At 37.9% G+C, this 144,179-nt stretch overlaps 2 protein-coding genes across 3 annotated transcripts; one reads left to right on the forward strand and one right to left on the reverse strand.

The window, feature by feature from the left end:
• Nucleotides 1-30,669: 30,669 nt before the first annotated feature.
• On the forward strand, nucleotides 30,670-76,563 carry VRK2 (VRK serine/threonine kinase 2). 2 transcript variants are annotated; one of them, XM_082481544.1, is made up of 14 exons: nucleotides 30,670-30,831; nucleotides 41,723-41,778; nucleotides 42,297-42,366; nucleotides 43,204-43,291; nucleotides 43,430-43,538; nucleotides 44,932-45,024; nucleotides 53,694-53,826; nucleotides 63,654-63,774; nucleotides 66,351-66,409; nucleotides 68,193-68,374; nucleotides 72,333-72,506; nucleotides 72,816-72,992; nucleotides 73,761-73,852; nucleotides 76,011-76,134. In XM_082481544.1, exons 1-13 carry the CDS (start codon nucleotides 30,696-30,698, stop codon nucleotides 73,830-73,832), a joined length of 1,470 nt encoding a protein of 489 aa, XP_082337670.1. In that variant the 5' UTR covers nucleotides 30,670-30,695; the 3' UTR covers nucleotides 73,833-73,852; nucleotides 76,011-76,134. The 2 variants fall into 2 exon arrangements, with proteins under 2 accessions (XP_082337670.1, XP_082337669.1); XM_082481543.1 differs by lacking the exon at nucleotides 73,761-73,852 and having other exon boundaries at nucleotides 30,672-30,831; nucleotides 76,011-76,563.
• On the reverse strand, nucleotides 76,227-106,579 carry FANCL (FA complementation group L; the record flags this gene model as incomplete). Its single annotated transcript, XM_082480222.1, has 14 exons — nucleotides 76,227-76,349; nucleotides 76,827-76,898; nucleotides 77,229-77,345; nucleotides 78,153-78,234; nucleotides 78,327-78,372; nucleotides 79,022-79,105; nucleotides 80,920-81,070; nucleotides 88,573-88,641; nucleotides 92,959-93,055; nucleotides 99,038-99,135; nucleotides 100,838-100,894; nucleotides 102,454-102,514; nucleotides 103,482-103,540; nucleotides 106,496-106,579. 14 exons carry the CDS (start codon nucleotides 106,577-106,579, stop codon nucleotides 76,314-76,316), a joined length of 1,113 nt encoding a protein of 370 aa, XP_082336348.1. The 3' UTR covers nucleotides 76,227-76,313.
• Between the last annotated feature and the right edge of the window lie 37,600 nt (nucleotides 106,580-144,179).

Here is a 144,179-nt window from a genome sequence, read left to right on the forward strand (position 1 = left end):
AATTGCCTTGAAATTTGGTGTGCCTCATGGGGATTCAAGGTAAGGTTAGAGTCATAAGCTTAGGGTCACATTTGCTTGTGTTTTTTAAGATATGGCCTGAAAAAACAGCTTTTCCTAAGTGATAAAATTCTGATAAACTGTTTTTCCCATTCTTGCATATCCTTAGTGGATCAAACCACAACTTTTGACAATGGTCCAAATGTTCTTAACATTCAACATTTCACACCATGAATAGGTACGTATCTAAATTCTAAGGAATAAAATTTTAAATCTGTGAAAACCAGGACATTTAAAATAAGATACTTGCCACCTCTCTGCAGGATTGGGACAATGGAATGGGCCAGCCCTCACAGCTGACTTGGACAAAGACACAGGGAACAAGGCCACAGAGGCAGGCTAGTAAGAAGTCATCAGGATACAAAAAAAAAAGGAATCTTATGACCTTATTTCTAAAGAGATATTGGTTTAATGAAACAAGAGAAAGGGACTGGAAATGGTGACTAGGGAGGCTCTATGTTTTTAGAAAAATTAGATAAGACAGACAGACTCACTAGCTTTACGCTACGCATTTAATATTCCTGTAGCTATCCTGTAATAAAAAAAAAAAAAATATGTTGGGCAATGTGTCATATTTGTGATTTCTCTGTTAGTAAGCAGGAATTTCTGATTACATAAAGCATCTGCTTGCTGATGGTGTTGTGAGGAAAATATGGCATGAGTTGATGACCATACGCTTAGTTATTTCCCTGCAAAAATTTGTTGAGGGGTCTGTCTCAGCTCAGGGCATGTGGTGTCAGCCTTATCCGCAGAAAGTAAAGTCGAGTTTTAATGCTGTTCAAGCTAAAAAAGTCTTAAACTCATGCATGTCCCTACATATATGAAGCAGCATACTTCATTCAAACTCAATGCAATCCAATCCATTTATTTTTACTGAGAGCTTTGATATTGACAGTTTGAAAGAATCATACAGTCCAGTACCACTGGCTTCTCCTTTTCCACTTTGAAATGTATACTTGGCTATAAATTTTGGGGGGGATAATGGTACCACACAAAAAAAAAAAAAAAAAGAGAAGAGTTTGTACAGTCTTATATATGTGGCATGAGACATCTATGTATGCGCTACTGTTGTGTATTAATCAGTAAAATGTTCTGAATAGTAATTCTTTCAATAATAAATGTGGTTTAAAACATGCCCAAACTGTTATTGTAGTTAGGCTGAATTAACTTAGAAGTTCCAGGTGAAAAGAGTACTTGAAGTATACCCCAGTAGAAAATTTCCAAGAGAAACTTTGGCTAGCACCAAAAATAGGTCATTTGAGGTTCTGCTTGTACAAAATTTAGTCTAAGAAACTCTTGGCAGTGGTATCACTTATTGTAAGTATGATTTTTTCCGTCATGGTTTTAGAGAACAGACATATATAACTTTCAGATTTGATCTAATTAGATTTTTAATATTTCATTCATATATTTTCCCTGATGTATCACATAGAAATCATGCAAAATACAAGTTTATTGAGCCATAAATTAATTCATTTTAAGTTTTGCCTTTAAGTTCAGTGACTTAACTCTTCTAACCTTTCTTCATTATCATCCACATAAGCTCAAATGATTTCAGAAAGCCAAAAAGCATCAGGTAAAAACTGCTCTGTGAAGGAAGGATAAAACTGCATCAACAAGAGGTAGCCTCTTGTAAGGCTGCAATACAGGAAACTTTTTGTTAAATCTCTAAGAATGCCACAGAAGAGCTGCTTGCCCATCTGTTGCTGAAATGCACATACCAACTGGTACCATATCTAACAGCATCACATTCATAAAGGTTCTGGATTAGGGTCTCTTAGGGGTGCCCAGCCAGGACATGGAACCTTTTCAGCGAAGATCCAAGCCCTGAGAAGCAAAAGAGGGAAAGCAGTCACAGCATATCAAAGTCACCTAAAAAATCCGCAAGCTCTTGCCTCCCTTAAGAATGTGCCCAGTGTACTCTGAAACATGTATTGTCCCCTTCTGATCACATTAAAAAAACAGCAACCAACTTCCTTGTAGAGTCCTCATTGTAGTTTGACACACAAATGCCTGCTACAGCATTCAGGCATTTGCATCTGCCGGTGTGTACAATTCATTATACACAAGAAGAATGCTTACAGAAACCAGGTAAACAGCACTGCAGAAGCCTGTCTTGCAAAGATGAGCACAAATCATGCCCCTGTAACAGCAGACAGCTGAAACTGCAAATGTCCAGAGCGTATTGCTGAGAGCATGGTGGAGGTCAAAACTGCTGCTCCAGGTTAGTGTAAAGGGAGTGAGAAGTGGAAGCAGGTGGCATAAAGGCAGTCACTACAAACCCAAGGAAGTGACAGAGACAGAAGCATACTTGACACTCCTGGGTGAGCAGCGTGCTGCCCATCATGAAGAAAGTGTTAGGTTCTCATAGTTATATACACTTAATACAGAGTTGAATTTACTATGTGAAACAATAGCCGTATTTTCTCCAAGCCCAAACAGATCATGATAGAATCCAGTTGAACAAGATGGCTCAACAACTGGGGCAAAAATTGGAACATTAGGTGTTGTCAGAAAAGATTACCAGAGCCATGAGAAGTGACAGCCATTGCTCCATAGTTGAGAATGGGGAGACACAGGAGATTGATACAGAATTAGGACATAATCAGGATCAGGTCAAGAAAAATCATCCTACTGCTCCCTATTGCTGTCAGAAAGCTAGAGAAGAAAACCTTGCTACTTTTGAAAGGAACAACTGCTTTTTGCTTAAGACACCTAGGCTAAAGACTCCAGGAGAACTAATTTGCTTTTCAAATCTAGCCAAGATATACCAATGTGCAGCCACATTCCTGAGAAGTATAATGGTTAGTGATTTTACAGATAGCAATAGAAGAAATAATGTAATAGAAGAGAGATGGATTCAGTGACTTTAAAAATAGACACCATTTAAATGCAGAGTCAGTATGGTGAAACAGAAGATCTTTCAATTATCATAGCAACACTGTTCATAAAAGCAAGATCTAAATGGTGGGAATCCAGAAGAGGCATGCTACTCTGTAGCCACATGGGTGATACTCCATGCATTTCTATCAGCATTGATGTGATACATAAATATTACTTGAGTATTAAAAATACTGAAGACTATTGTATCTCTTATTTTAACATAAAGAAGTTCTCATGAGGCACCATTTCAGTGCAACTGGGTGGCTTGCCCTGAGCCAATCTCTGTCAGAAGGGCAAAGAAAGGAAGAATAATGATAATGGGCTAATTGATGGTCAAGCCCTTCGAGTGATGGCTAGAGGAGTCACAGAGGCCAACACATGACTGTAGACACACCACCTTGCAAAATGAGAAGTCTTTGCTAACCATAGAAATCTGCTGTTCTGGATAACTACCTACAGGTGAAGTTAATCCCAGTTTTCTCTTTAGAGGTGTTGCAGCTCCATTCTCTGAGATTAAGGACTGCTCTTCTGAAAGAGTTCCTGAGAAACAAGCATATATAAGAGGTTTTCCTGCCTTACTAGAAAGAGCGTAAGGACCATATAGTTAGAAAGGAACAGACTTCAGTTTCTTTGTCAGCCTGAGGACTGTGCGCACTACAGTACAGAATAAAGCTTCTGAAAACTGTGGGAGAAAATGGTTAGCGTAAGCTATTAACTCTATAATTTTCTACACATGCTGGGCAAGTATCCTGTGAAATAGCAGGACTCTCTCTGCAGTTACTGGGACCATAAAGCAACCCTCAACAACTGTTTAGATAGGAACCTGTTTTAAATCCTGGAAGCCTGGAATCACTTTATTTAGTCAGCAGTGGGGCAAAAGATGATTTAGAAATAGCTTCCTGGTGTGTCTGGAAATACATCTGTATTTCATCACATAATGGAACAAACATGGCATAGTTCAAATGCAGGAATCAGTTATATAGATGTGTTCATTATAGGTACAAATTAGGAAGCTCCTTTGGGAAGATCAGCCTATTCTGAAGGTCACTGTCAGGTCAGATTTATTCCAAAGCAGCTTCTTTTACAGAACCTGAACTAACACACTTCTCTCATATGCTCAGCTTTTGTTCAGCTGAGTTTATTTGTGTTTTGCTTTTTAATTTCACAGAAGCCCCAAATTTAGGCATACTCAATGCTGTCTTTACAACATTTAAAACCTCCACACTGCAGTGTCATACCTGGGTGAGAGCCGACACTTGCCACTGCTGTCACTCCATTCCTGCTGCTGATAGAAGGCTCCCGAGCCTGAGCTTTGTGCACTGAGCCCTGTTTCCCTGCAGCTCTGCTTCAGCAACAGGAGACTACACTTTGCATTTCTGAGCAGAGGAGAAGCAGCATAGCTATGCCTTATCCTTCTCACCCCAGTCGGATCTCACATTGCAGTAAAGCAGCATTACAACTGTACAGAAGAACTAACACTCAGCATGAGAAGGATCTGAAAAGTTTTTCTGTGAAGATGTGAAAGAGAAAGGAGTGTGGAGTGGTCTAGAGAGGAAGAACTGAGGGGTAAGGTGGGGCTTTTCCAAGAGGAGGGGAGTGCAATGGGAAGGGAGAAGAAAGGGAAAAAGCAAAGGGATCAATAGGAAGAACAGGGTGAAAATGCCATCAGAAAGACAAACAAGGAAGGAAAGGTCCTGCAGCTATACATTTATGTGCATACTTACACATCTATTTGCAACATCTAGTTGTAGGGAATGACAAGGGAAGAAACAGGAAGACCCAACAGGTCAATACCTGGCTCTGAGCCTGGTGTCACCAGCAGGACTTTGGGTTTTTCGGTGACTGGTCAGTTTACATGACACCACGCCTGCAGGCAACAGACTGGCTAACAGACTGGCTACACCTGTCTTAAAGGTGGAAAAATATTTTTGCACAGAAGTTGGCAGGGCTCATCAAAAGGGCTTTAAACTAGATTTGAAAGGGGAAAGGGGTAAAACCAGGTTTGCTAGAGACAAGCCTGGGGGTGTCACATCAATATTTGTAGGATGGTGTGCTAGTGAGGTCCTTTGGTCTGCCATCCCAGTGGAGGGAGGGGATGGAGTGCCATGCAATAGCAAAGACACAAGCGACATTGATGGGTTAGAAATCATGAAAGTGCCTGGGAACGGTCAGGTAGAAGTTAGGGCTTCTCCCCCCAGAAATGTGACGGGATCAATAGCCCAACTGAAGTCCATCTACATTAACGCACACAGCAGGGGTGACAAACAGGAGGAGCTGGAAGCCATCATGCAGCAGGAAAACTACAATACAGTTGCCATCACAGAAACATGGTGGGATGATACGCATAAGAGGAGTGCTGCATTGGATGGCTATAAACTCTTCAGAAGGGATAGGCCAGGAAGAAGCAGCTGTGAGTGGCCCTGCATGTTAGGGAGTGCTTTGATTATCTTAAATTTAATGATAGTGATGATAGGGTAAATCGTTTACAAGCAAGAATCAGGGGGAAGGCCAACAAGGCAGATATCACGGTGGGAGTCTGCTATAGACACTCAACCAGGATCAAGAGGCAGACGAAATATTCTATAATCAGCTGGGAGAAGTCTCACAATCACTACTACTTGTTCTTGTGGGGGACTTCAACTTACCAGATGTCTGCTGGAAGTACAACACAGCAGAGAGGAAACAGTGTAGGAGGTTTCTGGAGAATGTGGAAGATAACTTCCTGACATAGCTTGGACTTTTGGAGGGCAGACTTTGACCTGTTTAGGAGACTGGTTGACAGAGTTCCTTGGGAGGCAGTCCTGAAGGAAAAGGAGTCCAGGAAAGCAGGACATTCTTCAAGAAGGAAATCTTTAGGGCACAGGAGCTGGCTGTCCCCGTGTGCTGTAAGACGAGTTGGCGGGGAAGAAGACTAACCCAGCTAAACCGAGAGCTTTGGCTGGAACTCAGGAAGAAAAGGAAAGTTTATGGCCTGTGGAAGAAGGGGCAGGCCACTTGGGAAGACTACAAAGACTTTGTAAGGCTATACAGGGAGAAAATTAGAAGGGCCAAAGCCCAACTAGAACTTAATCTGCCTACTGCTGTAAAAGACAATAAGAATATTTCTATATAAATACATTAATAACAAGAGGAGGACTAAAGAAAATGTCCATCCTTTATTGGATGCAGGGGGAAACAGTGACCAAGGATGAGGAAAAGGCTAAGGTACTTAATGCCTTCTTCACCTCAGTCTCTAACAGCAATACCAGTTGTTCTCTGGGTACCCAGCCCCCTGAGCTGGACAACAGGGATGCGGAGCAGAATGAACCCCCCATAATCCAAGAGGGAATGGTTAGTGACCTGCCAAATCACTTAAATGCACACAAGCACTGGGGGTCACACCTCAAGTACTATATTCAGGTTTGTGTCCCTCACTACAAGAAAGACATTGAGGTACTGGAGGATATTCAGGGAAGGGCAGCACAGTTGGAGAGGGGTCTAGAGCACAAGTCTTATGAGGAGCGGCTGAGGGAATGGGGGTTGTTTAGCCTGGAGAAAAGGAGGCTCAGAGGAGACCTTCTCGCTCTCTACAGCTACCTGAAAGGAGGTTGTAGTGAGGTGGGTGTTGGTGTCTTCTCCCAAGTAAAAGGTGATAGGACAAGAGGAAATGGCCTCAAGTTGCTCCACGGGAGGTTTAGGTGGACATTAGGAAAAATTTCTTCACTGAAAGGGTTGCCAAGCATTGGAACAGGCTGGTCAGGGAAGGGTTGAGTCACCATCCCTGGAGGAATTTAAAAAACATGTCGATGTGGTGCTGAGACACATGGTTTAGTGGTAACTTGGCAGTGCTAGGTTAAGGTTGAACTTGCTGATCTTAAAGGTCTCTTCCAACCAAAACAATTCTATGATTCTATTTCAGTCTTTGATACTGATTTCCTGTGGGACCGTAGAAGCAGCATGACTTTTTCACGTGCATATGTAAAGTGAAGATAGAGATACTTCCACCCCACAAGAGAGGGGCAGCAGTTTCAGCTACTTGGAAGGAAATACTGCTGCTTATACAGGCTATATTTACACCAGAACAATTACTAATGTTTTCATGTTAAATGCTGGTAGTGAAACTAATCAATGCAAAAGCTTTAATAGTTTATTGTGGCAAGCTAGGCTGAGGAAAAATACACAAAATCCTATCTTTTCTTCTCCGAGCAGCTAGCCAAAACCTCAGGAGTCTTTGAGTTTATTCTAGTTAGAAGGCAGAACTGGCAATGGAGCTGTGTATCCCCTCCAAGCAATTCTATTTGTCTGTAAAGAGCATACAAAGCTCCATTTCCCTGAAGGCAACAGGACTCGACAAGAAGCACATTTTTTTTTTTGCTCAAATTCCAAGACCGCTTCCCAGACCATGCATAAGCCTCTAGCCTTCCTCTCTGGGATTCTTCTGTGACCTAAACACTTGGCCTTGGTTGGTTTTTTTGTGTTGTTGTTTGGGTTTTCTTCCCCCATCTCCTATACACAGAAATGCAGATGCACGCATTCAGTTAATTCCACTGGTTAATGTGGTAGATGTATCAGCCCCTGGAAATACATCTTAGGATGAGGACATCATTTGTCCTCACTTCTGTTTACTTCTGACAGACTGAGACATGATCTCCCAGATTTGGATCAATACAAAAAACAGTTTTGCCCATTCTGAAGCCTAGATGGTAGGACAATTCCTAGACTCACCACCTGTATCTGTTTGTTCACAGTATTAGCCTCTCTCTTAAAAATGAGCAAATTATGTAATATTAAAGTCATATCTGATTCTTATATTTCATTGCATCAAGGATCTTTTTTCTTCTCTCACTGTTGCCCTCTGATGCTTGAAATATCTCATAAAGGCCTAGCTTCCTTGGAGTATTGAGATTCAATAGAAATTTCAGCTCTTATTTTAAAAGATAGCAAACCTTGCCATTAAAAAGAAAAGTTGGAAAACATGAATTCATAGAAACCCAGGAGTTAAGTAAAAAACCAGACAAACATTTACTTAATCACTTCAAGACAATGCTAAAGCTTTGCAGAGGTGGATATATAATTTTTGAACACTGGAGACTGACAATTCTGCATATATAAAACCTGAATTTTCAAGTTACATAGAATTTACGTGACAAGATGAGAGACTTACAGTTACTTCCCAGCAAAAGCAAATCCATGTATGTAGGAGCTGTGTCCATGCCTGTCTGAAAGCACAAATAATTTTTAACTCTGCCTCGTTTAAAATGGAAATTTCACCACTTTACTGTACCTTCATAATATAGATAATAGGTCCTATGATGTGGTCCTTATAGAAGCTTTTCTTTAGACTAGAAAATATAGTAAGATACTTGAGTATAGCCAGAAGTTGCAGATACCTTCAGCCTAAGCTTCTGTCAGAATTAGGATTAGAATTTGAAAGTTCTAATTTTCAAACCTGCCTATCATGCAAAATATTTAAAATTACTAAAGGGTAAATTGCTTTCAGAAATTAACTTTTCTTTAAAGCAAAAGAAAACAAAACAAACCAAAACCAAACCCTAAACAAAAACAACCAAACCAATAACACCAAAACCCAAACAAAAATCCCCACAAACATAATATTTAAGATAAAAGCAAAAAGGATGCTCTAAGTACTTGCACGTATTTGGAAATTCTAGATTTCTGAATAGGAAGATATTTACATTTTTATTAGATCACAAATGTCTTGTAACTTTTTATGTCAGAAAGTTAAGTGGATAAAAAAAGGCTCTTGTATCTTATCACTAAGTAAAAGATGCTGCCAAGTACTTTCAGTCAAATCAATGCATCACCCTGCAGATGTATGACTCTCTGCAGGTTCAGGGTTTATAACATTATATAGGGATGGATAGCAGAAAACTGACTTGCAATCACCTGCTAAAGCCAAGTGAAAAATACAGAAATTTGGATGCAATCTTCAGCTTCCATTAAACACCATAGATCTACCATCACCACAGCAGTTTCCAGGAATGAAAATTCTGCAATCTGAAAAACTGAATCAGACTGAAAATATACCTATCCCAGGGAAGATAATCCTGTTGAAAAAATTGTGTCTGAAAATCAGATGAGGTTCCTTCTGTATTCGTCATTATAGCCAAATGCTATAAGGACAAGAGAGACAGACCATATTTTGTGCTGTTTATGTATAATGACAAAGGTCTTGTTGACAGAATTGCTTGGAAGAATCTCCTGAAAGACTGGGATAAGTGTCAAATCAGCAAAAAGTAATTTTGGGTGCCATATTTATAGGAGATGACTGAAGAACAGAGCAGAGACTGGTAAGTACAAAGCAGTACGTTGAGACTGGCAATGAAATCTATTAGAACAACATGCCAGAGCACAAGGCGCAAATGTTCCCCGTAGCTGTAGTGCTAAAGACTGCCAAACACACTTTAAACAACATAGCTTCCAAGAAGATTTCTGAAGTTCTGAATATTATGGATTTTGCATAAAAACTTACAAAATCTTTTCAAACATTCACTTTTATATCTGAAGAATTCTAAACATTTGCAAGAAGATATGTAATGCACTAGAAAGGTTTCTTATCGCCTTGACTCTAATAGGTTTACAAAGAAATTGGTCTAAATATTAGCATGACAGAAAATCATCTTTTGGGTATCTTTGGGAAAGGTATCCTATTAACTATACTGATGAATCAGCACATAACTAATTTAATCTTTTCTTCCTGTGCTGACCTCCAAGCAATAATACATTGAAATCTAGCTGCCCTATTTAAAAACGCCAACTTCAAATCTGATTTTCATTCTCACACAACGAGACAATGATGAGCAAACAAGAAAAAGTGAGAAAGCAGAAATAAAGGAAGGAACAACCAACTATTCTGCTATAAGGCTTGTTTCCATTGAACACAATGAGGAGTTTTCCGTTGACTTCATTGAGCTGGGACTTTACTTCAAGTAAGTGGGGAGAAGCAAAAGGAAAACAAAATAGGACAGTACTTAAGCTTGTAATGTAACTTGTGGTTACACAATGTAAAAAGATTCAAAGGAATTGAGGTAAGTAATTTACCTAGTAGACATGATAAGACTTTTCAGATCTTTGAAAACTTTCTTCAAGTAGAAGTTGTGCTGAAGACAGTTACCTTCCCTCTATTCAATAAACTAAGTTTTCATACCACTAGACCAAACAGGACTTTTTGACGTTATACAAATGTTGACTAACTTCAAATTATTCTAGGTATTCTGTTCTATATGTTACAGTTTACTCAGTGTATTGGGTCGGAATTATAGAAAAGTGATAAACCATTAACAATAATATTGCTTAAATGACAATTTTAACAAAGGGTAAAAACTAGTGGAGAAAGCAAATTAGTTGAAAGGATTTTCACTTGAGTAAAAACAAAATAATCATGTCAATTAAACTGTATCTAACTGTGAAGAAGCTGTTTCTGTAGTGGGTGGGGATATTACTTATCTGTCACATAAGATACACTTTTACGAATTAAAACATACAAAGTACAAATATGTTTTAAACACAGTCTTAGTACTCTGGAAACCATCAAGTATGTCACTACCTTCCTGGGCTACCAACAGCACTGTAGTCTACTTCAAGAACACTAAGCAAATGCACTTTAATACAGGCTTGTTAGTTTGCTGCTTTCCTTGGAAGTCAATGGCTTAACAAAAAAAAAAAACAAAAAAACAAACAAAAAAAACCACAACAAAAACACCACACCACAACAAAAAAAACCCGAAACTCCCACACAGATAGAGATGTTTTATGAAAAAAATCCAAATTCTTATAAATGCTTGTTACATACCTTGGACACGCATCAGCATGCTTGCAAAACAGGTGCAAGTCTCATGAAAATCTAAACACTGATAAAGGTGAGTTTGTTTGGTTCCCTTTGGCACCTCATGCTTCTGCCAAATATCCATCAACTCCATCAGACTAATGGGGTTGTATCCCACTGAAGCAGAGACTCAAGATGTGTTTGGATTCCATTTAAACCCTAGGAGCAACTTCAATTCTGTGATCACACCACTAAAACCATGTGCTTATATTTACTTTCAACTGCTTCCCCTTTTAAAGCAGCAAAAGTTCCTTAACAGTTTCCCCCCAGTCCCCTTTTATGATAGTCCATAGTCTCGAGCTTGGTGCAGACAAGAGACTTGCACTTGTAAGTTAGCAGTTTGATGCATAAACTACAAAGCTTTTGCTTTCTCTGCAGAACCCTCAAATGACCTCACATGTGAGTATAATATGTCACCTGGGACAGTATATCACATATTAGCTCATAGCACATTATAATATGAGAGGTTTTTCTTAAAAAAAAAAAAAAAAGCCTAGAAAACATGTTGCATGCCTTAACAGTGACTAGTAAAATAGAAGAATAATGGACCAAACTCTTGGACTTTTCAAAACATTGTCTACTTTTCTGTTTCATCTGCTTGTGTTTCATGGCTCATTCAAATGTCAGCATGAAAATCACACGTATAAACACATCCCTCTAAGTATTTATAGTTTTTACTATGCGTTTTGAACAAGCTTTCTGATATTTTCATTTTACAACCAATTAATGAAAAACCATTCTGAGCTATAAAGAGGAAATAATGTCAGGTTCTGACAGATGTTTTGCATGTAAGCTGCATTTGTTACAACATTTTCACTGTAAAGCTGGAAAGGGAAACCACAAATAATATTTTGTTTATCCACTGCACCTTAAAAATACATCTTGGGGAACCTTCAGGAAAATCAGTGAAAAATAATTCCAGATGTTGAAACAAAGTTTCTGGAAGTTACAGAAGTCTCCAACATTCTTGCCCACAAGAATAAAAAGCCAGGTTTGTTCCTTATTCTCTTTGACTTCTCTTTTTACAATCTCTTTAAACATGGAATGTAAAATATCTATTACCCTCTTTCCACTTACTACACTTAGATGTCCTTTGCTTTCTGTTCTCTGGATTTCACTGCACAAATCAGAAGCTGTATTACTAGAACTATTCTGCAGAGGCTAAGCCTGTGTCTTTATCAGAGTGATTATTGTTTGCAATAGTTTTATGAAACTGTTTTGTCCTCAACTACAGAGTTCAATAGGGAGATGGTTCTTCTACTTTCTCTGTTTAGATATGACCTCTCTCTAATCCACAAACCTCCTTCTTCCCCTAATTTTTTTTTTAAAAAAGCTCTACTATGCCAGCAATTTTTCTTTTTCCATCAGGAAAAATCTCTCTCCTTGCTATAATAACAAAAATTTCAAAATCAAGGTACCCTTGAACTTTACCAAACAGCCTTGTACAAAACATCTCAGACTAGCTGATGAAAAGAACATAAATCTTTTAACACTTAGACACTTCCTTAAGTTCTGCCTTTTCCAACTCAAAATTATAATGACTTTTTCATCAGCCTGCCTCACATGGTTCTATTACAGCAACATTCAGCATCAGCAACACAGTGTCATCTAGGGCAGTGTGGCTCTGAGGACAGAACTCAACCGAAGAAGTGAATTCCTCTGAGGGCTGCAGTGTAGTCCCTTGTGAAGCTCATCAGGAATCACAAGCACAGCTGCATTAAGGCTCTCTGCACTAGCAGCAGGTTGCTCATGACAGCAACTGCTCACTAAAGGAGATGAGCAAAAACAAGGGAGCAGGAGGGTTTCCACAGGGCAAGGTAACTTTTCTGCCATGGACTGACACCAAGTTTTTGCTCAGTTACTAAGACCCTCTAGAGAGGCCATTCTAAAAACAGATCAAAGGTGATCTGGGCAGTTACCAAGCATACACTCTATTTAATCAGGAAGCCTGCATAAAAACACTGATGAAATTAAAGCCTTGCATTAGAAAAATACAAAAGCATCACAGTACCAAGGAGTCAAGAAATACATAGTGCCCATAGAGTGTGTTTGAAATTGTCTTACTCTTCCTTTCATCAGAAATAAGCCTGTACTATTACAGAAGAACTGGGGGACAAGAAGTACCTCCCAAGAACTAGAAATTAACTCTGCTCCCTGTGCATTTAGATATTAAAACAAAAGCTTTTCAAGTCAGAGTGAGACTCCACTGTAGAGTCAAGGAACAAAGCACACGAGAGCTAAAGAATAACAATATCCCTGATAGCTTGAGGGAAACTTTGAGAACCTAGGAACAGAAAGAAGGTATTGTGAAAATTCAGCAATTCTGATTCATCTAATTGTAGGGAACAAGTAACTTCTGCAGGGAAGTAAAAGAGTTTGAACTAATTTTTATTTGGATTACAAAATTATGTTAAACTACTGAGCACAATTGCTATGAAACCAGAAACAGTGCACATATCTGATTAACAATATGCCATGGCTAAAATGTTTAGGTTACGGGATGATGGCATCTATTTTCAAGTTAGGAGCAGGAGCAACTATACAGAGATTGGGAGTTTCCTTTTAATGAAACAGGAGTGGCAACCAGGGATACAAACATCCAGTGGGTACACCTTAGCCTGACAGTGCATACAGTTGAATGGGCAAGAAATTTTAGAGACATGAAGGCTGTGACATCTGTTCATGTTCAACATCATCTGTTCAAATAATCACAAGCTATAAAAATTCACCCTGTAACTTCCACACCCAATCTAGTCAATGGGGCCAAATCTGGTCTGTCATAACTTGGTAGGATGGAAGAGCTGATAGATATTTACTCTGAAAGAAAGATTACTTTTATAGCCTGTAAGCAAGAAATTCACCTCACGAGACATCTACAAACCTTTCCTATCTTCCTTACTTCATATTTCGCAGTCAGTACACAAAGCAAACCAAAATGGTTTCTAGACATTTTAAAGTAATTCCAGTTTTGGAAAGCTGAGGTATGGATTTGCTTCCTCTCTCCCAATCCTGTGACTTTGACCATTAATTTCATTTCATAACTCTTGACTCAGAGCTTTTGGCTTTGCATCATCAAGCCTCTTTAAAATAATCTGGCTATTTTCCATGGAGAAAAATAATCTATTTGTCAATATGCATTGTGCGTAGCCATATGGCTAAGGACATCTATACTTGGTGACTGGCCATCTTTCCCTCCTGGAATAGGAAGGAGGGCCTGTGGCCAGGTATCAATTATATGGTTGATGCAATGGGAAGCCATTCCCTGCAAGTATCCTTTAAAATTTGTGGTTCTGAAGTTTGTAAAGGAGGCTCAACAGCACTGCAGATGTTTTGAGGCCCAGATTAGTGTTGGATTAAAGCTGATAGCAAGGATTCCCTGGAGGCCATCACCTTTTGACTGCAGTGCTCCTTACACATATGTTCTTAGTGTACCGCACAGTACATAACCCTTCTATAATGTTAGTACACAGTAGGTTCATCTTCTGTAGGTAGGTAACATTTACCTTGGCCGCATTATTGCTTTTTTACATGCCTTGTGAAAAAATTTACAAAGAGCTGCTTTATAGATTTTCTGCCACCTATTAGAATAGGGAATGTAACTCCATTTTCTTTATGCATATTGTCTCATTTGGATTCAGGTGCCCTTCACTCCTTAAGAGTAGGGTCAGCTTTTTAACAGAGAAAAAGTGCAAGACTGTATTTCTCAATCTGAATGGGATACTGTTTATATGGTGATACTGCTGCTGGTTTACACGTGGTTCTTGTAGTGATTATAATGGTTTCATAAGAACGCAAATACAATTCAAAATAACTTCAAAAAGCTATGTTGCATACAATTGTTGTATAGCTAAAGCTACTACTTTCTCCTTACAATGTTTCATGCCCACCTCTTCCAAAAATTTAGCCCCATGCCTGCAAAAACCCCTCACCAAAATTGCTAGGGTGTCAGCTAGTTTCTAGCACCCTTTCGCCAAGCATTAACTCCATCAGGGGCTGAACTGGGCCACATTGATGGCAAGGATACAACAGAGAAGATTTACTGACTTACTGTGTGTGTACACAGGCAGTGCTGTAATTGGGGAGAATGGAAGGTGTGTTTTTTTCCCCTGCTCCAGCCCCACAGAGACAGGAAGAGCGCCATGTGTATGTGGGTCTTTTTTCCCAGGTAACAAGTGATAGGACAAGAGGAAATGGCCCCAAGTTGCGCCAGAGGAGGTTTAGATTGGATATTAGGAAAAATTTCCGAAAGGGTTATGAAACCTTGGAACAGGCTGCCCAGGGAGGTGGTGGAATCACCATCCCTGGAGGTACTTAAAATACATGTAGACATCATGCTTAGGGACATGGTTTAGTGGTAGATTTGGCAGTGTTAGGTTTATGGTTTAAGTCTATGATCTTAAGGGTATTTTCCAACCTAAATGATTCTATGTGAACAAGAGGATGGACTGGTGTAGATTATTAGAGCTTAATGACCCCTTGATTAATTTGTTCTTGACATTTAGTCACAGGAGGCAGAAGAACAGAGAAAAGAGATGTTAGCAAAGGCAAAGATGCCTCTGGAGATTGTCTAGGGTTTGGTGTGTACATAAACAAAGCTAGTACATGCCTTCAATGGTTACGCTAAACAGCTGTTTCATTTTTTATGTAAAAAGTAGCATATGAAGACTAGGATTCTTGGAAGGAAATATTTTATCTTTTCCTAAAGACATGCCTCTGGATTTCTGCAAGTGATATTTATATCCTTAAGGGATTTCATCAAATGCCTTCCCATGACAATCTACTTTCCATAAAGCCTCGATCTGACGAACCACTAAACTACAGTAGGTCACTGTAGTGATATAACGACAATGTCAGGGACAGACACTTATACAAGGCAGTAAGGCAGTTTTATCTTATACCAGCAGAAAAATTGTAGTCATCTCAGCTGAACTTCTAGTTATTTCAGTTACAGTGCTTTATTTTGGAGTCACTTTTATCCTCTTGGTGCAATTTTCTGAGCAGGGCTTGACACAGTTTGCAAACAGTACACTCAGCTTTACAAAGCCTGTGCACCATTGGTAGTGATGCTGGAAAGTTCCCTGTGTAACTAAAGAATTCAAAGATGGTCTAAACAACAACTGCTTCCCAACCCTGCCTGCCCCAAATTTCCGTAGCAATCTCCTTCCTACCCAAGCCACTCCACCCACAGGCCACTCCAGAACATCGGCTGCAAAGCCTTGAAAATCTGCTCTCTTATCTCGTGCCCCAAACAAAAGGAGATTCTTGTAATCCACACACCAGTGATGATGCCATGCGAGTTTCTTGCGATTTATGCACAATGCTATAAAAGCTACAATGAGCTCTCCTTTACTCCCTTTCTGTCAGCTTTTTCTCCATTCTTATCTAGTCTTCTAATCTTTGGGAATGTTTCTGCCACTTCAACTCTAACTGAGCAGAATCCTCTCTGAATACCCAATTGCTCAAGTCCCCTTGGACCTCTGTAGCTTCACACACACAACAACTCTGCTCTGTTTCAGCACCACAGAAGGTATGGGAGACCTCAAAGAATTGTGCAGAAGTTCCAAGAATTGTGGCCAGAGAGCATGAGAATGGCTACTGCACAACTCCTTACTGCAAACATGTGATAATGTCAGAGGAAACATTCAGCTTTCTACTACTCAGCAATTCCATGGCAAGGTAGTTTCAGACTTAACTACTTTGCCTTTCTATGTGAGGAAAATTTATAAGCACACACACACAAAAAAAAAAAGACTGTCAGATGAACAAACCCTCAACACTTACTGCTTCTGGCACAGAATTCTGTAGTCCACTCATTAGCTCCCTGCAGGTCATTGTTTCTCCAACAAATTTATAACTTTTAATATCGAGCCCATTTTCCTCAATGTTGCTGAAACACAGACATTATAGAAGTAGGTTAAATGGTATTTTTAGATGCCACAGGCATCTCAATATAAAGCTCTATGGACCACTACCGAAACGTATATGATATTCACATTAATTGAATCATAAAGTATTTCAAACTGATGTATACAAGATGTATAATATATGCACTGCTAGGTTACCATGTATAGACTTGAATGAGTACTTGTGCATATTTTTCTTAAAGGTAGAGAGCAAAAACCTGTTGGTTTTTGGTCAGATGAAGTGCTGAATGTGTTCTACCGATAGATTTGTTTGGTAACAGGAAAATTTACCCTACGTGCTCTTACTGTTCACATAGCACACACAGGTGAGCCTGACATTGTCCATAAGATGCTGTACAAACAAAGCAACAGAAAGATGACCTCTGCTACCACAAAACATTTTTACCTTGTGATCATAAGCTACATTTCAGAGAGCAGCCACTTCCACCTCTCTATTTCTACCATGTTTGCTATGGGAAAGATCCAGTCCTAACAAAGGCCCATAGATGCCACTGTAATATATGTCTGTTATTACTGAAGATTAAAACGATCACAAAAAACGTAAATTGTAATAAAACTGCCAGACATTCAACAACAAACTATCGCAGCTTTCAAATGACAGGCAAGCTCTGCCCCGAGCAATTTGATTTAACTTCAAAGATTGATATAAATTCAGAATCTGTCCTGCTTTGTGTACTGGCATTGGATCAGATCATCTTAACAGGTCCTTTTTGGCATAAAATCTATGCTTTTGTGAAATTATAGCTACCAAAGTGAAATATAAAGTCTTGAACTTTTATGCAATATTAATTTACACCTTCAAACTGTACTTCCATGTATGGTACAATTAATTTCATCAGCAACCTAAAAGCCTTCATTAGATGTGATGTATCACAAGAACTTATATATCATATAACAATCTAATTGCCGATAAACAAATTAATACTGTGCATTACACCACAACGCACAAAGAGAAATCACATATTTTGTACAAAAGCTTTCTATAACCAAAGTCCTTTTATAATCTTTGGCAACTTACAGACTCTCATTTCTAACAATAGTGGTTTAATAGTAATGCTTGAGACATGGACCTGTTCTTGCTTCACCTGTTCTTCTAAACTATAGAGGCATATCCAGTAGTGTTTTAGTTCAGATCAGGGTTACATTTCAAAGCAAAGCTCCTGATTGTCACCCCTTGTCATGCCTTGGTTTGTGTTACAGAACAGTTGTGGAGTATGAGAACTGACTGCTTTTGGAGTGAATGAAGATATGTAAATATGAATTTTGGAGTAAATGTGAATATATTTAGAAAGGTATTTCCTGATGAGTTCTAGGATACTAATGCTGTTTAAGCCGAGCTGCCTTTTTCAATGTTGCATATCAAGTGTTACTAAAAACTAACCCTGTGATACACCGAAAGGGTGAGTAAATATGATCCATATATTACTGATGATGGGAAGAGAAGCTGAATGTAATGGCCTATCCAGTTAACAACACAGCATTGGCAGAGCAACTAATACAAAGCTGGCAGTGTCCTGACTTCCTGCTCACTTCCCTTCTTAGGCATCAAGTTGGAACTGAAATGTCAGCAAATGAGAACTATTGCAAGCTACTGGTCAGTGGGCCAAAAGTCCTTTTAATGCCCCAGCATGGAAGGAACAGTTTATGGCTTTCATACAACCTTTGATGCCCTATTTGCAACTTTGAGAGATGACTGCTGTAATTTGTCCTAATGCCCATCCCCTGGCTCACTCATGAATTCGCAGTTTCACTGCTGTGTCTATATAATACCTTAAATATTGGCAATATAGTCTCCATTCAGCAGTTAAAGCAAGTATGGAGTGTACTGCAGTAAAACAAACAGCTGTACCCCACACAGAATAGTTCAAACCTCCAAATGAAATACTGAAATGAATCTCTACAGTGCATCTAGCTTTATTGCACAGGGAGATGAGCCCATGAAGACTACATACACAGAAGCATTAGTTTTTGATGGAAGTATAGTACTTAGTTTTTAGAAAAGCAGTGCTGACTGGTTTTCCTGTGCTCCACTCGAAAGTACCATGTACCCAGCTGTCCCTTTTACACAGCTTTATGTATCACCCTATGTTTTATTAATACTTGGAAAGGGCAGAGCCACACAGGAGTCAGAACTCGTTTACATATCAGTTATGTAGTAAGCTATTGATGCTATTGTGTCAAAGGTATTTTTGTTTGTTCATCAGTCTTATGATCCACAGATGATGAAATTAAATGAAAAAATAAAAAAAGTTTCAATTAAAAGACAGTTGTAATATTTCCCCAAATAAATTATAGTTCTATATTGATTTAATATAGAACTGTTACTTATATTTAATATAGCCTGTTACTTTTAAAGTGACTGCTTTTAAAACAGTTGCACATATTTGCCTTTATTATTACAAAAGCACTGTCAAGTGTAGAAGTATGGAATTAGTGTACTTACATTAAAAGAAAATTAAGGCAGAATGCCCATCTTCTTAACTTTATGTTCATTTAATAGACACTCATTCTTCATCTTTTTCCATTCAAATGTAAGAAAGCTTAAAAGACTTAAACCAGGTTTAGTTTAATAAGAGAAAATAAGAAGCCTGCCACACAGAAAATTACTAAATTATGCTCAGTTTAGGGTTCCACTTTTCTCTTTTGCCTCAGGCTTTTGGGACATTAAGGCCATGTTATAAATCCTGGTCAGTGCTTCTTTCTAAAGAGCAGAAATGAGAGTTTATTAGCATCACAGTGGTTGTCTCAATAATGACAAAACAGTTGCTCATTACTGCTCATTAGATTCATATTAGATTCATTTGCAATAGCAATACATCTTCTATTCATACTCGATTGCAAAACAACAGATATGATTTGACACCTGCTGTAGTACAGAATTCATTAGAAAGTAATAATACAAATAGGAATTCAATGGATGGACTTAGTCTTTTGTCTCTGATGGGTCTAAAATTTGTCATTTAATGTAGAATTTATATAGGATAAATACCACAGCAGGCAATCAGATTCTTCAAATTGTATGTGCTCCAATAAAATATCACACACAGAAGCAGATATGCAAAGAGCAGACATACAACCAAGCAAATTAACAGTACCACATACAGTATATTATGTATGCAGTAATATACATTAACTGTTTCTGTTGATATCCCTAATATATAAATGTAGTTAGTAATTTTTTAAATCACAAAAAATTGCAAAAAGTTACATTTTCATCAAAATATTAAGTCAAGAAGTAAACAGGTCTGATTTTCCCTTGAAAACTTCTGGGACAAACTGAGGCCAAGAGGCTACTGAAATACCACTTGAATGCTGTTGTCTTAATTTACTCAAATAGAGCATAACCGTTATTGTATTGCTACACTTTGGAAGTACCAAATTAATAATGGTGCTTAAATTGGCTGAAATCTCTCCTTTTTCTAGAAAATCCCATGGGGAAAAACCAATACTATCTCAGAACTCAGCAGTTCTTGCTTTAACTCTGCAAGGTATAAAAGTATACCCAAGTAATAGATCTTCACATCATGAAGTAGAGAAATAGAAGGATAGGTCAATTCCAAAATCTAGCCCTGCATGTCCCAAAATAATTTACATTATATTACCCTTAGCCTCACTATTACCTTTCATGGTATTGCTTGTTATTTTTCAAGATACAAAATAAATATGCCTTTTCTGTCCTTTGCCCAGCTCCTAATTCATCTATAAAGTTAATTAATTCCATACCACTTACTGTTTATTTCAAAGGAGTTTCTGTGTGTTCCTACCCCTTAGCATACCTAACATCTGAAAAACTATATAATTTTGCTTACTCTAGCTCTGGAAAGCAATTTCTTCAGAACTTCTTTTCAAATCTGTTTCTTACAAGAACCAGTTTACAACAGAAGAGGTCTCCTTCCAACTCAATTCACAACCATGATCTAGCTCTGCTTTCCACAGCAGAACTGAATATTATCATTGCCCTCTACCTGCATCGTTTTAGAGACAACATCCATGATTTAACATTTAATAAATATACAGGACAGTAAAGATCAATTCTCAATGAAAGACTACCAAATATGTGTTCTGAATTTCATAAAACTACTTGATCTGATACAACCTAGAATCAGGCCTGACTTTTCTTCAGACTTCTTAAGTCACACTACCAGCCCATGGTCATTCTGCGATTCCCCTCTTTTTCCTCCCAACCAGCAGTCTCAAAAAGCATAGCCTTAAATTTTATATTATGAAATTCTGTTCTGTTTCTCTTACACCAATATTCCAGTGCCTCACAACTTTATATTCATTGGCAAATTGTATAGGGACATTTCCATTTTGGTTTTGTTGCTTATGAAATTAGTAATACTGAATTAAACAGGTCCTGAGGTATATCCTTAGGAAACTAATAATCTCTTTGCCATTCACAACTTCCCCTTTGAGTTTATTAGTCCTTGCCCATTTCTCCACTATTTTACACTTTTTGCACTTATTCACGCATTTTCCAGCTAATTAATGATTTCCCATGTGATTCTGTATTAAATGCCTTGCTGAAGTCCAAATGAGTTGGTTCTATCACACTTCTCTTGTCTAGCAAATCAGTTATCTTAGCAATGATAGACACCTAGTTAGCTTGGCATGATGCAAAGCAATACCGCATTTTATTCTATTATACATTTATCATCATGGACTGTTATTATTCTTTCTTTCAAAATTAGTTCTAAAGCTGCAAACTGTTGAAGTCTGGCTACCAGATTTTTAGTGGCTCAAATCACTTCCTTTTCTTAATAGTAAGTATTTTCTGTATGGAAATATGTCATACTAGACATATTTTCCTTCCTGTCTGGAAACTATGGAATGGAAGTTGTTGTTTTCCCTCTTATGTCACCTGACACAAAACACTCAAAACATGTATTAAGCAGAAAGACTGCTCATAAAATACCATTTATAAAAGGCATACAAGTACTCCTCCTCTAAGTGGGCACTGTTTTCTCAGGACCTCTAAAAACGATACAGTATTATTTAAAGGTTATTTCAATGCATGATCTCTTATCCCTGCTCTTTATAGAGCAAACTTTATAGAAAAGTTATATACAATTACTCTATGAGCAATATTTAAAAACAACAGATCTGCCTTGGTGCAGCCAACAATTAGAACAGCAGCTCTAAGCCTCGATTTTCAAGAGTCACTATAAATGCAAAAAAAGAAGGGGAAAAAAAATTCCCACAGGCAGGGCAAAACCTCACTTGAATAAGCTAACTGCTTTTAAAAATCAACTGTTAAGGAAATTACTAGCATGCTTCTTGGAGAAATCAGAGCTCCAGATACTGAATCCAGAACCGTCAAATTATCCCATCAGTCTCCTTTCACAACTATGGTTCTGCTCGTGGAATTGACTGCATGGCAACAGGTAGTGGAGTTAGAAAAGCTACATAGTGCTATCTTAGTAGATGTATTATACAATCTATTTGCCACTTCACTACTGTTTTTAATTAAAAAACCAAACAAATTACCCCCCTAAACAAAGCAAACAACAAGTTGAAAGCAGCCTGAACAGTTCTTCAAATCAATGGCTTCCTGATTTCTCCTGGGAAAGAAAGCATCGGCACCCTGCCTCTTTCCTTCTGGATGGGATCTTAGAAATAACAATGCAAATATATTGATATTGCATGGTGTCGTGGTTTGGCCTCAGCCAGCAACAGAGAACCACGCAGCCGCTCACTCGACTCCCACAGCCGTGGGAAAAATCAGCAGAAAAGGGCAAAACTCGTGGGTTGAAATATTATAATTTAACAGAACAGACAAAGGGAAAAAGAAAGAAAAGAAAGAAAGAAAGAAAAACAATAACACCGGTAAAGGAATACAAGAACGCGATTACAGTACCGCCGCGAAGCGCACCGACCGGACCCGCACGCCCGCAACCCGCCCCCGAGCGGCGACTGACTCCCCCGCCCCGGCTAGCTCCTTTTATAGCGGGGCACGGGTCACGTGGTATGGAATACGTTCCTCCCCTGCCGGCGCCTTGGAAATTAACCCCATCCTTGCCGGAACCAGGACACATGGTCAGGGCTACTTTCTATTAATATGCCATTAATGTAAGGACCTTTGCACTACATTTAAAGATCGTGAAAATCAATATTTATTCTGAGGTCGGGGGGGATCAATCTTGCAGTAAAATGAGTCATATTTAATACATTCTATCATAATAATAAAGTTCTATATAAAAAGTAGCATTCGTATGTGAATAATGAATGCTATGACAGAGGAGTTTCCCTTCTCCAACAAGGTTATGTGAATAATTTCGTAAGTGGAAAGCTTTAAACGAGTATATGCACCTTCTCCCTGAGTGCTTTGCCAAATTCCTCTTTATTTCTCTAAACCTTTTTTGCATACATTGCTATATAGGAAAAAAAGTCACTGCTTCCTCTAGACCAAGAACACTCTTGTGCTACTGCTAATATTCCTGTAATTTCTTAATTTCCATTCTTAGATGTCCTTTGAAAGACCTAGGATGCAAGTACTAACTGCTATGGAAGCTTAGCAACCTTCCTCCTGCTTTCTGGACCAGTGTATCTTTACTTTTGTGCCTATGATAAAATGCACAAGAATACCAGTGGAGGAAAACTACTTATTTCCTTTGCAAGGCTGTGACAACTTTTACTTCATGCAAGTTTTATGTATTCCATACATGTTTGGTTTTGAAGAGGAGACGCTCGAATAAAAACAAAAAACAACAAGTCTTGAAACAATGACAGAAAGAAGAACATACATTCAAGCTGCCTATATGTGGAAACTAGTTCTAATGTATCACATGTCCCATGACAAGGTAGAGCTAATTCTCACCATCACATAGTAGCCATGGCAATAATACATACACAGTAACTCTCACCTGAGAATCTCGGTGCCTTTAAACAAGCCACCTGGAATGCTTCAGATGGATAAAATGAAACAGATATGAAATTGTTCATTTAAAGTCAGTCAGCAGCAAAGCCAGAATTAGGATTCCTGGAATTACTCCCATACGGAAAATCATTCCTGATCCCCTTCTCTGGTCTAAACACTAGACATTCTGCTCTCTCTGCAAATACAATCCATTCCCACAACAGCAATAAACTTACATTATCTCTTTGAGTATTTCTGAAAGTAAATAAACATGGATAAAAAACCCCACTTTTTTTGCAGTGCTCATAAATAATTGCTATCTAAAGTATGAGCAATAAAACCTTTGACATACAAGAGATAAGGAACACACCCAGGGTCTACCTGTCTTTTCAGTTGTTGTGATAGGAAGTGGGAGTAACAGTTCATCCCAACACCCATTAAAATGATGTGAGAGCAGGAACAGACTGGTAAGAGGAACCCCGACCCTGACTGGACAGACACATTCTGTAGCTCGTTCAAAAACTAGATGTCACTTCTTCCCTGTTTCAGAGCTTTTAGTGCTTTTGTTGCCGGAAGGTTTGACCTCATTGTATTAATCCCCTATTCTGGTTAGTTCAGGAGGTAGAACTTGTTAAGCATTTCCATAGTATTGGTACCAAGGTGAGTGTTAAAGGGAGAACAGGTAGACAAGTTACAGAGGCTAAAGTGGCCCCTCCAGAAGTGTAGGAGTCATTCATTTATTCGGACTACTTGGCATTAAAGCAAACATCACCTATTGCCGTTGTCATCTCCTGTACTTTAATAGAGCTTTTCAAATAATTTGTTTGCAGGGTATTTAAGATGAAAGTTCTATGACCTCCAATATTTTTGTATTTTCTTTAAAGAGATATCTTCCCTGCCTTTAAAAGTCTCAGCTGTTTTCTTCTGCTCTGTTTAACACGTAAAAGCCTTTAATACTTTGAACTTATTGTGAAATGCAAAATACAAGAACTGTCTACGTGGAAAACCTTAATCAGTCAGGAAGTTGGTAAATTATGTCTTCATGCCATCCATATTGAGTGTCCATTACTCCTGGATATACCACATTAACTGACTCATTAGCTATTTCAAACCATATGGACTTAGGTTTGGGTGGGTTGCTCTGATAATATTCAGAGGTGAGCTTCCTAATTATTGTAATTATGTGATCTCAATCACGGGGCCAGTCACACAAAATAGAGTCAAGAGTCTTTAAAATGGGTGTCAATGCACCTAGACAATGACTGAGTTGAGCAACATGCCCCCTGGATGTTGGAGATCCCTTGATACTGCAAAAAGTAATTACTTTAAAAGTTCTAAGAAACTGGCAGCGAGCACAGTGACAACTGAATGAGCACGGCAAGCGCATGGGACTCTGCACAGATGCATGAACACGAATAGATTTCTCAGCAGGAACTGGGAATCAGTCTGAAACTTGATGCCTTGTTGTCAATGGTCTTAATACTGAGATGTTACATCTCTAGTGTAAATTTAGCCATGATATTTTAAGCAACAAGGAGATCTCAAGTGGAGGAGGAGAATTAAATGCGGAAGTGCTAAAATGTCAGTGTTAAATACCACAAAAGCATCACAATGCAACAGTGAGAGAAGCTACAAGTTATTCACCTACTGCAGCAAATTTAAGGGGTTTTGTGTATCTGATTCTGCAATATTTCCTATAATTGACTAAAATCTTTTCTATTCAAGCTTAGATTTGAGCATAGAGAAGAAAAAGTGATTGAAATAAACGGAAAATGAACCAAACATGTAACCTAAAGCACTTTAAAACAAAGACAAAAACAAATACAGCAGAAATGCAAATAGTTTGCAGTACTATTAAGCACTTAAAGAAAGCACTCACTCCCCAACAATCTCACCACATTTAAAATGCAACCCATAATAACACAGCATAGCTTTTTGTCACCATCTAAAACTTATTCTGGAAAGAGGATAAAGAGTAGGGTGCTGCTTCTGAGCCACAGAGCAGAATAACACTTTCAAAGTTTGTACCTTACAGGCTTATTTCTAACTTTTAAAGTGCCTCTTGGACACACGCAAATCCAGAAAGCCAGACATTAATAAGCACCAAACACTTGAATACATAACTAGATAGCAAAACCATGCATTCAGAAGTTACTTGGATACATAACTTTGAACCACTACATAAAATGATCTACACTCATATCTTCACCCCTAAAACTAGATCACTGTATTTACCTTGCAGAAGAGCCAGCCCAGGGCACTAGCAATGACCACAGAATAACCTAAGAAATACAGTACCACTGTTTTCTTTTTCAGTAATACAATGGTACATACCTGTACCAATTCTGTAGAGAAGCTCAGATTTCCTCATGTGTTGTGTATCAGTAAGTATATACCAAGCAAAACAAATTAATAAAATCCTGAAGATATCAGAAGCATTAAAACAAACATCCAAACAGAGTCTCTTCCACCACTTCTAATATATAACTCTAAGTAACGAGAAAATGCTCATCTGAGCTGCATGAGGGACAGATTCTTCACGAGGAGGACCTGTGGCTCTCAGCTGTTTACAGCAATGTGCCATTAAGAAGTGAAATAACAGTAATTTGGTAGCATTTGCAGTTGTATGCTTGCAGGATTAATGTATTTTTACTCTTATTAGCATACAGACCTTTCTCCTACAAGGATTCTTGAATTTGGCAGTAATGCTGGCTATATCACCTTGAAGGAAAATTGCTTTCATCATAATTAGGCTTTCCTGAAAAAAAAGACCAAACAACAAACAAAAAAAGCCACCCTCGTATCTATAATTATTTTGGCCATTCATCCCCCTTACATCACATCCCCAAACTGCTAATTTGAAGCAACTGTGAAGAGGCAATGGAGGCTTTAACCTGACTAAATGAAGCTCATGTTTCTTGGGAGGGTTGCTAATTGGCTGATGATAAGCAGGAAAAAAAAAAGCCCGGTCTCCAGTTCAGCCCAACAGAAAAAGAGGTTTTCTTAGTCCCACCCACAAAACACAAGATGCACTATTTATAGGGCAAAAGGCCCTCCTATCAAGTTTTAATCTCATTAGAGCTTTTCTCAGGTAAAGTCTTTGATTTTTGTTGATCATTTTTTTATTTTGCCTTGTCTAGAACAGAAATACATGCAAAACTTGCTAGTAGCATTTGCATACATTTTTTGTGGGCCTACTAGTTATGGTTGTTTATTAATAAACATCTGCATTTAAGTGACAATCAAACTCATTCTTCAGCAGTAGCCTAGTATATGCAGGAAACTTCTTTTTAGCAATTTTTTTTTTTGTCTGAATGATATTCTTAGTCTCTATTACATTCCTGTGCACTTGTCTTGGAGGGTTTTTTAACTCTTGTAAGAAATGATAAAAGCTTCAAAATCTTTAACCTTATGTCTATTCTGTCCCTAAAAAAAAAAAAATCCCAACCAAACCCACAATTATTTTCTGTGGCTTGTAGGGTATATAACTCTTTTATACTACATAATAATGTTAAACTGCACAAGTTGTGAAAGAGCTGTGTGACATTAAAGATGGCTAGGACTTCAGGTACTCTTCCATTTGGATGGCGTTGAAACTGTAAACTTGCAATTTCTTTTAGAGTACCAGGAAACTTTTGTTTAAAAACTGAAGACCTTAAACCTCAGCTACCTATGTAGATATCTGTTGTGTGAGTCAAAGGGATATAATGTAGCCTGACTTAAGTTTTCAAAAACAGTAACAGATTCTATTGTGCCACTGTATTCATTAACAATGAAATAGACTCTTATGTGTCTACTTCCACTTTTAGTTTTGCTATTAGCTTATAATGACAATTTTTAAAATAGCCTTTTCTGATGACTTCATTATCCCTCAGAACTGCATGAACTTGTTTTCTTTTTGTGATGTTACCCTTGCTCGTGAACAAAAAGCATTAAATAAGCTCAGAACAATTTATTTCTGAACTGCAAAGTTTTGCATTGAACCCCAACCTTTCATTAAATCAATGCATTCCACTAATTTCCTGATGCTAGAGTATCGTCAACGGTTTCATGGGAACAAAAGGGAAATCAACTCCAGCTCTTGTGTACTTAAAATAAAAATAGGAAAATTTAATCAGTTTTGTTTCTTTAGGATCATCTATCTTTCTATTCATTCATACTTAATCTGGTTTTTTCCTCCACACAATTTCTACAAATTTTGAGTCTTTTAATTTATGGGGTTTTCTCCTCGTTCTTCAAAAAAAAAAAAGCCTTAAACTGTATAACAATGTAGGTGTCTGCTAGATATCTGATGCTATCACTGGTATCTGCTAAATGTCTAGAAGACAAATGCAAACCTCATCTGATTTGTTTCACTTTCTTATCCTGACATTGTGTTTTTGTGGGGACAGAAAGATAGGTCAGAAGCAGTAAGCCCTCTAATACATGCTTTCGTTTCAGTTTAACCATGTGAATACCTCTTTGCAACAGTTGAGCAAAAAAGCTCTTTCCTTAAACAGAGGCTGGTTCTCTGATTCCCAGGCAAGTATTTGAAGACAGTTTTATTCTGAAAAAAAACTTCACCCATGGCAGAATGGTGGCTCTCATCCCAGGTGATAGATATCCCAAGAACATTGTCCAAATGGTCTCTGTGAATAAAGGTGCTCTCTCTCTCCACTGTGTGGTGATGGTTTCTTTGATACAGCAGTGGATGTCTGTGGTTGTCTGGGGTTTTTTGGGGAAGCAAACAAAACAACCCCAACACGACCCTCCTACAGTCTGTTTTGACAGCTATTGCAAAGGGGAGAAACCCTATGAAACGCTTTATGGCAATCTTGAATTTGTTTGCTTTATGGCTGAGCTTTCTACTGGCAGTTCTTAGCTGGTCCTTTCAGTAATGGTAAAACCACAAAGCCTGCAAGACTGATGTAAAAGAATGGGCTGTTATGTGAAAGCCTACTCTACTGATGGCAATATATACTTTGCAGTCATAATCTGTGTTATTACTTTTAAGTTCACTTGCAAATTAAGTAGTTGCTGAAGATGTCCTGGACTTCAATTATTCTTGAACTCTTTTTTTTCTTGCAAAAGGACTTGTAGTCATTGCTTGGAAGGTGTGGTGGTCCCCTGTGAGCTCTACCTAGGTGTAGTGTGGTGGGTGGACCTTACTGATAGAGCAAAGCTTGCACAAGATGGTGGCTTGTGATCAGAGGTATGCCCTGTGAGCTTGGGGAGTTAAAAAAAAAGACGACTCATTGTGTCCTTTATTACCAACTCACAAGCTGATGGTGGTGATGGGGCTGATCCAGGCCTGGGTGTTGCAATAAAACTGACATTAACTAGGAAAATTAAATGTAAAGTGTAACTGAAGCAATGAAGGAAACCTGCTGCTGCTTAAGTCCTCTATACTGCCCCAACCCTATGCAATTATTTACCTAATATTAAAATAGATAAACAGTAACTGGACATGATTTATCTACGATTCAATTAAGAAACTAACCACCAGACAATGTAGCATTGTTGATAAGCAGGGTATGCCTGTCAAGAGAGTGATGAACTGTAGGCCTGGTCAGCAAACTGAGAAAACCACTCGGAACTGCCAAGATCAGAGGAGAAGTAGGTAAAAGGTAATTTTGGCAGGAGGGGGGATCATAACCGCTGACTCATTGACCACCTACCCAAATGATACCACTTACTCAAAAGAGAACAATGGAAAAGACAGTCTGTGCACTAATTTACATAGGAAGAGACAAAATCTTGACCAATCATTGAAGAGAATAACAATGAATATGTATTAATTGCTTGAGTAGGCAATAATCAATGTATAAAAGTGGAGATTTTTGGAACTAAGGTGTGCTCCCGTTTTGGGATAAGCACCCCATTTCTGCACATTAATGAAATAAACTTAGAAATACCTCTGCTCTCCATGTTATTGGCTTGCACACCTGGTAAAGAACCTGGATTTGGGACGATACCTGGAGCAATGGCTGACCAGCCTGTGACGTGGCCATTGCCTCTTCACACTGTGCTGTGGGGCTGCTGATGGCTCCCAGTGCTCCATGCAGTGCAAGCCTCTACGTTGTCTCCACCAGAGCAAACACGGGGGGTGTTGCACGCTGGTTTGGGGTAAGTAGCTATGTTCCTGTGTGTAGCAATGATCCTGGAATGCAAGAGGTGGCCACTGGTGGACCTACACCAGAAAGACCCTGAGGTAAAAATGAAGTGGCCTGACTGAGAGGTGGCACCCTGACAGCTCTGTGACTTCACTGCAGCTCCTGAAGTCCTCACGGCGCGTGGGAAAAAACTCTTTTTACCTCAGACAGGGAACAGCCTGATCAACTACTTCTATATGCTCCAAACCACTTTAGGGAAAAAAAAAAAAATTAAAAATCAATCCTCACTTGCGAACTGCAGCTTAAAAAGAGGGAGAGCCGAAGCGACCGGGGCAGCGGCGGGGTCCGGAGCGCTGTCGAACTTCTCCATTTCCCCCCGAAGCGAAGCGCCGGCGCCTCAGCGGGGAGCGCCGCGCGAGCTGGAAGCGGGAAACGGCACGCGCCACCTCCCCTTCCCGCCCTCCTCCGCGCACAGAGGTTGGGCCCCGCCTCATTGAGGGGAGCGGGGCGGCGGAGGGAGTCCCGTCCCGCCCCGCCCGCGGCGAGGCCGGGGAGGGCAGAGCCCGCCAAGTCCCGGCCGGGGTTAGCCCGGCCCTTCCCCCGTCCCGGGGGTTCCCGCGGGAAGACGGCAGCCTGCCGCCGCCTCCTTCGCCTGCTGCAAGCGGGCGCTTCGCCGCCTGGGCCCGGCCCGCGGGAAGTTCCCGGCTGGGAAGTTTGTAGCCGGCGGCGGGGGGAGGCCGCGGCGGCCCTGCGGAGGTGGGTGTGTGTGTGTGTGGGGGGGAGCTGGAGGTGCGGCCGAGCGCGGGCCGGTTACTACCCCCGTCCCGTCGGGCGGTGGAGGGGAGGCCGCTGCGAGTGAGCCGCCCCGGCCTGGCGCTCAACTGAACGGCCCTTGGGGCCCGGGGCGGGGGGGGGAGGCGCCCGGCCGCCGCCCTGGGGGAAGCCGGGGAGAGCCGGGCCTCTGCGCGGTGCCTGTTGGGGAAAGGACAGCGAAAGATGTTGTTTCTTCTTACAATAGTCAACTTTTTCTTTCATTTCCCCCCCCCCGCCAAGGTGCGATGCCGCCTAAGGGTCGCGGCAGAGGCAAGCTGCCGGTTCCTCTCCCAAGAGACATGATCCTGAAAGACACCGAAGGAAAAGGCTGGAGGCTGGGCGGTCAGATCGGCCAGGGAGGATTTGGCTTGATCTATTTAGGTAAAATACTGGTGGTGATTAGGAGGGTGACTTGTCATTTCCTTGTAACTTTGTGACATGAATAAGGCAGCATGGGTTTAAGAAGTTTCTGTTGTTTACGTGCTGGTTTCCATCTGTGTCAAAGTGTGGTTTTCAGATGTTTGGAGTGCCCCGTTCAGTGTCCTTGTTGTTCAGAAGTGTTGCTGATGGTGCAGTGCATTCTCCGTGGGCTGTTCAGTTTGCTGGCTCCTAGTGCACTTTTCTGCAGAGCTTGCGTGGGGTAGGCAAGGTGCCGCTGCTGTCAGACTACCAAAGAGCACTGCCAGGTGATGCTCTTCAAAGTAATGGTGACGCTTTTGTGAGCTGCCGCTTTGGACTTATGCCAGTCTTGTGCTCTGGAGTGCTCTGGGTTCCAGTTACTGTAAATGTTATCTTCTGGCCAGGACTAAATCAGTTTTCATCTAAGCAAATGACAACGGTAACAATAGTTAGTTGGGTGTTGCCTCTGAATTAAAGTTTTTCACCAGAGGTGGAAATACTGTTCTTTATTTACTCTAGCCTAAATATGTTTCTGTATTTTCTTCAGAAGAATGTGCTGCATTTCACTCAGTTTGTGTTTTATAAGGAATGAATGGTTCTGAAAGGCAGTTTGTAAAGCATTCTGGGTCACGAGAGGATATAGCGTATGTTACTGTTGCTGGTCTCTATGAAAGAGCAAATCCTGTTTTCAGGCAATATTATGAGTTTGGTTGGGTTTTTTTTTGCAGGGCAAACATATACAGGCAAACTAGTCCACAGTGACTGTTAGGGACTAAATTGAGCTTGTATTAAGACAGCAGTAAAGAATGATCTAGAAGCAGTTCAGTACATCATCCCCGGAGCCAAACATGATCTTTTAAAGTTAGAGGTATGTAAACTTGCTATTTGGAGTATTAATGTTTAAAACTTAAAAATGTTTAAAACTTAAAAGTAAGTCACTCCTATATATAAATCGACTTCCTTTAAATCAGCTGTACCTTCTTTTTTTTACATTTTTCCTTCTTGCTTGTTTCTGCCATGGAAAATACACTTTTGATTGTTTCCCACTCTTGTTTTTTTTTTTTTTTTTTCAGTTGATCTCTTAATGATATTTCCTCCATATTGAGTGATTTGTCAGAAAATAATCTGTTAATACAGTTATACAGCATGAACTTTCCATTTAGTGTGATTTTCAGTTTTTTTATAATGAGGCAAGTTTTCATTAGAACAGGCATCATATGTCATGTACCTTCTAATTTCTGTTGTCTTTAGTAATTCCTTTCAAATATGCAGAGCTGTCCTAGATTCAGTGTGGTTTCATGGAAGTGAAGGAGTTGTCCATCAGTGTCAAATTGTAGCATCAGGCACCTACTGCAGAGAGAAAAGGCATGTGTTTTCTGTAGAAGGGTTAGTGTGTTTGGTCTTTTCTTATTTGCAGATGTAAGTGTAGCACTTGTGTGCCACTGGTCTCTGGGTGACAGATTTACTGTGATTTTTGCTACATCTGTCTGGCTATCTCATGGTGTTTGTTTGCTTTCAGCTGTTCAGGAACACGTTATAGTGTACTGAATTGTTCTTCCTCTCCTTTTTTTTCCTCCTCATGTTCTTTATGGTTAATCACAGAGAGCTGAATTGCAACTGAAGACAATTTTTTTTTTCATGGTGTGATAGTCCTATATGTGGTCAGACGTTGCTTCTCTAAAGTGGTTACCCAGCTGTTAAAGTGTGGCTGTAAACTACAGGAAGGTGGACAGTTTTACTTGTGCATCTGGACTTAAGTTGCACCTAAACTTCAGGTTTGAGTGGAAAAACTTTTTAGGGGGTGGGAAAGGCATAAGCTGGCACTTTATTTCACTCAATGCCTGAGTAAATGAAGCAAAAAGATTTCAGTAACAACCTAAATGCCACTGCTTCTGCTTTTCTGCTGAGTAAACACAGTCACTGAAACACCTGGAGAAAGCTGTCTGTGTATACATTTGCAAGTAGTTTGGTGTAAAAGAAGTGAATTAATAAATTGCAACAGTTGGTGGGTATGGCCCTACATCCACCTTTTATTTAAGTTGACAGTTTGCTTGATTTTGGACTAGATCTGGTATGGTCTGCTGTGCTGAATTTCCTCAGCAAGTGCATGGTTTGAGGTTGTCTGAAGGAACTGTTTTGAATCCTTATGTTGCTGTTAGTAGTCAGAGTGCATTTGGTGGGTTCCTGTAGTGGAGTTTCTGGTTTGGTTTCCTCCGGAATTCGTATAGTTCACACATCCCTAACTGCTCTGCAGATTGAACCAGTGGGGATGATAGGGATTTTAACTAACTGCAGTTACAGAGGAGTCAAAGGCTAGTGCTCTCTTAGAATATTTACTTTTTTTTCCTTTTGATATATCTGATAGCTTATTATGACCTTCTTTGAAACATCAGTTGGTTATGTTTGTGAGATGCGGTGCATAGAGCATATATGAGATGTTACCATAAGAAAATAGACCTTAGCATGACCTAAGAATTGAAGTTAAGGTGTCTCTGGGTATTGCCATTCAAGGATAAAGGAAAGGAAGACAGAAACTTGCAGAAGGCTTCCATGGAGAGAAGGGACTGAGGGAACTGGAGGTGCAGTGCAGACAGCAAGGTTGTAGTGGGTGTAGCTCTCCAGGTGTAAGACAAAAAATGTTGTGTTCCAGAATCACTCAGAATGTAGTTCTGTCATTTTCTATTGCAGTCAAATCACAGTGGACCTTGTGGGTGATATAGCACATGGGATTCAGTCAGTTTCATGCAGATTTGATTAGTTTTCTGCCTGATCACACAGACCTCTGAGGTGATTTCATATATTGTGGTGTTTGCTGCAGTTTGGCTCCCACTGAATGGAGGTGGAAAGCAGTCAGTGGATTAGTTGAGAATGAGAATACAATCTGGGATGCTTGGTATTATTATTTTGTGGTTTTTTAGTAAGTGACAGCATGGCTGAAGAAATACAGCTGCCACTTTTATAATGGTATTTGTGTTTGTTTAATCTCTTCTTTCAGAAGGGTTAGTGAATGTTACATGTAGCATTGAACTGAAGGTTTAATTCCCTTTATAGCTCATCCTACAATTAAAAGAGGAAACGGGCAAGATTTATCCACAAGTATTGACACTGACTGCAAGTTTTCTTGTTTAGTCCACCTCTTCACCTCTGATACGTGTTTATATTATATAAAATATACCATTCAGTAGCTTTTTAGGCTTGACCCTACAAAAAACATAGCTATATTTGAGAGCCAAGGGGAGTGAAGTAGATGATGAAAATTTCAGAGTAAGATACGGTTGCCTGGTGCTGAGAGGCACCTTCTTTCTCCGTGTTGTTCAGACTAGTTTTTAGTGCATATACAGCAAGATGTGAGAGGACCACTAAACTTTCAGGGAGAAGCTGACCCAGAAAGAGCTGTAGAGAGGTGGGTGAGACAGGAGGTGGAGACAGGTTCGACTGCCTGCCAGATATGAACAGCACAGCCCTTTTATAAAAGTAAAGGTTAACTTTGCCGGCTATATCTTTTAATAAGTATTTTTACAGTAGTGGTGTAAAGATTTTGATGTGTGTCGTTATAGCTTAATTTCCCATTAAGGGTACTCCATACTCCATTAATCTATAACAATGTTCTTGGGAAATTTTACAGTATCTCTGCAAAATATATTTATAGGGGATGCATTCCGTGGAAGGTTCTGTTCACTAAATCAAAGCTGCTGGAAGCCATTTACTGACCCTGAACCCTAGGATGCAGATAGTCTCTTCAGGTGCAGGGCTTCTAAACTTCTAATTAAGTACTTGAAAGTTACCACTATCTACAAGTTCTGTCCTGCCTCACACATGTTTCCCCTGGTTTTCTGATTATTCTTTCTCTTTCCCATCTGTGCTGTTTTGTCTACTTCTTTGTTGACTTGTTCCTTCCGTAGGGTTTCCTTTGCATTTTTTTCTTGACCAGAGCAAATCCAGCAGCAGAAGGTTTACAAGTACTGATTCTTCCCAATGCTTCTACAGATGAGAGCTTCCTCTGCTGCAAGAAGCAATAAAAGCCATCCAGAGATGTTCTCTCAAGTATTACTTTTGTTGTAGTAAGAGCAATATGGATGGTAAGCTGGAATTAATTATGCTGTTGTATGTTAGAAGTTTTATTTTATTTTATTTTTGTTACTGGTGCTGATTTGCTGTCAGGCACCTCAGATAGAACTGTTATCCCTTTGATAAGGGGGAGCAGAATGGAAAGCAATCGAGGAAGAAAGTGACATATTGGTGGCCTCGCGATTAGTTTGTAGGCCTGTGGAGAACAGTGGCAGTACACTGGAAAATTAAGCAAGAGTTGAGGAGGGTGCTACTGAGAGCCTTACATTCTATCATTTATCTTCCTGATCACAGTCAGTAATTAACACCAGTCTTTATATAAATCATTCTCTAGGCCTGCTGCAAGCACTCTATTAATGCACAATTTGGACTGAAAATTTACATGCAGAAAGGTCACACAACGTTTTGTTAAGATTCCACTGTCATGGTGAAATCTGCTGTACACAGCGTTATCTACTTGCAGGCTTCTTTCTCATGGGAACTAATAGTTTTGCAAAATACTTAATTTTATATATATTTGTATACACACGTTTGTTAGACGATGTCTTTTACAATAGAACTTACTACACTGTAAATGTGTTTTAATTGTATTATCTGTGTATATTGTAATGGAACTAATGTAATGGAATTGTAAGTGATAGGTGAAAACTAAGAGTTTTGAAAACATTTTTCATAGCTGGCTTTGCAGCAGGTGTTTATATATTGTGGTTTGACTGCTATTTTTGTGTGTGTTGTTTCAATATGGGAAGCACAGCAAAGTATATATTGATAAAGACATATTCAAATTCTGCCCTGCTTGGAGATCTGCCACCAGTATAACCATCACGCTGTCCTTTTCTTTTTTCTTTCCCCACCCCCATTTTCCAAGAAGAGGCAAAGAACATCTGCTTGAGCAGTAAACAGTGATTAAATGGGTGAATAGTGACTCTTAATACTAGCAGCACAGGGAGATCTGCTGCTGGTGGAGGTAGAGAAGATGTGTGGTTATGGCCTTTTCTGCTTTTAAGCTTGAACCATAGTACAGTCTGCCATTGATATTCTGAGGCCTGGTGTTCTGGGCATCAGACTGAGGTATGGAAGCAAGGTTGTTTCTGTATCAGAAAGACTAATTTCCATGCAGAATTTGTATAGCTGTGAGCAGGGGTGTATATCTGTTAGGGAGAAGAGTTGATGGAAGCACGTTCTATCATTGTCGTACCGTTCATTCCTTGGTTTACAATAGGAAGCTGGCTTTAGCAATTGGTTCTAGAGAAATGAAGTACTTCAACAGTTGCTTAAATTAACTTCACTGAAAATATTTACTATAGCGCAGCAAACGAATTAAAAATGCAGCAAAAATGATACAGAAAGATATACATTCAGCATGTTTTTTTATAAACACAATGGAAAGAAGACTATTAATAGCAAAACCTTGTAATTAATAGCACCAGCAGGTAACTGTCTGGTTAGGGATGGATTTTTCTTAACCTTCAGATGTTTAAAATGCATTTCGGCAAAGGTCTCATTGTACCTGCAGGTGTGAACCTCAGTGTGAAAATAAATTCATTGGCAGAAAAACACCACTTCAGGAAAGAGTCTTTATATCTAGTCACTAATGTTGAACTATACAGATACAGCAAGTAGCTTACCTAATTTTTCACCCTGTCTGTGGGCAAACTAAATCATAAATTTAGCCTGAGTTTGCTACTTGGTTACTTAGGGCTGAGCACATGGTACAGGATCAGCCTGCTCCATCTGCTAAAGAGGAAATACTCCCTACCTCAATGAGTTCTTGCTGGTGAGTGCTTACTCCTGAATCTTACCTCTTCTTTTTCTTTGTCTTTGAGCCTTCGTGGGCAACATCTTAACTTTGAAAGCATAATTCATTTTTACATGGTAGTCTAAAGCCTGTTACAAATTTTCGAGAGATCATTACTATTATACTGTAGTGTTCTGCCACATAATGTGTTGTGTTGTTTTGTTTTTTTTTTCCATGTGTATGGACCGGTGATTTGGGAGCCATTGTCCTGCACTTCATTAGTCCACCTTGCAAGAGTTCTGGTCAGGAACAGAGACTCTGGCATGCTAAGTAAAACTAGAAAGTCAAGAAAGCATGATTTTTTTTTTTTTTTTTTTTTTTTTTCCGGTGGAGGATATATTTCTGAGCAGCGTTATATGGCAACAGGAAGAGTTTTGGACAAAAGATAAGGCACCTGTTGCCGTGTGCAGGGCACTCCCTTCAGCCGTCTTTGGCACCTGTACCCCACTGAAACTGGCATAGTATCTTCCGAGTGGGCACTGTGTCAGACTAGCAGATGGGCTGGAGCAGAATCTTGCCAGAAAACAGTTTGTGCATCAAGTTTTAAATATTAGAGGCCTGGACTCCCATCTGAGAGTGCTGTAAGAGCAGACCATGCATAGCTTTTCTGCCTGGGGTTAAAGGATGTGTCATACCTATTCCAGCTTAGAGTAATTAACTTTGAAAGTCAAACAGTGGCTTCTGTTGCTGTGGAATACAAAACTTTGGCTCTAATGAATCAAGATTAAGGTTTCATAGAAAGATGAGTAAGAAATGTAGTGAAATTTCCTACCAGTACTGAATGTTCTTAACTTGGAGGCCTTTGCGGTTCTCTGCAAAAGTTTAGCAGTTGAGCACAATTTTCTTCCAAAAGCAATTTACTTGGGTCTTGTGGAAGATGGTTTCACAAACACGGTACAGAGGGCTGTGTGTATATAATTTGTATAATGAAACTCTACATTCATAAAATTACCTAGGAGAAGATTATAGAAAAAAAACTATTCATAAACACTGCTCAGAAAAGAACCTGTCCAAGAACTGATGATGCATCTTTAAAGTAACAATATGAGCAGAGAAGCAGGTCTTCCTTGGGCTATGTTAAAAATGGACCGTAAACACTCTTCAAGCACTGAGTGTTTCCATTCTTGGGAAATACTAGATGTTGCGAAGGCGGGGTGGGAAAGCAATATGCTTTGTTCACCTTTAAATATTTGCCTTAGAACCCTCCATACGTAGGAAATATTTGAAGGTGTGTGTTAAATAGCAGATGCTACTTTGTATTTATTTGTGTACCTTTTGTTTTCAAGTAGCTATATTCCTTCAAATTGGATCGGTTAGGTCAGTTTTACTGTTAGATGCTCTGAGCAGCCCCCCTCCTCCCCCCCAGTTTGTTAGCCATTGAATTTAACATCTCTTGCTTGACTTAAATGGGGTTAGAATTTTTCCAGCTTTTTTTATAGGTAGCCTGTAACTTCAGTGTGGTATTTTTGAGGTTAGTTTTTATTTGTGCAAAAAACTAAGCTGACAATATCACTCTTCAGGATTATTTAACCAATGAAACAAAGCAAAAATAAAATACTCACAACCCCAGGACTTCTGAAAATAAAATTATTTTCGTTTCCCAAATAAATATGTCCTCAAAATATCCAGTAGTGGCAAAGAAACCAGCTGTGGACAGAAGCAGGGATGTTTTTTTTCAAACTGCCAAATCAATGCTGTCTTCTTTTCCACTGTGTAAACTTTGTCAACAAAACTGGTTCTGTGAGAGCCATTGAAAACATTTCACCATATTCCAAATGTGACTGCCACAAATTAACTGCTAAAACTGCAACAAGCACGTTTGAACTGGCAAATAGAATTGGCATGTTTCTTTGTCAAACTGCATAGAATTGTGCTATGTGGTTGTAGAAAATCACAGTTCATCCAGAAACACTCTTTTGTCACCGTGTCGTATTAACATTTAGGAAGCTGCATTAATTAAGGTTGTGGCACTCATCAACAAAACGGATGAAATTCACGATTGAAGTGGATAAGACCATAACTGCTGTGCCTGTGTGAAACTAGGGAATTCTGGACATAGGTTAATTTGAGGTAAAATATTTGCTGTGTTGTGTAGGCTCAACAGTTGGAAATTATGGCAAAGAATGTGAATCTTACTGCACTGCTTTATTTCAGAGTGCATTTTAAATCCATATGCTTTTCACTGGCATGGTAGCTGTGATTGTGGGATGAAAAAGAAGAGAAAATAGAGCTGAGCTCTTTGCCCTTTGCAAATGTTTTGTGAGACTCATCTTGGCATGAGATGGAAACAGCCACAGCCCCCTACTCAGCTTCATCTTGTGCCAGTGTTCCCAGTTAACAATTATGCAGACAATGGTTTTGATTGTGTGCATACATCAACACCCCTCCCCTCAAACGTAAGGAGATTGTGCGTCTCTAGTTGGTAAACCCAACATAAACTGTAAACTGGGAATGCTGAAACTTGTTATGCTACTTTAAGATATCCTTTGCAAACATAATCTCGACATACAGTGCTCCTGGTACTCTCTGTGTGTACTTATATGCCATTGGAGACCTCCTGCCTATCAGCATTGCTCTCCTGCAGGGTCTCTGCTTACTGTCCTGCAGTCTAGCATTTAACTGATTGTAATATTATAAATAGCCATGTGCTACCACACAGAATGAGGCTAGCACATGGCTAATTACGAGTATACAGTAATTAACTATGAGCTAAACTCGCAGGAGAGTATGTGGTGGTGGTCTATGAGGTATGTAATCAGACTGTTTGTTAAACCTTGGGAGCCTTTCCAGTCTGTTAAGTAACTATACATAGTAATGAGATGATTTTTAAAAAAACATTTATGTGTATTTGTGGACAAAAAATAGGCTTTCTTATTTCTAAGGTCTGGTTAAAATATTACTGCCCGATATATGAATGGTTATTTAAAAAGATGTGATAAGGTACATATGCAACTTTGGCTTATCTGTATGTATGCCTAAGCATTATCTGTGTAAGAAGTTTAGAGTGTTATTCCCTGTGAATGTTGTGCCTTGTTTCATGTATGTGCAGTAAAAAAAATATACAAAAACATTTCTCCCTTTGTAGATTTGAATGTCAAGTTACTTATTTTGTGGAGCATCTGTTTCCTGTATCTTGTTGAGCTTTGTCTGACTCTTCTCCCTTTTCACATTCTAACGACTTGCCCTTAGTTTTGGTTTGACTTTTCTTCAGGATGTTCTTTCAGTGTGACTCCAAAAAGCATCCACACCGCCATAGTGTAAGAACCATGAGGGTTAGGCCCTTTTGCTCGGCTACCTCCTGTTAATTGCTCTTCTTCATTACCCTGACAGCTGTTACTGTCTGTTCCAGATTACCATGAATGAGGCCTCTCTTTTTAAAATGTCAAGATGTCTACAGGGAAGTTAGATCAGACTCTTTCAAATACATTTAAATTTTATACCTCTCAAACCTCTGTAAAGTAACTTGGTATTAAAATACATTTTCTTATATGCAGGGTTTTTTTTTCTGGTCTGTGTCAGTAAGGGTGCACATCTAATTCTGTTTGGGTAATGTGATGTTGTTGAACACAATGAGAACATGTGGGATGTGTTCCTTTAAATTAATGTCTTCAGCTATTAACACATAGTCTACATGTGGCAGAGAAAGATAAAGACTTAAGCACCTGTGCCTTAATTCCCAGTTCAGTACAATAATATGGTAGGAACAAAGTTTACCAAAATTTCCTTCCTGGTTGTATGATAGTTTTAAATTGTATTCTGAATGTGACTGCTACTTGCTTGAGTCTACAGATAGTTCACACCTTCCAGAGCTACTGTTTTAGGTTATGTTCATTTTATCTTAACACGTTGTTAGCACAGAAGCATTCACATGGGGAAGTGTCAAGCAGAAGGCAGTGGGGACCCTGTGGGTGTTTGGGGTGTGTACGCTGCCAGATTCAACCCAGATGCTGAATAGAATTGAAGGAAGATGGCAGCTGAAGGAGTCTGTTCATTGTAAAAGTATTTTTATGCCTTGACCATCAAAAAATATAAGCTTGGATGGTTTGATTAGATCCAAGTTTACTTGATTTTTATTATGCGGATAAAAGTAGTCTATTTTTGTGTGTGCTGATAGCTGAAGTGTTTCACACCTGGACTGTTGTTGGTATTTGATCATTATAAGAAGTTTGAAAGGGACACTTATTTCCAAGGAACTGTATTCTTTTTAGTTTTTTTCAGTGATGATTCTAAAAGATGATTTAGTCTCATTAAATTTTAATCCCAGTGTAGCTCCATGTAGCTTCAGTAGTATCAGAGAGAACTGATAGTTCTCTCAGGGTCAGAAGAAAATAGGATTGCATTGTCTGTGCAGAGAGGTTCTGTCTCCTGGGCTGTAATTGGCACATGTGGTCAATTATTGTTTTGAAATCTCTACTTGCACTAAGAGGCACAATCCCTCATCTCCCCTTTAGGCAGGTGGTGGCTGTGCTATCCCTAACTTAGGCCAGTGTCTAAATAATGTCAGAAAAGAAATCAAGGTTCTAGGACCAAATTAATTTGTAATAGAGGAAAGCAGACAATCCTGTCTAGAGGCATAATGTAGGTCATAACTTTTAAGTGGTGTCTTTGTCACGACAGTGGATTGACAGCAACCAAATACAGAGGTTATCCAATTGACTGAAATGACTTAAACATAGTCTGTTACAATGGAATACCTCATTGTGGTGCAAACGTGCAATGGAGACATCCTGCTTACTCCTTAGTTAACATTGAGGGAGAGAGTTCTGAAAATGTGGGTTAAAATTGCTTCTGTACTTGTTGATTAAAACTTCGGCGCGTGTGTGTGTGTTTTCATTTTGTTTTTCCTTGAACTTGACAAAACTGACTTTTAAAAGCAGGAATTCAGACAAAATGTTGGGTATCTTTGTTGTGTATTTTTGGTAATCTTATGCAATGTTACCTTGGTCTTTGTTTGCAGTTATATTTTGTTGCATAGAGCTTGATCCTCATCTCTTTCTCATTTTGCAGCTTCCCCTCAAACTCATGTTCCTGTAGAAGATAATGCAGTGCATGTAATTAAAGTGGTAATGTGTAGATCTCATTTCTAAATTGTTAACTTGTATGCACTTCTTTCTTGTAATTATCTATCCTTATTTTTAGCATTGGGTCTGTATTGTATGCTTGTGGCTTTTGTTTTTTTCCCTATTTTTTATATCTTGATATACTTTCCCTGCTTGGGGATACGTTTGCCATTTTCATGACATACAGTATTTCCTTGACTTGATTCTTTCCTTTCCTTAACTACTGCCTGCAACAGTTTAGTAAGGAAAATCAGATTATGAACTTAAACGCACCTGATCTACAATATTCCTGAAAATAATGTCTTAATTCCTGAAAGAAGCTGTGTTGTTTATGAAAATGTGTTGCCAAGCAAGTTTTCTTTTTAGCTACTTATACCATGCTGTCTGAAATGTAATTTTAATACGGGAGGTGGGGGGGAAAAAGGGGTTTCATCCTCTTTGAATTTCTCATATGCTTTTCTTTAGAAACTGTTGTCTTTATAATGTATTTTATGATACCAAGTTTATTTATTTCTAAATAGGAATATCTTGAAAATGGCCCCTTATTTTCTGAACTGAAATTTTACCAGAGGGCTGCAAAACAAGAGCATAGTAAGTAATATCTCGGTTTTGATTCAGGTAGATTTAAGAACAAGTTTGGGTTTAACTAATTGTAATAAGAACTATTGCTTTAGAGTTTGATAGCCAACTCTTTTCATATACACTGAACTAATCCTAGTTGGTGCTATAATAATTTTAGATTGCTATAGGTTTCTTTGCTTGGTTGTCATCCTTGTCCTTTCTGATCGGAAGGGAGAACAGAAGCGTGCCAAATTTGTTATGTGCACACTTCAGAGTGCACAACAATGAATGGACTCAGAGGCCGGCCTTAGAACAGAGGTACTACATGGTCTAATTGGTGACAGTGTTTCTGAAACTATTTCGATGTGCAGAGCTAAGAGTGTGTGTAATCATCACAGGATTTAGTAGTAATCAAGGCACTTGATTCTGCGGGCACTTGTTTCTGCAGACACTTAAGCATGGATGTGATTTATTCATGGGAACTGTCCTAAAGACTTTAGATGACTTAGATTGCTGGTAGAATAAGCACTTTTGATAGCTTGAAGCATTCTGTATTGAATAAAGTAGAGCTTCTAAAAGAACTATTTCTTCAGCTATTGATAATTGCTTATCTGCCTTCTAGGGGAACAAAGTACCACATTGCTAGAACAAAAAACTGCTTCTTGTTTTGCAGAATATAGAGAACTTCAGAGTAATGTTATGGTCTGAACTGTTTGCTACACAAACTGCTGAATGTCTTATTTGTTTCATTGTTTCATTCAAAGTCTTGGCTTGATAACTAAACCAAAACCAACAAAAAAACCCACACCAAAGGTGAGATTATCTTGCTACCTTTAACCCAATGTTATCTTTTTATGATTATTACAGTAAGAAAATGGATGAATCTCAAAAAAATAAGATGTTTAGGAATTCCAGTGTTTTGGGGATCAGGCTTGGCTGAGTACAAGGGAAAAAGGTAATAAGATGAATTGCAATTAAACCTCAAATTGAATGAAAATCCATTTTCAACAAAATGGAGCTAAGTCCTTTCAATCTGACACAAACTTGCAGTCTTGTCTTAAAGGATTCCTCCCTTTTCTCTATGTCCTGGTAGCTATAGATTCATGGTCATGGAGAGACTGGGGGAAGACCTTCAAAGAATTTTTGAAGATTGTGGAAGCAGATTTAAGAAGGCAACTGTTCTGCAACTCGGGGCACGAATGGTATGTACAGAGAGAGAGGAAATTGCTATGTCTCAACTTGCTAAATTCAACTAGAAAATAATCTTTCTACTATAGTTCCTTTAGGTAGCTCTTGAGTTTTGAATTCAACTTGTGTAAATGCTATGTATTTTCTTATTTTTAATCTTTTTTTTTTTTAATAAAATGACTATTAACTAGAAAATCAAGACCCCCTGCAGACTGGAAGTAGGTGGGATTAAACCAAATTATTTTTCCTAATAGGTTAAAACATAGACCATACACTTCAAAATGTGTGTCTAGACCGAGATGTGTAAGCCTATTCTCATATGCTTTAACATGTATTGATTTTTTTTTTCCAGTGTCTGAAGGGTTTTGTATTAGACATCCATATTTGTCAAAGTTCACAATTGCATGCCTGAATGCAAAATTTTCAATTGGTTTGCTGAACAGGCCAGGATTAGGCTAGTCTGCAAATACCAGGTTTGTTTTCAAATGTGTGTAGACTGGCACATACTAATGGAAGATTGTGTACATGCTACTTTTTAATATCATTTGTGTTGTGAAAGACTACTATTACTGAACAGAGGTGCACAGCAAATGGAGTAGAGGCAATAGTCATAAGTTGCAGGAAGAGGAACTCTGAGGATAAAGGAAAAATTTTTGCCGAAAGAGTGTCTTAGCACTGGAACATGCTTCCCAGAGGCTGTGAAACATCCATCCGTTGGAACTTTTAAAACTTGACTATTCAATCTGATTAATCAAGCAGGGGGTTTAGACTGGCCACCTCCAAAGTTTCCTATTAACCTAAATAATAATAACAATTTAAAAAAATATAAAATTAAGGCCTTTCATAATCACATAGTTCACAAACTTGTAACATCCTTTGTACCCTCCAAAAGCCAGGATTAGATTGTACTTTGTATGAGTTGCCAAGTGCAAATGTGGTTTTAATAACAATTAGAGCTATCTTACCTCAGTAAGGAGCTGAAGAAGGATGATGATGCAGAGGGATGGCAACATGAAATGCAGGTCATATAATAGCTGGCAAAACCTTCAGGGCTGATTGAATATGTTCTTTTTAAGAGCTTGGTGTTCTCAACATTTCCCCCCACATTTATAAAGTACTAGTTTCATTCTTGCTTTGTGACCTTAGAAGCTGGTACTCATAGGTAGTTACACAGGGGTACCTCCTGACATAGTGTGGCTTGTTTATGATTTGCCATCAGCTATGTGCCTGGTGGGAGCAGACCCTGTGGATAGAGTGGTAGTCCTTGTGCTCTAACTCAAAACAAATTTGTCAGCTCAGTCTGTGTAGCCCTTGATTTCATGGTATAAGTGAGAAATATTTGGTGGTAGGTTTAGGGGCTGAGTGGAGACAGTGATGTTTTATTTTCTTTTCTACATCCTTTCCTAGTTGGATACTTTGGAATATATACATGAAAATGAATATGTTCATGGTGATATTAAAGCAGCAAATCTACTTTTGGGCTACACCAATCCACATGAGGTAAGCATATTTACTTATCTACACTGTTACTCTGATGTGTTTATAACTGTTTAATGCAGAGTATACATAAAACTATTAACAATTCACATGTTAAAAGAAGTTTGTGCATGAACATTCACATCCTCTCATGACAAATCTGAGAGTAGCTCTGTGGAGCTTAAGGTCTGAGAAAGAAGCAGGACAAAGCTCTGCTTTGTTCCCTTTATGGTCTGCTGACTGGGGTACTGGTATGGATGGGTCATCTAATCAAGAGTGTAAGTTAGAGGACTTAATTGCTGTTCTAGGTTATGCCAGTTTAAGTATATTAGTAGAGTTTAAGGATGTGGCCCATTGTATTTTCATTCTTGGGAAGTTCTAGCTTTCTAATATTATCATAAATTGTGTTTCCATGCCGCTAACTCTTTTGTCCTGCTCATTGTAGTGGGTATAACAGGTAAGTAGGATTAAGGTTGCTGCTCTCTAACACTCTAAAGCTAGCCTTGAAATTGAAGTGTTTTGGTGAAATGTTTTGAAATAAATCTTTTAATCCCATCATACTCCACATGCTCTTACAAGTTCTTTTTTTCTTCAGTTAATAAAATCTAATTATGCTTTCTCTTGAAAAAAAATCATTTAGGAAAAAAAGGGCATCTCTAACTTCACTTAAGTATTATTAGCTGTAAGCAGTACTTCTTTTCATTCAATTTTTATGTTTGTGCTGCAGTGATGAAGAAACAGATCTTGCGAAACAGCTCACTGCCATTGGAGGTCGAGCCGTTGAACTAGATCTGCTTTTTTACAAGTTTCAAGTTAAATGGTTGAGTCAAATTTAACTTTCCAGCTTTCTAAAACACATAGTTTGAAATCTACCATGACTGTTTAAAACAACCATGTTTTTAGACAATGGTAGCAGCCAGTACATAATCTCAGTTTGTGATGTTTACCAGCCTGCTGAATCCAAAGAAGAGGCTATTTAGAGGCAAAACGATCTGCTACCCGAACGCATTAACTTAACTCAAATGACTTTTTTTTGTTTTGGCTGTTGTGTATTTTTATGACAGCAAGATATGCTGCTGGTTTTTACATTGAAATAATTTTGGTAGTGTCCATTTACAGTAATCATAAAATTTTAAGACATGTAGCTGACTTTGAGCTGCTTTTGAATTAGCCAAAGTGTGGGGAGATTTTCTGATTTGTTTCACATGTTGTCTGCATGACGATCCTGCTATACTAGTATTTTGTTTTCATGAATAGTAAATTCATTGACAGATTAAAAATAAGGTACTTGTGAGTTACTTGTGAGTTACTGGGCAGAGGCTTTAGGTGGAAATATAACAAGTTATATTTATTAAATAAAAGAAATCAATAGATAATCGAAATTAAGTAGCTCCTAGCTCAACACGTACAAAAAGTGTATATTACTGCTAAGAGGTTTTGTGTAGAATTTTTTTGCAGTAAAACTTCTTTTCCACTGAAATTATTCTATAAAACATTTTTAGAAGTTCACATTCTCATTCATAAGAGCTAACAGGAGAGAATTTCTAATATTAGCTTGTGTTTGTAAGTTATGAATTAAACTTTCATTTCTGTATGCTTAAGAAAACCTAGAGCTGTTCAGATATTATTCGAATAAATTTCCCAGTCATGGGCCCCAGAAATACTGCAAGTGGCCACAGGTCTGCTGATTTCACTGGAGTCATGATAACTATACCATACCAGTCTACAGCCATGACAGGGATGATTATTTCTAAATGTATTTTAACGTAATGTGTACTACATTTAGCTTACAAGGCAGGGCAGGTGGCTTAATGGGACTGGTTTTGGTCAAATAAAAAAATATTTTCCAGTCACAGCTTGCACAGTGTCTTGAAACACGTATGCTCTGTGGCTTGTGAGGCATGAAAAGAGGGAGTAATCTCACCAACACCGCAGCTAAAACTTTCAAGTTGGCAGATCTACATATGCCACTAATTGAATATCCTACCCCTGGAATTGTTGACTCTGATGTGCTGTCTGCCCCCATACTTGAATAACCGTTCTTCACCTGGGTTAGGAGCAGTACTAGATGATATTCTCACACAGATTTCAGGTATTCAGAACTGTACGTGTGTATTCGCACAGATGATTTTGCATTTGTCATATGCTCGCTATTTGCATGTGCCATTAATTTGCATGTAATTTTGCCATGAAAGTTGCTTCTTCCTGTTCCAAACATGTCCAGTTCCTGTGTAAGACTTCATGATGTTGTGACAGCCTTTTCTACAATCAAGCTGTCTTTATAACATGCTGGTGAGCTGAATGTATTATGTGTTTACCAGAACAGTATTTGGGAAGCTCTGTGGAGCATTACCACTGACTAAATGTGACAACAGTACAGAATATCCTATCCTGTATCCTCTGAACTTTTGTCAGAGTTGCTGTATTTTAATTTGGCAATCTTGTACTAACCTTAGACACTTCAGATAAAACCTCAGGCACTGATACTGCTACCAAATGCCTGTGAAGTGTTTTGTCCAACCTTCTCTCTCTGGTAAAATGGTGGATAGCTAGATTGCCTTGGTCTTGTTTTTTGAAAACAATAGAACTGGGAGGTAAAGTGATCAACCTTGTCTTATAAATAGGGAGTGAGAGCATCTAGCCAGTGGCAAACTCAAACTCAGGAACACGAGCTGAGATATGTGTAGCTCCAGTGGTAGCTGGCATAATAAAGCTGTCTGACCGAACAATTTCTGTGGTGAGTTTTTAAGAATTTTGTGCTAGTGGGTTCTTGCTCTTTAGGGTCTAGGATTTTAAGAGAAAATAAATTGGAAGTGTTCTTTAATTCTAGAAATTTTTTTTCAAAGGAACCCATAGCTAATCTCTTAAAAATAAAATATATGTGTATTCAGAAATGTATTTCCATATTCTGTTTTGGTGAAGAGACATAAATCTGTTCAAAAAAGCATGTGCACCTTTATACTCAACGTTGCATTTTTTTGGTCATTTAGTGGCTGTTCATGTGTACCCTTATGTGTGAATTTATCACTGACTTCCTGCAGTTCCAAAAAAGGTCATTTTTCTATGTTAGACTTTCTGCTGCTACTCTCTCTCTTCTGTAAACTAACCTGGTAAATTTACACCACAGCCAATAAATATCATAGTCCCCTTTTTGAAAGAACGTGTGAAATCCATACTGCTATGCCGTATCTTCTGTGGCAAGGCAGAGAAACAAATAAAGTAAAGGTCCTGCCACTCTGTGACCTCCAAATGATGTTTAGAAATGGTTAGAAGATCAGAATCAACTGACCTCAAAGAGCCGCTTGCTGCAGATCTATCCAATAGAAGGAAGAGAGGCCATTCAGTGAGTTACAGGTCAAAAGATCAATTCTCTAGTCAATATGTTTCTGAACATGGACCCAGCACAATGACTGACAGAATAGGAGTGATGTACTGAGGGAAGTACGCAGCCCATGAATCTCGGAGAGGCCTGAAAGAAAACTTGAAGTGATCAGACCTATAAATTACAGAACAAGTGAAGCACTGTCTCAGTATTGCAGCAAGTTAAAGATAATTCGGTGAATAGTAACTGTATGATAAAATGGGATAATAAGCATTATTGATATAGACTCTAAAAGAGAAATTCAAATCCATTAAACTCATTTAAATTATGATACTAATAAAAGGGACAAGTGGTCACTAGACAAGATCTTAAAATCAGAGTTTTTAATAAATGAAATAAGGGTTGGAAGAATGCCTCTTCAAAACAATTACCTTGTAGTATTTTCTTTCATTCCTCCCCATGAAATATATGGGCGGACATACTGCACTGTTGCAGACTCAAGCCTGCACCAGAAGTTACCTATTTGGATTTTTAAGCAGTAAATTTGAATTGCATTTGCACCTCAGTTCTGACTTTGATTTTAATAATTTCTTAGATGGAATAGTTACAGAATAAAACTCTCAGACTGGATTATTGTAGATAGCCCTAACCGAAAAGGGAAAAAGAAGAATACAAAAAAATTTCAAAATGTTAACTTTTAAGACCAGCTTTCAGTGGACCATCATAGAAGATACAGAGCTCACATGTTGATTATATGGGAAAAACATGCATGAAAACAATTCCAACTTTAAGCTGTTTTTCATTGTGATTCCTGCTCTTTAGTCCAGTATGACAGATTTGCTAAAGAGCAGATGAATTGAGAAAAATGAAAATCTCCGTTCTTCACGTGTTTTTAGGAAGAATACAGTATGCAGAGATACCATAGAGAAACAGTTGAGTTTTAACACATGGATGCTGGCTATGCCCCTGATCTGAGTTATAGCTTCACAATCAGATAGCCTTATTTTTTTTTCATCAGTCCTACTGCTACATTTGGATAGAACTTTTTGCACTGGTGTAATTTCTTTTTGTAGTAATGGCTCAAATATCTTGGAGTTCAGTTGATTCCAGTGTCAAGACTTGCCACTGACAAGTCACAATATTTCTTCCCCTCTGTCCTTCGTTTAACCTGCTTTCATCCTTCCTTGGCTTTTTGTGAAAGACACCATTTCTGTCCCAAATACTCTACTTCAGACTTGCTGTCCCAAGATGGACTTCAGTCTCCCTTTAGCCTTTTTGTAGTGTAGTGTCCAACTGAAGTTGACAGCATTATGGCCATTAGCAACCAATCTGCCTCTTATTAGTAGGTATCTACTTAATTATTTACAGCGCATTACATAACCCTAGTAATGGAAACACTGGAAAGAAAATGTACAAGAAAGTCACTGTATTGTTATCCTTTCAGCGATAAATCTCCTGCTCTGTGTACTTCAAGAGAATACCATGAGAATCCAAAGTACCAGGCTTATGAGTTCCCAAATCAATGCAGTTATATATCATAATGTATAAAAGTTGTAAGAATTTTAGATGTTTAGCAGATATTTAGCACTTCAGACATAAAGCGCTGTGAGGGAGTCATGCACAGAAAGGACAAGACGACTGCCAAATCTACATCTGGTTGCTTGTGCACATAAATAATTTTTTGTGCCTATGTGGCTCTTTGCTTGGAGAAGTTCAGTTCATTCATGTTTGCATGAAATTAAGTGTAAAGGCTTTAGAAATCTGGCTCCTAATCTATAACAAAATCTATTAATAACGGACTGTGCTAAACACTGCTGAGTCTAGTGCAGACTTGGATGTTTAAAGAAGAAACTTGGACAAAAACAAGAGTTAAAATAAGTAAGCGTGTGGGGAGGGGTGTACAATGTAACACAGCTAAACCCAGCTTACCTCAGTGTTGCACCTTCAGTCATGCATGTTACCATTTCCTGTTTCAGGTGTCTTGTTTATCTTACTCTGCATGTGTTTTGTTCTCTTTTTGTTCTTACTTTTTTTGTTGTTCCTAAAAAAAGCATGCCATTGAAAAATATTTATGGTATTGAAACACATACTAATACCGACTCAATTTTTCTCAGTATTCTTTAATAACCATCTTCTTTTCCCCTTCCCTGAACCCTTAAAAAAACCACAACAACCTACAAATTTGTTAACTCCCCTACCCACCATGTTCTGAGCAAATTTGGAATGGCACGCTATCTTACATTGTCAAAAAGTGACAATTAGCTATAAAAAACTATATATCTTTTTAATGATGAAAGGGTTATAATGAGAATTGATGAAATGAAATTAATGGTAATTTAAAATAATGTAGTCATTCTGATAATGGTTGTGGCAAGGTTGTAACAGTGCATTGCCAGTTTTGTACAAGCTGAAGACTGATTTTTGTTGGTGGCCAAGAAGCTTTGGCTTGAGAGGCTACCGTCAGTGCATGTTTGTGGGGAAAAAAAAATTGGATGTGAAAGTTATGGAAGTCATAAATGGCTCAGCTAGATGTAAGCTGAATAATGACACTCATTACCAACTTCTGGAGCAAACTGTGGCGTGATCGTAGATGTTGTTGCAATTGTATGTGAGTGGCTTTGAGAAGTGACTGCTTCTTGGTTTCCAGGCCTTGCTATCATCAGTCGGGGTAGGATAACCTAAAGCTACTTCTCACTTTTACAGGAGTTTCTCAGTATAAATTTAAAACTGCTTTGCTGATAGTACTGCTGAAGGTATTTTAAGCAAATCTTTTGCTTAAAAATGGACTAAGAGCGCATAGTTATTGTGATTTATCTTTAGGAAAACTAGTAACTTTTTTACATAGTTCAAGTTTGACAAGCAAATATTTGTGGCTACTTTCTAGAAGCCCTGTTGTTAAGATAGACTGAAAGACCTCAAAGGCTGGGCTGCCACATGGAAGAGTCTATCACGTAAGCTAGTGTTCTGAGCCCAGACAGAACCAGAAAGCTGGCAGAGATCCTTTTCTTGTATTGTTTTTTCTAATAGTTAAAGTCTCATTTTAATATAAGTCATAGCTTGAATTTTTGAATTTTTAGAGGTTGAAATCTGCTCTGTACTTAATTTTATTGTATCTGGTGAACTGTGCATGTCAAAAACCTATAGTCAAGCAAAATCCAAAATGTACCACTTAGCCTGGGAAGGGTACACCTTCTAGCCTAGTCTCTCCTTCCCAGCCCACAAAGGATGCGGAAGTCTCGCAAAACTTGATATTAGGGTTGTTTAAATTGGTTCTCTCACACTGACTGTGGGCTCAATTAGGACAGGTACCAGAGCATCAGGAATACGCTGGAGAACGGATGCAGGAGAAAATCAAATCGGTCAACCCAACAAAGTTTATGCCTCGTCCCAGATTTTCTAAACGTGCCTACGGTCTTTAATCTTGTATCACGGTCTGTATAGTCTGTCAGGTGAAAAACATCATCGGTAATCTTAAAAGCCATCACCCTGCGGGAAGTGAGTGCTGCGTCCCAGCTTACACGCTCCAAATGAGCACAGATCCTGCAGCAGAAACAGTAAAACCAAGAGACCAGCCATCCCAGGATTTGAAGCTGCCTGGAGCACAAACAGGAATCAGTGGTTCAACAGAATGTGCTACAAAATAATGCGTTAAGTTTTCTTGAGGGTTTTTTGTTTGTTTGTTTTTCCTCTACCGGGAGCGACATAATTAAATTACAAGTGGGCACCAGAAGAGTTTATTTTAGACTTTTACAGGATAAACTATTTTTTAGCTAAAGAGGAAACAAAACTAAGATTTGAATAAGAAAACGTTTTTCTTTATAATATAATATAATGTGATTTAGTAGAAATGATCTCTATATGCCTTCAGATGATTTAGCTTTTGCCCCAGAGATCAGTTCTGTTGGCAATATAATAGCAGTCTGTAGCTTTTGTGTTTTTTCTTTTTAAAAGTGAAAGTACCATACTTGGATATTTATAAAAAAAGCAATTGCCTAATGTGAGAACTGGTCAATGTAAGGGGCAAAGGCCAGGTGGGAGTGTGAAAATGACAGAGTGAGAAAATAACCTATGGGATATTGTAGGGTGGACAGACTGTGATTAAATTCCAGCTGCTTTCAACAAGTTACTGCTTGTCAGCTGTGCTGCGGTAATTGACCATGTGCATGTATTAAGTCCACCCCTGCTGGAGGATTGAACATTTTAATCTGAACTTCATAGACTGGACTCGTGCCCTTAATCTAAATTATGTGAGTGTCAGAATTGACATGGGTGCAGTACTGCGCGTGCTATGCCTATAGAGAAATAGAGGCACAGAAAGTACAATTCAGCTGTCCTGAGCTGTTCTGTTTTCAACTTCAAATACCATAAAAGCGAGCAAGACTAAGTTTAAAGTCAGTTAATACTTCCACAGTTAAGTCCCAAGAATATGCAAGTGCATCTCCCAGATACATCATTCAGAACTGAGCAACTTCCTCCCTCTGGTTATTTAGGTAGCTATAGGGAAGGATCTTGGGGGGAAAAAAAATAGTTACCTGTGTCAGAATGGAAAGGTGAGTGCGGCAGAATGCATGAGCTTGCTGCAATATACACGGTGGGGGCCGAAAATTTTTTCTCTTCAACTCTTTTAGCATCATGGATTTGCTTCAGAGTAACTCAGAGTGAAGTCTGGCTCTATGCCTTTTTAAAATTTATTATAAATTCAGGAGTGATTTACTAAGAGTGCTTTCTGGGTTGGGGGGGAGCTAGTTTGTTTTGCTTTGCTTTATCTTACGCTTTATGTTTAAATAGTTGTTGCCAGTATGGACTTACTGACAGTAATATTCAAAAAGAAGAGCCTACAGTTAGGCTAATGCCCAGCAGCCCTGTGGTCACGGTCTCTCTTAGCAATGGAGCCCTGTGTCCAGTCTGGCTGGGGGAAGCTGCTGTCTCTCACTTCTGGCTTTTAAGTTGCACTGCGCTTATGAAATTGTAGTCTTGGCTGACGGGAAACTTGAACACGGGTGTGTATGTGCTTGTTTAAGTAAGGAGGGGAAGGGGTCCCATAAGCAACATGAGGATACATAAAAGGCATATTGCGGTTTATGATGTCTAGATGCCCACCTGGAGAGGAGAGAGCTTAGGAACAAAATAAAAAGACTGAAATTCTGCTCGACTCTGAAATAAGATAAGAGTATAGTAGTGGAAGGATTTAAATGGGGAGGGCAGCTGTTATAGCCCCCAGTTGTACATATTTTATCCTGCGGCACCATTTGGTTTAATAAAATTTAGATCTAAGGCTGTCCTTAACCTATCAGTTTCTTAAGACTTAATTATAAAGGTTATACTTTCAAAGGACAAAAGCATTATTCATTTGTCTGTTCATGTCTTCCAGGTTTATCTTGCAGATTATGGACTTTCCTACAGATATTGTCCCAATGGGAACCACAAACAGTATCAGGAAAATCCTAGGAAGGGCCATAATGGGACAATAGAGTTTACCAGCGTAGATGCCCACAAGGGAGTAGGTAGGTTTCTTTTTTTTTTATTTCAGAGGAGTGATTACAGAATGAGTAATCAGGCTGTGTGAGCTGATGTATACAATAGAAGTAGTCTTGGGGATTGCTCAGGGTTGATCACACCCTTGTGTGGTGACCTCTTCTTGTACCTGGAACTCTTCTCCATGGCTGGTGTGGGAAAGGGAGCCGCTCAGTTGAAACAGAAAGGCTGCTGCATGTATGGTACTGGAAGGTGGACCAAGATGCCCTAAGAGCTTGCCATTAAACTTAATTGGTTCATGTTGGGAGTACTGGTTTGTGTTTGCTATACTCTGTAGAAGCAGAGGCAATATTTGCTAATGTTGGATTGTCAAGGAAAAACGTTTCGAGTCTGCACTGTCCTTTAGGGAGAGCTGTGTGTCAGTGTCACCATCTGCATTATGAGAGGATGTTTCAAGATGACATTCCTTCTGCAAGGAGAAAAACCTTTTCTGAAGCCATAAAGTGTTAACTTTTTGAAATCTTTTTCCAGTAGCCTTTCATATATCTTACTTATTTAAACTCACTTTGATGGTATTGGAAACACATTTGCAGGTAAATTACATACATAGTCCTTTTATTGGATATTGATTGTACTGCCTTGCATTCCAAGGCAGACTTAATTCAACAATTCCCTAATTAGTTAAAGTCATAACCTATGTCTTGTATTCATTTACCATTAATTAAACCTTAGCTGTTTATTACACTGCAGTCCAAATCCAATAGCAGACCCACAGAGCCATGGAAAAGGGAATGGGAGGTCAATATTGAAAATATATGGTGCAAAGTCCCACTGATGGCTGCATTGTTCACAATCAATATGGTCAATGCAACACAACTTTCTTAGTTGCTATGTCAGCAAGACAAAAAGTCAATTCTAATGTTATGCTAGTGAAAAAAATTGTGATTATTGAAAAACTTTGACTCTTGCTACGAAACAGTGTTTTTGTTAACTTTGCTTTCCCCTATTCTCCCCCACCCCCAAGATCTTCTAAAACAAAAGGAATGGTTTTCTGCTGCCAGCTTTGCTAGGATCATAGTGTCACAAGCGATAACTGTAGAAATTTGTGCTTGTTAATAGCTGCTGAACTGTTACCTTAAACTAATACTTTCTAACGAGTTTTAGTTGGCACAAACAACTGTATATTATTGCTTTTTCTATTAAAAGGACCATTGACCATGTAATGTAGAGGGTCTTGATAATTTGCCAGTGCTGTTAAAACCTGCAATCGTTTAACTCTGGTCATTAGGAAAAATGAAATAAGACTGTCAAGTATTTGCTGCTAAGACAATTGCACAATTTCACCTGCTAAAAAATATTTTGTGGTGAAGAGGGCGTCTGTTTCAGACTCTTCTAGCACTCCCAAGCATACAGTGCATTTTCTGGAAATCTGACTCTGGCTGTTTTTCCTGGTAGTGTGTACTAGTGTGGCTGTGTACGCTGTTTGAAGAATAGGTGGAAGCTGGAGTGCTTGGGATTTGGTGGTTGGGTAGTTATAGCAGCTAGTTTGTGTAGTGGACAGGTGTCTGTTGATGGGTATGTGGTTACAGGACACGGAATTTTTACAGACGTGAGTGGCAAAAGGTGTGCACGTGCAAGTGTGAGTTAAGTTGTTGTCTTTTGCAGTCTGTGGGTTAGATTACCCCCTCAAGTAGCTAAAGCTATGGTAGAATTGGTGAAAAGCAGAGGACTCCAGAAAAGAAAATATTCAGAAAGATAGTTTGAGGGAGCTTATCCCCATCTTACACTTGAAACTTTTTTGCTTGTTAATAGCTGCAAACAGAAAATCCGTAGATTTTTCTGAGGCTCCTGCTGGAAAAGCCTGCAGAACATGATGTGGTGTCTGGTATGTTGCAGAGAATCCAAACGATTGACATTGAATTCCTCAGCTCTGACCTTCTAACAGCCTGAATCCATTAAGGTCAAATTACCAGAGTTTCCCATTTGCAGCAGGTCTCTCAACATCCTAGGGAAAATACGCATCTGCAGTGACTTCTGTCAGAGATTGCACTGGTCCCGATGGCAGAACATAGCAACTGGTTTCCCTCATCTCATCTCTTGTTGTGAGGTTTAGAGTTGCGGAGATGTTTCAGGATGCTGAAAGACTTCCAATAGATGGGACAAAGGGCTGCTTTGCTCAGCAATCTCCTGTGCTCCTGACTCGTGATTGAGTCTCAGCGCAGTCTCATGTACCAAGTGAGGTGGAGTGTTCTTCTGAAAGGTGTTTAAAGACTGCTTCACTATTGGCAAGTTAAAGCTGCGTGGATGGCCTTCATTCTGGTGTTACCCATTTCTTCCGAATGGAGTATTTTTTTTATTTTAATGCTCTTGGAATATAGTTCTAACTTTTAAATATTATTTTATATAAATGAGATCCTTTCCAGAAGGCATTTCCTGAATGTACGTAGCAACATAAATACCTCAAAACCCCTGAATAGTACCAGTTGCTGTATTGAGTTAGACAAATGAGAACATTTTGACTTGCTCATAAAGTAGCTACCTGAATATATACAGCAATTTGAGGTATATGCTGAAACTTAAAACAAAATTATGAATCTGTTGCTTTCAAAAGCACCTCTCGGCAATGCTTGAAGCTGACAACCTCCTTCAATAAGGCCAATCAAATGTAACCACTTTCCGCTAATTTAAATCAACACCGGTGTTCCCTAGTTGAATCAAGAGTTTAACCCAGCTGCATGCCTGTTTATTCCCCAAGCTCTCCACGGAGTTCGTCAGATGGAGAAGTTGCACAGTCCACTGAGATCCAGAAAGTTTCCTACCAGTGCCCACTGCATGGTAACGCTTTTGGGTGGTAGAATTAGTCCATATTCTTCTGACAGCCTCTGCTAAGGGCTGAGTTGGATGTGCCGTTTCTGTGGCAGCTGATGGCGAATCGTTGCCTTCAAACAAGTTAGTTTAGTGCGTGCCACTGTGTACTGATGGTGCCGGTGGCTCTGACTTTGTGCTGGAATTGAAAAGGAATTCCCCCTGAGCTGGGAAAGGCTGGGAGCAGCTGCCCTGCCTGGTGCCTCAGCTCTTCATGCTGGTTTTATCTTTAGTTTTGCTATGTCTAGAGTGCACTTTGAACCAAGTCAGGGCCCAAGTTCGGCTTTGGTACAGGATCTGACCCACATCATCAGCATTCCTGTATTTGGTGGCTGGATCTCATTGCAACCAGCGTGTAGGCTTTTTACATTTAAAACATTTCTGGTTTGATGCAAATTTGATATGGCACAACTGCATTGTTAGTTTTTGCATAGTTTTGAGTGTATTCATTATATTAGTTTTTAAAGACCATACTGTATAAACAGTATTACCTTTGTTTGTTGATTGATAATTAAAGAGAATTATATCTGCACCCAGTGTATGTTTAAAAAATTGTTACATAGTTAGTGTTAAAAAGTAATATTTGGATCAATGCCTCCTTATGGATTTTTGTAGATTTTCTACTCACTGAGGCGTGCAGTCAATACCTAATTTCTCTGGAGATATACTGCGCTTAACATATTGAGTTTTTTTTAAATACTCCAGTCCTGTGCATTGAGTGCGTAAGACCAGTTTTAATTTGCTATCATTGATGAACGTAAGAGTATGAACTGTCTATGTTGAATTCTCTCCAGCATATATTTGTGTTTGTCATAGATTTCAAGATAACTCCCCTCTTCCGTTTAACAATGTTTCAAAGTACCTTATAGCAGTTCTGCCATCTCTCCCACTAGGTAGAGTACCAGCTGAAATCCTTCCAGGACTTGTATCTACATCTAGAATAGTAAAAGCTGCTTAAAGACAGTAGTGATGACTTTTGACAAGCTTCTGGATACGTAAAGTGTCTGATGACATTTGCCTCAGTCGGGCCCACTGGTTGTCACTTTTTTTTGTAGCTGGTGAATAAGTTTTGTCTGGTTTCATTGAGCAAAAATGTTTTTATTTTCATGTCCTGTGTTAGGGAAGGCAGTTGGAGCTATGTTTGATGCCGTATTTTAGCCAGTTCTTTGTGGGCCACACATAGGGTTATTGCAGCATGCGCTCCTTGAGGTCTGTCTCATTGCTTGTGCAGTGTGTTTGTATAGGGCAACGAAGGCATCGGGCTGATTGTAGGGAAAGCTCCAAGTTCTTGTTCTTATTTTCCCCACTGGTCTGACAGAACTGTTGTTGTTTGATGTTAAAAACATAGCTCAATGCTTGTCCATTTTTCCTTTTCTTTTACGTGCAGTGGTTGACTAGAATATATGCAGGATGTGCAAGAATATAAACACCTATGCCTGGAAACATACTCTTTCTAAGCCCGCATAGCTTCCAGAGAACAGAGCTCTAAATGGCTCTGGATCAAGAGGTTTATTTGGCATCTGTCCATGTATAGTAAGGATCCAGAGGGAGCCTGCTGGATTTTTTTTGTTGGTCAAATGAATTATTGATTTGCTGCAGTTTGGTATGTGTTTCCCAAAGACTGTGTGCAGGACAAACTGTAAATCCTAAAAATAAAAGAAAAACATAACCGATCTGGTGAAAAATGGGTGGGACTTTGCAGTGTGAAATAAATAGAAAGATGTTTTAATTTCTGAGTGTTGTATTAGAAATGTGTGCCCAGCAGAAGAGAGAGCAGGAGGTTGTTGTAAGCGAAAGAAGAGTTGGGCTTTAGCAAGGAGAAGATTGAATAGGTTCCTATAACCACCTCTGTAAGCTTATTCTGTCCTGCCAAGAATGTCCAGAAGCAGCAAAAATAAGATGATGAGCATCACAACTTTATAGCACAACTGATGAGTGTGGCTGGGAATTTATTGTTTAATTTTGGTTCTCGTTCTCTACACCAGGAATTCAAAAAGTTAGTGAACCCCACAGCTGCTTGTCAGCCCCTTACCTTTGTGATTTTTTTCTGCCACACAGATGTGAAAGAAGAGTAAAACTTCTGTCCCCACTCTCCTGCCACACGTTCTCCTTACTGCCAGCTTGGAACCTTTTACTTCTGACCAGGTACCTGCACCTCTTGCCACCACCATTTTATCTGCCACCCAGATCTCGTGGTGAAGTTCCCTTGCATCTTCCAACCTTCCCACTACATAAACTTCTCCCCACCAAATCAAGACCCGAGCCCTCTTCCTTTCAGCACATCCCATTCCACCAGTCGTGATGATTATTCACTCTCTGTCCATGTTTAGAGGAGAATCCTGCTGCTGGCTGCACTCTTCTATTATGGATGCAGCAGAGCAAGTGCGAAAACAAGGAGACTCTGCAGTTAGATCCTGCTGGTCAGTGGACACGTGTAACTGTTTGGAGGTTGCTGTGCACGTTTCTGCACATTAGGGTGTTGTGATTGTGCAGGATGGCTCTGCTATTTTGAAGAGGTTTGAGGATTGCGGTTTGGGGACTTCTGGCCTGCAGGACCTGCTGGCTCGCAGCGTGCTCAGGAGCTTGGCCACAGCAGGACAGTGGCAGTAGTGTTGCTGCTTTTGTGTGTCTTAAAGCCAGTTATCCAACTACTGTACTGGGACTGCATCCTGTGACTGACAGGACAGTGCAGATGTGTGGGCTGGTCACCAGTTTTGATGCTGCGTTTGAGAGGAAATGAGCCCTCAGGACTGTGAGGCAAATATTGTCAGCATGGCACCTCTGTGCCCGCCCAAGGCGAGGTCAGTGCTGGGGAGTCACGGTTGTATCCTCCTTGTGAACAACTGCGGGAGCTCCTGTCAGCTCTGCCGTAGGATTAGGTCATTGCCCTACGACCAGTTGAGCGTATAGCTGTAGGGTCTGAGTTTATGAGAGACACCATAGCTGGCACGGGAAAAGCCACTTGTTGCCGTGTCCCAGACTGAGTTCTCTGGAAGAGTCGTAGTCCAGTTGTGGTAACACCACGTTTGCGCTGGATTTTTCTCTCCAGCATTCCGTGGTGGTGGTTATTGTCAGTGAGTACTTCAGAACCGTGCCAAGCTAACAGCGCAGAGCTGTACATGAGGGGAGGAGAGATCGTTCCCGGCTCCTGCTGGCAGTTGCCCTGCCTGAGACTGGATAACTGTACAGAATGGCCTCCAAGCTTTAAAATTTTTTGTAAATTTTAACTATATTTAACCTTCTTTCTGTAGCCACCCACTCTATTCAGTTAGTCACTATCCTGCTGCAGTGAACTCCCCGGGCTGACCAGTACTTTGGGGAAGCAATATTTCATTATTAGCTTTTTTTTTTTTTAGTCTATTCTTTTCTCCTGCCCCTAATATAGGCACTGATTTTTGACAAGTCTTATATTTGTCTGTTTTTTTATCATCTCAACCTTGAGTTAAGTTATATCCACTTCTAGTTCATTTATTAAAACATTGTGATGATACATTTTTAACATAATTATATTCTCGATGGTCATGTTAGCACTCCTTTCCTTTATGGGCTTTTGGATTAATGGATATGGTATGAGTTATATTTGTTTGTGAATTAACATGAATTTGTATGCTGTAATGCCAGTGAGAATTGGAGGTTCCACTGCATGTAGATGCAATACGAGCCACTAAAATGATCATTTTTATGAAAAGCTTCCAATCTAAAGAAATTATAATGTAACAGTGCTAATTAAAAACAATAGAAGAACGTTTCATCTGTCACTCGTTAGCCTTCAACATCTGTACAAAAGGCTTGAGAAAGTTAGCTTAATAAGGGCCGTAGAGGAAAACTCATGCTTACATGGGTTTCGGATGAGTCCTTGGGAGCAGTGTAGTTTTAAGACCGTATTGTGGCCAGTGTGATATCATTTATGATGTATTTTGAAATAGTAATCTGAATATAAATTAGGGCTCAGATAGCTGCCAAAGCCAGTATGCAGAGATACATAATATATTTTTGTCTCAGAGTGAATTGCTTCAGTTATGTTATTCTGAGTTATCGTTGAACCCTGTGCCTGCGTGTTGAGTATGTGTTTGTGGTGTATATAAAACTTGTTATGGCCTGACTGATTTCATTGATGTGGTTGTTAATTCATTAACTTCAATGGAGTTGTTCCCTATTCATCTTGGCAGGAGTGAGGACAGAATCAGGCCTTAAATCTTCAAATTAAAAAAATAAACTATTAAAAATATTGTGAAATAAAATATTGCCAACATGTTCCCCTTAAATAGTATTTCGTATGAGACTAAAATAAAAATATTTCTGGTTAATCAAGAAGCAGAAATCAAATATCCATTAAAAAGAAAGAAAAAAAAAAACCCTAAGTTTTTAGTCTACAGAAAAGTAAAAGAATTTGATTTAAATCAGTACTATTTTGAATGTATGCTCTTGTAACAGTGACGTGTTCTCAAGCAGAATTGTTTTATTTTTGCATGGCTATCGCATTTAAGATGAAAACAGATTGACTTCTCTCAGTTGATGTTCATCAAGAATTCTTGTAACTTCCAATTGTATTAGCAGACTTACCTTTGCAGGTAAACATATACTTGAAATCTATGTATTAGTGCTTCGTTTGGGGTGAAAATCTAATTATTCCGTTGTGCATAGATAATAATAATTCATTAAAGAGTAGTTAATATTTTTTATAAGGATCTAAATGATTTTAAAAGTTGAGGAAGTTAGCATCTCTAATACTGAGCTGACAAAGGAGTAGAGAGAAAGAATAAGTTAGTACAGTCAAGTAATCAAATGTTGACATTTTCATGTGGTTCTATGAAAACCACATGTAAATGTCTTTATGTAGTAACGCTTGCAGTGACCTGGGAGATACAGTGATAGAGGAGTTCACCATCTCTCTGTAAAACATTTCCCCTTTTATTTTTCAGTGATGTATGGCATAGTTGCATGTACTTCCCCTTCCCCCAGCTGACTACTGTGGCTTTAGGAAGGTATTAGTAAAGTCTTACTTGCGCACATCTCCCTGTTTGTGAGGGCTTTGCCCTGGCGTTAGTCAGGAAATGGCTCGAAGATCTGCGGGTGAGTGAGAAGGTAATTAGTCATGGCCAAACTGTTAACGGTGAAGTAAACTTTACTCTCCGGGGACTGTTTTGTCAGAAAACGACTTACCTTAGGTTAGCTTCTGAAATCTAATTGACTTAGCTTATTTACAGATTCATATCAATTAGTCCCTCAGTGAAAGAAGTGGTCCGTTGTAATTTTGGCAGTTTTTCTCAAAAGGCTGCTTTCTGTAGCCCATCGTACACAAACAGGTGCCAAAAAAGCATTGTGTGAAAATTAGAGGATCTGCAATCAAAAATTCTGTCTTATATGGTTATAATCTGGAATTGCTATAATGGAAAAAGAGTTGTGAACACATGTGCATGAATGGAATTGTTCCACAGTTAACAGGAGATTTATGGCTGAAGAAATCACTACAGAACAGCAAGTGGTAGAGATTGTGTTTTTATTTTAATATGAGAGCCAAGTCTTGCATTAGGACGTTGCTGAATCTAGTGCAGAAAATAAACAGCACCCAAGGGATAGTGTAGCATTCTGTTAGATTGAAGGGCCTTTAATAATCCCATAGTCTAATAGCAGTTAAGATAGAGACTGTATAAGAACTAATCTTCTGCTTTTACAATAATGTGTGTACAGTAACAAGAAACAGTTATGATGTGTTGGCACCGTAGCTTTTAGCAGATGACTTTTTAAATTAAAAGATAAGTTTGCTGAGCGACTTTCTGGAATTTATTTAATGAAGGCCCATAAAATATGATATCTGTTTACAGCTGGATTAACAGCACTGTGCTCAACTACTAGTTTTTATGCTAGACAAAAAGTACAGAACAAATCTGAAATCTTCTTTCCTTCCCGGAAAATGCAAATTCATTTTGGAAAAGCATAAACTTAACTTCTACATCTCTCTTTCTTTAATCGTGATTAACAGTTCCTGTTTTTGCAGATTCCATGTGGTCTTGACTTGCAAAGGCTGCAAGTCAAATGCGTACAAAGAAATATTTCAGCAGTCGTGCTTGTTCAATTTTTTTAAGGTTTGGTTTCCTTTGAATGGCAGCAAGCAATAGCAATTCTACTAGTATTACACTTTTTTTTCCTCTTGGGAAAAGTCAATCTATAGATTAACTTCAGTTAGCTGTTTTTCTGCATAGAAGATATTTGGGGATGGGGTTAATTTTTGATTGAATTATATCTACTGTATTTTTATTCTGTCATTAGTGTATCTGTTTGGGGCGTGCAAAGTGAGAGTAGGTTGTTCCTGAAATAACTTCCTTTGTGGAAGCAGTAGCAGTAAGTTTACACAGGACTTGCTAAACAGCAAGTGTATTTTAGCTTGTGCTGCGTCTCTCTAAACAAACAGGTCGTGGTTCCTGTAAGCAGACAACTGGTGTGTAAATTGTACACTAGATGGCAGTTTTGTCATATCTTCCAAGTTCAAATAGCTCTGTAGGAGAACAGGAAAGGCCATCAGTGTTTAGTCTGCACTCACAGGGTCCCTGCATGACCAATGTGGACCCCATGGACTTCCTGGAACATGTGTTAGCAATTTAGCAGCAGACATTTATTTCTTTGTTTTACTGCTTGGCTCTTTGAGAAAGTGTTGGTACTCAGTTATGGGCTGTCTGGATCATGTCAGAGGCCATGGGGATCAAGTCCATGTGACAGGCCAGACTGAGGAAGGATGAAGTTGGAGGAGGTGAGGAAACTGACCCTTACTTCAACAGTAACAAGTCACTGCCTGTCTGTGGACTGTGGCCAAATGCCGGGGCGTTTTAGGTCTAATACAGCTGAATAAACAAAACGCTTTGCCCATTTGGCTTTTTCATATTTCATCAACACTAGTTCAATCAAAGTCTTTTCTATTTCCTAAGAAGAGGTTCTTATTCTTTTTTTTTTTTTTTTTTCTTTTTCCTCTTACCCCCCCCCCCCTCCATTTTAGCCCCATCCAGACGAGGTGACCTTGAAATCCTTGGCTACTGCATGCTGCAATGGTTATGTGGGAAGCTGCCCTGGGAACAGAATCTGAAGGACCCTGTAGCTGTCCAGACTGCGAAAACAAAGTAAAAATAAAACAACACACACACGTACACATATGCACACACATACCACCCTAGAACCCTGCATTGTCCTCATCACTTAACAAAACAGGTCAGAGAAAGACAGCTTTACATCCTGTAGAATAGCACCTTACAAGAAGACCAAAACAATTTTCCTTAACTGAGAGATGGTAGAAGCAGTTAAAAATGTGAACTCTGTGTGCATATATACCCTCTTCCACATGTCTATGTGTGTACTGCTGTAGAGATATGATAAATTCAAATGCACAATACACAGTCATTTTGTCTGCTGTGTATTTTTTTAATACTCTTTTTTTTAAAGAAAACATTTGTGAATTAGTGCGGGCATTACTGCACAAACAGAAAGTTGTTGTGTGTTTCCATTAAACTCCACGGGTGCTTTGTGGAGACTATAGTACAAACACCTCTTGGAAGTTTTTCCACATGTGCATTCAATTTATCTAACTTTCTATAGGACACTATTTTTCAGATGTTTTTATGTAGGTTTTTAACGTTATATAAGCCTACTGCTGCTACAAACAATTAAATACCAAAATACTAAAGAACTTGATTAAAATCTTTCCTTTATCCCAACGTGACTCATTTAGAGCTTAGTAAAGCAACAGTGTATTAGTGTTTTCTTTCTCTGCTTTCACAGTTGGGACTTGAGAGAGTTAATTGCATGTGGTACAGCGTAGCCCGTAGAAGGCTATACAGAGGAGTAGTTACCCATAAATGTAACATCACAATTGGAGGAGGCAGCAAACTTTTAAGTAGGGCAAGTCACAACAGAGGTACACAATAGGGATAGCTGATCCACAGAAATCAATCTGCAAATTCAGTGTGGCGTCGGCTCTCAACAGAGAAAAAGGTTAGCCCGCAGACTGCGGATAATACAGATTGCATCTGTAAATGTTGACATCGTATGTTGTGTTTAATATTTCTCCTTTAGAAGTTCTGATCATTACACAACCCCCTGCAAGGTAACACTTATACAATTCAATGTTAAATCAATTTAATCAATCAAGCTGCTTCACTAATTCTTCCCTTGCAGTTAACCCTTAGATTGCAAGCGTTTTCAGGAGGCCAAGTAAACAGATGCTTAGCGGAAATGCACAGAAAATTATACGAATTCCATTTATCAGAAATATCCTATTAGTCTAATAGCTTGCATTCTTGGTATTAGGTAACTTGCCCAGGTCGTCCCCTTTTATTTATCTTAATTTTCAGTGCCTATAATGTTTTCAAAGGTCAGAAATAGACCATGTGCGTATCCAGTTGCTTATAAGTTAATAAGTACATTACCAGCACAACTGAATCACTGAGTGTGCCAGTCCTGTGCTATGGGGCCTGTGTGATGGGGAGGAAGAAGGGCCTGGGCCTGGAAGCTGGGGTGCAGTTGAAAGGCAGGAGCCAGAGCAGGAACTGAGAATCTCTTGTTCACCAGTTGTCTCATCCTCTCATCCCTTCACTACAAGGTGCTAATCTTTGCTCCCAGTGATGCTGGGGCGATGAGGCAGCTGTGCCAAGTCTTTGGGTGTTGGTTAAGGGGATACTTAAGGACTGCTGTTATATTTGAGTTTAGAAATATCCATGCCATAATTAGAGGAGAGGCTCCGTTTGAATTAGAATTTAAGCTAGACTACAGGGAAGTATTTATGTTTAAATGTTTCATTTCCCCAAAATTGAAACCCCTGTTTCTGATACTAAACAACAGATTACTGAATTGAAGGCATTAGCCTACGTACTCCAACTTTATGCACTTGAGAACACAATCTGTTACTGATTTGTGGACCTTTATGGCTCCTTTAAACAAATGAACAAAAAAACGGGATCCCTTCACAGTTTTAATAGCTAGACTGACCTAACAGATTTCACTTGCTTGGGGCAAGGGGGCTTGTGCAGCTGCGGGTTCCTGCAGGTGGTAGATCATCCTGGTTCATGCCTGCACAAAGATGAGAGTTGGTGTTACTTCATACGCTTTTATGGAATGAGGGATTCTGAGCTCCAGTGTCCTTTGCTGTTTCTGGATAGATAGAAAGTACATGTGTGGCCCTGCCCTTCAGTTTATGAAGCGCATGGGACTTAAGGTCGTTTAACCTTCCTCTCCCCTTTTGTCCTTGCCATGCCTGCTTGTAATTTTGACAGCCATCACCCAGCTGCCCGTGAGCTACGTGGCAGAAAGAACCTGATGCTAAATGACTAATAGGCAGACCAGAACTGGTTCTTAAATTCTGAAATACAAATATTAATCATAAAGCTGAAATCAGAACAAGCCATTTCAGCTCAAAGCATTTTTCTTTTTCTTTCTGGAAAGCTTAAAACATTTGCAAAGAAAACCTTATTGTTAAAGTGCAATCTTAGCTGTAAGCCTGGTCTTGCTGAAATCAGCAGTCTCCAACGAGTTAAAAATATAGCAGGTAAGAGGAGATTTTGTTTTAAAAGCAGTACTGTGAATCATTAGATCTCCCGGAGGTCCACTCCCTTTGGAATTGAGGCTTGCTGTCTTCCTAAATCCCAAATGAAGAATCACCTGCTCCAAACCCACATTAAATTGTTGCACTCTCATGTTGTTTCAGACTTATGGATGAGCTCCCAGATTCAGTGATGGAATGGGATTCTTCTGGAAGCAGCTGTAGTAAGTGTGCTTGTACTATGTACCATATAGCTCTTTAGTTTGTTACAAAAAATACTTTAAATGCCTTAGTCTATTTGGGGGAAGCAGTAGAAAAGTAAAAGTAACACAAACTTAACAATCTTAAATGCAATTGCTGACTTTTGCACCTTAAGGTAGATGCCCTCACCAGGCCTGAGTCTATGCTGTATTACTGGACTCTGGTCTTGGGGCAAACTATAGCGCGCAAGCAGAAGTCATCCTTGAATCAACCCCTTGAAATCAAGACTGTGTGAACCACTCTGATACATACCTATTCAACAGAAGAATTCAGCCTGCAATATCCGTATTTAGCTGGTAACACAGTCGTTATGTAATACTCATTGTTAGATCATATGTCACACACGTTAATTCAGGGTGCAGTTTAACTGAACTAGTACTTCTAACTTCAGTGGAACTGGATCAGACCCTTCATGTATACGCTTATTATAGTTAAAGCATTTTTAGCTCGAAGGCAAGGGGAGAAAGTAAATTCCTGGATGCTGTCGAATGCTGGTCACTCTGCAATAAGTGATTCTCGATGCTTACTGATACAGGAGACTTAATGCTTTTATTGCAGGAACTCTTATTTTCTGCTGCTTTCCTGCATTATCCCATAAAAAAAAAAAAGTATTAATTAGATGATACAGACATTGAGGGCTAAATTTTCAGCCCCGGTGTGTGGTAGTACAAAAGTATTAATAAGTCTCATCCGTGATGCATGCCATAACGTGACAAGGGATCTTAGCCATATGTAATCTGAGGTTTTTAGGAAGCGGCGACTATCTTAGAAACAGAAGTAGCTGTTAGTCTGGAAATAGCAACTGTCTACAAAGGGTTTATTGCTTAGTATGAAGAGTTTGAAAAAGCAAACGAATGGGCAGTTCGTCTTGTCATATGTTTCTTCATTCACTGAAATAAAAAGTCACCCAGGGAAAACACCAAACTTCCTTCAGAGGTCAGTAACTATCTTTGTTTTATTCACTTATTTTCATAACATTATGTATTTGAATTATTGGAATGCATCATATATTACGTAAAATATATTCATGATGTGTATACATACTTAGTAAATCGTTACTTCTGGGATTTTACCAGATGCTGTTATCTGGTGTAGTACTCCAGTTTTAGGATACACTTGGGTCTTCAACTGAAAGAAAAGTTTGATATTCCCCCCACGCCCCCGTTTTTTTCTTAATCGCATTATTTCTGCCCATTCAGTGATTTTTGAGGTTGCTAGAACCCCTCAGTAATGACAAGAAAATAATGCTGCTGTTAGACTGGTTTAGGGATGTAATCTCAAAAGCAATATTTGTCCAAGTATTAGAAGTAAAAAAAAAATGTTGCTTTTTTCCCAAAGCTATTTTATTCTATGCAGATTAAAATAATGTTGTTGAAAGTAGTTAATATTTGAAGGGATATTATGAACTATCACATATAAAATACTTCTATTTTACACAGAACTATCAATATTTGTTGATAAAGTATTTTGATTAATACTTAATAGCTTTCGGTACTATACAAATTACTGCACGTGTATAACAATTTAAGAGCACTTAAAGAGTTAGCTTGGTTACCCAAGTCTCCCTTTTCCTTTTCTCATCTCAAAAAGACAAGATACTGTCAGTTCTGTGTTTTGAGTGTGTCTTCAGCTGAAATTGTATCATCTTGTTTGGCAGTGTAGGATTGGCATCCATTTCCGAATTAAATTCTTTCTGAAGTTCTAGGTCTACATCAAGTGAAATTAACATGAAAATATGCTCTGCAGGTGAAATATCCAAGTTTTTGGCATGTGTTTATGGCTTAGCTTATGATGAGAAGCCAAAGTATCAAGTGCTCAAGAAAATCCTGCTGGATGGACTAGAGTCAAGTGGAACTCGCTATGATGGCCCTCTGGAATTTTCCGCTGCAGCTTGCACGCAAAATCACTGTGCTGCTAAAGTGTCAAAAGTAAGTAAGGCAGTTCTGGGATTATTTCTGACATCTCCTGCTTGATTGTTGCCTTTTCTTTTGTAGAAGAGGAAATCGTTTTAGATCTGAAAATGAGGCTGACACAGCAGTTCTTTTGCCTTAAATACATCATGTTTGTTAATTCCTGTTTCCCCTGGCTTTGCTAAAAAGTGGGATGTCAACCCTTAAGGAGGAAGAACTGTCATGAGTCCTTTTGACCTACAGCCTCTCACTTCAAAGCGGTAGGTCTGTGGAGAATGATTTACTTTCAGGATAATGGGGAAGTCAAGGACTTTGTTCACTAACATCTTGAAGACAAGCCTGAATACCAGGTTTTTCTTTCGTTCTAGATTAAAAGCCAAGTTACCTTTATTAGTGAAAGCATTTAATTCATTTTCTCATTTTCAAACTGTTCCTTGTCATTTGCCTTTATACTCCTGCAGCCACGAATGTGGAGGAGGTATTATGTTGGGATTTAACTTTGTTACTAGTGTGCAGTGCTATGTGATGCACTAACGCAGAATTTTAAATCTGACAGCTATCGTGAAACGTTTTCCTTTTGTACCTTTAAGTCTGAAACTATACAGATAATAAAACCAGTGGAGATTGAGGTAATTAGCAGTCTTACTGGACTTGCTGTGAAATGTCAGTCCCATCATACCTCTGCCTCGAAACTCCCCGTATGCAAAAGCCCTATTTCTGTCTCTGATGCGTGTGCAATAAGGCAGGGTCAGGGTACCATTCGTTTTTAATATTTCTGGTGAACTTTGGACCATCACAAGTGTACGTGAGCCAAGAATGCAGGATGCAAACTAATGTGACTGATAGGCTGCTAGATGAATGGTGATTCAAGTATCAGTGCACAGATGGTTCTGATTTGCTGAGTTTTGTAGCTGCTGCAACTGAAGACATAAAATATCCTTCTAGTCATAAATTAGCTCTTTGGAAGCAAAACCTTGGCACCAGAGCTTTACAACCTTCAATTAGTAGGGAAAGAAGTATTTGAATGACTGTGGTATTGACATCTGTAGGCCTGCATAGTAATCATTCCTAATAGAAGAGAATATCTGTTTGAGGGGGTTTTGCATGGCTAATTAACCACCAGTGAGAATATGTAATTTTTTCATGATCTCCTGATTGTCACCTTTCTCTCATGATACAATTACATTTTATTGTAGCAAGTGCCTCACAAACCAATTGTCAGCACTATTTACGTATTATGGAAGGCAGAACAAAAGTTCGTGTTTAATAAAAAGGCACTGGGTTTTGATCTCGGTAATTACAGATACTTATTTTAGCAATTTTACTGACTTTTCTGTTTTTATCACTTTTTTTTTCTTTTAACCAAAGCAAAAGCTATTTCAGTGACAGTATTTCTTTTGCTGTGATGGTGACCACTTTGTCCTCACTAATTTGAGAAGCTTTTAAAAAAGTTTGTACTGTTTTCTGAACTAAACTGAAATATCAGGTAGCTGTAAACTGATCTCCAGCTGATCCTGTTGGATCTCCGGTTCACAAGAGACTTTGATTTCTTAAAGTCAGATACTGAACAGTAAATCTATTTTCTCCTTACTGCCTGGCCTAAGACTTGACAGTATGCTGGCATAAAAGATGATCCTGGCCTTCCAGACTGTAAAAGCTGCTGCAGCGCTTGCTATTTGCAAGTGCACAACCCCACCGAAAAATCCATGAATGAGGAGTGTCAGTTATCACCACTCCTGTGCTGTAGGACTAAGCAGAATTGGTTTTGATGGCCAAGAACAAGATCAGAGAGAGAGAGTTTGTCTGCATGTTACTAAAACTTGGCAACTGTCATCACATTTTCAGAGAAACTTTTAATGTTAGCGTCGTGCTTCTTGGAATGGTAAGAAAGCTAGCGCTGCTCCAATGAGCACCTATTTTTTACTTGAGTATGTTTCGTCGTCCAGTTCTGCTGCTTACAGGAGCAAGTTGTCCTGTAACATTCACTGCAAAACAGCTGCAGAAAGGAAAGTTCTAGGGTTATTCAAAGGACTTAAGCAGTACTTAAGTACAAGTAGAGAGAGCAGATAACCGAACCTTCTCTAAATTTATTGCTATTTTCAGAAACTCTGACTTTTCAGTCTGTGGTTGTTGGCTGTGGAGGATATTCAAGGCCTGGTGTGCTTTGGTGCTACAGTCCTGACAAAGTGTTCGATGACAGGCAGGCACTTCCCACTGCATCTCTTCACGGCACTGTCTGTAGTTATCCTAGGTCTGACTCTTTTCATCTCGGCCCTCTGCACCCACCTCTCCTTTTATTCACCAAACACTTCTCCCATTAAAGAGGCAACCTAAGAATAGTGGGAGCCACTACAAACAATCCACTGTCTCCTCACTTCTTGCTTATGAGCAGAATCTGACTCCAGATGACCTGTCTGATTCCACCTGTACCAGTTTGGTACACAGGAAAGAGGTGGTTGTGGGTTAATTCCCTTCTGAAGACCAGTAAGCACCTGTCAGTAGCAATAAGGGGATCCTGTAACACTACCTCCTTGAAGATAATGTGAAGAGGAATTGCTAGAGAACATGAATTTTAAGATGCATCTCCCTGTACAGTACACGAATCTAATCTTGAGATGATGTAAAAAGCATAACAGTGGCTACATCCTGGTTCTTTGCTTCATTTGCACACCAAACATAGGTGATAAAATACTAATTGTAAATTACATTTGTTTACCACAGTTTTTGGCACAGGATAAATATTTTCAGCTTTTTCACCCACAGTGAAAGTGCTAGCATTAGTGCCAAATGAAGTGCGGTAAGGCCAGCTGACTACTTGCTAGATTCGTAGATCTCGTATGAAAAAATAATTACATCAATACCAACTTGTAATTTGTATTAGTATGGAATATAGTAATTTTTAGGCATACAGTAAATACTTTTACAAGTGCTATAAGTCCTGTTTTGGAACCGATGTAGTCATTTAAGATACGTACGCATTGTGAAGATACCAGAGTTGGCTGTCAACAGGATTAGCAGTTAACTGTCAGTGTGGCACTGAGCCTCACCTATGCCACTCCATTTCTCGGGGCTATCTATCTACAGTGTTTTGTCCTGGGGTAGACTGTTTGAGTTGTTGTTCAGAACAGATACACCTTTATGTTTCTAAACATTAATAGTTTTCACTGAGCAGAACTATGGATTATAATCTTAAAAGGTGTTTTGGATTAAACAGTATACAAAATGCCTACTGGCACTTCCAATGGTATTTAGGTTGTGCAATTTCTATCTATCTCCTGTATGTATTTAATTTTCAGTATAGAAAAGCAGCCCATTATTTCTTTTTAGCTTCTATATTCAGATACAGCTGCTGCATAGAGGACCATATGCAAACATTACAGTCACAGAGTTATTAGTGTGCCAGAAGTACCAAAGGCATGTGGCATGCAGCCTGTGTTTTGGCTACATTTGTCTTCCAAGTTACAAAAGCCAAAAACAGACATCATTTGATGCTTAGAGCAGCACTGGAAAAAACTTGCATGAACTCATGCAACTATTCACCGCGTATTTCCCATCTACAATTTAGAATACTGTAAGAGAATAAGCCTTAACTCTTAAATTAGATTGCCCGAGTCAGAAGACTTGGTGATTATCTTACTTTAGAGAGTTTTGCATTTGACTCAGTGCAGTAATATGAAATGCTTTCAGCTCTACTTGTTAACAAAACAGTTACTTACTCGCATCAGTCCCAATAAAGGTTATTAGTGAATGTTTTGAAATGTATAACTGAAGTTTATTTTATAGCGTACTTCCCAAATACAGCATAGCTCTAACTTTGTACTGTTTAAAGAAGACATTTATTGGTAATTAAAATGCTGAAAAGAATTTTTTTGAGACAGATAAAAGCTTACTCTCATTCTGTGTTCTCAGTACTGATGGAATATAAGATGGAATATTTTTTTTTCACTATGCAAAATTGTTCACTGTACATCAACAGGTTCGCTTACCAAAGCCTATGCCAAAACCAGTTCAGCAGAAGCAAAAAAAGATGGAAGGTGAAGAATATGTCTGTCAAAACAAAGCCCGTACTGGTGTAGCAGGCAAACAACTCCAAGATGAAGAAAAGCCAAGCAAATTAAACAGGACGCTTCACCAACCAGAGCCTCAGCAGGTGAGGATTTGGGTACTGCAGTAATGAATGGTATCTCCTGGCAGCATGTCTGCTGTTAGCTCAGTGTCCACCTTTTGGCGTGGGCAAGGAAGAAAAGTGCTACGTCACAGACTCTAGAGGTTGGCATACGCTTACTGGCTTGCATTATTCCAAACGTAAAACTCTGAGTTTCTTGTACGCCCAGGGAATAAGCGCAAACAGGGCACTACCCTTACCTGCCAGGTCCAAGCATTGGAATGGTACTTGTGATAGTTTTGAACGGTACTGAATTCTTTTCAGCAAACAGCATTACTATCTGCATGTCAACAGGTTCACTTACCGAAGCCTTCACCAAAACCAGAGCAACAGAAGCAAAACAAGGTGAAAGAGGAAGAATGTAACTGCCTAAGCAGGCCCCACGCTCGGGTAACACGCCGGCAAGTCCAGGCTGAGGAGAAGCCAATTAAATTTTACGCAACGCTTCAGGAGCCTGACAACCCACAGGAGGTGAGGTTTTTGGGGTTACCTCAACAGTCATAGCACCCTGTGAAAGAAAGATCAGCTTTTCTGGAAAAAAAAAAAAAAAGTTTAAAAAACAACCAACCAACCCACACTACCACAAACAAAGCCTAAACTAAATGTATGCAAACTAGATGTTTGTCACAAACACTAAAAGTTTGTGTATAGTTGCTTTGTCATACTATTAGCAAACTAAAACTCCAGTTTCTTCTACAGTTTGGTAGTAGAACACTGCAGTTTGAGTAGTGCAGCAGTGTGCAGATAAAAGCGTTGGGAAATGACTGTCTGGTCTCCCTTTGTGGACCTTGTTGTTGTCTTGGTAGAAACTTACTTCAGTAGTTTCCTTTTCTATGTAGTGGGGAACTTCATAGTATTCTTTAATTAAGTTCTTAAATTCTGACTTTTTAATCTGAGGATTTGAGTAGTTAACTAACTCACCTCATATAATATTGGTAATTTACTGCATAAAAGGGTTGAATGAATGTATTCAGTCTTACTCTTCAACTGTACATGAAAAAACTGCTGAAAAAAATTAATCAAGGTTTTAGGAAAAATACTGCAGAATAAAGTACGTCTTAGAAATCACACTGTGCTCCTTTACTATAGAGTTTAAGTATATTATAAGAAAGAGATTCTACCTAGTTTTTCTTTCATATATAAAAATAACTTGTTAAATGAGAACAATTTCTAATAAGCATAGAAATGCAACTTTAAAGGTAGCTTTATTATTAATCCAACATTCTTTGCTTCAAGCAGTCTGCTGATCACTGCCGGGAGACTCTGGTACAAGCTAAGAGAGGGAAGCAGAAAAAGCACAGCTGTATCTGAGAGCATCAGGCAGTAAAGTGGTGAGCAGAACAATTGTTGGAGATGTTTTGGCTGACAGCAAGGTAGACGGATTCTGGAAAGTCGCTGGAGTCCTGACACTCACAGTGACTCAAAGTAACAAATACAACTTTGTAATACGAAGATATTCCAGTGCTACTTCCTGGACCTCAAATGTAAAATTTAAAAGTTATTAGCAAAAAAAGTAGCAAATCTCTTTCTTCCTGTATATTGTATAAAAGCTACTGTAGTCCTAAAAAAGAAGTAGATATGGAAAGAGAGCCACATTTAGGTTTCCAACATGACATAGGAAAAAAAAAAAGAGCTGCAGTAACTTCCCCTGTTGACTTGAAGAGCAAGCATGCAAGTATGGATTGTAGATCTTGATACCGGAGAGTAACCTGGGGATTTGTGTTTCCCTCCTTTTTGTGGGAAGAAGGAAAAGTACATTTTTACAGAAAAGGGACTGATCACTGGTCTAGTATTCAGACTATATCTGTGTTTTGATTTAGTCTTATAAAGGAAAAGCTGTTATTCCAATATGATTAATAATGCTGCATCTATGTAGAATAGTTCTGTGGTACTCACTGAATGTTATGCATAATAGGGGAGAATTAAAATGGCTGTCAGATAACATTTGAGATACTCAAATGAGAAACTGGAGAAGGAAAAAAGGCAGGATTGTATTAGTGTCATTTTGCAGACTTCCTCTCAATTCCTTTCACATAATTTAGGAGATCGGTAAATGAAAGCTATATAGGAAGGTTTGGAGTACTGAGGTTATGAAAATTCAGGAGGATTCTTCAGTCACAAAGCGGGGAAAAAACCCAATGGTTCATGCAGGCACTAGAGTGGTGAGAGGCTGCCCAGCATTCTCCAGACAGCGATTCCAAACACTTCGGTGAGGCAACTGTCTGGAGTGGTTACTGTAAGTTAGACACTTAGATGGGATGGCCAACCTGTTGCCATTAACAGACAAAGCAGTTAAAGGTCAGAATACAGAACTTGGAGGGAAAGTCCTCATTCTCCCTGGTTTATCTTTTGGGGCAGTACATTCAGAAAAACATCACATAGCTGGGACAAGGAAAGGAGTGGCTCTGCTTAGTCCAATGCTGCTGGAAAGCAGTTACAATTTAGGTATAAATTATAATGAGAAACATTTCTATGCTGAAAGGGGAACACCTGCCCGAGAGGAGTAGGATGCTTGTGAGAGACAGGACAGGTGACAAACTGGGAAAGAGAGAATGAGGAAGATAAAAGTAACATCTAGAAACAACAAAAAGCAGAGAAGAAAACCTATGGGCTGCCTTTATGTTGGACATAATAGTATCTTTCTATCAGATAGCGCCATTATTTCATTAAAGAAAAGGAAACAGACATGAAAAAGGAGTAAAACAGGAAGACAGGAAATTTCTATTAGAGAAGTACAATTTAGGTTATGAATTTTCACCAAGAAAACTGTATTGCTAGGGCTGAAATTAAGTGGGCTATATTGTTAAGAAGTAATATATTACGAATGGGATTATGGAAAGGAAACCAAAGATGGAAATTTTTCTAAGGGACAGAAAATGTGGTCAAGTCTTGGATATGTGAGAAACAGAATCGTAGTGTTTGGGGATTCCTTTCAGACATGGAGATCAAAAAGCTAATCTAAGGATGACATTGCTTCTGGTGACCTAAAAAACCCCAAACCCTACCCTATCCAACTAGAACAAAACTCACGCTACTAGCATATTTATGCTATCTGTGATAAATCAGGAGAACTTCAGTTTTACTAGGAACTGCACAAACTTACACAAATTAAAACAGCAAAACAACCTTCAGAGTAATGTCTAGGATTCCCAGGCTAAAACTTTATTAGCAAGAACACTGTAAAAATTTAATATATTAACATTTTTGGAAACAAGTTTAAGATACAGAAGAATTTCAGCTGTTGACTTCAGTACTAAATATAGAGTGTGTCTCTCTAGAAGGTGTTTAATCATACCTAATGTTAGACACTTAATAAACACTATACTTATACATGCAAATTCCGGAGTTAAGACTTTGGAAGAATTGTATTGCTTTCTCTAGGGTAACTTAAATATCTAGATCTCAACTTTGGCATCTTTGTTTTTTCCAATTCACACTCACTCACTTAATATTAAGTTTATTATTACTTTTTTTTTTTTTGTCCTGCAGAAAGACACTGCAAGAGAACTGCCAACATTTGACCCCCAAGCAATATTCTCAGAATCCAAAAAGAAACACAGTCAACTCTTAACTACAGATCATCCAGCATCATTGCAAGAAACTAGTTCTGGCATCGCTAGTCCTTCTATCTCTGTCATATTTAGGCTTGCGTTTAGTGACGAAACATACCACTACAGTATAGCTATACTTGTACTTCTGCTACTAATAATACTTTCCTTATATTTTTTTTGATGTTACTGTATCAATGTCTTCAGTGTAAGCGCAGTGGTGTTCCAATCACACAGTTTTTTCTCAGAGTTTCTTCATTGAAGATTTCAGTGTCAGTGGCTTGAAAAAGATTTTTTAAATAATACTGTCAATACGTCTCTCTTAAAGGCAAGTTCTCTTAAACTTTCCCAATCTGCACTCAATAGTTACGTGTGCACTAAACTACTTGTACGAGGCTGTTTGTGTTACCAATGTCGAGTTCTTGGGTTTTATGGTGGCTTTTTTTTTTTTTTTTGGAAATGGGACCTTTCTACAGCAACATTAAAAAAGTATCATGAAATACAGTGGAGTGTGATATTTAAGGACTCTGACGCTAGTATATTGATAACTGGGGCGTAGCCATCTTTATACTGTTTCAGAAAACCTTTAGTTAAATACTAAAGGCATGGGAATTTAAAGGTTTTCCTCTCTTTATTCCAACTTGTAAAGGGAAGATAGTAGCCACAAACTATTTTAAGGAAGACTTTGTTAGAGTTTTTGCCCTTATCTAAGCTACCATACACTATTCAATCACTCATTTTCATTATATTTCCTTACCTTATTACAATACGGGCATTCACCAAAGATGACATTAAAACTCTGTCTGCTGGAAGGAAGACCTTGTAGCCACTGCAAAACAAATAAGCAGATTAAGATTCACGTTTGTTTCACATCAAATTAAAGAACAATCTGTTGCCGGGGGTTTTCCAAACAGTGCATTCGATCAGCATCTGACACGGTATGTGTCATGTCAGAGTCTGTATTAGCACAGTGAGATTCCCTTCCACAGGGAGCTTATGTACGAATTGTGGGTTGGAAGACAGGAGGAAGCAAAGCACAGTGACTGTTGTAGCACTTCTCACAGGATTGTGCTTCATCTGAAATTTAAGCGTGCAATGCTTATTTTGTAGAATCTGCAACTTAGTGACCAAGTTTGTCCGATTATTTACTTTACTTTACCTCATACAGGCAAGTCTGGTGAAAAGGTTGTCCACATCGGGGATCGTCACACACTTGATCTGGAGTAGTACCATCAAGTCGATAAGCATAGCAGATTCCACAGTCCTTGGCAAAATCCTTTAAACACAACAGGTTTTAGCTTACAGTACAACTGCAAGGAAGAAACAGGGCTGGTGACACAGAAAACATGTTCATCTATTTGTCTTTGCTTTTGCAGTTTTTGTTACTTAGACTTACTACATATTTTTGCCTTCCATATATGTTTACACCATTATGGTATAAAGAGTGAGACTAGTTGCCAGATGTAGGAGACTTTGCTAGGTGATACTTTATCCTCTCGCCGAATTACGGCTAGTTGGACAAGCATTTTCATACTCTTGGGCCCCACTGTTTCTTTTTTATTAAACACAGGGATTTGTCATTACATTTGGACGTTAGACACAAGACCTCACAGTCAGATATTAATTTAAAAATTTCACAAGTGAAAGCGAAGCTAGTAATCCAGCGTTACAGCATTGTCAAAAATTAATTCCAAGTTTGTTTGAAATGCACCAGTATTTGGATGGCCTCTTGTCCCCTCTAAGCAGCTCTACCTAATTAGAACTTAAGTCATCAACATCCATAACAGAATGTTTGGATTTTCCACATCTCATTAGCTACTCTGGAACTTCCTCTTTCCTTTTTAATAGCGAAGCCTGTTATTAATCGCCTTACTGCTATGAAGGCCACAGGAAAGTATGCACCTCTAATCAAAGGTTAACAAGCTCTGACAATTGTTGCTTGAAGTTCAGAAGTTCTTATGACAATATATTAATCCAATTACCTCTCTTCTAAGTCTCTTATTTTTGCTGGCGGTTATAAAGTGACCATTTAAATTTTACTTATGGAGAAATAACAACTGATCATTAACAAAAAGCAACTTACGCTTTTTTCTATCACAGCACGAGATGGAAAATCAATTTCTAAGAGGTCTTTCAAGTTTTGTAGTAAACCTATTTCTGGATCCCTGCAGGTGGGAGAGAGGGAGAGAAAAGTCAACATTACTAGGCACAGCAAATACCGTTTCAGTTTCAAACCTCTATTACTAAATATGCTTACCATAAGTGCATATTGTTGTTCAGCTTAATTCTCAAAGGGTTAACCACTGCAAACAATGTACATAAATAATTATTTCATCTTTAGGATCCTCTTCGCTCCCCTCCCGCCCCCGAATTTGACCTCTTATGTTTCAGCACTGAAGGGGATGTCATGGGTTGTTTTTTTAATAAATTATTTAAGGGACCTAAGTCAATGACTGCTCTTAATTTTTTGGTTTTGGAAATTCTTTACACTAGTATTTAAAATATCATATTGGTGAAGATATGGTATTATTTACCTTAACAAGTTAGTAAAAAAAACTGTGGGACATGGAATAAGAGACTTAAATATTTCCAAACGCTATTAGGACATACGTAGTAATTTTTAATTTCTTTTTTTTTTTTTTAAAGAAAGTTATATCAAAACATAAACATGATTGGGTAATCATCTGTAGGACACAGGGTTCCCTCTAAACTGTGCTAGGAAGGCACTAGAAAAAAGTGTCACTCACAGAGCAAACCAGCATGCTATGGATTTAGGCTGTTAAAAGCCCCAGCATCTACTGCATAAAACGCTCCTGTACACACATTCAGCTTAATTCCTGCCTCTGCTTAAGGAAAGTTTCCCCCAGGAGTCTGCCGTAGCTTACACTAGTATCTGCTCACCAGAGATCTGATTCTAGAAGAGAAACAAATGGTGTATGTCTGCTGCCTTACCGTGATCTGCTCCAAGGAAATAACACTCGGGGAGCATGTTTGGATGCCGAGGATCTACCTCTATGTTCACTGAGACATTGCTCCCTACAAGGAGAAAGCAAGTAAGTCATAGGGCAAACTGTTCTTTGCAGTCAAGTATTTGAAAAAGGAAACGCTAACCTTCTTTTAAAAGCAGTTTTAAATTGGTTAATTCAGGCTGGTTTTCATTACAAGAAATAATAAAGTTGGTAGGTATCCAAATTAAATTGTACAAAATATCAGTATATATTAAATATTTAAATTTCAATGGACTGTAATTAAAAATAGCAACTGATTAAAAACGCCTGCCAGTCTTGCATTTCTTATAAACTAGCCTTAACCTTAACACTTGGACCTATTTCTGAATAATCAAACTCAAGCTAGATGCCATAATCCATTTGAAATCTTCGTGAAATTTTAAAGGTAGTAGAGTAAGTGTTATTAATTCCTCATCATCTTTAACAGTCAAAAATAGAAGCATAAAGACAGTATTAAGCAGTAAAAGTCAGTCCTTTCCACAGCATACTTCTGGACTGAGCAAATAATGGCATATTTTTGAAATAGCAATTCTTTTTCTTTTACAAGATATCCCATCATCCTCATAAGGTCCCGCTATTGATAAGGGGTAAGCAGCTCAAAAATGTGCTGGATCCAGGTTAAAAGCCTCACAGCAAATTATCTTCTAAATAAAAACAGGTGAAACCCAATACTTTTTGTAAACAAGAGGTATGTTAGGCTTGCCCTCCTTGAAGAAAGTGGAATGAATGAAATCAAAGTTTAGTCATAACCAAAGATTGCCTGTGACCGACAATAAAGGGCTGAAAACCGTCTATTGCCCTCCACTGATCTCCTGTGAGGTGCTTTTTGAGGCTTTTCTTTCCTTTTCAATGGTCTGTGTCAAAGTACAGCAGAACTGAGATAAAGACACTCTGACTGCACGTGTACACACAAAAATTGTTGTCCGACCCACATCATTTTAGCCAGTTGCTGAACTTTTTCGGTCCCTCACGGTCCCTCCGTCCACCCCCAACGAAGGAGCAGCCTCAGCACCCCACTAGCTCCCTTCCTTCTTCACACTGCAGGCAATCAGTCTTTCCACAGGTTTCGGGGATGACTTAGGTCTACTTTGGTCCATTGTATGTTCTCAGATTTCTACAATGTGCTACTGACATTTTGGATTTCAGCTAAAAATCGGAACTCTTCTTTCAAAGATAACATTTTCCCCTGTATCTCTGACCTCTGACAGTGGCAAGTTTCTCCTCTGCAATTACACGACTCCTTATCCTATATATATATCAAGACCTTAAAATGCCAGACATCAGCATATGAATTAAGGTACTTTTTCAGATGGTTAACACTGCAAGCCTCTCATTTCCTCTCTTCTCTTATTTCTTTGTCCTTTCCTCCTGCCTCTTTTAACCCCCTTTTTTCCCTTTTGACTGCACTCTAATATTCCTTTCACTCCTCCAGGACAGGATCAATGTAAAGTAATAGTCTGTTAAAAAATTTGGAATTTGTGAATAAGGGCTTCATCTAAGCTGATTTTTTACAAATACTGATTTTTCTAGAGTTACCGTGCAAGTCCTCAGTTTTTGATAGTCACATGTTCATAATTCACAAATACACAGTATTTCCCTGCAGAAACTTTCATTTTATATAACACTGTAAAGTTGTAATTAATTTCCTAACCAGGTTCAGTATTCTGTGGAAGGTTATTTTTTTTTAACACTCAAAGTAAGAGAGTTGTGTCTTGCTGGTTTTAAGTGCTACCTCTCATTTTCCTACCTCAAACAAGCACCATCTGATTAGATAAGCAAAGCAAAACAGCACCCCGAGTTTTACTTCTCAAACCCACTGTATTCCTTCAAGTCTTTCTGTACCTATTGCAATTCTTCTTGTTGTAGCACCCCGCGTGGGATTTTCTGGCTCGAGCACCCATGTCTTCCCGTCGATTTCATCCATGGCATCCCAGAATTCTTTCAGCGATTCTAACGCCGCCAGGAACTGATTATAAACGTCTATTAAAGAGTTCTAAGAAAAGAAGAAATTTAAACAAATTATAATTTATATAGTTTATATACTTATCTATATTTATATTTATAATATAAATATATATATTATACTTGTATTTTTATATATATATTTATATAGTTTCCACCTGCAGCCATATAGAATATTTCAAAACAAACCGTAGGTAATTAAAGAAGTGTTAAAATCTAGTATGTATCATGATAGTATAAAACATTGACCCTCAATTTTTTTAGTTGAAGCAACACACAGAAAGAACAGCTGTATCCTGAGTACAACCCAAGTTCTCTAATCGTGCTAGTTTTAACATGTTGTGATGTACATACATCATACCTGGATTTCCTAGTGTTTCATACTCTTTTTCAGAAAACTTTTCAGAAAACTGGTAACACCTATTAATTTGCATCGTAACTTGTAGTGAAATACTCTAAAATTAAATTAAAAAACATCATTATCTACTGTTAAACTTCTAACATTCTGGTATTTTGTCTCTACTTCAGCTGAACAACACAGCAGTGGTACCAAATGTAAATACACAGAAATACTCACATAACTAAAGCAGCTCATTTATTTTTTAAAGACTCTAAGAAATATAGCCAAACAGTGTCATAATTATCTCAAAATTAAGCAGTATAAAACCAGGTACTTAACATTATATTTCAAGCCATGTAAATACGGTAAGAGAAGGAGAAAACGTCTCATAATCAGAGGATTACACTCAAGGGATTTTATTATTTGAGAGTAGATTAGACGGAATCAGAAAAATCTTTCATTATACAGGACAACATACAGAACTGCAATGCAAAAAATGTCAATTTAAAGTCATTAGTGAGCATAAAAGAAGTAACTATTTCTACAGGGAAAGACTGCATCAAGTAGAGAAAACACTCAGCAGTCCAGTTACAACCTTTCCAAATGCAGATGCCCAGAGGGTACAACACATGAAGATGAATTTAGGGAACTGAAAGGAGGTGAAGAATGCAAGAGGAGGAAAGAGCTGAGTTCTGTTTGGAGTAATACCCCATACGGGTTTTGAGCTTGACGTCAGACGGAATCAGTGGAGGAACTGGAAAGTGTCAGGAACAGACCAGTAGGAGAACAAGGAGCTGTCAGAACGGGACTTTGTGGGGACAGATGAAGGTACCACAGGAAAAAAGTGAAGGTGCCCAAAGCCTAGGCAAAGGCGGCAGCAAAGGGAGAACAAGGGTGGGGGGAAGTGTTTTGGAGATAGACTCTTCACAGATAATTTATTTTCTCAAATTGTTAGGTAGTGGGAAACTCAAGGGTATAAAAAAAAAAAAAAAGGAATCATTTGAGACCATCAAAGGGTATTTTGAAATCGTTTGCACAAAACACAATCAAACAATTAAAGGCATGAGTAAAAAGCAGGAAGGATAGGAGAGAACTGACAAGACTTCTTCAGTTAGGACAAAGAGATGGTAAAAGTACGTTTTAAAAAAGGAGAGAGATGTAACAAGGGCCAGATTTCAGATATCTTTTGGCCTGGGAAGAAGTTCTTGGAGTCAAAAAGAAAAAACAAATTAAATGGTCAATTCGTAAAGAGGTATTTTTCTAGAATACCTCTATTCTTTCTATTTTTTTAATATAAAACATGGAATGGTTTCCTTTAATCTTTAGTAATTATGTTCTTCCTTTCTCACCTGGACAAAAAGAAGCAAATTATATGAACATTCTCAGATGAAGAAATATGATATTTATATGTAATAAGTTTTTCTATTTTACGCATGCATATTTTAGAAAGAGACGGGGTAGCTTAGAAATAAAATGCTACATTTTTTCCTGCTGTTATTAAATTATATTAAAGTAGGAAAGCACTTAAGCAGAAAAGTGTGAATACTGCCAATCTCCAAATGTAACGCTTATTATCTTTAAAAGCATTTTGTTACTTTTATAATACCTGAAGTGATATAATAGTGTCAGTCACTTAACCACATCTTAGAGCATAATATCTTCATCTTAAGTACTATTATTTCCAGTATTTTAATAATTTTCACACAGTCCTGAAATGTGATCTTTTGTGCTCTGATGACACTTAAATTAATAGCATAATTTTCTGGTACTTGCAACAGTTGCTTTCCATTTTGATTTTTTACATTTTTCTATATCACATACAGATAAATCCTCTAATAATCATTTTTATCTTTATCTTCCGGGAATTCAAAGGGTTTCACTAGAAAAAAGAAACATCAAGGGATTATAACCCACAGATAAGTTTTAAAATCCAATTAATTTTAATACTAATTGTAATTTTTCAATGATGTTCCTTAAAAAGGTAGTTAAATCTTTTTTTTAATGCACTGTTCGTTTGATCTTATTTGCATGCTTCATTGATGTTGCCAGCTGTCTCCTGCTATATACATAAATGCATCTATAGCTATTTAAATACATCACATGCTTGTCACGCAAGCCATGAAAACTATAGGATTCCTTTTTATTTGATTAACCAACTAAGTTTTGGTCATTGCCCAATACTCTTTTAGAAAAGAGCGCTATCATGCTGCTTTTTGTCTATGCTCCACCAAGACAGTTGTTAATGTCAAACAGCACAAACTCTTTGTTTCTTGGTAACCTTTGTACAAATACATTAGAATTTGTATGAAATATGTCAAATATTCTTTAGAAAATAAGACATTCGTCATTCAGGATATCATTGCCGGTTACCCTGACTCTATAAAAACCACCAGCAAAACCAAACTGGTTACTCCACCCTCTGTACTTGTTAGGTTTCCATGCTCATCAGGCAAAACAGCCATTATAAAAACAAAGAACATTGCGGCAGTCTAATCTTTCACAACAACTTAAAACAAAATGAAGCTATTTCTTATGTATAGTATGAACCTTGCATTTTATTTCTAACTACTGAGGATACTGACATCAGCTGCCCATATGAATAGTAATGACTAGCTAGCAGAGGTGAGGAAATACTAGCGCTAGAATAGGCACAAAACTTCACCACAGTTTTTTGTGCAAGTGGATATCACAGTCTCTTCTAACTTGATCACACGGTACTTCCCCCACGCTCGCCCCGTGGGATCGCTGACATGTATTGCACAGGCTGGAAAGTGACCCCACTGCAGCTGCGCTCCCTGACCCCTACGCTGACCGGGTGTTATTAAAGTCAGCGCAGAAAGCACTAATGCAGGTTCGGTCCAAGGTGAAACACGGCACGTGATTCTGACCAGGCCTTAACTAAACAGACCAACCACAGCTGGGACAAAGAAGTTTCTAAGATGAGGAACAGAGAGCCCACCATTAGAAAAGACAAAACAGTTTTACTGGTTTAGACTAGCAAAACAGCGTAAGAGCAGATGTGATTATTAACTGCTCTTATCTGCAGTGTGGTAGCTGTACAAGATACCTAGAGGTAGGGCTGGCTGAAGGACCCATCAAATATGAATCCATACAAAATCCGCAGCTGGAACCAGCTTCCTCTCCATCACAGCACTGAGGTCCTGAGAAAACCTGGATGTCCCAGGACACCTCATTACTTTCAAGGAGGAGCTCGGTAAGTTTTCGACAGAGATGTGCTGCGTGTTTCTGTGATCTTAACTTCTCAAAACAGGTGCTTGCAGACACTGGGTTAAATTGGTGGTTTTACAGGAAAACAGGCATGTAAACATATCAACTTTGATGATTCCCCAGCAGTTTTAGAAAACTTTGACCCAAATGTTACATTTGTGCTATCAGACTGTTATGTATCTTCCATTCATTTCAACAACTGGTAGGAGATGAAGCACTTATTTCGGCTGGTGAAAGTCAGATATTCTGGTCCTATCTCTTTCTGAGAGGAACATACCTCCTCTTCTACTAGGGAAGTGTCTCATGTAGTTTTGCAACATTTTTGTTTCCATTTCTATCCTCTGCACTCTCATCTCCATCTCATCACTGGTAGCTCCTCATGCCAATTCCTTCCTTCTTCTTTTACTTTATTCCAATTCAAACATTTTCCCAAGTTCACCCCTATTGCCCATACACTGTTTCCTTCAATTAAAAGAATAAGAAGGAATGGGGGAAAAAAGTCACTCTACTCTCTGTTCTTATTTCTAGAGCCGTAGAGGCTGGGAAGAATAAAGAGAAAGTCTTGAGTCTGTGCCTGCCATAAAAACCCATGAAGCCTTCTAGTAAATTTTAAGAAGTGCTATATGTATATATTTCAAACACCCGCTCCAAATGCTGGATGAACTAAACATTAATTAAATGATAGCAAAAATGTTCTAATTAAGGTAAATAGAGCACATTTTGTTTAAATTTATTTTTTTTAAAAGATTAAAATGTGATCTTTATTCTGAGATTTTTTTAGCTAAAATTCTTCCTAACACAAAAATTTCTTATCCAAAATTAAAACAACAGCAAAGCCTCCTAATGGAAAAGGTGAAGCAGCCTAACCTAAAGGTGTTGGTGCTTGTCCTTTATGAATTCATAGATAGGTAACAGTTTAAGAAAGTGAACAGGGATCACCTGTATCACCTAATTAATCTATGATTCTTTAGGTTTGTTTGGAAATTGCTTATTTCTCACAAACAACGGTTTAACAATTTTCCCCCTCCTTAGCACAAATCAAACTGAGACCCAACGCTCCGAAATCTTTATAAAGTTTCTTGCCAACCGTGTCCGGTTTTTGTATTTATAGATGCATATAGAGCTGCTGTCCGTGAAGCTCCTTTGCTAAAAAAAATCATAACTATGATGCGTTTTATTGTGTTTTCATCAAAATAACTGAAGAATAATCTCATTCATACCCCTATACCTTCTGAATCTTGTATTACTGTTCTGTTGTTGGCTGGCTGCATGACCTCATTAGTCATTAATTTCCACTCTTGTGACCTTCATGTAGCCAACCAGGTGGGCAGTGGGCAGTATAGAAACAATACCCTGATGTGAGGGCAGCAGAATATAGATGCACTGAAACTGCAGAACCAGGCTTACAGCGTATGCTGAAGTGTGGAGACAGCACATTTATCTGGTTATTTAGAAAAAGAATATAACTGAAATAAGTAGATGTTCTTGCACTTGTCATTGAGAAGCACTCTGCATTTATTTGGCACTTATAACAGTAGCAGCAGCAGCAGCATTGCCCTTGGTGCTGATTTCTTACTACTCTAAAATGTCTCCTCTGAGCCAGAATACACTGGCTGTTGCTGATCATGCTGTGAGACACCTGCACTGGCTACTAGGCTTGTCATGACGCACAAAACCCTACCATCTTCAGCTTGACATTGTGCAAGTTATAATTATTCATCCAAATGAATATGTCAGAGCAGCAGCAGCAGACCTCTCATCAGAGCAAAAGAAAAATACATCAAAACATTATCAACCCAGCAGGAAGACAGGGACCATAAGGAAAATTACCCATTTTTAATATGGATGCCATAAAGCCATGTCTATTATTATACGGAGATTAAAAAAAAAAAAAGAAAAAAAAAGAAAAAAGCAACCACCCAACAATCCCTCAAGTTTAAAGTCCACAAGCGCTGAAAAGAACCTGAAATAGGCAACAGCACACACAGGGGGGGTGGAAAAAAAATAAATTACCTGAAATCTATATTTTCTTTCATAGGAGTTTATATTCTAACAGTGCAATTGCATAATTTTAGTTAAGCCTTGTCAGTTTTTACATTAAAGATAACCAACAAATATCAACATTTAAGAACTATCAGTACCAAAACTTCATGTTATTTTACTAGGAAATAGGCATAGCATGTTATTTTTCCCATTTAGTAACCAAAATTTTCAACCACTTGAGGACCTGCTAAATTCTACCACCAGTGCTGTTTCAGCATCAGCTCAGCTTAACCCTTATTTTACCATGGCACGAAGGCTGCTCAGTGCAAGGATTTCCATGCATTTTGCAAATAAACACAAGTTAGACAATGACTACACACATTTTTTTTCCAGAAGTGTTAGGTTCACGTCACCCACACAGATAAGGTCAATTTTCAAAAAAGACCGTACAATAAAGCATTTCTATCAGCGCAACGCTCAGGTTGCTGGTATTTGGTTCAGTATTACAGCAGGCCATCTGCAGCTAGAATTAGTATCTCACGATTTCAAAACAGGGTCTTCAGTTACATACAAACATCTATTGTTCATGTTTTCAAATAGTCCATAGGTAATTCTCCCTGTAAAATGATTTTAAGATCTCAAGCATTAGAACGTCATATTTTTAACATTAGATTTTTGCTTGCTTGTACTGTCAATATTAATATATTCGCTCCCATCTTTAACTTGCCAAAGAAGGCTGCTTCATATCATGTTTTTCAAGAACATTTTATTAAATCGTAAGTCAAGATAGTAGCTTTACAATTACTAACAGTAAACAGAGAAGCAATGACTGTCAAGGATATTTGAAATGTTGTTAATTTGAGCCAACATATATTGCAAGGCTGTAAAATTAATAAATACTATTAAAAGTATGTGTAAAGTTTGAGGTTAAAAACAGTACTTGAAATCCTGCCAGTAGTATATGGAATCCAGTATAATTTAAGGGAAAAACAATATCTGTTTAAATTGTTCCAAACCATACCAGAGAATCAAAACCTAAAATTACACTAGAAACTAAATGTATTTTTCATTTGCAATGGTCCATTCTTACAGTTATTTCCTCAAGCACTCATATTGCAGGACGTGAGGTGACACACAAAACCTTGAGCTTTGCAGTCAAAATTATATGCCCCTCTTAAAATCATCCTGATGTAACCTTTCAGCCATGTTCCCTATGTAAATTTAGTACCGTAAAGACAGGCTTTATTGATGGGTAGAAATCCTCGCGAGAGTCAGAATTATGAAATGCCATCATTTATGTAAAATCTATTTTCCCTGAATTAAATGAAATTAAACATAAACTATTTTCTAGAGATAATTCAAATTAACTTACATCTAAGCGGTCACATTTAAATCCATTTAATCAAGTACACATGCTCTATTAAGGAAAAAGATACGTGAAATAATGCAAGAGAGACTAAAAAAAGACAATGGCTCTTGGTTCTTTGTATTAACAACATCAGTTAAACAATGAAATCGGAACTTTATTAAGTACCTTCCCGTTGTTCTTTTGATTGTAACTGAAAAAGTTTTATTACGTTATGGAAACCATATAGGATAACAAACTGGGAGACCGCCTTTTTTAAAATGTCTGTCAACTTCAGAGGGTGCTTCTTTTCTATAAGACAATTGTTTCTCATGCATGCATTTGCCTAATATAATTCCTAAAGATAGTTCAGATGTATGAACAGCTTAAGAAAAAAGCAGCCAGTATGAGTGCAAAGCATACAACATGCAAGTTATATCTATATGGCAAGGAAAATATTTAAAACACTATCATAATAATGCTGAGCTCCATATTCTTACATTTACATAAGCATGTATAAAAGTAAAATGCACACTGGGAAAAAAGCTGGAGTTAAAAAATCCGACTCCTCATTACCACCTACGTACTGCATGTGTGTCTCAGTTATTAAAAAAAGATGCATAATACGGCAGTTTACCTGTGGCATCCAAGAAATAGCAAACGGAACAGGAAAATCCACAAGGCAATCCGGTGGTTCTGTTGGATACTGAGGGAGGGAAAGAAAATACAGGTTTGGTTTGGGTTTTTTTTCCAAAGTGATTTTAAGTCAGACTGATACTCAGCTGCCAAATTTGATAACGAAATATGAGCACTTCAAGCATCTTGAGAACTTGGCTCTAAGAGGAAACAGTATGTAAAACATTTTCAGAAATAGTTATGAATGTTAATTATCATTTAAAGAAGAAATCTACATGTAAACAGATTTTATGTATCAGTTTTTAGTAAAGGCAGGAGAATCAGTTTCCTCTGTTCAGTGTTCAAAGACACATTAAAAAAGAACTTAAGACAAAAAAGATCAAATATTAAAAAAAAATTATCCTCAATTACCTGTACTGGATAGGAAAATATATAAGAAAAAACAGAAAACCAGCCAACCCTTTCACAATTCAAGAACTCATTTTCATTTAAACTAGAATATCTACTCTGATTTGCAACATTTTTTGTTTTGAAACTGAAATAATCAGAGTAAGTACATAACTATTTAGAAAGAGATGAACGAACATACACCTGAAATTAAAACAACCCAAAATTAAAACAACTCCCTGCCCCCCAACCCAAATTAAAAGGTGTCAGTAAGGAAAACAAAAAATAGCTGTATTATGAAAACTGAAGCTATGAAAGATTTGATAGCTCCAGAAATAACCACTGACTATTCATTACACTAGTAAATCTATTGCTGTTCAGCATCCGGTATGAAATCTGTGGGGGAAAAAAAATGGTATTTTCTGAAAAATAAAAGTAGCAAAGGAAAGAAATATCTAATTGCAAATAAATTGTGTCCTTTCTAAGAGCACCTATCCAAAATTTTATTCACCAGAAGTTGCCTCCTTTAGTCCTATGCAACCAAATTCAAATTCTACCAATGATGTACACAGCAATTTTATAGAAATTTTATTAGTACTGCATAAACTGCCAACACAGGACAATGTCAGAGAGAATCTTATCTGGGGAGACATATGAAAAAAGTCACACCTTCCTCACAGAATTAAAGACAGTTAAGATGAAGAGGTGAAGTTTGGCTGTGCTGCTTCCCATAACCAGTCTCCATCCAAAGTAAACCTCTAGACATAGACATTTCCTTATTTACCAGACATCTTGCAATTAATTGATCAGATTTTTAAAAATGTGTCTTTGTTTTATGTAAAATGTAATTCTACAGTAATTACTTTCAAATTGTTCTCTATGGCAAAGAGCAAAAAAGAGACAGCTTCCCTAGAGCACCCATTCTTCATTCCTTTGATTTTAATAATAATCTAGTGGATATATGGATTTTGCAGAAATTTATTTAAACTTGCTTTTTTATTTCCCTTCATTTGTGGTTTCTGTTAGGTATCCACTTTCTGAAGACAACTCCCGCAACTTGAATACCTTGTGTTTTACCATTTTATCAAATCGGTGTCAGACAAATTAAACAGCAGCGACAGAGCGAGAGAAGCAAAACAACTAATTTGGACAGGAGGCGGTTACAACTTTGAAATATATCCACAGTAGCTGTTACAGTTTCTTTCACTGTTAGTGTTACTGTTCTTGTATTGTAGGCATTGTGGTGCTAGTGTTTCTGTATTATAGGTATTATTTTTCATTAAATACTTCAATGCTCGCATAGAAATATACTTATTTTCAATGTATAAAAGTACGCCTAGAAGAAACTAAGAACAATTTTTCTGTAGGATTGGTTTTAGGACTACCTCATTTACATCCCAGCAGCATTAGACAGTTATGCGTTTGCTTTCTTGGTAAGTACATTCATTTTATGCAGTCTTTTCTAGGGTGCCTTTGAACAAGTGCTTGCAAACAGATTCTACTAACTTTATATTATCTGAAAAAAAAAAAAAAAACCAACAAAAAACCTACAGAACATTTTCCCTGCATTTTTTGTCAAAATTTCTTTAAGAGCAAAATATTATACTGTGCACTGGATAACTGCAAGAACTATGCAACAATGATTCTGTACATATGTACATCGTGCTTTTAGAACTTGCAGAGTGAAATCCTGAATAAAATAAATTGAGTGATTTCCCAGTACATAGTATTTTAAAATACTATACCATAGCATATCAATGGCATCATATGTTGTTACAGTTAGATTCAGATTTATATGTCTGAAATCATCCTATTCTTTAGAAATATTTAAGCAACTATTAAAATATTTATATTGTATTTTTGAGCATGCAGCTAACTTTATCTAGAAAAAGTACTTTCATAACCCTTGCCAAATCATTCAGATAATTACCAAAGCGTCTTGATTACTACACGGCATGCAAATTCTTGCAGTGACCTATTTGTATTCTTGGGATCAGAAATGGCAAGCACCCAACCCACTTCTCATGCAATACAAAGTGAAATCTGATAAATAAAACCCAGTGTATTTGTTTTTATACTTGCAAAGATGCATGTTTTGTTTTCAGAAAACTTCTCTACTCATTTAAATTGTGAATGGATAAAGATTTCTGGACCAGGCATTGTCAACCAAATAAATCGGAAAACTATTTTGCAAAATGTAATCTGAGCATTAAACGATATATCCTCTTATGAGGTTTAAGCCTAATCATTTACAAAAGTCAAAGTTGCGTAGCACGTGATTTGGCTAACATACCTTACTAGGATACGACCATTCTCAATTCTTCCAGGTTTAAACTGATCGCCCTGTTTCCTAGACACTTTACAAGTGCACTTTATAGACAGCAAGTGTTTTGAAAGGACAGTTCCTAGCGCAAAGCACAATAAGACAAGGATAACTGGTGGAAACGTTTGACAACACTTTAAGGAAAAGTCCTCAAAACACATCCAAACCGTTAGGAATGATAGCAAAGGAAAATGCAAGGGATTATCTGAATACACATGATAACTTTATGAAAAAGAATTTAGTAAATCGCTTTTCAAAGATTTTCTTCCTGAAAACATTGTTGGCGGGCTCATAAAATAAATTCACTGTATGGAGTCCATAAAAAAACCAATTTGCCAGAATACAGACAAGAGCCAGCAATATAGACTGGGCAGGAGACGTTTAGCTCACATAATAACCTTAATCAAAGAAACAGCATAACAAAAATAAGCACACTTTTATTAAAGCAGGTTATCAAAAGAAATCCCTTCAAAAAATACTTCAGCAAAGTCTTTTCAAATGTATTAGGTACGTATACGAAGGAAAATCAAATCCCCATGTCACCAAAACCATGTTTCACATATAATTTTTCTCTTGTGGCAAGTTTAAATGCCAGACATGGTTTAAAAAGGACAAGCAATTGATCCTTCATCATAACAATCTCTTGGGGAAAAATTAAATAAATAAATAAATAAAAAGATGATTGACAAGTTGGATAATCTAGTCTCTTCATTACACTATATTGTTAGTTGTTAGCCAGTGCTGTCTTCTGCTATTAGGAGTCTCAACTTCAGATATTTTATTACTATAAAGAAAACACACAAGGTTTTACATCAAGTAATCTTGATTCCCCTTACAGCACAGCGGTAAGTTAAGGCTAAACAGAACCAGCCAATGCAGAAGTGTAACAGTGTTTGACCATGGCAGCTGCTTGGTAAAAATGGGTACTGCACTGTATTCTTTTCCTGCGCTTTTATGCTCCCATATAGTTAAAATACTTCAGTCACCATCAAATCATGAAAAAACTTAGGGGCAACAGGCTGCACTTAATTTCTAGTGTCATACTAAGTATGGGATAGCAGCTCCCTTATAAGCAACGGCAATGCAGTCTGGTTACTCTCCGCACATGTTAAATAGACCATAATTGTACTTCCTGATATATTTTTTCCATAAATGTATTTAATGATGGTCTGACTAGCAAATTAATTATGCATTCATTACTCTGTGCATGGAGGACAGTTTTGCTTTTTTTCAAAAGCCGCTTTAGCAACCTCAATTCCCAAACAGTACTTTTTCCACAAGCTTCTTTTCCCCCCTCTAAGGTAAAATTAGCTTGTCTTACATAAAACTCAAAAACTCCTGGCATTTAAAGGAATATAGGATGTCTGTGAAGGTGAAATTTAATCTTACAATACTGCGCCCACTCCTCATCCCTTCAAAATTCTTACTCCAGATGATGGACCAAGGATAGTCCAAACCAACAATATTTTAAATATTAAAATTAAAAATTAAATATTTTAAATTAAGTTAGTCCGAAAACTCTGCTTTATATAAAATAATTTCCCCCCAAAACACTCACCTATTGTTTTGCAGACAGACATACTAACAAACAAACCAACTCTCTAAGATCCTTACAAATTGACAAAAATCCATTTATTTCAAGGAAGCCTTAAAATATTTTCTCCCACATAAATTCACCTTTGCATTTAACTTCAGAGTGATGAGATGCTGTCGACCACAAGAGTCTTCAGCTTTTAGCTTGATTGTGGCAAGACCAGTATCCACATACGTGACTCTGAAAGAGAAAAGACAACTCTAACAGCATTGTAAGGAGTACAGTTTGAAATGTCTGCAATACTCTTATTAGTCTGTTACAAATATTAATCAGAGGAAGTTCTATATGTCAACCGTTTCTGCTGTTCTAGATTTACTGCTGTTAATACACCAGTCTACTGCTTAATGCAGTCATATATCTTTGGGTTATTTACAATGTGTGTCAAGGCTCATGCTGTGGTCAGTGAGCACTGTGTTTCAGTTTTCCATCACTGGAACCTTTGACACACACAGCATGTTCCTGTCAGCCTCTACTTATGTACACATTAAACTTCCTGTCAAATCTTTGATCCATTTCTGCAGTTTCTTACTGTATGAGACTTTTATGCTCTTGATTCGCTTTTCTCTTCAATGAAGTTCTCTTTTATTGTCAATACTATTATTGTGGAAAATTCAGTGGATATTGGTTCATATTCTGAAATTGATTTTCTGCAGAAAACAGTAACCAAACAGGTACAAAATTAGTTATTTATGATGATTTGCCTTTGCTTCATGACAGTTTTACACAGTATACATGCACCCAAGCAAGTAGCAAGTACATATTAAAGGTAAATAAGTTTTACAATTTCTGACATAATCACTGACTCTTTGCTTAAGATGTCACTGACTTATGCTTCCCACAGCCGTAAAGATGCATACAACTGTAAAATACATTGTTCTCTAGAACCGTGTTCTGCTGAGCAGCTTCAACAATTGCCAAAAAGGTTCAAGCTTCTCCAGATACTTACCAGTGAACTGGGCATGTGGATATTTTGGCATTTTTACTACATCATTCTTACTTTAAGATAAAAAGCAGTCCAAGATTATTGTACAACTTACCGCCTAGACTGATGGAAAGGCTATCAGAGTTCAAAGAAAGCATCCGCTTGGTGACCTAAGTAACTTTTTTTTAAACCATTACATAGTAGCCCAGTCATTTGAGCCAGGATGCTGCGAAAAATAGTTATCTTTCAAGTGAAACAGGCAACAGAGTTGTAGAAGCCTGTACAAGAAAACATAGACATACACCAAAGGGTGCGCGCATTCCTAGAAAGGAAGTGAAAAGAAAAAATGATCTACATAAATGACATAGCCTCAATGTGAGGGAACTGAAAAATACAGGCAGAAAAAGCAGAAGCAAGTAAGGAGAGAGATATATGATGTCATGTTTAATGCTGATTAACTTTAATGCAATATTAAATAGTCCTACAGATTCCTGGGCATATTTGGGGTCTCCTTTTCTCTACAACAGCTGAAAGAAGTACAAGTCTTGAGAAAAGTGTAATTCAACTGTAGTCAATTAAAGTCGATTTATTCGGAAAGAATTAGAGCATTTTTCCTCTAACTGGAAAAATTCATTACTCCCACTTTGTTCCAACTCTACCTCAAAATTATACCATAGTTTTATAAAGACAAAAATCTACCTATATCCCACCCCTCCATCTACTGTTGCCTGGGTGGGGAAATCCTAAACTAGCAGCTAAAGCACAGAACAGTTACCGCAATAAAATATATAGCGGTGTCCAAAACAAAGCACAACTGGTGCCTGCATCAATGCACTGTGAGGTCAGATAGCAAAAGAGAATGGAAAAGTTAAAGGGATGCTATCAAAGCGTTTAGGATTTAAAATTATCTGTTCTGACAGTTACCTTGTTTGGACCACTTCACTCTTGAGATGCCAGAAAGGTATAGATTATTTTAGTTTAAAAATCAAACATTTTTGCAGTTCAATGCTCTCTATTATGTGGGAAGGAAGAAGATTTAAAAAATTTTTTAAGTACTATTCATTACAATCCATGTACTTAAGATGTTAAAACATTCTCTCCCCTTTCAAACTTGGAACACCAAGGAATAAAAAACTCCTCAGACACAGGCATACAGGGTTGAAGAATGCCCAGAATGAAAATTCATAGCTAGTCTTCCTTCTTCTCAACAGAACGTAAGAACAATAAACTGCCTCCAGGGAATAAAGGAGGATTCAATTTTTCATTTAGGATAGAAAAAAGGAACTCAGTAGCTTTGTGGCTACCGGTTTGGTAACATCACTTTACCAATCTTTGGATAAAAAGAGATGAAAGGGTCAGTTCTGTAGGACTGGAAAGAATTGCTCAAGGCCATAAAAGTTGTATGAACTTCACATGATTGTAGAATCAAATAAGGAATTGTTTACATAGGTGATCTTTTAGTTATACAAACTTTTACTGGTCTGTAAGCTCCATCATTTTATTACATAGAAAAAAATGGAACGATCATAAAGATGGAAAGCCTCAGTTAAATCTCTGAAGGACGGTAATTCAGCGTAGCATACAAATGCTATTTCATTGAAAGCACGTGACAAGGCAGGATTCCAGGATTCCCTTTGAAATGGAGAAGGCAAGAGGAGAAGATACTTTCTATGAAAAAACTTGGCAAGTATCAAGCAAAAATGCATTGAGACCTGAGAAAAGTGGAGTCGTGACTCACACCATGGACTTAAGAGATACTGGCAACCTTTATGAACCCACTAGAGGGTCGCAAGAATCCTATAAATGTTTTATAGTTGATGATTTACCTTCCCAGGACGTTGGAATTCAATCAACTAGTGAGATGATGAGACAGTATTAAAAGAGCTTTTCCTATAGCTTAATACTACTACATGTGTACTCTCTCCCACCTCAGCTGATTAGGTTTGTGCTGGTATTTTTCCATGTTCGTAAAACGAAAGCAGCATCCTCCTTTGAACTCCTCAGCTGTTAGGACAGCACTTAGTGTTGGAAATTTGGTACAATTTTATAACCTGTTGACCTATGACTTTTGTGTACAAGCATTTGAATACGGAAACATATTCATATTAAGTTTTCTGTTTCACAGAGAAAGTGATTATATCTAATCACAGCAGCCTGCCCATTTGCAGTCTTTATTACTGTTTGTACTTTCAGTGGTTTAGGAGGAAAAAGGTGCAATATCATAGCAGAAAACATCTTCAATTTGGTTCTGAGAAACTTCACATATTCCTTATATAAAAGCCACTAGAACACACTAAATTTGGGCCATAAGCTAGAGCTTCTTAACTCACTTTGGCGGTAAAAAGAAACATAGCCTATTGCTTTGATTCTCTTTCAAGCAAAATATCCTTCAATTTGGATGCAGTCAGCTTCCAGCATGACTCAAAACTCACTAGGAAAAACTAAATCTAGGGTCCACAACAACACAGTTCTTTTCTAAGAAAAATCCTGATGAATAAAGCTGAAAGCTTCTCAAGGTGTCAGCAGTGATTGATCCTTACTGCCAGTACTAAATGCAGGCTTAGTTTTGTGCTGAAAGACTGTATCAGGATGTTTTTAACTAACATGCAAATGCACATCACTTGCAACTCAAAAACAGTCTAGGTTAAGAGGCCTTCTTGTAGTTCATTCTATTGTTAAAACCACACTACAATTAGTGGTGTAACTTACTTTTGTACTTCAGATGACCTCTCTAGGTTATTCTCCTTCCAACTCATAGTAAACTAGATATGATCCCCTATGTACAGCCTAGCCCTTTGATTAATGATTGACTTGCCCAACCGAAAAAAACCCAATCAAATAGAGACTTTATCTGTAACATAAGTCAAGAGATGTATGTTTACTGAAATGCATGACCACACTGGACAAAAGCACAGCATAAGTTGCGTGTCTACATGAAGACCATCTTTGTCTGGAAACCAGGTCAAATTCTGCCCTAGAAACATGCTCTCTGATAAAACACCGACATGCTTTTTAATAATACACCGCTGGACGTTTCCCCGAGTACAGCAAGTAAGAAGAAATACCCGTTTTGAAATAAGCTACCAAATTGTATTTTGAAAGTGTATTTTTAGTATATTTAGCCATATACTCTATTTATATACCCAATTATAAATACCGTACATTTTATAAATTTATATCTCTAAAGTGTATTTATTGTATGTCAGTGTCTGTTTTGCTTGCATGGGCTTTTTGAATTTTTTTTTTTTTTATTTTGGGAGAGCAGGCATGATTCAAAATTTATTTCCCATGTGTTTAAGAAATTTTAACTAATCTTCTCAGACCCGAGTGAGAAACTTGAATAGAGTATGTCATAAACTGGCACAACTACATACTTAATAATGGAAATCACTGAAAAAAACTTCAGCTGATCTAACAAGGATGTTTTAAATCTTTAAACAAAAGTGGGCCTTCAAAGCAAATACCTACTTAATGTTAATCACGTGTTACTTATTTATATACAAATCAGGTGAGAAAATACAAAGCTATTCTTAAACCCTTCTTTATCTCGTTTAGCAAAATAAACACTTCTGAAAGCTAACTTACCATCCAAGACTGAGGTGAAAGTAAATTTGTCTTGTTGAAAACCGCTAATGTAGACTTTTTAACTTTCATTTTACTGAAACTAAAAAGTAGCTTCTCATTCAAAACTCTTCAACATCCTACACAATCTTTCATCTTAACCCCTTGAAAGAAGGCCCTGTGAGATTAATTGCATTAGTTAAGGACAGCCTTTAAATATATTTCCTTAAAGCCTCCCTAGACAGAAACAACTACCTTCTTCAACCCCATAGAGGTCTCCTGGAGGTTCTAGGGGAAAGGATAGAAATCAGTCTGCTCCAGGCTCTCTACTGGAGGAATAAAAGACTCAGTATCGGAAAACTTGCCAGCGGCGGCACATGTGATGGCAGTTAAAGCCTTTCAAGTAAAGTCTGCAAAACGGGAAGCTTTGCAGATTTCTGAAAAATTTCTACATGGACCTTGACTACTTGATCCCAATTGTGTGTTCCTTCAGGTTTCTGTAGGAGGTATGGGGAGAAAAACCTTATTTTCCTCTGTAGGAAGATGAAATTAAATTTGTCCTATGAGCTCATCTGAGAGTATATGGGACTGTGAATAATCTGTTTGCACTAATTCAAGACCCTATTGAGAGGGCACCCAGAGGCAACTATGTGTACATTTCATTCCTCAACAAAATCAAATATCCTTTGCTAATGTGACATTCTTTCCCATGGTATTAAGCCAACCATTCTACTTGGGGTGAAAAGATTCATTTCTAGTTCTCCTTTCCCCAGAAGATGACCTGAACTATCGCTTCTTGTTCCGCAAATACTTGATTTATACTACAGCACATACATGAAACCATGTTCTTGGGTGCACTGAGCCTTCATCCTCAGGTAACACAATTTATACTTCCCTTGTGCAGTAACCAACATTTTTCCCACTTGGAAATGCCCCCCTGCTCCGCAAACTTGGTCTGCTTGCACAGTTTTTGGAGACTAAGGAATGCTTTTCAGTTGCCTTCATCTCTGTACCCATGTGGGTAGCAAAAAATATATATAAGTTTCTCTCTTTGGGTGCTGCAAAGAGCTGGCTGTTTTGAAGTTCTGGATTTACAGCCTTCCAAATTCTCCCCTCCACTCAGATTTTTTTTTTTTTTTTGTAGATTCACCTTTCTGTGGATTAACTATGTTATTCTTTTGTCCAAGGAGATCTTTGTGCTCTGGAGAGCAAGATACAACTGTTCTTTAAAAATAATTATTCTAGTTCTAAAAAAATGTACGAACTGTATTTATGAAAGCATAAAGGTACACAATGATCAACCATAGCATACGGGAATAGTCAAAAAAAGCTGTATAAAGTAGGGAAAAGAAGGAAGAAAAAGGAGAACTATTAAAGCTGTGTTTAATATGTTTACTGTGCCAATAGTTTATAGGTCAAAGAAGAATTGATTTCTTAGTAGTAGCAGCATCTCACCTTTCAGCTCAGTTATTTGAGACTGAAAATATACCCTCAGTTGTTAAAGATTTGTTATTGTTTTGTTTTTTTAAAATTAAAAACAAAGCAGTAGTTTTGAAAGCAAAACCAGTTTCTGAACAGGATAAATTAGCGGAACAAGTACATTTGATATGTTCAACTCGCAAATACAAAAGAACAGATATTCTAAAGAAAACATCTATTAAGAAATAAAATAAACATACCTATTCCAACCCAATATTTCTAGATCTCTGACAAGACAGGAGTAGTATTCTGGTGGCCGTGGTATATGCAGGTCTTGTGTATTCTTTAAAGCAATTTCCTGTTTAAAAGAACATTAAAAACATCATTAAGAGAGATTTCAATATTTTTGCATCTATTTAGTCATGTGATTTCTGCAATTCATTCAAAAATATTAAGCTTATGTAAAATTAACTGTACACTGCATTTGTTTTGTTATAGCCTCCAGCTAAAGCAGACAAAGAAGCTGTTTGGTAAATTACTTCAGATACTGGTAATGAAAACATCTGCAATTTAAAAAACCCACAGATGTTGACAACATAGTCTTCAGATGCAAATATCAAATATGCCTCTTTTTCAGCTAATAAATTTGAAGTCAAGCATCTTGACTGAAAGACCATTTCAAAAGAAGTTTCTGTTAAGCACACAGCTGTCTCCTGGGCTCCACAGCCACAAAAGAAGACACATATATGAAATCCCCCATATTATTTTTAAGTAGCTATATACAACTTTATAAAGCAATCAAAAAAAATAAAAAAATCAATTTCTCAGTTTTAACATCACAGGATCCCAGAGAGTAAGTGTAAGTGTTGGTACAGACACTCATCAATATGGTGTAATGCCTCAAAAAGAAATTTTTATCAAAACAGTAATGCCATGTTACAGAGAAAAAAAACAAATCAAACCATATGTTCCACATGTGTGTTGTGCTACTTGTTCTTTAAAAGTGTATTTAAGTTAAAACTATGTTTACAAGACAAATAACTAAATCAATGAAATTTATAATAAAAGTACTAATAATTTAAAATAAAATAATTCTATTTAGTATTTCTTTTATTTAAATTTAATAATGAAATCAGTATAACAACCATTTCTGCCCAGTTCTCCCATAGTGCTTTCTGTTGCTTTTACTATCTGCACTGAGGATCACTATTTTGAATGAATTATACTTTCATCACATTTTCATTTCTGAATGCTTGTGTATCCAGGCGAATAGATTGGAATAACTATTATGAAATATTTCAAAATAGCTACATGGACACATTCTTATTCAGTCCTATTCCACGTGCCTTTTCCTGGTTTAGTGTAATCCAGTTTGGCAGGGATTGAACCAATATTGAGGAAAGGCATTCCTGCTGTAGAGCAGTAGTGTAATATCAGGAGGGCATTTTTCTTGTTGTTTTGAAGAATACTTAATGCTTATTTCTTATTTGTGTACAACTTATTTAACTATTTTTTGCCAATGAAGCTCATGGAATAATGCTTTACTAAAAGACAAGAAATTGTCAGTTTCACGTTATTACCTGAATACTTTGCTACTCTTCAATCCCGGATTAGAAAAACTTAAAAAAAAAAATAAACAGCAGTCTCTGAACTATATTAAAAAAAAAATAAAATCTTTCTGCATTTATTGGTCAAATCATCACACAGGTGAAAGCACCTTCAGCAGTCCACTGACTGTATAATCCTTTGTACAATTGTAAGCCTTCTTTACCATCTGGACAATACCAGGAATTCCAAGAGGATGGCTCTATGCTGAAATCCCTTGCTGGGATTTTAATTTTTCTATAACATTCCGATTTCCAAAGAGTACAGTCACTTAAAATCCTAAAGGATATTTACACAAATATTACATGAACAGCATACATACAAAGTTACCCCTTCTTAAAAAAAAAAAAACAAAACAAAAATCCATCTATCAAACAGTAAACTGTAACAAACTGAACGTGAAAACCAAAGTTATAAGAACATTCCTTCTCCCACATATTTATTCTGTCACTTACCAAAATAGTTTTCAGCTCCATCATAAAACTGACAAGATCTGGACAGCTGTGCAACCTCTGGAGGGAACACAGTATCAGTTTGTTTTCTTCAACTCATAACTTTTAGTGATAAACAAATTCAGTCTAACCATCTATTTCTTTAGCATTGTCAAACCAACTAACATAAAAAACCCCAACCATATACCACACGTTTAAATACTCCAATTCAAGAACAAACTTCCCAGCATCCAGGAAACTTTACTGAAAATTAACCACCACCTTTGTCACATCATGTCACATTACACATTTACATAGTTAATGAAGACTTCACACATTATGTACTTATGAAGACACTGATGAAGACTTTTCGCCAATGAGAACAGAAGCTTTAGAATCACTCAAAAATGTTTCGTAGTTGGTTACGTTTTCTTTAAGAACTCTCCAGACCTGTCTGCTTTTAGACGCTGCCCATTATTAAGGACACCTGTATATCTTCAGGTGCACTACATATTTACACTTCAGTTTCCTTGGCTCTGTATCTTTGGTTACTCCCTAGTCACAAGCCTTGTTCTACAAAAGGGTGCACAGTCCATGAGATACAGTATCTCAACTAGCACATATGGCAAAGACGCCTTCTTAGAAACAAAGTACTCTTCATGACTCCAGGGCTGTTGTATCCTTGCTTCACAGGTTTCTTCTGGATAGGGAGGTTTAACTTAGATTCCTTGACTGCCTACAACACAGAGGGAGCTACGTCTATCAATAATTAATGTGAATTCTGTTTGTATTACCAACAGTTTGTTAAAAATAAATATATAAAAAGCGAAAAACAAGATCTGTTTCTAATTGAGAGGTTAAAGAAAAAATCCATTAAAATGTCAGCAGACATTTATTAAAAATTCTTCTATATCAATCTCAAAAAAAAAAGCTTGAATAAAAATAAATATTTAGTAAATTCTATCCATCTCTCTTTAGATTGACATGCAAATCCTCAACCATTTCAAAATAAATCTTGACTACACACTGAAGGGAGGGTTCTTCAAGACTTTTAGAATAGGTGCATGAGTATAAGCCTTCCTGAATTATTATCATCGAGCCATAGAATGGTTTAGGTTGGAAGGGACCTTTGAAGGCTACCTAGTCCACCCCCCCTTCAATGAGCAGGGACACCTTCAACTCGATCAGGTTGCTCAGAGCCCCGTCCAACCCGGCCTCGAATGTTTCCAGGGATGGGGCATCTACCACCTCTCTGGGCAACCTGCTCCACTGTTTCACCACCCTCTTTGTAAAAAATTTCTCTCTTCTATTTGGTCTAAATCTTCCCTCTTTTAATTTAAAGCCAGTACCCCTTGTCCTGTTGCAACAGGCACTGCTAAAAAGTTTGTCCCCATCTTTCTTATAAGCCGCCTTTAAGTACTGTAAGGCCACTATAAGGTCTCCCGGAAGCCTTCTCTTCTCTGGGCTAACAACCCCAACTCTCTCAGCCTGTCCTCACAGGAGAGGTGTTACAGCCCTCTGATCTTTTTTGTGGCCCTCCTCCAGACCTGCTCCAACAGGTCAGTCCATGTCTTTCCTATGCTGAGGGTTCCAGAGCTATAAGCATACATTTAACAGAAACGGTTTTAAAAGTTGTATACCTGCTTTAAAATATGCCGATATCCATGCAGTATCTTCTTTAGGTGCCAGCTACACTCTATCCTAAACAAACAGTACTTTGTATAAATTTTAAATTCATAGTAATTTTCAGAAGAGATCAGAAAGTCTGCTACACTATAACATAAAAGTTTTTCTTCAAAAAACAAAGGAAGTAAACAATCCTTCAAAATTTCTTTAAGTTTTCATATTCAAAGTTATTTAAAACTTTAAAATGTCACTATCCCAAAGCCCATTAAAAATTAAGCATTTACCTGCAAAAGCCTCTGTTCTTTGCTGAAAACAACAACATAATTCTTGCAAGCTAATGTGACTTCATGAAACATACCAATATTTAAAAAGATATCCTGGAAATGTCAAAGTTACCTATAATGTGGTTTTAAGTATCCGACTCAAAATGTAATAAAGCTATCTAATATCACATCTGTTCACAGTTCAGAGCAGGCTGGCCAAGGCAGAAGTATGGAATACGTTAAAGACTAATCCATGTATGTGTGCATACACACAATACACACACATACCCACATATTACTGTGATAAACATTCACAGTAGTAAGAACAGAGCTTTTAAAGAAAAGTTGGGTAACACAAATTAATACATATTAACAGGAAAGAGAAAATGATGGTTACCATAGCTTGTTTAACTTCAAGTATATCATTGCTTAAATTTACAAATTTGCACTGAATTTTGTTTCCCAAATAGTGACCTATAAATAACCTGAATTAAATGAACATTTTTTTTCCAACTACATTGATTTATATATATACACAACCAATTAATTACAAGTTTCAAAGTCAATTAACAAAATATTTTTATATAGGTGTTTACTGTCAGTGTTTATTAACACTGATGCTGTACAATTTTTTTTTGCAAGGTTAAGTTGAAACCAGTAAGAATTACCAACACTGATATCAGGAAAAAATAATAATTCATATGCATATCCATCATTGCTTTTATCAAAATAAGCTTTTGTTACATGCACTTGCAAATTGCTTTTATTTGCTATCTTACCTTGCATTTTTCAGTTGAAAATCCATTGGTAACAGTATCCTAATATGGAAGTCTCTGCCCTTGAAAATAAACATTTTGTTAATAGGAAGGTCAGCAAAGAATAACAAAAGAATACAATTTGTGGGAAGTATTCCCCATAAGATCAGCTACTAAAAAAGAAAGTTTGTCTTATCTGACTTTCATGAATATTATTCGGAATTTCTTTATTTTGGAAAAAAAGCAGCATGACCAACAAGTAGAAATAATGCTGATTTTGATTCTGAAGTTGAAATACTCTTAACCTCTAACTCACAGTATTCAGTAAAAACTTTTCAGTGCATCACATTTCATAAAGCAAAGATAACACCTTTTAGAAGAAAGATAAACTTTATCCAAATCTGGACAAAACCAAGAAATATAGTTTAAACCAAGCCATGCTGAAAGTACATGAAAGTCTGTCTTCAACATAAGTAAAAGTCAAAACAGATTCTTATCATAGAAGTACCACACTACACCGGAACTTGGGCACTGATCCACAACACATTTCAGCGAGGTTTAGAAACCGTAAACAAAAATATTCCCCAGTACATGAATGTAATCCTGTTAGTGCAATCCATATGGGGCAGTTCCTAAATGTCACCTCCTTGTATTTTCAGTAGTTGTCCCTATTTGTGATCCTCCTCCTACTTCTTGTGGGATGATCAAAATAAAACTGAAATAAAGAAGGTTTGTGAGTTTGTAAGTTCTCCCTGAAGTGAAGAGGGCAGTTAACTCATCTCAAAACTTCTATTCCATACTCTGTTCCAGCTCTGCATACCTTGAATTATGTCTGCAAATTCTGAGATTTCTTCAGCAGGAAGTAAAGAACAAAACCAGATTTCCTCCTGTGATTAGATGACTGATACAGTGGATGCTTTATCTCAATTTCAGAAAGGCTTTTAATACTGTTTCCCATAACATCCTCATAAAAATCTGAAGAAGAATGAGATAGATAAACTGACAGTGAGGTGGACTGAAAACTTGCAGCACTGCTGTGCTCAAAGGGTTGTGGTCAGCAGGAAGAAGTCCAGTGGGAGGCCCCTGACTAATGGTGCACACCAGGGGCCGACACTATTTCACCTTCATTAGTGACCTGCATGATAGGACAGGATGCACCCTCACTCAGCAAGTTGTCAGAGGATACAAAACTGGGAGGAGTGGTTGATAGACCACATGACTGTGCCACCATTCAGAGGCACCTCAACAGGCTGAGGAAATGGGCTGACAGGAATCTCATGAATTTAAGAAAGGAAAGTGCAAAGCCTTGCACTGGGAGAGGAATCACCCCACGCACCAGCACATGCTGGTGTCTGACCAGCTAGAGAGCAACTCTGCAGAAAAGGACCTGGCGGTCCTCATGGACTTGAAGTTGACCCTGAGCCAGCAATGCACCCTTGCAGCAAAGAAGGCCAACAACCTCGTGTGCTGGATTAGGCAGAGCATTTCCAACAGGCTGAGGGGAGTGATCCTTCCTCTCTGGTCAGCACTGGTGAGGCACAACTGGAGTGCTGGGTCCCCAGTACAAGAAAGGCACGGACATACAGGAGTTTGTCCAGTGAAGAACTATGAAGTTAATTAAGAGCTTGAAGCACCTCTTACACGAGGAGAGACTGAGGAGGCTGGGACTAGCTAGCCTGGAGTAAAGAAGGCTCAGGGGGAATCTTGCCAGTGTGTACAAATACCTGATGGAGGAAGACTAAAGAAAGTGTAGCCAGACCGAGTGAGACACACTGACAGGATGAGAGACAATCAGTACAAGCTGAAACACAGGAATTTTCACCTAAATGCAATGAAAAAAAGAGTGAAGGTGGTCAAACATTGAACAGGCTGCCCGAGAGCTTGCACAGTCTCTGTGCTCAGAGATATTTGAAATCCAACTGGACATGGTCCTGAGCAGCCTGCTCCAGCTGACCCTGCTAGATGACCTCTAGAGGTCCCTTCCAACCTCCCTGTTTCTGTGGCACTCGCAAGCAAAAACACAATACCTGTTTCAGAGCTGGATCTAGCCCATTGGCACATCAATTGCTTCCAAACTCCTCCAAAGCTGATGTTTAGCGTACACTTAAATTAAGTCCATAACCTCAGACTTGGCTACTTTATGGCCTCAGCCCTAATCCAAAAATCACACCTGAGGACAGACGCTCACACTCGCATCTTAACCTTCCCATTAACTCCAGCATGCACTCTAACACACAGAGTATTTCAAAAGTTGAGTAATGCAAACATAAACACGTGCTCGCAAATGTCTTGTTAAAGTTGAATAAGGGAGTCACCAAAAACCTTCCTCAGTTTTGACTGCAAAAACACATTTTTCAAAATGCAAGTGTGACGCAGCCCGCATCTTCTGACTTCTACTTATTTTTGCAGAAATAAAAATCCCCTGCTATTTCTAAATGCAAATACACCTGTTAAGAGCTGCGTCTGCAGTCTGTACGCATGTGCGACATTGTAACGAGCCACGGCCGTGGCGTCACTGCATAGTGCCTCTGACAGCAAAGTTGTTGCCTTCAGAGCACTCACTCTCAACCTGCCTTAGGTGCTGCTCTTCTCCCTGCACTGCAGTTTACCACACCCCCAGAGAGACGATGCAGCTGAAACCTCACAAACACAGTAACCGATAGGAAAATACCCACAATTAGTCATTTGCTTCAACCTTTACCCTCAGCCGACAGAACAGGCACATTAAATCCGCCGCCAAAGAACCACGTTTGCCAGCACAAGTGCACCCCACCAGCGAGGCGGCGCCGCCAAACGAAGGCCAATTCCGCGCGTACCTGAGGGACCGCGACGTGGGCGCCTCCTCACGGCACCCGGCAGGGAAACGGGCCCCGCAAGCTGAGGCGCCCCGCAAGCTGAGGCGCCCCGCAAGCTGAGGCGCCCCGCCCGCCATTTGCTGCTTCACAACCACCACCCCCCTCACACAGACACGCTCCCGGGGCGGAGGTGGGTAAGGAAGGAGAGACTGACGCGGAGTAACGGCCGCCGCTCACCGGTACCTGCGCGGTGACGAAGCCCTCGTAGGCCGTCCCCTCCCGGTTCTGAGGCAGCAGCAGCGGGCACTGGCGGAGCAAGGCCGCCATGCCGCCTCGCTCCTTCCCGCAGCGCCGTTCGAATCCGACGCGCCGGCGGGTGCGGCCCCGCCCCCGCCGGCAGACGGCGCATGCGCCTGAGGGGAAGGGCGGGGCGCGTGCCGACCGTTACCCGAGGCGGGCGGTCCTGCGGAGGCTCCGGCGGCGGGAAAGCGGCTTCTGGAGTTCTGAGGCGTTCGGCGTTTCCTCACGCTTTAGCACGTCCTGAGGGGACAGGCGCCCTGTCCGTGCCAAGGAGATTGCAGTGCCACCCAAGGCAAGGCAAGGCAAGGCAAGGCAAGGGGTTACTTCTGGCTCGATTCACGTATTGCTGTTCTAGGGATCATACGGTGTTTTCCTGCCGAAACACATTTATAGTGATAAAAGCTCTTCAGCTGTCTCACGCAGGTGTTGGGGTAAAAAGCTTCCTCCCTTTTTTGGGTGGGCTGCCACTAGGACCTGACAGTCACTACGTTTGGGAAAGCCTGAGGAAAGAGACTTAAATGAAACTTTCGGGGGTTATTGTGTATGTTCCAGGAGGCCTTAAGACCTTGCCTATCACTAAGGCTGAGCATCGTGCAAAACAGCACGAGGCGGTTTCTGACTAAATAGATGTGTTTGAGAAAGAAAAACGGTTTTACAAAGGGATAGGTGACTTACCAAAGTCACCTAATAGGTGTGTTGCAGAACTAGCAACTGAATCTTGAGAATCCCTGAGGCAGCTTCCCTTGAGAATAAATGCAAATGCATCCTGATTAGCATACAATATATTACTGTAGTTTGTAGAAGGTCATATTTGTAGGCCAGCTGATAAGGCCTCCACTGTTGGATATGACGCGAATGACTAAAGTAGCTAAATCTTGTCAACTTTTCCAGTTACTCAGCTCTTGTAATAGAGGAGGTTACTTCTGCCAACTCATGTTGCCTCTCTCGTGTCTTCGAACCAGTGCTTCTCACTGTGGGAATGAGTACAGAAGGTTCACCAAAATGTAGAAAAGGCAGCATTAGTTAGCAGGAACTCAGTTATTCCAGGCCAGGGAACTGGGAAGTGGCTGCAAGTATTTTCTGCAAGTTTTTATGGCAGTCAGAGAACTGCTGGCAGCAGCTCAGTGCCTGCTGGACAAGAGGAGAATTGAAAGAGAAGCAAAGAAAACAACACAAATGTTTATACCTGTAGCTAGGTCTTGTTCCCCTAACTTGGGATAACTGTAGGTGTGGTTTGCATGGAAACAGAGGAGTCAAAAGGGGTCAAACCCTTTGCAGTTTTGTATTGTCGTGGCTATTAGAAATATAACTACTATGTGAGGGAATGAATGTAAAGCCTTGTTTGCTCATTTGAGCTGGATGTTAGTCTCTTGAGTTCTTTTTGTATGCTGCCAAAGTTCCTCTGTCTGGTATCCAAATTCTGCCAATGATTTGCCCAAGTGTGAGGCATATAATGCACTAAGGAGAGTCAACAGAGAGGTTGAAGAGTCCCAAGATTTAACATTTAAATTCATCATAGTAAGATTTTCAGGAATATGTGTTAATAAAAATATGTACTCAGTGTTGGCTAACTTTTTTTTTTTTTTACACCTTGCAAATGTTACTGATGATTTCCAGCAAATTATCAGTGTACCTCAGAAAGACATGTTCTAGCATTTCAGTTCTTTGCAAGAGTTTTTTGCTCCAGAGAACTTTGGAAAATGCGAGACTTGGTTACCAGTTCAAGAAACGTTTTCCAAATACGTGCACAGACAGGTTTTAAATACCACTGTGTTTAACTAGTATGCCCATAGTTTGCTCCCCTAAAGCTGTTCATGTGCATTTCTTTACCCAACATGGCTCACCTTGAGCAGTTAATCCAATCCTTCATAGTAAATTGCATCCTTCATATTATCTATAAATTTCATTTTGATCAAAATATTTCGTCTCTTGAGCTGTTTTCTCTCAATATGCATTAACACTAGAAATTACCTTATTTAATTGTGAAGTATCTCTGTACTTTACCAGGTACAGAGATTATTTCTTAATTGCATCAAATGCAAAACTGAAGACAGGGTTTTTTTCTTTTTCTTTTGGCCATGTTTATCTTAGTCTCTGACATCAAAAGAAATGTCAAGTCACTTCAGCCAAGTGCAGTTATGGAGTAACGTATCTAAGTAAAAATACTCTGATATCAGAACCATAAAATATTTTAGTACTGGGGCCCAGACAACATTAATCATTATCTTGTACTGTATATACTGCACACTTTTCAACTTCATATAAAGGTACAGTTACTGGAAACATCATGTTTCTTTGATATGGCACACACACTTCCACATTTTTAAAACAGGAAAATAAGAAAATAAAAGCAAGAAAGAGGTTTGACAGGTATACTTCTTAAAACAAAGGAGTTCTGATCTGATCTTTCAGCCACAGGCCACCTTTCCTAATTTAATTACAATCGTTGTTTGCCAGATGAATCATAATAGAGTTTGTTATTAATTATTTGTCCATTCAAATATCACATTCAGCCAGTTAAGTAATCAAAAAAATCACGACTTGAGTGACAAAACAAATAGTATGCAGACCAAACACTTGAAAGCGACAATTTCTGAATATCTAATAGGCTAGATTTTGTTAGTAAAATTATCCCACAGTCAGACAGCAAGTACATTCACAGAAGACAGAATTCACATGAAACCACTTAGTAACCTAAAAAAATAATTCATAGAAATAATGCAGATTTCTTAGGAGTTTGGGTTTTTTTTATTTATTTAAGGATATTATGAAAGGCAAGAAAATAACAGTGCGTTGTTCTCCAACATTAGTATCTCCAACCTAAAACAATCAATCTAAAAACATGCAAAAGGGCTAATACAGTTATTGCTGTCCTTCATCATAACTCAGTGTCATTTTATTCATCTCACCCCTAAGAAATGACCTTTTCTGTGCATATCCCCACCTTTTTGCACAAATCCCCTGAGTGACAGAATCTCATCCTAATCCCATTTCCATTTAGATGTTGTAGAAAAGCATTGTAGACCTTAGAGGGAATAAGTAATCATAATGGAAAGATAATAATATGTTTATGAAATCTGGATTTTATAATAGCAAATTGAAAAATTACAATAGTATTTCAAGCCACTGAAGGTCAATGTTACTAAGTGCAAAACCATCGATCAAGTGTTTTTAAACTTTCATAGTTTAGATTATTTTTTAATACCGAACATCTCTATTTCAGAGAGCACCTCTCTTCTGAGGTGATTCCTCATCTATCTAGTGATCACGAAGTCTGGTGTTAAAAGCAGAAGATGTTTGTAAGGAAAAGCCACACTAGAAAAATAGTATATTTTAGCTGCCTTTTAATCCAACCTAAAAACACAGAACAACTTCACAGACTTCTACAAAATGCACCATAGACCACAGTTTAAGAATTCCAGCCCATACCAATTCTTAAAGTAAAAGCATATGAAAGGACTCATAATTAAGTACAGCAAAAGAATACTTTGAATAGTATGCCGTTGTACGTTCTTTTTACTAAAGGTAAATTAGCTTGCTTATGCCTAAAAGCTACACCAAAGGTGTATATGCTGAAAACCAGTGAAGCTTATCTGAGGTCCTAGACAAAAAATAATACTTAAACGTTGGCCTTGGCTAATTAAGAAGTTTCCCTCTCTTGAGCTTCTATTTTCCACTGCTTGAAAGCACAGCTCAGACACACAGCCATTGGGACTAGGTGGAGTTTTCTGTGACTAAACCAGCAGGCCATGGTTGTTGTCTGAAAGAGGTTTTATTGTACTACTGCTTCCACTGAATGGCTCACTGTTGTTCTGAAGGACAGTCATGCTCTTCCCTTCACTTCCTGGCCCTGCAGCCCCTTCTCCTTACTTATGCCAACTCTAGCTCCCCATTGATCCCCCTTGTACACTGGGACAGTTCGTTCACTGACCAAAAACGAATTGCTTTTTTGATTGATTACTTTTAGGCTGGCCTGGTTTGCTGAAGCTGTGACACGAGTACTAGAGCTAATATGAAGAAAGCATCTGGAGGTCTTATCCAGAAGCCACACCACCCTTATGGGAAACAGCAAGATGTTAGATCTGACGCTGGAAGAACATGCAGGTGAGAACCACCAGGCTTCCCCTTCTGCCACAATCCTCCCAGTCCACAGCCTGTTGCCGGCACAGTTTTCATATATACCCCTTTCTTTATTTTACCCAAGAAATTTTTGCTACAAAATATTTCTAGTGATTTCCGTAGAGTTGTCTTGCACTATACTTTTATTTCTGGCTATTTTAGAATCATTATGCATCATTAGCAGTTCACAAACTCAGATGGAGACTCTGAACATCTCTATTATAATACCTCAGTACAAAGCATTTCAGCTGTTAACAAAAGTGGCTGAAGCAGCAGATGTGTCTGTTCTGATGATTTTGAATGCAATTGTTCTTCTGTATTTAAGAACTTTAATATTAGAAAACATATGCTGGTACCAACACCAAGAACACCGATTGATCTAGTAAAAGTATAAAATTATTAAGTAAGCATTGGATATTTTAAAGTGTCTTAGGTCCAGAGGGCATTCAAATCTCATGTTCATCTTTGTAAATATAGGCAAAATTTTGGCACTCTTTCTGGCAGATGACGCAGTGAAGTGACTGATGTATGAACATTAATGCATTCAGATAAATTAATTTCTGCACATAAAAAACACAGAGGCTTTAAATCCAGTTACATCTTCCTGAATTGTACAAATACTCCCTTTGCAGTCAGTGGCAGCTCAAGAAGGTGAGGCCAATCCATATGTTGTATTGATTCTAAAGGGACAAGAGTATGCAGTTAATCCCTTTCAAACCTTGCAGAGCACAAACTGTTGGAGATCTTCCAAGCAGGCAGATGAAAGTTGCCTTTTAGAACCAGGGAATGTATGTTATTAGAGATTCCAAAAGATGCTGGGCCAAAATCTGTCCTTGCTTTTACCAGTGTAAAATGAAAATATTTCCATGGAGATGTGTATATGTAAGCCAATATAAATGTAAAACTGATCATTATCTTGCAAGATAGAGTATAATGCTAACGTCCTCTTTCCTGTTAATTCCTAAGAAAACCAAACTGAAGATAACAAAGAAAAATATTGTCGTGTCCCAGCTAGAGGTTTTATAAGCCCCAAAACATTTGTCAGACGCTTCATGATATCTTTGAGGGTCTTTTGTGTTGCTAATAGGTTTTTACCTTGAAAAAACTCAAATACTAGAGTAATGATTGACAGTATAAATCTTCCCAGGTAGGCTGAAAACTTAGAAGTTGCAAATGCACCTATGGTCTGTGTTGGCATGTGAATTGGATCCCTTGTACACATGTGACTGTTAGCATCCATGACAGTCATTACAGATGTGAAAATTGAGAATTGTCTTTCTGTAAAGTTAAAGGCTTAGCACCTCTAGATGCGTTCACATTGAATCAGCAAGCCACTGAATCTGAATATTTTGAGCCTATGGTATTTCACTTGGATGTTGGCACTGTCTTTTTGTTGGATTTTCTAAATACTGCAGGAATACAAAACTGTCTGTCAAGCATAGCTCAGAATCCACAGTCTGACTCCCAGGATCCAGTTCAGAATCCTCAGATTTCACAGTGTAGCTTGATCATAAAAGTAACACTGAGGTCAAAATGAACTAGGTTACTAAGTGAATGTTGTATTTGTATGGTGTTATATTGTTACGACTGGCTAAATTCCCACCTTAGTGTCCATTTTAAATCAATATTGTTTAGCAAAATAAAATAAAATGCCTGTATTATCCAAAATGAGGGAAGTCATTAAGACAGTCATATCACCAAGCATCATTTTTCCTATATTTTCAACGTTTTGCTCACCCACAGTTTAGAAAACTTACATAATAAAAACAAATTTTGAAGCAAAACTAAATATGTACCTTTATAAATTTTGTGGTGACATAAAACAAAAAGGATCTAAGTTTGTATGTATTTTTAAATGATAAGATTACTCCATATTCCCCAATTGTTGGGAAGTGCAAAGTATACCAAGAGCAAACACTAATTTTTAGAAGGTCAGAAAGGTGAGTCATTGCTATCCAGTACATTAAGAATGTCTTTAATTACTTTTGACTCTTGAACCATTTAAGAGTTGCCTCAAAACTCACTGAAAACCCAGCCATTATTCATGGATAACAGTCGCTAAATTGGGGCAAATCCATTCTTTGTCTTAGAAACAAAGAAGATGAATACTTACTGTTCTGTCTAAATTTAAAGCTGTATGTGATCAGTGGCTTAAAAATTCATTGTATCTACATATGCACCTTATGAAGAAAGCCAGTGTTTGTCTAGATTAGTTTGCAAGCCAGTAGGTGCAACTCTAGTGATTTTATGCTAAGCAAAAAGTTTACATTATAGCACTTTATTTCATTTAACTTTATAATAGTTTTAAGTAAATGCGTAAGAGGAGCATAGACTATAAAAGTAGAGAATACTGTGTAGAAATTAGAAAAAAGAAAAATACATAATGTATGATGTAAAAAGAAACAGATAACGAAAATTAAAAGGATTTTACTAGAGAAAAACAATTTCATTTTATTGTAAAGCTCTAAATGAATAAAATAAAGTCTTTGAATGTGAAGATGATTAAAAAGACAAAATCATTAGCTAAAGATATTTACAAGTTTAGACTTACATTTTGATTGTAATTTTAATTAGCTGGACACTGGGGGGGATGAAAATGAAAGCCTACATCATCTACTTACTCTTTAAATTGCATTCCACCTTAATTTTCTGCTCTTCAGTTCTTAATTTTCCTCTATTTTTGTTCTAAGTAATCCGGTTATCAGAATAAAGTGATTTTCTCTCAGCCAGGTTTAACATTCACTATTTGAGTCTGTGAACCCAAAGTTCACCCCACTGCTTCAATTTTTATTCTTTCAATAGCAGAAACTCTCCAGGAAACTTTTCCAGTCTTTTGTCTGTACAGCAGGGTGCTTTATGTACACATGACAGTTATGTAGCTAATAACAAAGGATTCTATTTTAAAAATAATTACGTTCCATTTACACAGTTTCCCACGAAATTTACTCATAAAATGCAGGATGCACCAAAAGATTAAATGCCATTTTCCTGTTCATTAGAGCCATTTTTCTAAATGTAACTGAGTTATTTGCCTTTTTGTCTCAAAAGAACCACATGCCCAAGAAGTGGTTAGAGTCAGTTTATTCTTAAACAAAAGAACTAATTACATTTAGGCTGTATCTGCAGCCTATGGTTAACTTGCTGATTTGTACTCCAATGTCAGGCCATGGACAGATACTTCTTTCATGAATAGCTGTACTGGTTGAAGATGCTGAAGATGCTGTTGACCTGACTGTCCCTTCTGTGCAAAAAAGTGCTTCTTCAGCTGGTCAGTCTGAGTGAGGGAACACAGTAGATCCTCCTGCTTCTAGCAAAGCCATCCAGATTGATTTAAGTATTTGATGAAGGCGGTTGAAGCAGATTATGTTGCCTTTTCCAGAAAAGCTCTGGAAGCAGAAACGCGGAGCTGAGATGGCTGCTGCAGGTACACAAGAAAGGCGGTCTAGTCACTGTGTGAGCATCCTTGCTATCAGGCCTTATCTGTATAAAGGATTCCTCACAGTTTCTGCCTTTCCCTGAACATGACCTGTTGTCATGTAACATGGGATTCTTCTGCAAGTTGACTTGTAAGACACCTTGTTGGCCCATAAGGGTCAGCTGTGAAAAGGGCATAAAGGAACTATTAACACATTAGGGCTTTCATCTGCACTGAAAATGGAAGATGTTATATTGAAGTGAGCAAGCCTGTATTTTAGCCCTTAACCTAGCCAGGTTAGCTGGTTTGGGCTATAAGTATCTACACTGCAATTGATATTTTCTCTTAAAGGTCAGCAGAGGAGTTCATGTTATCTCAGTAAGTCCTTGTTCCTCTCCAAATAGTTTCTTTTAGGAACAATTCAGTCCCAAGAGATGTGTTATATACCCTTCTTATATTTCATGGTTAGTTCTAGCTGGCAAAAAAACAGCAAGCATAGTTTGATCTTGACAAGATCATTTTACCTCGTTGTTTAAAAAGCAATTCTCTCACAGGCCTTCTTGCCTTGTCTTCCCTCTTCAGGAAAGAATGCAGATAGGATTCACTCAGGGCCTTTTTGTAAGACAGTTTCCACTGAGTGTATAAATGATTTTCAGCAAAGTCTACAAATATCTTTCTGTACCTGGGAGTAGTTATCTTTTTAGTGTCATTTTACTTCAGATCAGCATTCCACTTTTGAAGCAAATCTCTGATTGTCCCGATGTTCTGTGCTTTGATTCACATCATGATGTGGTATTGAAGCACAGGAACTGAATTCCTTTTGGATTAAACTGAAGTGGAAAATGCTGTAAAGCGTCTAATGTACTGCAGCTGCAAATGGGCATTCAGTGAATTGAACCCAAGTACAGCTTTTTTAAAATTAAAAATAAAAAAAGGGTGACACGGACATCACACCCTCATCACCACCTATTTTGCTTTAAGTTGACACTCCTCCTGATCTACAAACACTGCTAATGCAGATGCAAGTTTAAGGATAATCTAATTCAAATTCAGCACCTCCCTATTTCTAGTTTTACTTATCTCTTTTACAGAATTAGGTGTTCATCATGTAGTCACCCTCTCCCAACTAATTCTAATAGATTCAGAACTCTGTCTGTTCCCTGGGCAGAACAGCCAATTGCAAGTGTTATATTTAAAACTAAAGGTCCAATTACAGGACCAATTTATGATCTCAGTTGAGCCAGTATAAATCTGATGTAGTTCATTGACTTTAACCTGACTGCAGTCACTGTATTCCAGGTTTGCTCATGTGTAATAAAATCAAGTTCAGACAATGGCTCCAATTATTACTTTTTAAGAATTAACTAGTGATGCAAGTTGCAATACAGAGTCCTTCCACCTTTGAAACGAGGCTTCATAATTATCACTTGTGGGTCAAAAGCATATATTCAGTCCAATGGTGCTTCAAGGACTGAAGCGCTTTAAGGATTTTGCTTAAGAAAGCAAGAGGTGGGCATATCGAGGCATGAAGACTTTAGCAACACTGCCTGGAAATAAGGACTGGTCACCTGGTATATTATATACATACAGAAATACAAAAAAGATTTTGTTTATCCAAAGTAACCGATATGATTAACTTTCTTTCTGTGTGCACGCTGTAGAAATATTAAGAATTTTTTATGGGTTTCAGATTACAAGGTTTGGTGGAATTCTCCAAACAGGAGGTACAGAATCTGCAAAGGCCAATTTTCTGCAGACTGGTTACTTTCAATATCCAGATTGAGAATAGAGATACTGGCCTGGAGTTTGAGTGCTTCCATCATATTCTTTAGTGGGTGTGCACATATGCTGACTTTAGCACTGTCAAGCAATTTCTGTATATCCAACCATTCCAAAAACGATTCAAAGCATTTAAAATGAGGCTTTTGCTTTGTATTACTCCCCAGAAGAGCCCATCTATCTGTAACAGCTAATGCAGTTTAGTGAGGCAAATATCTAGACAAAATTTAGATTTTGGTTTTTTTTTTTTCACTACATTCCCTTATTCCTATAGAAACATAGCAACTTTCTGGGTATGTCATTAAATATGTAGTAGAAATTTGTATACAGGTTGTTGGTTTCTTTAAACGCATAGGAAGAGAATACTGTCTCATTTTTGTGCGTTTTGCACAGTGTGGTCTAAAAACCCAGGTAGGCACGTATGACTTCCATAGCGCACACAGCTATTGAATAAGCAAGCCTCAGTACTGTATAATCTCTTTTCAAACCAGAGCTTAAAATATGTTTTTAAGTTTTAGGTGAAGACTCCCCACCAGATATTTACCATCTACACCTTTCCTCATTTTTTTTCCAAGTTATTTACATGTCTGGGATTTCCTCAACAGTGGCAGACACCTTAAAGGTTTTTGGTTGGTTGGGGTTTTTTGGTTTGGGTTTTTGGAGGTTTGTGGGGTTTGTGTTTTTTTTTTTTTGTTAACTTTATGCAGTTCAGTTATGTTGAATCATGCCAATAATTCAGTGCCGGTTCTAGTTTGTCTTCCCCTTCTGCCCCCCTTATTGGCATTTTTCAGACAGTCCAGGGGGTAGTTTGAATTTCCTTGTTTCCTAGTACTTTAAAGACTAGCAGAAATATGGCAAAGGAAAAATATGGTAGTGGAACTCTCTTTGGGTGTTCACAGGCAGCCTAGTCCCCTGGCTTTTGTGATAATTATTTGTGAATTGCTAGAGAAGAAAGGAACAGACGCTCTAATAAGTAACTTTCTGATGTTAGATAGTCCAGTTGAAATAGGTATGACTATTCACCCCTGATGTTCAGGAAAGAAAAGTCATTCAGAAAAATATTTAAGCAAACATTTAACATAGATATCTATCTCGGAGGTATCCAGATCAGGTATGGGTTTAAGTAAGTGCTATCCTCAGGGAAACTGATCCAAAATTCCCTGAAATTCATAGATATCTCACTTTACTGTATGGAGTTTTATTTTTGTCAAATTAACAAGAAAGAAGTAAGTGAATGATTCTCTGCCTAGTCAGTCTGCTGCAAAATAGCTGCAGATAGTTGATTGTCAGAGTCACTACTGGAACAGAAGACTGTAGATAACAAGCACATGGGGACTGAACACAGGGTTAAAACAGAATTCAGGCATCTAAACTCAAACTACACTCCATACCATACATTAAATATATAATAAATAAACATGTTTCAATTAAAGCTAAAAGTCAAATTTTTCACACTGACAAAATTTTCTTACCTGGGAATCAGAATCTTGCATTACACAATCTAGCACAGCTAGAATGCTTGAAATTAGTTTCAGGTGCAGTAGTCACAGAAAGAAAACATGCACAGAGACACAACTTTTTAAAGAAATAACAAAACTGAAACAGGTTTAGAGAATTATCCATCAAATTACATTTTTAAGAGTGGCTATTAAAATGTTGATGAAAGAATTTAAGATGATGAGTCAGGGACACTAAAAGACCAAATGCATGGGTTCTACAAGATATTACACTAAGTACTAAGAATTTCACTTTATAACCCAATGTGATTAAATAGCATACTGCTGAAAATGCAGATGTTATACTACTATAGTAAAAAAGAAAAAAGTGCCTCTTAAAGATGTTTCTAATTAAATCATGAAAGATCACAAAGAAAATAGGGAGGGGCTGTGCTAAGATTGCAGTCATATAGAAGGACCAGGATTTGAGGCTGATCTTTGAAGTTTCCTTCTTCAAACTACATGGCCTTGAAGCCATTGAGAGCTTGAAAGATTTTTCTGGTAAAACTGGGTAATGTTATGGTTATATTGTACCACTCAGTAATATGGGTGAGCTGCTTGTAAGGAAGGATTGTTTTTAAGGAAAAATCTGTTTTTAGATTGACCTTAGACTAATATTTCTAAGGCAGCTATAGAGAAGGCAACACTCACAGCAATGAAGATTCCGGCTGGCTATGTAATATTCAAATCTCAATTGAGCATGTTTTAAAATGGCAGTGATGGGGATAGAAAATGTAAAATAATTCACCTATCTTTCAAATGAGAGGTATTAGTAGAAAATAAGGCTTCAGCAAGGACAGTGGGGTTTATGAAAACAATCATTTACGTATGGGGGTTTTTATTTTTAAATAATCCAGATTTCTTAGTCATTAGACAAGTTGTTGAACTAAAAGAAGTGTTAGCATTCTGTTATATTTTATAGGGTTAGAAGTACATGCCAGTAAATGTTAAAATAGTCCATAGCACAGTTGAGATTGTGGACTTTGCTTAATCTCAGAATAGTCCAGTACTTGTGGAATAACATCTTCTGTATTGCAGAGGCTTGTCTTCTGCCATTCAACCTACTGTCATTACGTATTGTTTGAAGGAAGTACTTAACCATAAGAAGTTACAGGTTAATATGTTCAAGTATGGGAACAAATCCACAAATGTATGCCAGACCCCCTTGTTCTGGAATATTCCATTCATACACTTAAATCCATATTTACAGGGTCAAGCCTGGCTCTTTGTCGCTATTTTCTTCTACATAACTGAATTCTTCCAGGCCAAACAAGAAGTGTGTTTCTGTTCAGTCTAATGTTCTTTCTCCTTTATAGAAATTAAACATCCTGATTTGGAAGCTGATCTTCATTTCACAGCAAGTCAGTAGTAATTACTTGCTTCCAAGCTGGTCACGCTCTTCAAAACCTGAGACAAAATACTCCTGAAAATCAGGTGCCTATGGAATTGTGAAACATATTCATTCTTGAAAACCTCTTCTGAAAAGAGTTGAAGGAAGAAAATCTTTATAGAGTTAGACTTGCCAGGCTCCTTAGCTGACAACCCAAACTAAAAGCTCTTTTGCATTTTTGATATCTAGTCACATCTAGTCTAGATGTGACCTCTTCACCTACTCTTCTGGGCAACTGCTTTAGGTTGATTGCTTGATTCATGTCTGTCTTATCTCTAAAGTTCTCATAACTTTTTTTGTTGTTTTAGTACGGTCACCATACTATTAGCCCAGTTGGTAGTGTCTGAATTAACTCCAAATGATTAAGCCATCTGGTGAAGTTCAGTTTGTATTCTGTCTCTGAGAGTTAATTGGGTTTTATATGGCACATCTACTTCAGAAAGCACATTGGAGCTTATAGCAGTGTGATATATTAGAGACTTAATGCACCCCAATCCATTAAAACTTCATCAGATTCATTAACTGTAGTTTGTACATCCATTTCAGTAGACAAATTTCGTTTGTCATATGCATTTGCACTTGGACGTTATATCTAAGCATGTTTCCTCTTCCACTGCTTATAACTTTAGCCAGTGGCATCTTTTCTGTAGAAAGAACAGTTTGGCTTCATCTCCTGAACATTTTAATTGCTTGCTAATGAATCGTACTTAGTATTTTACTATTTGAGCATTGGGTGGCGGTTAGATTTCTGCATGTGTTTACCACTATTACGTTTCACACAACTTATCAAACTACTGCATGTTGCCTTTGTTTCTAGCATCACAACCTATTATTGAAGGGGGTCTGGTTTTGAATGTCTGTATAGAAACAGAATAATTTACTCACTTTCTTTGTGACCATCTAAACTTTGCTCTCTGAGTGTAGGCACAGACATGTAATTTGGTTTTGCAAATATTAATTTTTTGCTGTACATAAAACAATTTTGCAGAATGGATGATCTCATGGTATGCCTAGTATCCAGCCAAAGTTGTAAATTTGAGAGATGTGACTCTAGATACCATGACTATTTTTTAAAAGGCCTGGCTGCTGAGAGAAGTTTAAGTCAATCACATTGTGGCTTTCAGCAGAGCCTTGGAAGCACAAATTCTGTGTTCTCTATAGTAACAGTAAAATAGAAGAAAAAGTTTTTTCCTTAAAGCAATGCCTTTAATGATAATCTTATGATTCATTAGAGGCTGATTTCTTATTTATGATCATTTAGAGGTTGCAAGTATTATGCAGTCTTTCCTCATATCTCTTCATCCTCGTGTGATTTCTTTTCTTTGGATTTTTTTTTTTAATTGTTTAGCCTTAAGCTTTGTCTTTCTTAAGATAAATGGACTTTTTTTACTCAGATACATTTCAGTTATTTTTCCAAAACTTACTATTTCATTTAGAAATATTTTTATTATCAATGTAAATATTCACTGGTTTTGTAATGTCCAAATTTCTTGATACAATAATCCTGTAAAATGATAACTATTTATAGCAAAATACTCAGCCTCCAAACAATTCCATGGAAACTGAAATTTATCAGATTTGTAAAAATATTTTACAAGTATGTTTATTTTATACCTAGCTAGCCTCTATTTATTTAAAATGTAATTATTGTAATACTTTTTTTTTTCTAGAGTTATCATTTTTCATGAAGAGAAAAATATCAACAATCATTCTTACAAACCTTCTCTAGATTTTTTGATAAAGAGGGAATCACATTTTTATAGGAAAATAAAAAAATCTGAAAAGGATATCATCTTCCTCACAATACTTATAATCTTCAATTAAAAAAAACCCTGAATTAAATTGTTTTGGTCCAGTCTTTTGAATGTTGCATGAGTAGGCCATTCACAACTAAAACATTCTGCACTGTCACCTGCATGTTCAAAATACTGCTTAGTGGACTTTCTGTGCTACTAGTTGAAAAAGGAAATGCCTCTGTACCAATAACTTTTCTGGATAGATCAATGTTTATTTGACTTTTTTATTTTTATTGTTCAGCAATTTCCAGCTATTTCTGGTTGCAAAGAAATATACAATAGGTCTTGAAACCCTCTGGGCTTATGACATGCAACAGTGTACATGATTTCTCTCCCTTCTGTCTTATTTTTTTACAGTTCTTCTTCCAGGAAAATTTGAGAGTGCTTCAACTGCTTCTGGGGTTGCAAAATTCCTTCCAGCATGAGGAACAGTGGTAAGTTCATTTGCTCTACTTTTGTCAAGATCCCATTTATTTCTGACACTATATAATTAGAACAAGTGGTGGTTAAAAATTCTCTCCAAAACTCATTTCCTGCTCCCATTCAAAAGCATAGATCAAGGTCATGACAAGCTATGCTCCTCTCACGTCCCAGCATGTACTGACTCTAATGGATCCTCAACAAAATTCTGGAGTTGATACACCTAAAGAAGGCATTCCATTCTTCCATTATGAGTTTTCCCCTTTTTAAAGACAAAACAAAACAGAAATCCCAACCATTTAAAGAGAAATTCAGTGGAAAAATCAAATGTGTTCAACATATGGCATCCTCAAACACCTGATAATTTAAGTCTATGGTAAATGTCAAGAACATTTTTACTGTCCTCCCTACATTACCTCACTTGGGTCATTTGTCTTTCAAAGGACTAGTAAACCTTAATTTGCTTTAGCAGCTTTAAATGGATTTTTATTGTTTCTTACCAAAGCCTTTCAACTCTAGTAATTTGAAAACTAAATATGAACTGCAAAACTCAATCAATCCTGTAGTATTATTTTAATATCAATTTTTATATAATTAGCTCCCAAACTGTGTTCAATTACTGACAATTATTCTCATGCACTTTGAGGGACAACACTAATTTCACACTTAGCAGCATTTTAAAAGGAAGGTGATTCTAACACTATAGGAAAAAGTTCCTCTCTTAAGAGCTATACAGCATTGTTGCAAATTTTGTGAGAAAAATAGGATTCTACTGTGGTACAATAGCAGAATTCAGATTTTACAAAAACACACATGTATATGTGATTCTGTTTGGCACGTAGTTTGTGTTAGCATTGTTACAATGCTAACTAGGCCTATTATAAGCTTGGCTGTGTTCTTTTTAAACCAATAAAATTATGGAAAAATCTACAGAAATTGATGGGCCAGATTAAGACTAATGATTGAAGTGATATAATCAGGATCTCTTAGATCCAGATTCCTGTCTCTTAAATTGTCTTACAGATATTAGAAGCATCTCTCTCAGAACTGTTGCAAGGTGCTTTCCCACAGTTTTTAAAATTACGTTTTCTCATCTTCAGCCCATTCTTTCTCCCTATCCCATAAGAATACGAGTGGAAAGGATTGGTGATATAATTATGGTACTATGATGATGATACACAGCTTCTGTTCCAGTGAGGTCATTGGAACTATCAGTCACTTTGCAAGGGCAAGTTATTTTTGTTGTATCTATTTTGTTGCTGGACTCTCTGATGGATCTTGTGACAATTAGAAATTCTATTTATTTATGTGCATATTTTTAAAAGGTTGTCAGTAGACCCAGAGCATTGACAGGGTGCTCTTATTATAGACTAGTAAAAACCCAAATAAAGAAATAAATCACACCTTCCTCAAATGAGAGTTAGAAAATGGAGCTAACAGATATTGATAAGCAGCAGTCTTTAGAAGATCTTCTAAATTATCGAGTATGTGCTATGAAGTTTAAGCAGATGAGACAAGGAGACGGAAGACATTGTCAAAACAGTATGCAGACACTTAACAACAAAAATAACAACCTTTTGTTGGCAAATGACAGCCAATCTTAGCTCTAGTGTATATCTCAATGATATGAAGGAAAGTTATACGATAAATAAAATTGTATGCATTGCATACAAACACATCGAATGGCTGAAGAATAAAGACCAGTAACTAAATTCCTGCAAAGGATAGATACGAGGTTATTTTAGTTTAAATGTGAATTTCAGGTAGAGTCCTACAAACACCATGAAGTGTAGTGGTTTTGTTGTTAAGATTTCATTCTTTATAGTCTGCTCTAATCTCAAGTGAAATGCTGATTTAAACTTCTATAATCATGTTGAGGTGAATCAAAGCCAGCCCACAGTACTAAGTGTGATAGCCAGTTGCAGGTTTTTGCAGTATCTTGTATTAGTTTGGTTCATATTTTTTCCAGAAAGCTGACCTATATCTTCTTTCCCCTTTATGGAATACCAGTGCTATTATCACGGTGCTATTATATGTCACCAGGAAAAAAGTCAAAACTTTATAAAACTGTAAGAGTCAACTACAGATCATGCCAGCGACTACTTGGGTAACACGAGTGACAAGATGAGAATGTAATAATAAAAGGAAGTCCCAAATAATGCTTAGTCAGCAACACTGGAAAAAGAAGACCTAACTTGGGGAAAAAAGGTGACCAAAATGCAATGGAGCCCCTTGTCCTATGTCCTATGGAGGACATAAGTAAATTATGACTTACAGGCTAAGCAGGATCTGTCTTTGGGGAAAAAGAGGAGCTGTGTGTGTATAAACCCCATCTTTGAAAGGTATATTAAAATGTAGACTAATCCAAAGCCCACTGAAGGCAATAAATTATTTTTTTCCGCTGACTCAGGAGGCTTTGGATAATGATCCTGCAGGTGACAGAAGCACCCTCGGAAGCTTTGGCAGACTAAGGAGAAGTATGATTTGTACAATATTCCACCATTTGTATAGCTACAGTATTGAAAACGATCTCAATGCTGTTAGTAACGCTTAACAATCCTTAACTTCGTAGCAGTAGTTATCCTCTCTAAAGTGAATAATATCTGAGAATTAGGGGCAATTGTATTTATAACAAGCACTGTAAAGGCCCTGACAAGAGCTTTTGCAGTTCCTCAGGTAAGTAATATGCATTTTAAAATTAGGTTACTCTAATCTAGCTAATTGCAGTGGTTTTTAGCACTGTAGATCCTAACTATTATGTGAATAATGTCTTTCAAAAGAAGTTAGCTAAAAATTTTACCTATTTACACAAGATGTCTCTAAGGATATTTTTTACTGGATCACATAGCCTCAACAAACATTTTAAAGTTGAAAAAATAAAATAGCAAAAGATAAAATTCAGGGAATATAAAAGGTTAGGGCACAGAATCTCATAGTGAAGACAAGTTGTATTGTGAGCTCACCTGCTTTTGTTTACCTATTGCAGTGTTCTTGATATATATCAAAACAATATGTACAGCAATACTTAGGCACAACATAGTCAGTTAATAATGGAGCTTCAGTCTTAACTGTGAATTCCCTTGCATTAGTTGGTATATTGCTGATATAGATAGGTTTTGTGGCTTAATGCATAGCAACACATAGAGTGTCAGCTGGAAATCCATTTTGTAGTTGTGGAACGATATACAGAATACAATAAACCCATTCCCACCTTCCCATGCCTTTCTTACAGTAGGAAGCCAACATTTAGAAACCCATAGCAAACAAACACCTGCTAAGCATAAATCACAAGCATAAACACAGCACTGGACAAGTTCAGAGAGATATGATGGGAGAAAAATCTGTGGAAAAACCTTAATAGTCATTAGAAAAACCTAACATTTATTTCACAAACTGACAGGTGGCCAGTGAATCGACTTCAGAACAACCATAAAGAGCGAACTGGTTATTATGCTAGTAAAACTTAAACAGCAGAGCTTTTTAATAAGCTGCTCTCTGTTAGGAGTACACTGAGGGAGCCCAAGCAGGAAAAAGCAATAATCTCATCTAGCAGTAACAAGAGGATCAGCTAATATCCATCATAATTTCTCCCTGTTTTGCTTCTCCCTATTAGTATGACATTTAGTAGAAGTAGGAGCAGCCTAACAAGATACTGAGAAAAACAGGTGCAGAAACAAAAGTGTCTTCCATTTAGAGAGTCAGCATTTTTCTTTGAAAAAAACCTCTTTGTACTGTGCAGGTTGAAGCCTAGGTTGCCTATTGTTTATACCTATTGTGTGATGTGTGCACTATTTTATCTCTTCCTGCGGAGTTTGGTTGTGAGATACATAACACGTGCCCATAAAGTTACCCAGAAATACATGGAAAAGGTTCAATATATGTCACGCCAAGCGTATTTCTTTGTTAATTCCATAAAGACAGTCTGGAGAAGCCAAGTCTCCTACAATTTTTGTGTCCACACTGGGGAGAAAACAGCATGTTGCATGCTATCATTATTATAGAATTACAGTGTACTATGTAATACTTTTACTCTCGCCAGAGAATGATAGTGGAAATGGCATTGCCCCCTTACTAATGCTTAATGTATGACCAATCAGAAGCTGAAAATCATATGACCAGTGGCAGCTTATGCCATCCCATCAGTTAGTAAATTGGATGCAGTTTTTCAGATGGACACAATATCCCTCCACTGTAGGTGGTCTCTGTTTCATTAGGTTTCAGATTGATGGTAGTCAACAATAATCCAAAAGTGTGCAATAGGTACATCAACCTCATTTTTCATTAGCAGTGCTTCCCAAATGTATTGGAAGCAAGTACAAAACATAGATTTTGTTTGGCTTACTTTGATCCATGAAGGGGCTATTGGGTATCTGACTTCGCTGCTGGAAGCTTATGATTTCGGTTAGCAGAACCTGGTAGAGCAACTGGATGAGGTGCTTTTGATATAATCTAGTCATTTAGGTATGATGCAGAAATAGTGGGTGGCAAAGCTGCTAATTTTTTTTTCAATGAAGTAATGAGCAACCAACATTCTATTTACATACAAGGAGTATACACTGGAGTTACTAGAGCATCTTTCTAAATTACGTGGTAGATACAAGAGCACTAGTGACTTTTTTTCTGTATTTCCCAAGAGATTAACAGAAATGTTGGTGCATATTTGCTGCTTCTAAAAGAAACAAAAAGACTGAAAGTCTTTCACGGGGTCACTGAAATTATATACAAAAGAGCTACTAGTGTATCTTACACATTTTTGGCTTATAAGGCATGTGTTTTACTTTGCAGTGAAATAAATTAAAGTAAGATATTATGTTGCTCAAATACCAGCTAATTGAAAAGGCATTTTTAAAGCAGGGGACTTTGGATCCCTGCAAATAACATAATATTTATAAAGATGGCAGAAAACTGATATTAGATGCTGCAGCAGATGAGTAAGAAATGCTATCATAAGAACTGATATACTACCACAAGCTTTCACTATCTTTGGTACAGTTTTCTTTCTAATTTTTATATTGAAAAAGTGTGCACATAATTAACAAGTTAAACATACTTTTAAAAATAAAATCAAAGCTCTAAGTAAGATATTATGAAGCAAATCAGCATCGATTTTCTCTTATTTAAATTAGTTTTTAATGTTAAGATGAATGGATCTTATTTTGTAGAAGTATATATACTGTTAATCATGTAACATCAAGCTGTACATATAGTCAAGATAGGCAATATGGTTTGCTCTTTAGATGGATTTCTTATCTCAATTTTACAAGAAGTTTCCCTCGACAATGTTTCATTGTCTCATTCTGAGAAATGTACCTCTAGGTCCTGAAGATTTAAAGAAACCTCTCCATTTGAACAGCACGAACATGATTAGTGTTCTGTATGGGGCTGAGGGTGGGGGATGTCTGTGTGTGCATGTATTTGGCATGAATTTATATGGAATATATTGACGCAGGGTCTCACATCATGCCATTTTTTTCAACAGCATCTGTTATTGTTTAAGAATATCTTTTCACTTTTGTGCTTTTCTGTAGTTATCTAACATAAGTGGGCAACTTTTTCTTCTGAAGTTCTAAAACATATGTCCATTGCCCTGGTTTTTCAGCCTTGAGCATATCTCTTTAATAGATCACTTTCAAGAAGATGATACATTGATATTCTGCTTTAATTAGCGTCATGAAAGAGAAAAAGCCCTTCAAATGTCAATGACTTGCAAAAGTTGTTGGAGCATCTTCTTAAAGCAAATCTGAAGGACTAGCCCTCACTATTTTTTTCTTCCTTTCACATGATCCTATTACAGGAGTTTTTTTGTAAACTGGTGTTATAAACGATTATTTTTAGTTAAGAGAAGCACCAGGAAAGATTAAAAAATGGATATAAAGACATTTTGGTTCTTGATCTTCTTTCTTCTCATCTCAACCTTTAGAAAGTCTTGCTGGAAGAACACAAGGAACAGCAGGAAGGTTTCTAACAGATCTTTGAGACCTCCTTGCAGTCAGATCCCAGGGGAGCTAGAACAGTATACCTCTGTGGTTCAAAAACTCTTTGGGCCAGAAAAAGGGGCCTTTATCTGCTGACATTTCAAACATATTCAATCAAATATTGATCTAGAAAATCAGCCACTTTTTCTCTAGCAAAGAAATTAAATTAGTGCTACCTACTGAAGATCTACAAATGGTTCTCCTGAAGATAATGATACTACCCTAGGCTATTCCTAGGATCAAAAGTTTTTATGGACACCAAACTGATTTAATATTTTCTGTAATGCATGGAGAAAAAAGGGTGAAAGATCTGCTTGCCAATAGTAATGTGCTGGAGATTATCTCATGTGGCGAGTCCTTGCATCAAGAAGCCAGGTAGGTTTTTCAAATCCATCTCATCTTTGGAATAAAAGAAAAAGAATGTAGCCCATTTCACCTTACACAAAGATTTTCATCACCAGAAACATCTGATACCTCTTATTTAAGTTGGCTCTGGTAGCACATGCTTCTCTAGCTCATAAACATTTCCTCTCTCTTTTGTGTTCTGTTTTCAAGTTGTCCCGTATGTTGCTTTGGAAGAAGTGAGAAGTCTCTTCCTCACGCTCTAAACACTAACATATAATAAAATATGTCTAATGTGCAATTATGGGATAAAGATTCCGTTGAAAATATTTTAAGTACCAACATTGAAACATTTTCATCATTTGTATTATGAAAAAAAGTAGTCTTTACAAAAGAGCATAAGGGTGTAATAATTTAATTAGTACTCTATTCTGTGAATTTACTGGGAAAAAATAATGAGGCATTAGTTTTTATTAAAGCGTTTCTCACATTCTCACCCATAAAATCATGTCATCATGTCTGGGGGATTTAACTACACTGAGACAAGGAACAGAATTGCTACTGGCTAAATCAGGAAAGAGTGGATTTGTCACTTCTCTCACTTCTTCATGGGAGAGAGGTGCATAGACTTGATGATGTTTTGAAATTCTGACAGTTTATATTCATTACTGGACCTGTATAAATAGACTAAATTTATGCACAAAGAAGAGGCACTAAGTATAAATTTTGTAAATGTATCGAAGCATCTGCGGAGTTTTGAAGGACTAACTTCAAAAGGAGTTAGTTAAACATTTTGGAAATTCCAAGCTTCACCAAAGACTGAAAGACTCTCATCTGTTGTTTGGTTTGTCTGGTTTTGGATTCTGCTTGACTTATTAACTAGTTCCAGTGTTTAGACTGTCTATTAGTAGTTATAGCTAACATTCAATCATTTTAAATAATATTCATTAAATATTCTGTATACATTTACGCAAAATTTTTTAGGTTGGAAGAGTCTTCTTGCATCATCTAGCCCAGTCTCCAGGCTCAAGCAGAGGCAGCTAGAGCTGGTTACCCAGGACTGTGTCCAGTCAAGTTTTCAGTATCTCCACAGATGGACTTTACAACCTCTCTGGGCAGCCTGTTCTAATGTCTGACGATCCTCACAGTAAAAAAGTTTTGTTGTGTTCAGACTGAACTTTACGCTTTTTAATTTGTGTCCATCGTCTTTTGTCCTGTCAGTGGCCACTACCAAGAAGAGTCTGGCTCCCTATTATTCATTCCCTCCCGTCAACATTTATGCACGTTGATGAGATCCCTCATCAGCCTTCTCTTCTCCAGGCTGCAGTCCCAGTTCTCATAGCCTCTCCTCATATGAAGAGATGATCTTCAGTCATCAAATCACCAAAAAAAAATCAGTTTGCGTATCTTGAAACTGTTTGCACAATCCAATATAAATTTCCAAGGAATTTAGAACTAAAAAAATTGAAATTTGCCACTCTTTCACTAGAATTTTTCGAACAGTGATCTTGTATACAACAGATAATTCAGCAAAGAGGTAGGGACTCCTTCTTGTAAAAGGACTCCTTAGCATAAAAATATTTCTATTCTGCATATTGAGCTCTCAGGTGTTCAAAAAAACTCCAAAAATTACTAAGGCATGGAAAAAAAATCTGTAACATGGGTTACATGTAGATTACATAATTATCAGACATATGTTAATCCTGTGTATAATATATTGCAACCCACATTCCTGGGAAAATAATAATGTAGATTCCTTTTAAAGGAATTACAGAGTATCAAGATGTGGAGTTAAATATATTAATATAACTTAGAGGATTCCTTCCCAACTTTAGGGAAGCATCAGTGAAACTTGTATAGCTTCCAGTTGCCTCCCTCTACTAAATCCTTTGCAAGCTCAATGAACTTAGGGATACCTTAGGGAGGTCAGCAAGTGGATTAAATAATTCCCTCTGTCCTCTGTTATTCATTCCCTTTTCCACCTTCCAAAATATCATTGGGCTTCAGAAAAGTCCTTGTCTCAGACAGTGGAGGGCTCCAATTTGCTGTTAATTTCGCGTTCACAATCAGGCAGAGGATGCATGCCAGCAGAGCAGGGTCTTATCTTTCGGGGGAAGACAGGTAGCCCTAACATACCTGCCTACAGTCTGGTTACTTTCATAGTAGTAGTATAGCCTGTTCTTTGGCCTTCATTGAACTGATAACTTGTTCTCAAGGGACAGAGAACAGAGGAAATCTGCTAGTTAGAAATACAGAGAATTTTTATGTTTGAACTAACAACTGCAAATCCTTCTTTGCAGAAACAAGAAACTTAGCCTCTCAGTACTGGTAATGATTTTGCTTGCCAGACTATCCTAGGGAGCAATTACATGTCAGGAGGGGAAACAGGTTGCTTGTTTGCTCCTGAAAATGAAACCTTGTGGGGCTAAAAGAGGCTCCAAGTGTGTTGAGTGTCCTCTCAAACATAAATTACAAATATGGGGAGCCACACATTCTGAAGGAATTCAATTAACCCCTTCAGACAAATATTCTAAATAAAGACCCATGCTGAAATGGCCAAAGTTCTCAGAACAATACACCATAGAATTAGTATAATATAAATACTACTTTTAAATGAACCTGATCTGGTAAACAAAAACTGGTTTTCTGTTTTTCTGTGTACAATGGGACATGCACACACCAATTTATTTATTAGAACTCATTGAATATTTCATAAAAATGTGAATAAGGGTAAACTGCTTAATCATTTAAGTCTAGCTTTTCAAACCCTCACAGAATTTAAAGAAATCAAGTAGTCACAAAGTTGGAGACAAAAATAGAAATTCCATGCCCAATGAAGTTCCTGTAGTTTTCAGCCAAAAAAGATTTCACTCACGTTTTGTCAGGGATTGATCTAACTATGAGATCCAAAAGGAGGAAGAAATGAATTCTCAGTTTTCACCATAGTAGAATTTGACATCCAAGTTCATGCTAGTCTGAAGCAGGAGTGGCATACTTTAATATATTTTTTAATGAATTGGAAAAAAGGATGAGCATTGAGGTGATAAAATTTGCAGGTGACACAAAATTACTCAGGTTAATCAAGTCCAGGGAGGGTAATAAGAAACTTCAGAAGAAAATAAACAAGTTAAGTGAATGATCAACCTGATGGCAGATTAAATTCAGTGTTGATGTATGCAAATTAATGTATTTACAAGGATTTTTTTATCTATTTTTACACTTTAGTGAGTTCTAAATTAATTGTATCAAAGGAAAAGGACCTTGATAGCATTGTCAAGAGTGCAATAAAGTCCTCTACTTGGCATGCAGCTATAGTGGAAAGTTTTGGTACAGGAAGGAGGAATAGTATAAAAAACTCTTTAATGTCATTAAATCAGTTGTCCTCCACATTTCAAACACCATGCACAATCCTGGTCACCAACTGCAAACAGAAGTTTTGCAAAATTAGAAGCAGCTCAGTTCTATCTGGCAAGAATGACAGAGGAGAAGCAGAAAAGACTAAAACAATTGGCATCACCAGCTTCACAGAAGGGCTACATGATAGATATGATAAAAAGCTATGAAATAATGTCTTGATAAGGATGGTTAGGATCTTGTCATGTATGCTAAGAACACTCAGTGAAATTTAAAGACTTATTTCTCACACAATGTGGAGCTTGTTGCTATGGGATGTTAGTTTGGCAAAAATCAAACAGAAATTGGACATTTACATGATCATAGAGGTCTTAAACTCTGGAGTTAAATTTTTCAGTTTACTTTTTGCTTTGCTTTGAAAAGATAGTTCTGCAGGAATTGACTGCAGGAATAGACTGTTCAATCATAATTTTCCTCAAAGCATTTCTTCAGAATGATAATTCTCCATTAAGAACATCTGTAGTAAGATAAACAAGAGAAAAATTGAGAGATAGAGTAATAAAGAGGATAAGAACTGTTAGGTAAATAGAACCTAAATGCAGGTATGGGTCAGCTGTGCTTTAATTGTGAGCTAAATGTAGTTGAATTAGTAGACTGCAAACAGGCGACGCAGATTGCTAAAGAGCTGTCCTTGAGTTAATTTGGTAGCATACTAGTACTTCTGAAAACTGCTCATAGTATTTGTTGAGGGAGAGTTTTCACTAGTTTGTTTAAGGTTGATTGCTATTGAAATTGAATCCAGAGAAGCAATTAACAGTAGGCAGTGCTTTACTGTAACCAGTGAAGAAGCCATATACTGTACAGTGTGGTGAACATGAGGTTTAATAAATAGAAATTCCAAGGGATTTTCACAGGTTTAGTAGAGTGGTGACATATGTTATCATCTTGCTCACCACAGACTGGAATATGATTTTACACTGTCATGTCACATTGGCCCATGATAACCAGAAGTCATTTATTTCCTAAGAAAATAGTAACTAGATATGACAACCTGTGTTGCCTCATGGTGAGTTTATGGTAGTATTTACTGATAATGTGAAGTATAACTTGTGTCATCTATTATATTTTTCAGTAGAAATTCAGAGTGTTTCTAAGGTAAAAAGAACAGTCCAGCTTTTTTGTGTCTTTTCTTTTTGGTTGGTAATATAACAAGAAATTCCATCACTTCCATAAAGCTTACATTAAAAATTATATATAAATTCTCAAATTAAGAATTAATATATCTTCAAAATACAATAAATAATTAGACTGATTTGTAATTATAAAATTATGTAGCTCCATTTTTTGCAGAGGTAGGCAGAGGGGTATCTGTCTGTCTGTTTCTCTCTCTCTCCGCCCCCCCTGCCCCGGGTCCCTTCTGCTTTTATATTTCTATATAGGATATATTAGTTGTATATTAATGCTGCAGAATCTAAAATGAGACCTCTATTAAACTAAGAATGCATAGTTATCACTTTGTTTTTATTTTCCTCAGAAAACATAAATAATTAAACTTGACTTCAAATAAAAAGATGAAGTTAGCCTTCCTACTGTACTACAATCTTTTTTCCTTTATGGTTTGTCTAGCAGAATGGTAATCCTGTACTCTTGCTAAGATATGATGCTAGAAATTATCACATAAGAGTTCTCTTCATTTTAGTCCTTTTGCAAGATGGATGCAGTGGATATATACAACACAATTTAAAAGGCTTTTCATCAGGCTTCATTCTTGATTCCTACTGTAAATTCCACAAGCTACAGTAGTTTAATGCAGAAGCGTAGATGTCCATAAAAAGCTGGAGGGAATGGTGTATGTTATAATGCTGTTATAAAACTGTCTGTGATATTAACACACACTGTATATTAAATACACAAAACTGTTACAATAACTTGAAGGTTGAGACAAATTCATGAAAACAAATAAATTCTTTAGGACAGTAGGCAAAAGGTTGTTCTTTGCAAAAAAGATTTAAATAGAACTGTGCAGCAGTCCAAATTAACCCCCCCAAAATAAAAAGCATTCTCCTACTAATCATGTAGTCTATGCACAAAAAATCCATGCACAAAATAGAATCTCCAGGGAGGTTCTTCACTTTCCTGTAAGTTTAGGCACCCAATTTATAATGGGGGGAAGGCAATCTCCCTGTATATGAAGAGAGTGAAAGGATCGTTCACAGAGCAGTTCAGAGCAGAAGCCTAATTCAGGTCCTCTCAGACACTCTGTGGGAGGAGCCTTTCTTTGTACATGGATTATAGAGGAAGCTTTTGGAAGCTAACCTCCTGACTAGGACAACGTTCTCAGTTTACTGTCAAATATCAGAAGGAATGAATACTTCCTTGTTGCCTGCCTCATTCATACCATTGGCCTTCCCAGTGTGGCAAATTATGAAAACAAAATTGTGAAAACTACATATAAAAATGGAATGACACAAATTCCTGCTCACACTCTGCTCATAGTTATGTTATTGTAAATCCAGGATAACTCTACTGATAACCTTCAAGATAATTTAGCTTAGTTTATAAAAGAATTATCTTACATTATGTGAAGTGAAAGTGGGAACTTGTGTTATCATAAGAACTGCTTGGAGTGTAGTGGCTCAAAATAGAGTGGTTGTCCTGTAAACCTGACAGGGTTTGCAATCTCTGCAAATGTTTTGGGGTTTTTTAAGCAGAAACAACCTTGTTATTGCATTTCTGTTATGTATCATAAATAACCTAAGGAGTAAAGAAATCCTGTTGGTTTGGTTTGTTGTTTTTTTTTTTTTTCAGTTAACTTTGAAAGATAAATAAATGTTGCTTTTAGTTGTATTAATACAATACATGGAAAATAACACCATCCACTAAATGATGTATTTGGGATGTATTACAGGTCTTCTAGCAATTTAAGATTTTTTTAAATTTCCACATTTGTCAGAGATTCCTGAATAAGAATGACACAAGTGCGCACTGGAAATTCTGAAAACTAAACACAATGAAGATACTTGTCTCACAAGCATTAGACATGTACAATGAGGTACCCACTGCACAGAAAGCTCCCTTTTACATCAACAGAGGAAAAACAGTCACTGAACTGTATTAGTGTCTACTTCAAGGTGAAACAAACTGAGCTGTAGGCTCCTTTGACTAGATCTGAACTAACTATACCAAGAGAGTCTGGGTGATGTCAGGGCTGTTCTTGGCCAGATGAAGCCCACCCTCAAATCTGCAAAACCAGTGTCAAAAGAGATAAATGAAGAGCTGGGAAATGTGGCCCTTCCAAACTGTCTCAATCTATAGAAGCTACTATAGATTTACACCAGCATAAGCAATATAAACACTTCTCTCATATGCATTTTGGTTCCGTTCAGTGCTGTTGGGAAAAAATAAGATTATTAGCCGTGCTGTGCCAGTTGGTAATTTCACTCACAGTAGATAGGAATATAGGAATGCAATATTAAAGTATGTGCGAAGCCTCACTGTTTTTAAAGTGATTTTTCAGGCACACTGTATGGGTCTTTATGTGCAGCAGTGACACAGACTTAGTTCAGGATAGGACAGAGCACTCAAACTTAATTTACTAAATTATATATCTTTTTTTCTCAATTTATAGCATTACCACCTGACTGTAAGAATATTTTACATGGCAGGGTCCCTCATTTCTGGCCTAGCATAGTGCCTGGCTTTTAAAATGCCTCCAAAACCCACTCAACATTCATCTTCTCATGGTTTTTTTGTCTCTTGAAACATCAATAGAGTGAAAGTACAGATGTGCTTAGGCACAATTGCATTGAATTAAAGGTGGCTGCCATTTTAGGTAGTCCCAAGGTCATGAATAGCAAAATATGAAAATTTCAGCTCTTTACTGTTGGTCAAAACCTTAATATGTTCCATGACCCTATACTAGATTCAGCCTATAAAATGAGAGAAGCTTAATAAATCTCTCTGTAATAAGTATTACACAGTATGACAAAAAAAAACTTAGATCAAGCTTATCCTTTGAAGTTTTAATGGACACTCCAATTTGATGACAGCAACTCACCTATGCTTGTAATAAGTTTGCAAAGCCTGGAGCAGCTCCAGTCATCTTGGACTATAGCTCTGGATGACAATGAACTCAGGCAACTGCAAGCTTCAAAGTGCTTATTCAAATATTCTAGCTCTGGTCTTACCAGGCATTGCAGGCAAACTTTTAAATACATTTCTCTGTATCAAAGAGTATTTCTAGCTTGAGCTGTTCATAATAATTTTGTCCTGTAATAGAATTGCAAAGCCTTCCAGTCTGAAAAGGATTAATCAGATATGCCCCTTTGCTCCACCCTTGTGTGAGCCAGAAGAGGAAAAAAAAAAAAAAAAAAAAGAGAGAGAACACAGCAAGGCAAAGAGAGAAAGGAAAACTGGCTCTTGGATCTGTACATTTCTCACTGCTTTGTGTAACTACATCAGGTCCCAACTGGGAAGTCCGCCAGACCAAAGGTAAAAAGAACATAGCCATGGAGCATGACAACAACAAATAGGCAAAGAGTTGCTGTAAGCAACATGTTCCCTTCTGTGCACTTACTGTGTGTTGGTGGATAATGTTTCAACTCATTCTGCATGTTCTGTGACAAGGGAGAAAGCATTTGGCTGCCAGATGCTAGCAATGAGACAGAAAGCTGACATTTCAGACTGATGCAGAAGGGCATCAGGACAATGTGTAGAAGGAAAATGTTTACTTGCTTTTTTTTAGGGGGAAAAGCAAAAGGGTTTAAGGCATCTGCAGCTCTAATGTACCCCTAATACAATTCCAAATAATGCTGAATGAGGGTAGAGAGATGTAAACATGTTCCCAGGCAAAGCCTGGATGAAATTGATGTGTTCTTCTGTGGAGAAAATTCTCCTAATTTAAAAATAAAAAATTAAATGTGAGTTTCCTCACTGACTTCAGTAAGGCTTTGGATAGGAATAAGACATGTACTCCATTAGAAGATGCATAGTTGGGACCTCAACTGTCTGCGACCTTTAGATACCTCTAGGTATCTAGGTATCTAAACATACTCATCTAGTGCCCTTTCAGAGGCCCTAGGATACCCTAGGGCCAAAAATATTTCTCTTAATACCTGGATTGTAAAGTGGACATTATCCAATGTTCACACTTTGGACAAGTTGAACTGGAAAAAATAATGAAGGAGAGAAATAATACTAATTAAAATCAATTGTAGTCTTAACAATTTAAAGTATAATAAATGATACTGGAAAGAGTTTCTAAAAATCATCTCTCTATATAAATGCACTGTCACTTTGAGATGAGGGCAAATGAGAAAACACTGCAGTGAATGCATAGAGACTGAGCCCATTTGTTATTATGACCTGAATCTTGCAAAGCTTTATGCATACCTTTAACTTCCTGCATTGCAACTCTCTTGATTTCAGTGGGGCTGCACTACAATCATTTGTATAAATCTGTCTGATAACGAGCATCTAAAGGATCAGAACTGAATTAATTCTCTCTTTGAGTAGGAAGGATGAAGCAGAAATAATGTTGTTTGTCTAGGCATTGTGTTCTATAACCAGTGTTATGTACCCTGTAGACATGAGTCTCTAGTGATTAAAATTTCTTTAAAAGGCAGGGAAAGTCATTAAGCTTCTGTAAGATTAAAAGAGGAGAAAGTGGCCCTGTACATTTTTAAAAATCAATTATGTAATAAGGATGTAGTTTACCAGCAGAAAACATAAGGCAATCTTTTTTGAAAGGCTGTTCTTCCTGTGAAAACACAGGAACCTGCTTGCTCCTATCCAAGCACAGGTCTGCTCTTATCCAGTGTGTCACAGATAACTTTGATTTCCTCAATGAGCCTTCTTTCTGGGTGAATGTGGTACCACATTATCTTGGCTCATATTTTTCATTCCCAGTTTAACAGTTATAAACACCTTTCAACATCAAATAAGAGCAGCAGGGTAATCCAGATAAAAGAAAATTCTTCAACCCTAACAGCGTGACTCAGATTTATATGCCTGTTTCAAATTTCTGTTCCTCATTCCAAGACTTGCAACATTTCACAAGTACCATATAATGTGCTACTTGATTGGCCTTTCCAAGGATACAATGTGCTGCAACACATTGTTCGGGAGTTTTATAGGTATGCATCCCTACCATTTCTGGTGTTCATTGAAAAAATATATCATGGGCTTCTCTTTCTGTGCTCTACAGTCTTGACATTTCTTAATATAAGGTTGTCTTCCAAGATGTCAAACTGGTTTTGAATTATTTTCCGGTGTTCTCAGTTAAAACAGCGTCATGTAAATCAATCACATCCTCTGTTCTCTGTCAGGGACCTGCAGTCTTAAAGTACAGACTTCAAATGGAATCAGTACTGTTACTACATTTCATTGTAGGAGAGCAATGGTCAGTCTGAGATTTACTTGTTACTGTCCCAGGTAGAACCTTTGTTAATAAATTATGACCAAGGGTATGAACATTCAAAGTAAGTTTTCACTTGTTTAACCTTGATCCAAATTTTGCCAGTTATCACTGTTAACCAAATAAATATCACTTATTATTATTGTCCTGATGCAGCTTTCAAATTGGAGGAGAGCCAAGTGAGATGGTCAAAGCTTAAATGCAGCTTACAAGCCAAGGGGCAGAGGCCCCCTGTGAGGTTTCTTGCAGCTCCTTGTCACAACTTAGCTGTTCTCCCAGCAGTCAGATGCACAGTTACACAGCTGCACCATATCAAAGCTGACTTTGTACATGGGGGAAAGAGGCTGTGGAGACTGTTGGTACATGCAGGGCCTTGACATACTGTACAGGTAAACAAAAGAGGCAGAAGAGAAAGTAGTATTAATCTCATTTTACAGACTGGACACTGAATCCTTGAGTTGAAGGTCTTGGTTTAGAAAAATAGCTCTGACACATCTTTTAAGACTGCTTAAATTTGTTTGAAGTCAGTGCTTAAAACTGCTGTGAATAGGGATGGTATCATGTTTTCTACAGTCATGGTATAGGTAATTCACTTGAGGTCACAGAATTCGTATGTAGCAGAGGTGGGTCTTAATCCCATGGTTTCTGAAGTGCTGGGCACTAAAGAATCATCGATCTTTGTTCTTCCTTCCACTGAACAAATTTTCATTTTTTTTTCTTTATGATCTTTTTCACTGCAACTGCTGACCTGGAATTTCACCTAATGTATTACTGTAACCATGATATTCCCAGTTAGCAGCTGATCCTGTGAGATCTCATTCACATTACGTTCCTCTAGTCCTGCTTTCCCAGGCTTCAGCTTTATGCTTCGTGTGGAGTAAAGCATGTGTAAATCGCCATCAGTGATTATTTTCTTATTGCTGCAAAGTTTCTTTAAAGATTTTATAGAGAGCCGTGGTTTATAAATGATTTCATGTGTCCCAGAGTATTAATGTTTATAGCTGGCAGTTAGAACATCATTTATTAAACATCTTTTGAAACATCATCCATATGTGTTCCCACATGTTAAAGCATACCTACAACAATTTAAAGTAATTTCTATTAATCATGTAACATTAGTAAAATATTTATAAATGTACCTTAATTTAAAATGTCACCATTTGATTCTTGGAAGTCAATAACCAGTGACAAATTACTGGCGAAGAATGATGTTGCATTAGAATAATACACAATTTTGGAGACTTCAAAGCCTCAAAGCATAGTTGTTTCTCCTTATATCGTCAATATATGCAATTTTGCTACTTTTCCCCCTTTCAGATTCATAATGTATTTCCTGTGGTCTCTTTCAATGCCCTCAAATCCTGAGGGGGGCAATCTTGTAATTACATGCATTAACTCTATTATATTGTGGACTTCTATGATTCTGCACCCACGGAATGAGTAGCTGCTGCGTTCTTAAATGCCAGCTACTCTTTAACTGTAAAGGCACCTACTATTTTATTGGAACTATTCTTGCTTTATTACTGTAAACAACTTTGATCATAATGATGCCATTTGAAAGAGCTGATCAAGCTGAGAAAAATGACACCACAGTCATAAAGTCACACTAAATTTTGCTATTAACATTTTATAGTGCATATAAGGAAAGCGTTCCAAGTTGCAACTACAGACAAAAGAGAAAATTAATTTTACATAGAAATGTAGATTTAAGCATTAGCAATATACTGGTACAATCATTTGCACCATATTCTTAAGCACAACAGATGACCCTCTTTGTGGATAAGAAAGCATGCTGGTTGTCATATCTTAGATGAATCTGTGCTTGCTCGTGTGGCAAACATGAGAATATATTACAGCCCTTATCCCTGAAACAAAGACAGAATTATTGTGTTAGGAAGAAAATATAGGAATGTCATATAAAACAATTTGAAAAGTTATCAGAAAGAAAACACAGTTCACAGTAGAGCTCTTGATAGAAAAGAAACCCTTAGCTGAAGGCTAAATCGCTTTTTCCAGCAAAACCGATCATCTGACTCCTAGGATAAGTTTGCTTTCTGAGATATATGCAAAGTATAGAGTTTGGTTACAACTGATGTAGTATCCTCCTTTGGGCAGAATTAAAATATAGAGTAGATTGGTATCTGCACTGGGAAATTTCGCTGAAAGTGATTTAGTTTGGGCTATAAGAGAAAACAAAGTGATTTTTCTACAACGTGTACTGTAATTTCACCAAGAAACTGCAAGTAACAGATCCAAACAGTGAAGTAACTACAGGCTCTGTTGTAATACAGAGGAAACTGTTTGTAGCAGGGTGAAATTAAACTAAATAGTAGTTGGTAGGAAAAATATGCAAGTGTTTTAATGTGAATAAAAGAAGTTAGACATGCAAGGCTGGAACCTGGCATTCATTAGGGTAATATTCCTTTTCTCTAATAGCACAAACATCCTCAAGAAGCAATAAATAGGAAGTTTTTGGATGATGGTATCCTGGTATTACTTCAGTGGAAGAAATGGCAAGAGAAAATCAACATTACAGAAGCACACCTAATTCTTTGTGGCTTCCAGCTGCAAGAACAGCCTCTTTTTGATCTTAAGTTGCCCAGAGTTATGCCAGTGATTGCAGTTCTCAATTCCATGCAATGGGAGCTCTTGTCAGCTCTCCTGTCTTACTGTAGCAGTCTGAATTGGAATAGGAGGGGGGCAAGTATCTGGCAGTAGGAAAGTGAAGTAGAGGAGATACAGTTCCAGGGACTGTTGGATCTCCCTTTTGGAAGGGCAGAGAGGGCTGGGAAAGAAGGGGGAACTTCCAGAGATCAGTAGGCAATTTCGAAGGAGTCCAGGTTTTCAGAACAGCTTGGGTGGACATCGTGGTCCAGAGACAAAAAAAGAATGAAGCTATCTCTAAGCTGCAAGCATTTTCTGTTCCCTTCCACTTGGGGAAAATAAGGCTGCTGGGAATGGTGGAGCAGAGGAGCTCTGTTAGTTCAGAGCAACACTGAACTACAGTATCTATCTCCCTACTGTCCAAGTGATGCCAGCTATGTCACAATACTGTGACAGTACTCAGTAGCTCTTCTGTTTGATTTGGGGTTCCTTTTTTTGTGTGTGTAGTTGTAGCAAAAGGATTGCACTTGATCTTGTAGAGCTGCTCTTCAACAGTGCTGCTGGAGGGACATCTCTTTGCAGGTTGCACCGGGAGTATAATACCTTCACATCGAAGTGGAATAAAATTGCCTCACCACAACCTCTGATATAGGCTATTTGCCTGACTGACTTCTGAGTACTGTATGCTTATTTATAACTGTGAGCTTTCAGATTAAAGGGCTAGACTTATGCCTGTGTGCCTTTACAGGTACACTGGCTTGACTTACCCAAGCCCAAGATCTAGCAGAAAGTAAGTGCATTTGACAAAGCTCACAATCAGCTTTTAGAAGCAATGCACATTTAAATATATTAGAATGGTCTCACCTGAAGGAAGGCTAAAACAAAGAGCATTCCAGTTCTGATCAGCATCATGCTTCTTTACAAGGCTACAGCGGAGGTGTCAGATCCTTTCTGGGAGGTACAGCCTTGTCCCCTAGAACACCACAGAGCTGCTTTGCCTTGAGGGGTGAAAGTGGGAAGCCAGGATCCTTATAATGAAAAGCATTGTGCTTGCTAAGCTAACGGGAGTCACACCTTTTTAAGGTTTAAGGTTTAAAGTTTTAAGGCAGGCTTATCTCTAAGGCCAATGCATGAGATGCAGAGTCCTTGCTGAAACTATTACCTCTTTCTGCCTCCTTTAGGATATACTTCCCTCAAAGCCTATTTCCATATCAGCCTTTACAATTCTTTTTGTATAAGACCATGAGAAACTCATTCCAAAAGATCAAGTAGGCAGATTGCAATGCAACTTTATGTTGTGCTTCATACTCATGAGATGCTGTCTAGGTATTTAATTGTTACTTCATGCTATTTTACACAATGGACTAGGTCATCTGGTCTTTTAAAATGTTTGCTTTTTTTTTTTGCCAGTCTCCCACTCATGTTTCTCTTTTTATTTTTTTCAGGGCAATAGCATTATTTTTCCTTTAAGCCCTACTTTTTGGATCATTTTATTTTTAGATATTTTGTCTAATTTTATGGATTTTTGCATAATAATGTGCGAAGTTCTGTGAAGGACCACTGTTTTGATAAGACATTTTTGTTTTGTTGCTAGGGCCTGGTAAAGGGAAAAGTGACATTTTTAAAACAAAAACCTGGTAAATTAATAAGTTTCATAAATTACAAAATCTCTGAACACCAGCTGCTGAAATACAATAACTCTCTGACCTGAACCTATTAAGTGAATAATTCTGCCGTACATATTTTACACCAGTGATATACCTTAAAAATAGCTTATGTAAAAAGAATGCACAATATCTTTGGTAGAAGCAGGACTTCTGTCCACTAAGACTCATCCGAGCAACACTGGCTCCTCTACTGTTTTGTACCTTTCATTTTTCTTAGTATATAATTTTCTAGAATTGTGCAATTATCAAGGCCAGGCTGGGTGTGGTCTTGGGCAACCTGGTCTAGTGAGAGGTGTCCTTGCCTACGGCAGGGGGGTTGGAACTCGATGATCTTCAAGGTCCTTTCCAACTTTAACAATTTGGTTCCTCTTGGTTATGATATAGATGAATGGCTACTATAATGTCTGTGATGCTGTATCTCATGCCATATATATGTAATATAAGTGTACATAAGTATATATTGTTATACTGTATGCTCTACCTTTCTGAAGACTTCCATTTACTTCATATAAATAGCTTTGCCTATTTACTAAATCATGAATCAGCAGCTCTGTGTAGATCCCCAAATGCTTGAATAAGCCTGTTTTCTAACAATCATAAAGTCTTTGTAAATAAATCTGCTATTGTGTTCCTGTAAAACTAGAATACTTTAATCATCAGGAAATCCAGAAACCTCTATAACTGACATCGAGTTCTGTTGCTGTAAAATGGTCTTTCTACTGCTAAATGCAAGTGTTGGTATCCTGTGGCTTTGGGATTCTCCTCTTCCTGGTGGCATAAGCATTCTTTGTCTAGTTAAGCAAGCAAAATAGCTGACAGACAAAACTGAAGAATTTACTATTTGCATGGAGGAAGAAGAATTATTACTTTAAAGACTGACTAATGGCAGACCAAAGAGAACATAGATAAGACAGAAGAGAAACAGCAATTTTTGAAATATCAGATATCTTACATATGAAATAAGGAAAATAAAGCATGGGGGATGAAAAAAAAAGAAAAGAAATATTTTTTTTCTTAATTGGGATCTAGGGAACTTGAAGTCTTGAAGCAGGGGCCTTTGCAGTGCCCCACTCCTCTGACCTTCAAGTTTGATAAATGGCAGCTTGATTATTCAAGATCCCAAATGTCTCCATTCTTTTATAAAGAGGAAATATACACGTTAAGTACATACCCTGATGTAAGAAGCATGAGTGGTTCCAAACCAAACCAAACCAAACTAAACCCCAAGCAGTTCTCTATAAAACTATGGTAGAAAATGCACTGATGCATATGGAGAGACCACCTGATTTCTTACTGACACTTTTATTTCTGTAACAGTTTTTTGTTTATTCTTCAGGGCAGAAAGGCTGCATTTTCTCTTGCCTTGAGCTAAATTCTCTCAAGCTGCTAGGCAGGAAATAAAATATCCAATATCCTACTATTTCTCACTTCATTATACTAATATAGTTTCACATACAATGAGGCAGAAATAATGAAGAAAATATGCTATAGCAACGAGTCTTTATGTGACTACTTTTTAATATAGTCTTGTACAGTGCATTTTCAGATCCCTTGTATGTGATTCTCTTGCTATATCTGTTCTAATACATTTAATTGTACATTTTCATTTGATAGGAAAGCTGTTGGGAAAGAATCTGAAAAACACCACCAGACAATGGCCCTGATTCTCAGCTGTCACAAGAGAGCTCTCAGGGCTGCATGAGTGGTGATTCAGGGGCGGAGTGTCTTTCAAGAAAAATCTTAGCCAATGCCAATGCCAGCAAAATCAGTAGCTTAGGCTGGGGAAAGTATGCATTAAAGAAGGGCCTGAACTTACATGAGGATTCATCTGAAGGATAAACTCTTGAGTAGAAGTGTTAAAAACAGTTCTGAAACTACACTGAAATTACATTCACTTAGTGCATCATTGCTGTAAAAGCAGTCTCAATACCAACATCATTTGTGCTTCGTAACAGGCAGCGACCTAAGACTTTTACAACAGAAACCCCTTTGAGGACCATATTGGCTAATGCTTTAGCAATTTCAGCAAAGGATATTCAATAGTAGTTATGAAGCCTTTTTCAAAGAAACATATAGGAAATGTTTACTTATTTCATATTGGCAGTATTACTCTCTGCAATATTTTGCTTATATGAATACTTGAATACTTCCAACAGTTTAGGGCTTTTAAGAGCCAGGAAACACAGCTGTAAATGTGAAATCTACATTCAGAAAAGGTGTTGATTGGCATCTCTAGAGGCTGATGACCTCCATTTATCTGTAAATTGATAGAGCATAGGCAGCAGCTATGTTTGCTTCTGCAGAGCTGCCGGCATGACCCAGAGGAACCCCACATGAGGCTGATAGCACTGTTCATTCTCTGTGCCCAGTCAATCCGTAGTTGTTTGAGACTTGCCAACAAGGATGCTAACCAGTATCACTCAGAATGGTAATTTCAGTGGTGTGAACACTTGGGTGATAGGAATTGGACCAGAACCAGAAAACTCACTTCATCTAGGCCACTGACAGTGGCTATATTGTAACTCCTTTTGGTCACTTCTAACTTGAGCTGAATTAAAACTAAAGACTTACAAAGTTTCTAGTATTAATCTTGTAAACTACTTGTTAACTCAGTCCAGCTGGTCTCCCTAAGTATAGTTTTCTAAACTGTGCATCCAACTTGGTTGTCATTATTGATGAGGCTTTCTGGAAGTGCTGATCCTTGCATTTAACTTCATCATTCATTTTCTCTATTATATACCATCTGAAATTGCATCTGCTACTTGTAGATTGATAAACACTGGATATATCTCCTAAGGGCTCCTAAAGTTTCAAAATGGGATTGGTCGCTATTATGATTTAAGGAAAATGTATCA

This window comes from Vanellus vanellus (genome assembly GCF_965231255.1).
Source record: "Vanellus vanellus genome assembly, chromosome: 3".
Lineage (NCBI taxonomy): Eukaryota > Metazoa > Chordata > Aves > Charadriiformes > Charadriidae > Vanellus > Vanellus vanellus.

Excerpts from the sequence above, each read along its gene's own strand:
- VRK2 (XM_082481543.1), top strand. The coding sequence starts at position 30,696 with ATGCCGCCTAAGGGTCGCGGCAGAGGCAAGCTGCCGGTTCCTCTCCCA. Across the intron at positions 45,025-53,693 it reads GCTACACCAATCCACATGAG|GTTTATCTTGCAGATTATGG; the intron begins GTAAGCATATTT and ends CATGTCTTCCAG. Across the intron at positions 53,827-63,653 it reads AGATGCCCACAAGGGAGTAG|CCCCATCCAGACGAGGTGAC; the intron begins GTAGGTTTCTTT and ends CCTCCATTTTAG.